The 144,179-nt window shown below is 34.6% G+C and overlaps 5 protein-coding genes and 1 long non-coding RNA gene across 18 annotated transcripts; 1 reads left to right on the top strand and 5 right to left on the bottom strand.

Moving 5' to 3' along the window:
- Positions 1-5,307: 5,307 nt before the first annotated feature.
- On the bottom strand, positions 5,308-33,490 carry LOC106060717 (ankyrin repeat and BTB/POZ domain-containing protein 1-like). Of its 7 annotated transcripts, none has more exons than XM_013218703.2 (12): positions 32,510-33,490; positions 31,514-31,616; positions 26,732-26,850; positions 25,635-25,779; positions 18,131-18,290; positions 17,972-18,017; positions 14,922-15,038; positions 12,043-12,167; positions 11,292-11,387; positions 10,818-10,976; positions 10,466-10,666; positions 5,308-9,570 (listed from the first exon to the last, which is right to left on the bottom strand). In XM_013218703.2, the coding sequence occupies exons 2-12, from the start codon at positions 31,567-31,569 to the stop codon at positions 9,364-9,366; spliced, it is 1,431 nt and encodes a 476-aa protein (XP_013074157.2). In that variant the 5' UTR covers positions 31,570-31,616; positions 32,510-33,490; the 3' UTR covers positions 5,308-9,363. The 7 variants fall into 7 exon arrangements, with proteins under 7 accessions (XP_013074157.2, XP_055881515.1, XP_055881516.1 ...); XM_056025540.1 differs by having other exon boundaries at positions 32,767-33,490; XM_056025541.1 differs by having other exon boundaries at positions 33,135-33,490.
- A 3,724-nt stretch (positions 33,491-37,214) lies between these two features.
- On the top strand, positions 37,215-46,724 carry LOC106060720 (ATP synthase subunit gamma, mitochondrial). Its single transcript, XM_013218705.2, has 7 exons — positions 37,215-37,331; positions 44,494-44,537; positions 44,661-44,792; positions 44,887-45,088; positions 45,184-45,327; positions 45,945-46,165; positions 46,453-46,724. Exons 1-7 carry the CDS (start codon positions 37,285-37,287, stop codon positions 46,551-46,553), a joined length of 891 nt encoding a protein of 296 aa, XP_013074159.1. The 5' UTR covers positions 37,215-37,284; the 3' UTR covers positions 46,554-46,724.
- Positions 46,725-46,728: 4 nt separating this feature from the next.
- On the bottom strand, positions 46,729-72,698 carry LOC106060716 (nucleolar protein 8-like). Of its 2 annotated transcripts, XM_056025532.1 has the most exons (20): positions 72,143-72,698; positions 69,762-69,824; positions 68,126-68,204; positions 67,675-67,804; positions 65,892-65,960; positions 63,942-65,057; positions 62,636-62,740; positions 62,400-62,525; positions 56,038-56,136; positions 55,760-55,877; positions 54,927-55,041; positions 53,984-54,091; positions 53,516-53,692; positions 52,891-53,087; positions 52,188-52,289; positions 49,334-49,350; positions 49,236-49,300; positions 48,246-48,316; positions 46,973-47,052; positions 46,729-46,886 (listed from the first exon to the last, which is right to left on the bottom strand). In XM_056025532.1, the coding sequence occupies exons 1-20, from the start codon at positions 72,303-72,305 to the stop codon at positions 46,767-46,769; spliced, it is 3,120 nt and encodes a 1,039-aa protein (XP_055881507.1). In that variant the 5' UTR covers positions 72,306-72,698; the 3' UTR covers positions 46,729-46,766. The 2 variants fall into 2 exon arrangements, with proteins under 2 accessions (XP_055881507.1, XP_055881506.1); XM_056025531.1 differs by having other exon boundaries at positions 49,236-49,350; positions 72,143-72,695.
- Positions 72,699-74,800: 2,102 nt separating this feature from the next.
- LOC129925669 (uncharacterized) lies at positions 74,801-89,892 on the bottom strand. 2 transcript variants are annotated; one of them, XM_056025530.1, is made up of 4 exons: positions 85,277-89,892; positions 83,916-83,983; positions 80,635-83,571; positions 74,801-75,321 (listed from the first exon to the last, which is right to left on the bottom strand). In XM_056025530.1, the coding sequence occupies exon 1, from the start codon at positions 89,801-89,803 to the stop codon at positions 88,355-88,357; it is 1,449 nt and encodes a 482-aa protein (XP_055881505.1). In that variant the 5' UTR covers positions 89,804-89,892; the 3' UTR covers positions 74,801-75,321; positions 80,635-83,571; positions 83,916-83,983; positions 85,277-88,354. The 2 variants fall into 2 exon arrangements, with proteins under 2 accessions (XP_055881505.1, XP_055881504.1); XM_056025529.1 differs by having other exon boundaries at positions 74,801-83,571; positions 85,277-86,953.
- Positions 89,893-98,030: 8,138 nt separating this feature from the next.
- On the bottom strand, positions 98,031-133,183 carry LOC106060719 (collagen alpha-4(VI) chain-like). Of its 5 annotated transcripts, none has more exons than XM_056026110.1 (9): positions 133,007-133,183; positions 119,656-119,893; positions 115,243-115,423; positions 113,168-113,309; positions 112,003-113,037; positions 105,980-106,214; positions 104,846-104,990; positions 102,910-103,051; positions 98,031-100,343 (listed from the first exon to the last, which is right to left on the bottom strand). In XM_056026110.1, exons 1-9 carry the CDS (start codon positions 133,023-133,025, stop codon positions 100,117-100,119), a joined length of 2,364 nt encoding a protein of 787 aa, XP_055882085.1. In that variant the 5' UTR covers positions 133,026-133,183; the 3' UTR covers positions 98,031-100,116. The 5 variants fall into 5 exon arrangements, with proteins under 5 accessions (XP_055882085.1, XP_055882084.1, XP_055882086.1 ...); XM_056026109.1 differs by lacking the exon at positions 133,007-133,183 and adding an exon at positions 130,664-130,982; XM_056026111.1 differs by lacking the exon at positions 133,007-133,183 and adding an exon at positions 130,878-130,976.
- Positions 133,184-139,487: 6,304 nt separating this feature from the next.
- Positions 139,488-141,322, bottom strand: LOC106078360 (uncharacterized). The gene is made up of 2 exons (XR_001219837.2): positions 141,029-141,322; positions 139,488-139,901 (listed from the first exon to the last, which is right to left on the bottom strand). It is a non-coding gene; the product is annotated as an uncharacterized LOC106078360 (long non-coding RNA).
- Positions 141,323-144,179: the final 2,857 nt, after the last annotated feature.

Genomic DNA, 144,179 nt, shown 5'->3' with positions numbered 1-144,179 from the left:
CGGTGATAACTATAACACTGTAATTCATTATTTCTTTCTTTTTCTAGACACATAATTTATTTATCTATATGTATATATCAAATTAATTTTATTAATATTTCACTTACCTGTCAACATAAAATACAAGTTCAAATATTTTATTAGACAAAAGGCATACAAATAAGTTTCTCTAAATTAAAATTATGTTGTGCTAAATATGTATGTCCAAATATGACAAGTTGTAAATAAATCACAATTCTGTATGCATTTATCATTTATAATAGTCTAAGAAGCTATGAATAGAACACAGAAACTCTTAAATCTAAATCCCCTAAATTGTTTGTAAATGTATTCAGCAGGCTTTCAGCCAGGTTCTCACAAAATTCGTATTTCTTTACTAATTTGTTCATACACAAAAAACAAGAAAAACATCTATTCTGAGGATGTACTTACATGGAATCATAAAGCAGTAGACATAGCTGTTGACTATTGAAAAGACATAATCCTAGAGTAACACACAAGAGATAATACACTGAACAAGAAAATATTTTTTAAAATCCTTTTAAAAATAAAACAAAGCTTATCTAAAAGGGAAGAACTCCATCCTTTAAATTATATCTACCAATAATTTACAAGTTATTTCCCTAATTTGATAGCAAATAAATTAATTAATTACCAATAATGAATTGACTAATTGAGTTTTTTTTTTATTCATTCAAGTTTTGTTAGGTACAATAAATAATTGTTTAAAGTATCAACTTGATCAGAGAATGCGTGAGGGAGAAATAACCTTAGCAATTATTTAAAGGGACTAAACCCAACAAATTTTTCTCTTGTTTCTAAATAATTAATTACCAGTAATTGTCTAATTCGTTACTTTTTTTTTATTGATTCATGTCTTGTTTACGTCAATGAATAATTATGCAAAATTTCAACTTGATCCAATAATGGGTATGGGAGAAATAACATGTACACACTCTTTACCAGACAGACAGAGTGAGCTGATATAAGCTTTGTAAAACTATTTCTTGATGTGGAAGAAATTTGAGAAGAAATAGAATGAAATATGTCAAGAAGTGTTTGCAACACTCAATAGGACTACTAGTAGCAATGCAGGTTATCAAGACAATAGAAAAAAAACTTGAATGCAAAGAATGAAGGTTTCTGAGTAGTATTGAAAAACAAAAAAATACACACTTTCTCTGACTGTTCAACGGATTTTTAATTTAGTAGTGCATTTGATTTTCAAATTACTTTTATTTATAGTTTACATGTATATCCAAAGATAAATGAGGAGTGCCGTATTTCATATGGCTACACAGTTCTAGATGCATACTTTGCCTCATATTATTTTATTTACTTATTATTTATATTTGAGAACCAAGGGAAAGCTAACTCTGAAGACTTGGACAAATCCTCTGGCAGACTACAGCATTAAATGTGATAAAATATATAGGATAAAGCTGTGATTCTTATAAAACTTATGCAATAACAAATACTGTGTAGGTTTAAGTTCAGAATTAAAATAGTTACTGTTTTAAATTGACAAATTCAATTCAAATAACTACACTAGAAAAGTGGAAGTGCAGGAAGCTCTAGTAGTTATCTAGTTAAAGTGTTGTGGTTTCCAAAGTAGGCTTTGTCTGAGACTTATGATTTTTTGAGTAGCTAATCATGACCATTCGGCATACTAATGCCTCCCTAAAACTAAAAATAGCTACTTCTTGATGTATCTGGTGTGCAGAATCAAGGAAGAGTTGATAAGCTTTGTTTTGGAAAAGTTGTATGAGAATTTGTGCGTGTATTGTTTAGCACTGCAGAATCCAATGTGACAATTTGTGTGCACTGTTCAGCACTGCAGAATCCAATGTGACAATTTGTGTGCACTGTTTAGCACTGCAGAATCCAATGTGACAATTTGTGTGCACAGTTTAGCACTGCAGAATCCAATGTGACAATTTGTGTGCACTGTTTAGCACTGCAGAATCCAATGTGACAATTTGTGTGCACTGTTTAGCACTGCAGAATCCAATGTGACAATTTGTGTGTGCACTGTTTAGCACTGCAGAATGTTCTAACCTCTTTTGTTTGTACTTAATTCGTTAAAATTAAGTTAGCAGCATTAAAGTTCATTTTAGAGACTTTGATATTACTTATTGTCTTTGATATTAGTTTCTTGTGAAAATCTCTAAGTTGCTCTAAAAAAAAAACGCTGTCGTTTATTTATTTATTTAATTGTTATGACATAAACAGCCAAACATTAAATTCATTGATTTTTTTGGAGAGCAAAAAATCCCTAGGAACACAGTCCAAGCCTTGGGGGAGCTACCGCCTTCTACCAAGCGCGTCCCCAGGTGGCGGATAGGGGAAAGACCCTTAGATATAAGGGTTAGCTGTGAATAGCAAATAAACAGCCGCGGACCAACTGGTTTGCAGTCATGGAGGATGAGGTGAAGTATTCCAGTGGTTAGAATATTTACTAAAAACATCTCAGAAATCCAGGGAAATGATTGCAAAAAGAGAGTATAGGGCGCTCTAACTCAAAACCCAGGTAGATGAAACTCGTTAGCTAGGGATAGCAGTTCATCCAGGAGAGAAAACACCGAAAATAAACACCTACTGCCTTGCAGATGATCTTGGATGATCAAAGGCTATGGGAGCACACCCAGAAAGAAAAGCAGGAGGAAGTCGGAGTCAATGGGCCTCCTGGCATATAACACATTGACACGCAACCTCATCTATGTTGGAGTTCAGTAACGATTCTAATAGATGTGGCGTCCTGCCTGTGGAATCCCGCCGTGCAGGTAAGGGGCCGGGCTCTCCGCCTCGAAGGAGCCCACATAAGCGAGCTGGTGGCTCTTCTATCTCTGCCTGTGGAGCCAGGTGCAGGGACAAGAAAGTAAAAACTACTGGCCAATACTCCAAGACCAAAAGTCTAAAAATCTTACAATGGAACGCAGAGGGCATCCAAAAGAAAAAAGTAAACTCTGCACTCTATCCAGAAGAAATTAATTGTAGATAAAATAAATGAGAAATGGACGAGCTCCCATCCAAATCACAAGAAAGATGACGCTTAATACTATAAGCTATCCCGACAAGACCAACGTCTAATCTTTCGACTCAGGACCGGACACAACAGAATGCGACAACACATGTACCGGAAGCTCAAAATTGGAACCAGTGAAATCTGCCCATGTGGAGTATCACCAGAAAATGCCGACCACGTCCTCCAAAACTGCTCTTTTTACCAAGAGGCCCGTATAAGACATTGGCCCCAAATCACCCCAATAGAAAGAAAACTATATGGAGAGCTCCCTGATTTGGAAACCACTGCGCAGTTCATCTTATGTATTGGTCTAGTCATCTGAACGCTCCAACATAATGAGAACGATGAAGAAGAAGACAGTCCAAGCTTGCATACTTTTAGAAACATTTTTACATTTTGGATTTTTTTTTTTCAAGTGAGATGAGAATAATACTTCATTTGAAAAAAATATTCAATGACAGTGGCATCAGTGTCTTCAAAAAGTTGGTTATCTCAGAGTGTCACTCCCCCTCACCCATCCATTTTCCCCACAAAATGTATAAATAAAAAGTTTAGTTTGCACTTTTCATTGAACCACAATACAGTATGATATTCATTGATTGTTAAACAACTTTAAAATTTCATTGTTTTTGAAATGTTATTATTTACATTTAGAGTTTACTGAAAAGGTTTTACATTATACCAGTGTTTCTCAAATAGTTCTCTAGTGATACCCAAGTTTTGTTCAGGTGAAAGCTACACATAATACAATAAAAAAAACACAATAAAAAGTAAGTACAGAGGAATCAATCCTCTGCTGCCTAATTGTGTCTGTGGGCAAAACTTTCAAGAGCCTGTTAGCATGCTGTGTAGTTTCCATCAGGAGCCAAGCCCTAGGCTGGTTGCCAAGCATTTCCCAAGTCAGAAGATTGCAGGTCAATTGTAAACATTTTCCAAGTCAGAAGATTGCAGGTCAATTGTAAACATTTCCCAAGTCAGAAGATTGCAGGTCAATTGTAAACATTTCCCAAGTCAGAAGATTGCAGGTCAATTGTAAACATTTCCCAAGTCAGAAGATTGCAGGTCAATTGTAAACATTTCCCAAGTCATAAGATTGCAGGTCAATTGTAAACATTTCCCAAGTCAGAAGATTGCAGGTCAATTGTAAACATTTCCCAAGTCAGAAGATTGCAGGTCAATTGCAAACATTTCCCAAGTCAGAAGATTGCAGGTCAATTGTAAACATTTCCCAAGTCAGAAGATTGCAGGTCAATTGCAAACATTTCCCAAGTCAGAAGATTGCAGGTCAATTGTAAACATTTCCCAAGTCAGAAGATTGCAGGTCAATTGTAAACATTTCCCAAGTCAGAAGATTGCAGGTCAATTGTAAACATTAGTTAAGAAGGGGTGGAACAAACCTATTCTGAATTGTGATAGATATCAAGAAAGTAGGACAAGTAAGTTTATCCTCTTCTTCAACAACCTATCTTGTGGGGGACCTGTTATGTTAGTGAAAAAAAGCAATTTGTCCATTCTGATGTAAGAAGGTAGAATCTCAAACCAAACACATACTAAAATGTCTTTTTAAAAAAAGCTTTTCAATTGATCTTGCGAATGAAATAAATACTCAATTTAATAATTTAATGTCTGAAACATTAGTAATCATGTTGTTGTTATTAACTGTTTCTCTCCGTAATTATTTTTCTACATTTGGACGGAATTCTTCATTTTGCTCATTACTTTTTCACTACCCTGTTATGATTAGGCATCAATAGCTTTGTCGTTTGTTATTGGAAATATTTTAATTGGTATAGATTTAAAGGGGAATGCATGCTCTTTGTATATTACACAAAATAATGTTTAATTTAATGTGTTCAAATCAACAATGGTATCATCAATTAGGATAGAAAGAGTTAATACTTAAATATAATTAATTATAATGCAGACCTACAGGCTACAACATATTTTTTGTCCTTAAAAAAAGACTGCCATAGCAGTTAGCACATAGGTATATCATTTTGGATATTTTCATGTAATTTAAACAAATATTTTTTTGTAGCAAAAAAAAATTACATATAAAATATACATTATATACAAAGATCTAGATCATTGTGTTGAAGGTGCATACACATATTCGAGTATCTAGTTACTGTCCCTTATTTTTCTTTAAAGCTTTCTGTGTTTGTAAAAGTGCAATTGGTTTTCCACTTGGCAGTCATCCCCTACTGACGCCACTGGTCAAAGATGTCTCTTTAAGAATATCACAAGTAACAATATCATTATGAAGGGCAAAACAAAATGGATCTTATTTTGGATATTTTAATGGTGCCTGAAGTTGTACAAATAATTCTACAGCAAAGGTTTATTTCTCCAGAATAATCTTAGGCAATAACAAAACAGATATGTTCAACTCAGTTGTTGATTAGTTTTTAACAATACAATACAATCATTAAATATCATTAAAATCAATCTCTGTAACAAAAGAAATTTTAAAAAATTAGTTCTTCTAGGCGTGAACTAAAATAAATTTAATAAAATTTACGCACAAATGTTTTAGAAGAGAAAAATAAGTTCTGGATATTAGATCAATAAAAGAAAAAAAAAGGAACTGAAATTAAAATGAAAAAAGCCTGATTTAACATACACACATACCAATGCCCCATTGTCTTAAAAGCATGGTTGTGATTAAAATAAAAATATTGCCGATATTTTTTTAGCAGACTAAAAATCATAGAAAAAAAAAAGGATACAATGATGATAATACACATTTGATTCCATAGATTAGCACAAGTTGGATTATGCAAATTAGAAGCTACTTTTATACTAATGCAGCTAGACATTAGTGCTATTACTAGCTAGTCTAAGGCAACCTCAGCACAAGGAAACAGTAAATATTTCGACAAGACTAGAGCTTGACCAGCCAGAGAGAACAAAATAAAATTTACATTCATCATCTATTTATGCTGAAGTACAATTTGAGTTATATCAAAATAAAATTCTGCAATTCCAACAATTGAATACATTTCATAGTGAATAGAGATCCTAATGTTAAAAAAGTATCTTTTCCTACTGTTTTACTGTTGTGTACTTTTGCTGATGTAACAAATTACAGGTGCAATTTATACAAGCTCAATATTGCTGCATAAAATATGGTATGCCACTTTCTAATTAGTCTAACAAGTGTTCAAATTGCATAGGCCTATATGACTAAATATACATATAGGCTTATTTAGAACTCAATATAAACATGCTGAAAGTGGCTCAGATATATACTTCAGAAAAACAATTTAAAAGCTAAGATTTTCTATATTTATCCTGATTATGGCCTAAAATTTTTTTGTGGGTCTAAATCAGTATTTTGTAAGCAGGGAGGGTAGGTAACTGATGTAGATGATGTGGCATTTTGCTAAATGTAGCTTTTTATGTCTCGAGAGACAATTTTTTCCCTTTGCAACTCCCTGTGTGACTAAGGAGGCCAAGGTTGGGCAGATGTAATCACCAGGCGCTGTTGCATTTTCACACTTCTTTCTGCTTCTGTTGTGTATGGCATCTGCAATCCAAGACCCTTCCTTTATGCTCTCTCTCCATGTGGATCTACCCAGTGCTACTTTTTCCTAGCTGCTAGTGTCAATTTTGAAGAGTTTCATGTCGTTTGCATACATCTGTATACCATAAAAGTGGGCAACCAGCAGCTCTCCTGCCTTCTATTAGATGTGTGTATGAAATGTTATGCTACTGTGATGCTTTCAGCAGCTCTCCTGCCTTCTATTAGATGTATGCATGAAATGTTATGCTACTGTTATGCTTTGCAACTGTGGTATGATGCCCAAAGTTAAGATGACCTGTATAGTATTAAATCATAAGGTGTCCTCAAGAATGCTGTGGTGTGTAAAATTATGGTAATTTTATACATATTTATGGTAGTACAGAGTCCAAAATTAAACTTTCAAGCCATTGTCAGTCCAAAATTAAACCATCAAGCCATTGTCTGTAGTAAATTATTAAAATGTTTCAGATGTTCCTTCAGAGTTGAAGATAATTACCTCCAGCAGGATGACAGGGGATGGCAGCGGGCCAAGTGTGAACCCAGGATCATCATCACGACCGAACAGCATTCCAGCATGAATACAGCACCACCAGGCAGCCATCCTGGGCTTTTAAGGCTCTAGTAAACTTGATAAAGTCTTCATTCATTTAAACAGAGTTGTTTTGGGTAGTACAAGCAGTTGAGTGAGGATGATCCAGGTGAAAATAATCTGTTTCAAAGACAGCAGCATGAGAGGTAGAAAGGTTTTCCATATGAAACAGCTTATCAAATATAGTTTTCTACACCATCATTATAACAACAGAAGCAAAAGTAAAACAAAAATTTTCTTGGTTTAGGTCAGCAGAGCTTTTTTTTAAAATCACAAAATCATCAAATTTATATAGCACTATAAAAAAAATTAAGCTCAAGGCTCTTTTAAAAACAAACAAGACTATATGTACATGCATAGAAAATTGTTAAAACTTTGACAACAAATGAAAATACATTAAAAAAAAACTGGGAAAATATTCAAGTATGTAGCCTAAGATGGACAAGGAGCTTTTTGCATACATTTTGGGCCATGTACTGAAAAGACCCTACAGCTACATTTTTTTATTTATAGAAACCTTGTGAACTACACACAATGACTTTAAGGAGCCTAGAGATTTTCGCAAAGTCTATGATGAGATTCATTTCTTAATTACAGGTGCAAGTTATCACCATTGTTAATGCATTGACTACAAACAGTTGCCATCTTATGCTCAATCTTTAAAGCTTATTGGAATCCAAAATAGTACCAATGGAATACAGTCTAATACTGATAGATCAGTTACTACTCTGATGAATGCTCTCATATACTAGTACACTTCCTATGTATTATATGCCCTGGGAAAGCTACCCTGCCTCACCATGGCGACTGGGTGAAAACGATTGTGAGATGGGACAATTAGGCCAAAGGGTAGCAAAACTAAACTCCCGTGGGGGTGCCTAAGGGGGTGCAAGAGCATCCCCATTGCACTGTGCAGGGTTGTAAAAGAGTTCGCGCAACCTCAAGGGGCCATTGCATAAATGGTGCGCCCCACATAGTCAGCCTGGTAGAATAAAGGAATATGGTGGGGTCTCTAGTTCGCAAGCCCAGAGCATCTGTGTCACTGGTAGTGAACGTCAAATTAAACTTGGTAGTGAACGTCAAATTAAACTTGGTAACCATGAGTCTGACCCCCCGCCAGACAGAATGGTATATACGAGGTGAACACCGTTCTTTTTCCCTTTTGCTGGCTTTAGGGTTCCAAGTGCGATGCACAACTCTACATGACAACTTCAAATGTATTATATGTAGATTAAAAAGTTCAAAAAAAGAAAAAAAGCTGTTTCTCGAAGTAAGCTAGAGTCTATGCAAGCACATATCGTTTCAGGACTTTAGATTTGATACAGACTGGTCAAGCTTCAGGTTTAAGTTTTCAGATTTGCCTTCTTCAATGAGGCTTAAGAAAGTGTTTGAAAGACTGTGGTACTAGATTTGGTACTATAGCTGTATAATGGTGTGGCCAGCTGCATCAAAACTAAGGATAAAACTGGATTTAGATAACATTACTTTCTGGATACCTTCCTAACCCTAACCAAGTGAAACTAAAAAGTACACTTCAAGATGTTGGATGTACAAAGAGCATATCTATTCAATCTTAGACAAGATAAGATCCAAATAGATTTGAAGGATTAAGAAAGGGATTTCTTAACAAAATCAAATGTTGTCAGAAGAAAAGATGATTTCATTCACTTTCCCATGAGGACAGTATTGAAGTAGGACCTACAAAGTTCTGAGTGAAATCAACATACAAGCTCTTCATTTTTCAACTGAACTGGCTTGAAAATAAAATATTAACAGGCAAGTGCACAAATATCACAGTTTACAGCTTTGTCCATTGGATAGAAGATACTGATACTTAACCTCTAGATCTAGACATACATGCTCCTAAACAATCTACTCACAACCTTAATGCCTGTTGTAATTTGTAGTTAGACAAAAATATAAAGATGGACAAAGTTAGTAATTCAATGGAAACAACTTTATCAAGACTGCAATTCAGACACATACTCTTTACTGAGTAGTAGAATGAACACAAAAAATCTAACATTTTTGGTTAGAAATATATATCAAGTAAAAAAGAAAAGAAATTACAATGATAAGTTGATTTTTGTATAAAATAATACATTTATAATAATATATTTCTTTCTCAAACAGTTATAAGATGTATATTTTTGCTCTTAAATATATTGGTAATAAAATCTCATGGTCAGTCTCACCAGTGTAACCCTCCAAGCACCCAATAACTTAACCCTCTATGTCCAACTCTTCTAGAAGGTTATCAATCAGCTTTAACTTTTCATTGGCTTCCTCCATTTCACTGTAGGTCAAGACAAAACTGGATATGTAATAGCGTATTTCATCCACAATATCTATGGTGTCTGTCTCTTCCCTCTCTTTCACATTGCTAGCATCTTCAACTACCAGTTGGCGAAATTCTTCTTGATGTATTACCTGAATGAAACAGCAAAATTAGTGAAACAATGTAAGAAAGATGTTTTTCTTGAAGATCTTGCTCTGCATGTAAGAAAGATGTTTTTATTGAAGATCTAGTTATGCATTAAAAAAATGTCTACAAGAATGTAAGAAAGATGTTTTTTTCTTGAAGATCTAGTTCTGTGTGGAACTGGAGTTCATGTTTCAGAAGACAGCTCAATAAGCCAACACTATTCACAGAAAACAAGCTTCATACCTAAACACTAACATTTACTTTCCTTAGGAATCTGAAGTTTCCTGTGCCCAGAAGATTTGATGATGCAGAAGAATATCATTAAATTCTTAGTAATAATCATGACCTTAACAGCTCAACATTTACTGGAGTTTAATTGTTTGACATGTTTTGAATGTTCCTTCAGAATCGAAGATTATTACAGCCCAAATCTCCCACAGGGTAGCAGGGGGATGATGGCATGGAGGGGCATTAAGATGACAGTCCAGGATGCATATATGACTGGGAGGGGCAGCCATCTTCCCTACAGTCACTGCTCTAATCTGTCACTTGTTAGAACTTTATCAATAGTTATGCATTAAATGAAGTTCATTATTCAAACCCCAATTACAACAAGTACACACTATACTATCACACTTTTACTAATGTCCATTCAGGTAAGTTTAACCTTAATATCTTTACTTTTCGGGGGGGTACAATTTACCCTTAATTTACACTTAAAAGAATACTGAAACAATTAGAAAAATGTTACATTTTAACATCTCTTTTTTAGAGGGATAAGATGCTCACTTAAATAAGGGGTATAACATGCTCAATTAAAGAAAACTATATGTGAAAAGAAAATTTTAAGTATGACAAATTCATTTTTTAACAGTAAAATAAAAATGCCTCAAACACTACCTCAGGTAAATTATTAGCAATGAATTCAGCACAATGGGATTCAAGTCGACTCAAGTTAAAGAGTCGTGAAGTTCTAATCATGTTGGCTACATTGCTGCTATCAACATACTCCATGAGAGAGGTGCCACATAGACGTTTAAGTCCAGGAAGAAGATACATATCAGCTGCCACAAGAACGTCACTGACTATCTCAGGGTTCAGCTAAAAACATGGTAACAACATGTCTGAATAACAATATACAAGTAAACTAGCTTATATTTAGATTTTGTATTATATTATTTTAAATGTTATAAATCTAAAAAATTATATAACAGTATAACAACTATTGAAATAGATAGTTAACTTTACTTACATCAGCAGAGTCTGAATAAATATAAGTCAGAATTCTGAGAAATACATCGATAGAAACCTCATGAAGATAAACAACAGGAATATTTCCACTATTTTCATTTTCCCCAAAGTGATTTTCTAACAATGCTTTGAAATAATCACTTCTGCCACAAAAGAATGCCTTTGAAAAAAAAATGCAAGGAATTTGTACATTATTTAACAAATTTTCAGCTGTCCAAAATCAATTGTTCTAACCTAGTTCAATAAATATTACACATTTGTTAGGCTATTTTGATGCATAATCCCTCTTGGAAGTTAAATAAAAGTAGGAATTTACAAAATCTTTCAATACGTTTACATAATTTCAAGCAAGCAAAAAACATCATTAAATCCTAGAAAATGGAAATTTACAAACATATACAAAAAAATGCACCTCTAATTATAAAGTAATAAGCTTATATTTTAAAGGAATTTCTGTCATTTATAATAAAAGTACCTTGTGACACATAAATCTGTGATCATCCACTATGAAACAAACATCTGGATAAGTAAGAGGCATGGTTTCAGGCTCAAAGGGCAACTCCCCCACAATCTGTTCAACACATCATAATAGTTTGAAAAAGTTTGAATGGGAATGGAAAATCCTATCCTATACAATAAAAAACAACAACAGTGAACTATATTCATTTAATCTGTTAAAAAAATAAGATTATTGTTCATAATATAGAAATTTTGCAATCTAACATCCCAATTGACTATATTAATACAATTTAACTTGTTGCTAGATGGATTTTTTTTTAACATTAAAGTGATTGTTACTTAACTCTTTCTCTCCTAATTGATGCCAGCAATGATTTGTCCCCCATTAAACTAAATTGATATAAACTTTAATTTGTGTTGTGTAAAGAAAAGCATGCATTCTCCTATAATTCAATACCAAATATAACATTTTCTGATAACAAACAAAAACATTATTGAAGTTTAATTATAACAGGATAATGAAATGCAAATGAGGAAAATGAATAACACTATCGAAATGAGGAAAATAATTATGGAGAGAAAGAGTTAAGTGTAAATATTTTATTCTAGACTATCTAGTTGTATAGCTATTATATATCCATTAAAGGTGACCTTTCACTGACCAATTATCTCTGAGTTCATTTTAGATTTTTTTAATACTAAGAATTCTAAAAGAAAATGTACAAAGAAAGCAATATAAGACAAATTATGAAAAAAAAAAAGTGTACCCATGAAGTAAGTTCTTCTGGCAATGCCCAGTGCGCCAACTGTGCCAGGTCTCTCTGTACATCATCACTTCCTTTCACTGGCTCTAGTACTAGTGTTGTGACCTTAACGCCAAGTTTTGAACTTTCTTTATTAGGAACAAAAAAAGAAATTGCATGCTATGACATTTCTTGGGATATGTGGGGGAAAGAAAGCATTTGAGAAATAGTAATAGGAGGTTAATAACCAAAAAAAATTGAGTTTGGGGGTGCTTGAATATATAATGCTGACATTTGTTGTAAGGGCAAAAAAAATGGTAAAAGAGAAATGGGAATCTAAAATCAATTGTGTTCAGCTCTGCCTAGGCACTCATGGCAGAAATGTCTATTTTCTTCTCAAGTATGGAGACATCTCTTAATAAAAAAAAGGCATATACAGATTCATAAATTATACGCATTTTTTTTTAGGTTTGGTAGTGTTTTGTATTTTAATGTTTTTGTAGCATTATACTGCTTAAAACAACCAAATTGGTCATTAAACAACAAAACCACCAATAAAAACTGTTACAGAATGTGTGTGTATGTTCAGATTAATGAATAGATTCTGATGTAACCATTGCCACGAATCAATACTGTAACCTCATTCTACTTCTTTCTAGAAACGAGGGTTAAGTCAAAACAATTTCACATAAGTCGCAGTGTTAAATACAGTTAACCAATCAGAGAAAGAGGTCAGGAAAAAAGTTGCATACATCAGTTTCTAGAAGGTCATAGCTAAGAGAAATATTTGGAACAGAAGTTTCTTGGATTCTAGAAAAGACGATTTCAAAAGGTATAAATTGGGGGCAAATGAGTTAGTTGAGTTCCTTACAATGTAACGGGTCCAGTGTTTGTAGTGTGTCCTGTGTTTGTAGTGTGTCCTGTGTTTGTAGTGTTTCCTGTGCTTGTAGTGTGTCCTGTGCTTGTAGTGTGTCCTGTGTTTGTAGTGTGTCCTGTGTTTGTAGTGTGTCCTGTGCTTGTAGTGTGTCCTGTGTTTGTAGTGTTTCCTGTGTTTGTAGTGTGTCCTGTGTTTGTAGTGTGTCCTGTGTTTGTAGTGTGTCCTGTGTTTGTAGTGTTTCCTGTGTTTGTAGTGTGTCCTGTGTTTGTAGTGTGTCCTTGAGCTTCAAAGTCATTAGGTTGTAGCAGCTTCATAAGTATTTAAGTATTTTAAATATATTTGAAGTCAATTATTAACGAAAGTAAAGTGTCAGTGAAGAAGATAGAAAAGCTCAGTGGTTCAGTTGTATCAATAGAGTCTAGTGCTATTACATTGGGAATGTATTACTTCAGTAGTTGGGTAAGAATAGATTTCAAGTAATACTGCAATATGAATTACTTGAATTAATGTTTTCAAGTTCATTAAAATAAAGAAAAAAAGAAGTTTTTTCAATGTATTTTAGTTACTTTACAATTCCACAGCAAGTGATTCTATTTGTGCCATCATGTATATACAAAGGAAAGATAAGCAATGTGTTGAAACACAAACATAAGAAAATATTAAAAAAAAAATAATAAAAAAAAAAAACAAAGCTAATATTTAGCGTACTTGTATCAATTAGTTTGGATCAGTTACGTAATTAAATTTGTAATAGATTTAGACTACAAAATTTATAAAATAAAAAAAAAAGGGGGAATAACCTGAATTCAAACTCATGGCTCAAGCCTTCATAAGCCAACATGGTAACCACTCTGCAAGTGGAGAGCTTATGAACATGGAAGATTGTAGAGTTATCTATTATTTCTATAGTCCTGACCTATTTTTCAGGTTTGTGTTCACTAAAACTCAAATGATGACCTAGAAAGGTGACTTATTCAGTTTATACCACCGCTTCAGTCAATTATGATTTCTTTCCCTTGTTTGAAATACAAAACAAAATAATTTATTACTGGTACCAATAGTTAATTAACTAATTGGTTAATTTTGTTTATTCATTCTTGTGTTGTCAGGTAAAAGAAATAAAAAGAAATAATTGTGCACAATTTCAGCGTAATCTGAGATTGGGTGTGGGAGAAATAACGTGTACGAACTTTTGACCAGACAGAGTGAGTTGATATAAACTTTGTAAATATAAAATCAATACAAAATTGGCACTTAAGAAAAACAGAAATCATCAGAAACATGAGTAAGACCATGAGGTTATACAAAGGGGTGAGTCAAAGTAGTTGTGAATTGTATTTTGTTTTTAATGTTTAACATATTATTTCATTGTGTTTCTGCATACAACTACATTGAAGTTGAAATATATATATATATGGTTCCTCCTGTCTCATAAGACAATAGATGCACTCAGATAAATCACTGGTTTTGGTTTATTCTTGAGTCCAGAAAGAATCTGATATGAGTAAACTAGCAGATTTTGGAGCTGTATATATACTGTCAGTAAAAGTTAAGTTTATGCATGTTTAAAAAGTTTTTACAAGTATTTTTCAAGATCAGAATTAATAAAGTATTACAGTCAACTGATTAATTGGATAAGCTTTCTAAAGCTACAACCTAACCACATAGACTTAGCATATTTTATTTTTGCCAGCTGAGATGACTTGAAATCAGACTTGTTAAATGGACTTATGAATGTTTAAGATGTTTGTTTGTTTGTAGAATGTTTTACATGTTTCGGATGTTCCTTTAGAGTTGAAGATGATTACTTACTAGTCCAAACCTCCCGCAGGACGACGGGGGATGGGAGGGGGCAGGGTTTGAATCGGGACCATCGATAAATCTGAACGACAGTCCAGCGCGCAAACCACATGACCAGGCAGCCATCCAGCTGATGATTTAATTATATTTATTTTAGTTAAGTTATTTAGGCTTGAAAGATGGTTGGGTCACAAGACAATGAAATTAAAAAAAAAAATTGTTGTACCCCAAGATTGAGCCTTTTTCATTCTATCTTCAAGTTCACTGATGAGTCCTGTCAATTGACATTGTTTGGCAAGCTTGAGACAGTCACTGACAAGGTCCATTGCTACCTCCATGTGTCCTGAGGCAGAGATAATTATAAATAATGAATAAATCATATGTTAGGGTAAATCTCGAAAGTCAAAGGAAAACAAGTCCTTATTCTTTTTTACTCAATAATAACATAATACATTAATGTTTTGACTTTAAGCTGATGAATTAAGTATATTTATTTTAGTTAAGTTACTTAGGCTTGAAAATGTATTTATCTTTAATTATTAATGTTCCTAATACCACCTAAGCTCATTAGTGTGTTAAGTTCAGTTTAGAAAAATGTAATTAGTTGGTCATTGTCTCAGAGCGGAGACTCAAAACAACTAAACCAAGTTACAAGTTATATGAACGTTGTTACTGAGTAAGTAGATCAGAATATAATTTTTTTTCAAAATAATGTTTTAGTAAATTATGAGGGTGAGGTATTTAATATCTGTAGCCATTCTAGATCCTTGGTGGTTTACCTTCACCTTTCCCTGTTGGGCCTTTGAGGCACCATAAAGATATGATGACCATCTTTTTCCATTCTTTTTCCTTGGACAGAATCTCTTTTAATGACAGGCCCTTCAATTCTTTAATGATGTCTTCAAATTGCTTTCTCTGCCTTTTTCCTGGTACTGTTCCCTGAAGTAAGGTCTTTGCGAGCCCTGAGGACCTTGTGATATAGCCATAGAGTTTTAGTTTCCAATTTTCGACAGTAGTTAACAGATCATAGTGGGGTCCAATCATTGTATTAATCCTGTTTCTAATCTCTTCCTTTGTGATTTGGTCTTTGTATATGATACCTAGGATCTTTCTGTAGCATCTCAATTCCAGTGCTAGGATCCTCCTCTCTAGTTTGTCAGTCAGCATTTAAGATAAGCAAGCATATAATATAAGAATGTCACCTAGACCAGGGAGCGCATCAGTCTGATGTTAGTGTATGTCTTTGTCTTTCCAGATTGTTTTGAGTTTTGCAAGTGCGACTGTGGATTGTGCAATTCTGGCTTGTAGTTCAGGTTTGGTTCCTTCATCTGAGATGAACTACTGACACTTGTCAGCTTATACTGGTACTGATGTCCCCTTTAAAGCCCTGTTGGCTATTGGTCATAATTTGTGTTTTATTGGTGTTGATTTGCATCACCATATGCTGTGGAAGACTTGTCTACGTGCATCACCATATGCTGTGGAAGACTTGTCTACGTGCATACCATATGCTGTGGAAGACTTGTCTACGTGCATCACCATATGCTGTGGAAGACTTGTCTACGTGCATCACCATATGCTGTGGAAGACTTGTCTATGTCTGTGGAAGACTTGTCTACGTGCATACCATATGCTGTGGAAGACTTGTCTACGTGCATACCATATGCTGTGGAAGACTTGTCTACGTGCATCACCATATGCTGTGGAAGACTTGTCTATGTGCATCACCATATGCTGTGGAAGACTTGTCTATGTGCATCACCATATGCTGTGGAAGACTTGTCTACATGCATCACCATATGCTGTGGAAGACCTGTCTACGTGCATCACCATATGCTGTGGAAGACTTGTCTATGTGAATCACCATATGCTGTAAAAGACTTGTCTACGTGCATCACCATATGCTGTGGAAGACCTGTCTACATGCATCACCATATGCTGTGGAAGACTTGTCTATGTGAATCACCATATGCTGTGGAAGACTTGTCTACGTGCATCACCATATGCTGTGGAAGACTTGTCTATGTGCATCACCAAGTCAGATCATTTTTCTTCTCTCCCTGCCAGATTGTCTATGTTGTCTGCAAAGTGCATGTTAGTAAAATGCTTCTTCCTCCAATGCTTACAGTACCCTCATAGCTCTTGAGAGCATCTTCCATTATCCTTTAACACAAGCAGAATCTTTTTCATTGATCTCAAGAAAACTTTTGACATAGTATGGCATGGGCACTCTATGTCACAAAGGAAAAGCAATGTCAATAAAAACATAATAAAAGTAATCCAGAACCTCTACAAGCAGGCCACTCTTGTGGTGACCTTCTACAAATGGTTTACACATAAATTTAAATTTAAAAAAAAAGAACAGCTTGAAGTAGTGAAGAAAGTCAGAAATAAAGGTTTTTTTTCTGTTTTATACATACATATACAATTATACATCAGAAATTATTATTTTTTTAAAATGAAGCGGCCAAAGGCAGGCTACAGCAAAGTACCAATAAATGAGAAAATAGATGATCCCCCTACACAAAAGAAAACCGATTTTGCCATTCAACAGCTTGCAAGTGGAAAAGCCCCAGGAGCTGACTCCATTCCCGCAGAGGTCTACAAAAAAGGTGGATTAGCCCTGATTGAAAGACTTCATGAGCTGTTCTTAATTACGTGGGAACAAGAGGGAATACCACAAAACTTTAAAGATGCCACAATTGTCCATTTATTCAAGTGAAAATGAAACCGCCAAATCTGTGACAACAGAGGAATATTTCTTCTCTCTATTGCTGGGAAAATCCTCACACACATCCTACTAAATCGGCTCATGCATCATCTAGAACATGGTCTACTACCAGAAAGCCAGTGCAGCTTCAGAAAGGAGCATGGAACCATTGACATGATTTTTGCGGCAAGGCAGCTCCAGGAAAAATGCCAAGAACAAAATATTGCCTTCTTCTCATCATTGTCATGTAACAAAAACATTCAACACTGTTAGCAGAGAAGGACTCTGGAAAATCATGTCTAAGTCATGAATGAGTATGGATGTCCACAAAAATTTATATCCATGGTGAGACTATTTCATGATGACATGAAGGCTCAAAATTCTGGCTCACATATGTCTCACCAGCCACATGAGGAAGCACAAAACCCCAGTGCAAAGCCCTTAGCCCCCCTGGATGACAAAAGTGGTCATAATCGAACCACGATGGATGAACTATATATACATCAGAAAAAAATTAAATTTTTGATATCAAGAGAATATAGCAATGTGACCAATGCCAGTGTTACCTGTGTATAAATACTGAAGTATTGACTTGAAGACTCCAGGAGACATCTGCAATGAATTAAAGTTCAACTTTACAAAATGTTATTTATATTTACATAGATCACAGCAACTTAAGATACAGAGCTAATACAGAATGTGTTCTTCTGTTTTAAATTTCATACCTGTGAATGGTTGAGTTCAACCACAGCTTTGTCATGCCATTTTGTTTTAAACATCTGAGCAAAAAACAAGCAGCGAGCACTCAGTAGACACCTGTGGGTATGGAACTCTTCTCCATGAACACTAAACACAGCGTCACTGTAGAGGCTACTGTCAAGCAACCTGTTGGTAGAGCACAAATAAATAAAAAAAACAGCTATTACACTAAAAAATCTCAAAGTAATTCTACAAACTTTAATAATTTAAAAAAGTTAACTGTAATTGTCTTAACCATACAGAAGTATACAAGAAATGTATATTTCTTAAGGTGCCACTGAAAAGGATATATTAAAAAACTAGATCACCAAAAAAAAAAAAAAAAAAAAGAAGAATTAATGTTCCCCTTTCAGAACTTGCGATCATAGGGCAGATGATGTTAAGGCCCTGAAAATCCAGAAATTCATAATTCCAGTCTTCACCAAAATTCAAACCAAGGTTAACCACTTAACTACTCTGCCACTGTGGACCCTAGATCTATTTATAACTATAATAAATGTTAATATATAAAAGTTTTGTGGTATTAAATCAAACCAAATTCATTTAAAAAAGCTATTTAACTAATAAACTAATATCTTTAAATTATATATTTAACTTAATTCAGCATTTTTTCTACTAATTAATTCAAATTAACAATTCTTAGCTTAGGACTATTTTGTCTCACTAATCCTTATAATTTATTAGATCTAGATCTAGTCTATATTTATTATTATATCCTTAGATTTTAGATCTAGTCTGTCTAGTGTTAGACTTAGACTTTAATTAAGGCTTTAGATCTACTAATCATCTACTAATACTACTAATAATAACTAATAGTAATATTCTATGCAGTTAGTTATACACGTAAATATATTGATCTAGAATTAGATCTAGAATCTAGATTATTTCTAGATCTAGTCTAGGTCCACATTTTGAATTTAATAAACCATTTGATTTGATTTAATTGTCATTGTAAACTAGCTTTCACTTTAGATTTAGACTTAACTTAGGCATTGTAAACCTTAAACTAGATTTAGACTAGACTCCTTTAAAAACTAAAATCAAGAACAGTCATCTTATCTTATCTTATATAATACAGACGTTACTTCAAAAAAGAAGATGATTACGTCCTACGCGTCATGCGTTTAGTCATGCATATTAACCAATGACTTAAATTCTGCCAAGTCACTGGTTTTCCTGGCTAGCTCAGGCAACCCATTCCATGCTCTAATAGCACTAGGGAAGAAGGAGTATTTGTACAAATTTGTCCTAGCATATGGGACGAGGAATGTGCCTTTATCTTTGTGTCTTTCAGAGTATTTTATTAAATTTTGTTTTTGTATTTGAAGATTATGGTTCAGTGTTTTATGTATGATTGCTACTTTACTTTTGAGCCTTCTGTCCTGAAGGCTTTCTAAATTTAGTGATTTTACTAAAGGTGTTACTCTAGTCAAATGTGAATATTCGTTTGTTATGAATCTCACTGCTCTATTTTGTGTCTGTTCCAGTTTCTTAATGTTTTCTTGAGTTGAGGGGTCCCAAACGGAGGATGCATATTCTATTATTGGCCTAACCAAGGTTAAGTAACATTTTAGTTTTATGTTCTTATTTGATTTATAGAAATTTCTTTTAATAAATCCTAATGCTTTGTTTGATTTTTTTGTAGTTTCATCAATATGTGGATTCCATGATAGTTTTTCATTTATTATAACACCTAGGTATTTTGCGTTTTTAGTCTGTGATACTGGTTTGCCATGAATAAGATAAGTGGAATTAATTTGTTTTAGTTTTTTTGTTACTCTTAACAACTGACATTTTTCTGGGTGGAAAGACATGCTCCAATTTGATTCCCATTTCTGTAATTCATCTAATTCTCTTTGTAAAATATCTGTGTCTTGTGTTGTTTTTATTGTTCTATATATTATGCAATCGTCTGCAAATAATCTGACTTTTGTTCCTGAACTAATGCAATTTGGTAAATCATTTATGTAAATTAAAAATAGTAGTGGACCCAAGACTGTACCTTGAGGTACACCTGAGTTTACTGTTATCGGTGTTGATTTAGAGCCATTTATTATTACAGTTTGTTCTCTCCCTATCAGAAAGTCTTTAATCCACTGATGCAGTGGACCATTAATGCCGAAATATTTTAATTTTTTAAGCAAACTATGGTGGTGAACTTTGTCAAAAGCCTTAGAAAAATCTAGTAAGATAGCATCTATTTGTTCACTATTATCTAAACCTTTTGAAAAATCATCAATTAGTCCTATTAGTTGTGTTTCACATGATCTATATTTCCTAAAGCCATGTTGGTATGGTGTGAGGACATTATGTTTGTCTAAGTGGTTTATGATGTTGCTACATATTATGTGTTCTAGGATTTTACATGTGATGCTGGTAAGTGATACTGGTCTGTAGTTCCCTGGGTCAGATTTTTCTCCTTTTTTAAATAGGGGGGTGACATTAGCTTCTTTCCAGTCCTTTGGTACTCTGCCCTGGTTAAGTGAAGCCTGAAAGAGTATTTTGAACACTGGGGCTAGCTCATTACTTAGTTCTTTGAGTAATCTAGCTGGAATACCATCAGGTCCAGAAGCTTTATTTGGTTTGGTGTTGGCTAATAGTTTTTGAATTCCATTTTCTTGTACTACTATATCTTCTATGTTGTCTACTTGGTTCAAATTCAGTAATATGTCTTTGTCTCCTGGGGCTGAGAATGCTGATGCAAAGTATTTGTTTAGAATGTTTGCTTTAGTTTCATTATCATTATGTATAATGTTATGTTCATCTTTTAATGGCGCTACGCCTGTTGTTTCCATTTTCTTAGACTTAATGTATGACCATAGGTTTTTGTTGTTATCTTTAGATATTACATTGTTTATGTATTCACTCTGCAGCTGTCTGCTTACTTTTTGGGTTAAGTGTTTAATTTTTATATACTTTTTGTAAACTCTTTCTGCATTAGTTTCTTTAAATTTTCTATAGAGGTTTTCCTTCTGTTTACAAAGCTTCTTTAGTCTATTATTAAACCAGCATTTATTTATTTTGTTTGATGTGTATTTAGTTGGTATATGATTTTCTATTATGCTTTTAAGATGGTTTTTAATGAAATTCCAGAGGTCATCGACTGGTTGGTTAATGTCTTTTTCTAATAAGAATGTTTGTTGAAAGTTTAGTGCAGCTTGGTGTAGTTGTGTTAGGTTACATTTATTCCAGAGTAAGATTTTTCTTTTGGGTTTTGTATTGGCTACTGCTTTTATCTGACTGTGTATTTTTATGATCTCATGGTCTGATAGACCAGGGATAATTTCATAATCAACTACTAATCCAGGTCTGTTGGTTAAGAAGAGATCTAATGTGTTGTTTAATCTAGTTGGCTTTTTAATGATTTGATCTAAACTTAGGTTGTGTAAAGTTTCTATGAAAAGCTCATTTATGTCCTTAAGGTTTTGGTGTTTATCTATGGTTAGTGTTTTCCAATTTATATCAGGTAGGTTAAAATCACCCATAATCCAAAAAACTGCATTTTTATTTGTCTCTTTAAGTGTAGTAATCTGATTACATAGTTCCTGCATGTATTCTAAACTAGAATTTGGTGGTCTGTAAATGCTGCCTATTATTAGGGATGTTGAGGTGGTATTAATTTTACAAAATGTTGATTCTACATTTTTTGAGTTAGGTAAGGTAATTTCTTCTGCTATAAGAGTGTTTTTTATTGCTAAAAGAACTCCTCCATGATTATCAGCCCTATCTTTTCTAAAAATTTCATAATTACTATTGAAACCAGTCATCATGAAATTGCTCTGGCTATTTATCCTAATAATCACCAAATGCACACTAGCTGAACACAGAACTAGATCTACCTTTGTCAACACTAAACTTAAAAAGGAAACAACAGTCATAATCAATCATCACACTTTAGAACAATGCAACTTCAAAAATAACCTAACATACACATCTATAACATTAAAGAAGATTACCCATCACAAATGGAAGTTCTCAATCAGACACAGCAGAAATAAATACCTATCACTGTTAATATTAATGGCAGGAGATGTAGAGTCAAATCCAGGGCCTAGATCTAAAGATAGATGCAACATCTGCAAAAAAATATGCACCCTGAAACAGAAAGCCATTCAATGTGACACCTGCGATGAATGGTACCATGCATCATGTCTCCATATGAATACACCTGTGTATTATGCCTTAGGCAACAAAGACGCATCATGGCACTGTGTACCGTGTGGGTTACCTCAGTTTACATCAGGACTGTTTGATTCCTTTGATGCTGACACTTCTAACCCATACAACATCCTAAACACCATCCCGAACCAAACTCACCAACCACTAGCCAGATCCACTCCTGTTAAACCTAAATCTACTAAAATTAATACAACAGCCTCACTAAACAAACCTACTAAAGAAGTAACACCAAAATACCTTAAAACCTTAGTAATAAATTTTCAAAGCATTAGGAACAAAACAGCAGACTTAGAAATTTTATTAGAATGTGAGAAACCAGACATAATTGCAGGCACAGAAACTTGGCTACATCCTGAAATTTATAATGCAGAAATTTTCAATAGTAATTATGAAATTTTTAGAAAAGATAGGGCTGATAATCATGGAGGAGTTCTTTTAGCAATAAAAAACACTCTTATAGCAGAAGAAATTACCTTACCTAACTCAAAAAATGTAGAATCAACATTTTGTAAAATTAATACCACCTCAACATCCCTAATAATAGGCAGCATTTACAGACCACCAAATTCTAGTTTAGAATACATGCAGGAACTATGTAATCAGATTACTACACTTAAAGAGACAAATAAAAATGCAGTTTTTTGGATTATGGGTGATTTTAACCTACCTGATATAAATTGGAAAACACTAACCATAGATAAACACCAAAACCTTAAGGACATAAATGAGCTTTTCATAGAAACTTTACACAACCTAAGTTTAGATCAAATCATTAAAAAGCCAACTAGATTAAACAACACATTAGATCTCTTCTTAACCAACAGACCTGGATTAGTAGTTGATTATGAAATTATCCCTGGTCTATCAGACCATGAGATCATAAAAATACACAGTCAGATAAAAGCAGTAGCCAATACAAAACCCAAAAGAAAAATCTTACTCTGGAATAAATGTAACCTAACACAACTACACCAAGCTGCACTAAACTTTCAACAAACATTCTTATTAGAAAAAGACATTAACCAACCAGTCGATGACCTCTGGAATTTCATTAAAAACCATCTTAAAAGCATAATAGAAAATCATATACCAACTAAATACACATCAAACAAAATAAATAAATGCTGGTTTAATAATAGACTAAAGAAGCTTTGTAAACAGAAGGAAAACCTCTATAGAAAATTTAAAGAAACTAATGCAGAAAGAGTTTACAAAAAGTATATAAAAATTAAACACTTAACCCAAAAAGTAAGCAGACAGCTGCAGAGTGAATACATAAACAATGTAATATCTAAAGATAACAACAAAAACCTATGGTCATACATTAAGTCTAAGAAAATGGAAACAACAGGCGTAGCGCCATTAAAAGATGAACATAACATTATACATAATGATAATGAAACTAAAGCAAACATTCTAAACAAATACTTTGCATCAGCATTCTCAGCCCCAGGAGACAAAGACATATTACTGAATTTGAACCAAGTAGACAACATAGAAGATATAGTAGTACAAGAAAATGGAATTCAAAAACTATTAGCCAACACCAAACCAAATAAAGCTTCTGGACCTGATGGTATTCCAGCTAGATTACTCAAAGAACTAAGTAATGAGCTAGCCCCAGTGTTCAAAATACTCTTTCAGGCTTCACTTAACCAGGGCAGAGTACCAAAGGACTGGAAAGAAGCTAATGTCACCCCCCTATTTAAAAAAGGAGAAAAATGTGACCCATGGAACTACAGACCAGTATCACTTACCAGCATCACATGTAAAATCCTAGAACACATAATATGTAGCAACATCATAAACCACTTAGACAAACATAATGTCCTCACACCATACCAACATGGCTTTAGGAAATATAGATCATGTGAAACACAACTAATAGGACTAATTGATGATTTTTCAAAAGGTTTAGATAATAGTGAACAAATAGATGCTATCTTACTAGATTTTTCTAAGGCTTTTGACAAAGTTCACCACCATAGTTTGCTTAAAAAATTAAAATATTTCGGCATTAATGGTCCACTGCATCAGTGGATTAAAGACTTTCTGATAGGGAGAGAACAAACTGTAATAATAAATGGCTCTAAATCAACACCGATAACAGTAAACTCAGGTGTACCTCAAGGTACAGTCTTGGGTCCACTACTATTTTTAATTTACATAAATGATTTACCAAATTGCATTAGTTCAGGAACAAAAGTCAGATTATTTGCAGACGATTGCATAATATATAGAACAATAAAAACAACACAAGACACAGATATTTTACAAAGAGAATTAGATGAATTACAGAAATGGGAATCAAATTGGAGCATGTCTTTCCACCCAGAAAAATGTCAGTTGTTAAGAGTAACAAAAAAACTAAAACAAATTAATTCCACTTATCTTATTCATGGCAAACCAGTATCACAGACTAAAAACGCAAAATACCTAGGTGTTATAATAAATGAAAAACTATCATGGAATCCACATATTGATGAAACTACAAAAAAATCAAACAAAGCATTAGGATTTATTAAAAGAAATTTCTATAAATCAAATAAGAACATAAAACTAAAATGTTACTTAACCTTGGTTAGGCCAATAATAGAATATGCATCCTCCGTTTGGGACCCCTCAACTCAAGAAAACATTAAGAAACTGGAACAGACACAAAATAGAGCAGTGAGATTCATAACAAACGAATATTCACATTTGACTAGAGTAACACCTTTAGTAAAATCACTAAATTTAGAAAGCCTTCAGGACAGAAGGCTCAAAAGTAAAGTAGCAATCATACATAAAACACTGAACCATAATCTTCAAATACAAAAACAAAATTTAATAAAATACTCTGAAAGACACAAAGATAAAGGCACATTCCTCGTCCCATATGCTAGGACAAATTTGTACAAATACTCCTTCTTCCCTAGTGCTATTAGAGCATGGAATGGGTTGCCTGAGCTAGCCAGGAAAACCAGTGACTTGGCAGAATTTAAGTCATTGGTTAATATGCATGACTAAATGCATGACGCGTAGGACGTAATCATCTTCTTTTTTGAAGTAACGTCTGTATTATATAAGATAAGATAAGAATATGTGATGGCAGTAAGATATGTTCGAGGGGAGTTGCCCCAATGACTTAAAAGTTTGATTCTACTCATTGATGGATAGCCAGATGGCAACCAAGAACATGCAAAACTGAGCTAATTGGATATCTTTGACATGTTACTTAGACAAAAAAAAGTTCCAGAAACAAAAACTATTACACTATTTTTTAAAAAAATTAATTAATTGTTTATTTACCTTCGCAAAAATTCTTCGTACAAATCTCTTCTGATAGTTCTTGATGATATAACATTATAATTCTTTAATAGGTTTCTTATTTCATCTGTGAGAGCTCCATACAGACATCTTTCACCATCAAATGTGTTTGCTTCACATTTGGCACCTTTTTTTAGTTGCAATTATAAACAAATTAAATTGTAATACCATAAAACATAAACTGATCTACATTAAATATATAAAGAATACAATGAAATTTAGTTAATTGAAACAATCCCCCCAAAACAATAGGCCCGATAGCTGTAAGTATAGTTCTTAGTATACAACACTAAACTACATTAAATCAATGGAGAAATATTTTTGTTCTCTTTAAATTCAAGTCAAACAAAAACTTCAACAAGTTTACACTTCATCTACTATAAAAAAAAAATGACTGTCTAATGTTGACATTCATGAAAGGATAGACAGATTATTGGGGCACCAGTTTGACTTTTTGGAATTAAGAAAATCAAGGTCAAGAAATTGTAAACATATTTCAACAATACACAGCATCAATACAAAAAAAAGAAGCATGCAAAAAAAAAATGTCACTGAATACTTACATTTGCAATTTTCCCACTGATTCTGGTGATTACATAATAGGAATATGAAATGTCCAGGGGTGTCTTTCTGGTGATTACATAATAGGAATATGAAATGTCCAGGGGTGTCTAACTCCCAAGGATAGGTGGAATGGAGGAGAACTAAAGGAATACACCCCGGTAATGAGGCATGAAATGCCATGGAGTAACCCTCAGACAGGACTGGGGGTGAAGAAATTCTAGTTCACCCCTGTCCATTGAGAGAAATCCTTTGCAAGGGTCTTAGGGTTTTATGAGGAAGATCTCTGCTACAACTCTTAATGGATTTCATCCAAGGTGGCGCCCCTTGGTAACTTAAAATTGTCTCAGTTGAATGAATAGGAAAAGTTTTTAATAATAATTGTGGGCTGCATGACGCAAAGGACCTAATCATCTTCTTTTTTGAAGTAACGTCTGTATTCTATTAGGTATTAACATCAAATTAACAGTATTAGTATTCAACTTTCTTGAATTATACTTTGTAATAACCTTGATTACCTTTTTCCAAAAGATACTCTACAATATCTCTATGCCCACACAAACAGGCATAATACAATGGTGTACTGTCCCATTTGTCTCTCACATCTATTTCTACTTCTTTTATTTCCACTAAATATCTGGCAAAAAAAAAGAAAAAAAATTCAAAATCCCATGTGATGCTAAAAGATGTAATGGTATGGAATTGGTTGGATAATTTTTTTTAGTTGTAAGCGAAATGCGATCAGATATGATTTTCTCAGGTTTTGATTGCATTATTATTAAGAACCTTTTTGTTTTCAGTTCTAAAAGGGAAACTGATGGTTTTGACAATGTTTGATATTTTATGTCTTTTCATTTACAGATTTTTATTTTACTTTCAATAATAACTTAGTAATTGATTTTTTATGAGATATTTTTTCTGCGCATACAAAAAGTGAGATGCTCACAGGGTTTCTATTGTAGACTAGGCCTTCATATCTACGTACATATATCATGTTAAAATCAGTCACACACACAGTCTATTTACTTTTTGGATAGAGTGGGGTGTGGATGATTTTAAATCTATCAATAAAACGGCTACCCTACAGCTAACACAATTTTCTAGCCCACAAATTCTATAGGTCAACGTTAATTTTGTCTCTTTCATCCTTCAATCAAGCGGCCCTTAAATCCCTATTATGGAGTATCCACAAACACTTCTAAGGCCCATCATTTCAGTTTGTGATGTTTTGGCGCGACTGTTTTGGCACAAGGGTCGTTTTGGTGCGAGATGTTCTGACTATAATTTAAGAAACACCTTTTATAAAAGAGTTTATCTCACTATTCTATATTATTGTATGTATAGTATGAGTTCTATCCGCATCCATTGAATTGTATTTTCACAAAGGTTTTGATTATTTCATGAATATATAATATATAAGTCCCCGCTGGTAATGACATGCTTCCCTCTCCCCCCCTAATATATGAGTTCTGCCAAGCGCATTGGATTAAATTAATTGATTTTTAATTTAAAAAGACATTTTTAAAAGGTATGCCATTAGTTTAATGTCCGTGAAAGCTAAAAAAATTTTAAAGAGATAACTTTATTTGAAACAAATATTTTGTGTAACGGTGCTTTGGATGAAACATAATCCTTTGACGCAGATAAAAATAATAAAGATAAGACCTACACTGAGGATATTTTAAATATATAGCTGGAGATACTATAAATAAACTAAATTAACCCTTTTTTGTGAAAATGAAAAATTGCATCGATTTTTTTTATCATAGTTTCACTTTGTTTACGTTTGTAAATGCTTTTAATTAAAAACCAATTAAGGTCAAATCCACCCAGATATCCCTTTTTTTTCTTTCGTCACGCTCCCACTCCCCATTTTCCAACCTAGTAACTAACAAACAAATTAATTGATACAATTACACTTTGTATAAGTTTTTTTTTTTTTTGTGTTTTAAAGTATTTTGTATGTTTTTCTTGTTTTTTTTTATTAAAAATAAACATGGGCCTCTTAATAAACAAACATGCACAAGTCAAGTTGTTTAAGAAAATGATGTGAAACACAAACACGCATATATACATCCATTAAATAATAAGTCGCATTGATTAATAGCCATAGTGTGAACTAGGGATGGCTGCCTGGTCGTGTAGTATTGTCTCTAGATACGTCGTCTCAAAAGTCCCGTCGCAATCCTCAGCCATCCTGTGGCAGGTTTTTATTTGGATTTTATAATCCTTAATTCTGAGGGAACATTCAAAACGTAAAATATGCAAAGTATGAAAAGTCAGATCTCTACTTGGGACCTTGATATTAACATACTTCCCCCACCCCCATAAACTAAATGTGATGTGTGCGAAACACACGATAATATTCATCAGTATTCATTTTTTTTTTAGTTGATGATATTACAAATTAAACAAATCATTTTCTTTCTTAACAAAAATAATGAACAAATATATCTCTTGTTCTCTACATGAAAAATATGTTAGACACAAACACACATACAAAACATATGTATGTATCATTTATGTTTAAAGAAATAATGCAATGAACATAAACAATGTGAGCTAAACATTTCACGTCAAAACGTCCACTGCACCAAAACGGCTGTGCCAAAACGACCTTCGCGCCAAAACATCCTGCTTCGCCATCAGTTGTATTCTTCTTATCTACCTGCATTATAATGAACCCAAACTATTTTTAATGAAACACCCGCCCCCCTAACAATACACGTTTTGGCCTTTGTATATTCAGTATATAATCAGTATTACAATAATATTCCTATTCTCAACTTAGTCCACTTTTTACATACATTTTTATTTTATCAATTATAAATCTCTAGATGTACAGCAGCACATTATTTAGAATAACCACTCTTTACAGTCTGTATTGTATACCCTCCCACCCCCCAAAAAAAAACAACAACACATACACGCTCAGACTTTTAATATAGGCCCTTATATTCACTGTGACAATTTTTAGTACTTTAAATTTTCGCCTTAGAATAGAAGACTACTTGTAAATCTAGATCTAATCATTTTAAAATTGTTCTACATACATGCTTTCATACAGATGTCAAAACACATTTGTTAATCACAATGATCTAATGATAATCCCTGACATTCACTCTGACAATTATCTGTGCATAAATAACATAAATAACTAATTGGAACAATTGCGAATAAAAATTCATTTTTGGTCAATTTAACCATTGCAGTTTCGATCTTGAAAATGGTTTAGTTGTCCTAGGCTTCAGTTAAGTAAGTTTAGGTTAAATTTTTGTATTTTATTGTCCCTGGCAAGTGGGAGAATTAGTGATTATGAGTGAGTGGTCAGGACCAAGAATTTTGTATAATAGATATATATATATCTATATTATATAGTATAATTAGTATATCTAAATTTTTTTATTTTTTAAAGTTGTATCTATGTTTTATTGGTATTACTATAGTCTAAATAGCTTTCTATAGTAATGATAATAATACTGATCTAGATTATATTTCTATTCTAAACCTAATATAAATCTAGATCCAAGGACTGACTGGGTGTCAAAATCAGCCGGGCATTTCTATACAATCTGGCCCTTTAAATTACATGCCATATGATGGGCAACAAATTATACATATATATATTCAAAATCTTTATGCTAAGTATGATAATGTGACAAAAACTGGGTTTACATAACATTATAATGCATTTCTACTTTGTAAACACATCTTTAGTATGCAGTGACTTCGTTCACAAGCTCCTTGAGTACAAGACAGCATAATTACAAGATACACCCCTGTCAATAAATTTTACATCTTTAAAATTCTGTATCTATAACAGCAACTATTGCATCATCTGCACTTTCTCCTCATATTCAGTTTCACTCCTAGCCAAGTTCTCAGGTATATGGAATTATTGTCAAGATTGTTTCATATGATATTATAGCATATATTTCGGTTTAAGTTTACAACTTCATTGTCTTGAGATTAGTGTTTCTTCGTTGGATAACGTGGTTTGTTCTCCAGGAATAAAATAAATGTTGTGTTTTGTTCGTTTATAGACTCTGTCAGCATGAGATTTAATAATTGTTGTTGAATATCTTTTGCTGACGGAGGACACAGATTTATAATTTTACTGCATTTCTGTGGCAAAGGATTCCAGCAATATTTGCTTTCCTAACTTTTTTTCTACTCCTCCTTTGTGCTTCAGTTTCTATTCAGGTGCATATTGATTCCAAATAATTTTTGGTCACTTTTTTACACTGCTCACGATAATAATTGTGTAATTGTGAAGATTACAGGATCATGCAATAACTCAACCAAACCAATAACAATTCATATGTGACTGGAAATTCCATCTCTAAGACTGGAGAGTTGTGATTGGTCTTTTTATAGATTCATCTGAATATATATTGTTACATCTCCTATTATCCAAGCTCTTTTCCAACTGCACCACACGACACAACGAACTTAAAGAACCTCACAACTTGGGGCTCCAAAGTAACAGTAACAGTTTAATTTCAAATACAGTACAAACACTGTACAGTTGGCAACAACATTACAATGACTGTCAAAAAATCAAGCCTCTCTCCAGACTGACTTCACACACCGTGCTGTTTCTGACTTCGCTTCGTACTGGTCACATTGCCAGGTAACGTGAAGTGTCTTGATCCTGACAAACTCGCTCTTATATAGGGTCACTACTGGCGTTCTCGAACCGGGTGGTAAGTTGCTTGACCACTCCAGTTGATCACTTTTGCTGTGACTTGCGATCGAAATATTTACACAAAGGTCCTTGCCGAACTGGTGTGTACTGTCACTGGTCACAGTTGACCGCTCATCTAGTGCTGGACTGGGGCGATTTGTGTAGGCTAAAAACACACCGCCTACCACCATCTGTGTCACCACGAGGTTTATAACAATATTCACACCAATGTGAACTTTATATATTTATAAGAAATAAAGGCCTTGTTAAATGTTGCTTGTTAATTGCTTAGTGTGTAAGGGATGAAGCCTATAAAAAGCACTGTATACGGATGTAGGCTATTACTAGGTACATTACATTAGTTCAGAAAATGCATTAGACTAGTAGCCCTAACTCCTAACTAGAGCCTGTAAATCATGAAGCTTTGAGAGATCCTTTTATAAAAGAATATTTATAAAATCTTTTTACAATTTGATACAAGCCTTAGTGGCATTCATGCGGCCCTTTCATTGGTCCTATTAGCTCTACCAGCCCACTGGGCATTTGCCTGAATGCCCATATAATATACAGCCAGTGCAGCCCCTGTCTAGATACAATATTTAACAATGCTTACTGCAGGCGCTGCAAATCTCCTAATTTGCAAGAATGAAACAAGTCTTGAATATCCATTTACCAACAATTTTAAGGGCGCTCTCGACTAGACTGACACTAGAAATCTAGATATTAAGATAAGATATAATTATATGATATAGGAATATAGGTCTAGATTACTCTAGAATCTAGATCTAATCTAGATCTATATAGATAGATGTAGTTGTCACGAGTTGAGTCTGTGACCTATTTCGACCAGTTTCTAGAAGCAAGTTCAAACCAGTGCAAGTGTCCAGCGTAAACAAGTTAATTTTAGATATCCAATCAAAGAAAGAGGTTAAGGGAAAAAATAGCACACGTCAGCTTCTAGAAGGTCAAAGTTACTAAAATAATTATCTGAGAAGGTTCCATGATTCTGGAACGTACGATCAAAGAAAGTATAAATAAGGGGAAAGTCAGTTAGACGGGGTCCTCGCATAGTAGTAGTTCTTGTAGAGCGATGGTCCTCGCTCAGTCCTCGATTAGTAATAAGTTTTGTGATATTAGCGGGTCCATTAAGTAAAGTTTTAGTAGTTGAAGTTGAAGTTATACTAAGTGAAGTTTTATGTATCTTTAAGTTTTATTTATGAAGTGTCAAGTTGTTATTGAATTAAGAAGTTAATTTAATGTGAAAGTTGAAGAAGTTATTAAAGAAGTTTGAAGAAAATACAGAGAGATGTTTCTTTCTTCATTTCATTGAATTGTCAAGTATTGATAATATAATCCCCGGCAAGTGTGATCGTCATTTCATATGAATTCATCAACTTATTAATACAATCCTTCGGCCAGTTCGTCACAGTAGTCTATATATAATACATAATCCTAGTGGTAGATAAGTAGATCTAGATCCAGCAGTAGTCTATGAGTTTTCATTGAGTAGATGATAGATCTATTCTACTATTCATCTAGAGTGTCTAGATTCTAGATCTATATTATTTATTTAATTATTTTAATCTAGCTAGATATAGTAGATAGTTACTAGAAGTTCTAGATCTAGATTCGACTAGAAATAGTCAGGGTAGTCAACTGTAGTGTAAGTACTGTAAGTGTCTGTAGACTGTAGTAGTGTAGTCAGTGTAAGTGTAGTAGAATCTAGCTAGTCAATCTAAATCTAGATATAGTGTAGAGTCTAGAGATCTAGCAGACTACATGAGTGACTTGAGACCAGTCGAGACTTAGACTGACCAGTGACCCAGTGTCAGTGAGTCAGTGTCTAGATCTAGATCTAGTACTCACTGACTAGTAGTAATCTCAGTAGTACTAGTAGTAGGGCTATACTGATACTGATAGTCACAGTGTCACATGTGTTAGACAATACTTCAATAGTATCATAATCATTGAATGATTGATAAAGTATCATTCATACTATTTCATAGAAGGGACAGTAAGCCGCAGTAGCTCAGTGCCTCAGTAGAGACTAGGACTAGAGTAGAGTTATTCAGTTAAGCCAAGTTAAGGCAAGACTTAGAGTTAGTAGTGAATATTATAAGAGACAAGAGTAGTGTAGTCTAGACTGAAGTCTAGACTGACTAGAGTAGTAGAGTCGACTAGACTGTCTACTAGTCTAGAGTACTAGACACTCTGGACTAGTCAGTAGTTTAGACCTAGACTTAGACTCTATGACTATAACTAGTATAACTCTATATTGAGTCTATGACTATTCACTCTATTGAAGACTATTGACTGTCTCTAGACTAGTAAGACAGTCTAGATTCTAGACTAGATAAGATGTCGATCTAAAATCTAAATTCTAATAAATGATTATGATATCGATCTCTATCATCTTCTAATGATGATCTAATCTATAAGACATAGATCTAATAAGAATCTAGATCTAAGAGTAGATTAGATCAAGTTGTTTTAGATTTTAGAAGTGGATCGATATAGATCGATCTATTCTAGATTCTAGTCAAGTGTTAGATCTAGTGTCAGTCGGAGTGTCATGTTTCATGATAGTAGGCCTACTTGTTTACCAATAAACTCACTGAACTATGTAATCTTTAAAATATGACGTCTAATCCATGTAGATCTGGGTTTGTGGGTCACAGTATTTTAGTGTTTTTATTTTTAAAGCAAAGATCTATATACATACAAGACATAAGATATCTTACGTCTATTCTATACATATTGCAGATCTGTGGCCTGTATTCGAGAAACCAGACTAAGCTGGTGGATCTCTTACAAACTAAGAACCCTTTCTGTTTCTATTAATCCATGCGTCCTGCAGAAAGTTTTACTTGACATTTTCTTCAAATTATACATTTTGTGAAAAGTATTCCTCTCACTATATATAGTCTATTTTTCCCCCTCTTTTGTCCACCACTGTGTATCATCATCGAAAACACGTACTCTCTCAAGTTTGATATGTTGGGGAATAAAAAAATTCCCAAATTTTGAGCTGCGAGTAACCAGTTTTATTAGAACATCTTTGTATATATACGCACAGCACTGTTCATGAAGTATAAATCTACCTGTTAACATCAATACCTCTTTCCAATAGGTACTTGTAAGCATGACAAATCATCGAGTGTATAGTGTCTTTGGATGTATTTAGAAACATCCAGCTAAAGCAGTGGGATTCCTCAAAGGGCGCCATCCATGTTTTCAAATATTCAATGTATAGGCCTATCTTTAGTACCGTTATGTAGAATGTGTGTCACTAATGCCTTGCATTCGTCTTCTTATAGCCTTCTTCACACATTTTTCTTTCACCTTTAAAGCACAGGTTCTTAGCATATTACTGTGTTTGTCCCTGGCTTCATGACGTTCTAAATCAGTGCTGCCCTTTTTTGCTGGCTACTATATATGACGTTCTAATTCAGTGTTGCCCTTGTGGCTATTGTTAAACACCTTATTTATAGTTTAGTTATTTAGCGACGCACCATAGAAGACGCATATTGAACGGGACTAGTGACGTTTGGGATATGTTGGGTTAGAGACCGGAAAATCAGTTAGCGATATAATCCTCTAGGCTAAAGACGTGTTTAGTGACAGAGACTTTTACTGTGGCCTTTCCTTGGAATAAATACATGTTACATTGTTCTTCAGCGTTGACTACATCTCTTTACTAGTTAAAACCGATGTGTTTGTTTTGTCTGGATTGTTGATCAACTACACGGAATACACCCGAACTATAACACCCAAACGCTTGCAGAGTAATTGGTTGAAATTCAACAGTCATCCATAGTTGAACTCAAGACAGCCTGAACAAGCAACATCACACTATACATGCCGTTCTAAATCAGTGCTGCCCTTGTGGCTACATGACGTTCTGAATCAGTGTTGCCCTTGTGGCTACATCATGTTCTAAAACAGTGCTGCCCTTGTTTGCAACTAACACGTACACACACAAAAACAAACATCACAATGCCATTAAAAGATTATAGGCCATTGCAGTAAACAACAGTAAAAAGCCGACATTTTCACACTTTAGGCAAAGGCTGATCGGACTGAGGACACGACCCCAAAAAGGAGGACATGGCCTCATTTTGTCGGATATCTGGTTACCCTAACCCTGAGGAAAATTCAGGAGCCGGTGACCCTTAGCTTGCAGCATCCCGTGCTACACACTGGAAGAACCTGCGACGCCACTGATTCAAACTGTATAAGCTATTTGCCGTTTAAATCGCATAAGCTGTGTGGAAGAGGGTGGGGGGACTGCCGACCATTTTAATGCCCTGGCTTTCATATCATTTTTATAAGATTACCCATATATAGTTGTTGCACGACTGAAAGGGGACAACCGTGGGCCTTTTATATATTAAACTAGCATTATTCATTAAAACTAAACCTAAATTGAACTTTAAATGTGGACATTTTAAACAAACTTCCAGAAAAAAAATGAGTGGCAATTATGCTGTAAAAAAATCAAATGAAATGTAACTAAATTTTCAGTTAGACGTACGAGATCTAACGTAGGCCTACTCATCTACTCATATGTCCTTTTTGTTTATGTTAAGGACCAACATTGCTACTAACTATTGATATTCCATCGAAGTCTAAGAAAATTATTAAATATTAACTAAATCATTTTTTTCCGTATTATCTTATCTGGTGAACAGACTTCCCGACTTAGGCGCGGCAGTCCCGCTTTGGACCGCTTTTCATAAAATGTCCGGACGGAACAGCCAATGTCCCGCTTTCATCCAAAACGTCGATCAATGTCATGCGTTTGATGTAAATCTTTCTTAATCTTTGGACTAAAAACTAATAAGTACCACCTTTCAGCGTTTCCTTCTTGATCCTTATTTCATGTTTGCTGCTTTGCAGACTCCTGTGTTAGAGGCATGGGTAGTGCTTTTATTTTGCAGCATTCTGCCTTCTTCTCAGAAAATGAAGTCAGCACGTTTTCTTTCGAGTTGTGATATGTTGTCGTTCTGCATGTTTCTCACTGATTCTGTTCATCAATTCCAGCATTCAGGTTGGGCTTTCCCTTCTGTTCATCAATTCCAGCATACAGGTTGGGCTTTCCCTTCTGTTCATCAATTCCAGCATACAGGTTGGGCTTTCCCTTCTGTTCATCAATTCCATCATACATGTTAGGCTTTCCCTTCTGTTCATCAATTCCAGCATTCAGGTTGGGCTTTCCTTTCTGTTCATCAATTCCAGCATACAGGTTGGGCTTTCCTTTCTGTTCATCAATTCCAGCATACAGGTTGGGCTTTCCCTTTTGTTCATCAATTCCAGCATACAGGTTGGGCTTTCCCTTTTGTTCATCAATTCCAGCATACAGGTTGGGCTTTCACTTCTGTTCATCAATTCCAGCCTACAGGTTGGGCTTTCCCTTCTGTTCAAGTCGATGACAGGGTAAAACAGTTTAATTTTCAATTGCAATGTTCTAATAAGGTTCCATTAAAGTATTTCTACTATATCTAAATATTTGTTTAATAGTTAATTCACAGTCGCTTAAGTTACTTTTGCCTATCTTATAGTTTTCAATCAATGGACTGGATTTTTATATTGCAAAGAAATGTATGACCCAAAATAGCCTACACATTAGCAAGAACCAAATGAGAAGCAATCGTTTACAAAGGTCTGAACACTATAAAATGAACAAAGTCAAGAAGTAGCTGCTAGCCATGCCCAATTTTAGACAGTGCTGACGGAGGCTTCGAGTCCACACTAAAATGAAAATGTTTTTTCAGTTACTACACCATATTGTGCCACCCATCATGGGAAAAAAAATGAAGTTTATAAGATTACTATTCGTTTTAAATTAGGTCTAACTTATAATGCATACTAATTAGCTTTTTCTCTTTAGAAAACTGCTTGCATAACTGATTTTAAAAATTAGATTTTTCGCTTTCAGAAAAAAAAAGTAGCCGTTGCATCAGAACATTGAATGGTCTAAAATATTGTGATGTCGGATTTTCAATATCTTTTGTAGTTTACGAGATCTAAACGGGACAGACGGACAGACATTTCGCACAAAACCAATAGCGTCTTTTCCCCTTCGGGGGCCGCTAAAAAAATGCATATTTTCATTCTCTAAAGACCTAGATCTATTAATCTATTCTTGTTAAAATTATTTAAAATAACGCATTTCTGTTCACCATTTTAATATTACAATTAGATTATTAGAGCTCATTTAATTTTTTAAGGTAATATAATAAACAATATAATAAATAAATGTTATAATATTGTTATAAGTAGAATATTTTTTAGAACTTGTTTTTTTTTGTAATCTTGAGACTTTTTGGAGTAAAATCTTGGGATCGCTAAAGAATCCATCGACACCGGTTTTCTGTGATCAAGATGGAGACGATTTTGTCAAGGGCAGCACCTTTGCTGTTGCCACAATGGTAAAAAAAAAGTTATCTATAAATTTAGATAATAATCTAAATAATCATTATGTTAAAGGACTTGTTTTAAGAGTTGTAGTCTAGATCTCATCTCTAGATAGACTAAGATTCTAGATCTAGACTAGAGCTAGATCTAGACCTCAGCCTCAAGACTTAGACTGGTCTAGGCAGTCTACAGTAACTTACGTTTATCGAACAAGTTAAGCTCATTCGCCGACATTTTTTATATAAGTAAAAAAATGATCCTCGGGTGAAAATGAAACTAATTATAACTTAACTATCAAGAAATGGACGATGCACAATAAGAATGGACTAGTTTCTTTATAATCATCGAAATAAAGGAGAATTTTAAAAAATACAATGGGGTGTTCGATAAGTACCTTAAAACGAAGGTGTTCAATAGATGTAAGTTACTCTAGACTCTAGTTGAGTCTAGCTAGTACAGTAACCTACGTTTATCGAACAAGTTAAGCTCATTCGCCGACATTTTTTATGTTTGAATTTGTGTATCTCCGTAAAAATTAGACCTAGAAAAAAACTGATTGTATCTGTGAACTCCTCATCCATTTTTCTTAAAAAGTAGACATGTTTTATTCTATTACTACTCATAGTTAAACTTATATTTGATGTTAAAATGGGTCAGGTTGATGATTTCAAAAGCTTAAATTATCGAACACTTTTTTTAGCTTTATCTTATCTTATCGAACATATTAAGAACTTATCGAACACACGAGAAGTATGGTGTTTTAAAAGTGTTATAATCTTAAAATTTTGTGAAAAGTATGGTGTTTCAAAAGTGTTATAATCTATTTTTTTTTTATTTATATCATTTTCTTTTTACGCCATGTCAAGAAAGACAGATTTTTAGTCATTTTCAAATGGTCCACATCGAAGGAATCTATCACTGATCAGCTCTGCTTAGAAACTGACGGTGCTAAGCCCAGTAACGCATTACCGTAGTACTTATTTAGGTCTAAGCTATTTTGAGACATAAGGCCATTAATAAATTAAATCCAGATATTATTTATTTGAGGGAGAGCCTAATAAGCTTTGGTAGCCAATAGATAATCCCGCCCTCCCCAAGTCATTGCAGGACACAACAGTTTAATTGGTTGACCTAAAAACGAAACATACGGTACGCGGCCCTACGTAACTAGCCGCCAATCTAGCAGGCTCAGTGTATGTAACAGCCCAAAAGTCAGTGCTAGATATTTTTCGATCTGGGCGGGGAGGGGGAAGGTGCTGAAAAGCTATGGTAGCTTGCAAGCTGTGTTACCTATAGATGTACATAAATCCGCCCTCCCTAAACCACCTGGTTAACCAAAAAAAAACAACGTATTTTAGAGCACGCTTAGTATTTGTCACACACACACACAAACAACATATCTATATATACTACGTATCTATCATGCCTAGTGTTTGTGACCTAATTAGCGGCTTGACCGTAGGTACTCGACTGATGGCTCCTCCCCCTTTCCCCTCAACATTGTTCTTACTACAACTTGAACAATGTTTTGGGGCTGTGTTGATGGCCTGGTTTACACCTGTGTGTTACGCTATCACTGACCATTTTTTTGTTGTTGTGTGGAGTGAGTCTGGTGGCTGCGTTTGGATTGAGTCTTGAAATTTACGTTGTTACTTTGCACTGAAAAAGTGTGAATGTTGGAGAGTGGAAGCGCGGGTAAGGGGGTGTAGGCAGAATAGGAGAGTGGTTAAATGCGTTATTGTTATTATTTTGTGTATTTGTGATGTTTCAAAGGAGTGTCTTTGTAGCGCATTATGAGCTTTATGGCAAATATATATATATATATATATATTTATAATTTTATAGACTCGGCGCCACACGCCTAGATCGAGAAGCACAACTGACTCTATGTATTTGAGGCTGACGTCACATTCTAATGGTCGATCAATTATTAATGATCTCTGGATACAGTGTCTTGACTGTTTCTCTCCCCCACCCCCGACCTTTTTTTTAACCTGCCCAAGACATTTTTATTTCAAAATACCATATCTGCATTCTATACCTCCCCCTTTGCCCTTTCGTTTTATTAATATCTCTTCACATCAAGCACATGCGCTAGGTATTGGTATTTATAACACATAATTCAGAAGTTAATAGAATGGGGCATCTGAAAAAGAAACAACAACTGAATACATTCCACTCTGTTTCTCCTTCTACATCCTCATAGATGCCATTTGCATCAAGCTATAATATATAATATATGTGTCATAAAATCAAGCTTTTAAAATGGGTACAATTAGTGCATATCGATGTAAATCTATTTACTTAAAAAAATATAGCACATTTACGGTAAACCACAAATAGCTGATACAAATTGTAACATATGATTAATTTATATCTGTACTCTGCATTACATTATTTAAAAAAATAACAATTAAAAAATATATAATTTAAATATTTTGTTTTCTTTAGGTTATATCCCTTTGATGTTTATTTTTAACATTAAAATGGCGTTCGATATCTTACGAAGCTGAGATTGCTTATATAAAAACTGCTATTATCGAACACCCCCTTTTTAAACCTCAATTTTCATGTTTAGGTAACAAAGGACACTTTCAAATAAATAGTTGTAAATATTTCTCAGCCTAATTAGAAGCGTATTATATAGTTTTTTTGAGCTGAAGCATCATTAGCATTAAAAAATACCCTTAACCCGAGACTCACTCCACTCTTCCCAAGAGTTCAAAAAATGTGAAATTTTTATACCAATATTACCAATGCACTTTGAATATAAGTAAAAAAATGATCCTCGGGTGAAAATGAAACTAATTATAACTTAACTATCAAGAAATGGACGATGCACAATAAGAATGGACTAGTTTCTTTATAATCATCGAAATAAAGGAGAATTTTAAAAAATACAATGGGGTGTTCGATAAGTACCTTAAAATGAAGGTGTTCGATAGATGTAAGTTACTCTAGAGTAGTAGTAAGCTAGTCACACTAGTGACAGTCTAAGTCTAGACGACTAGAGACTAGACGTCTACTAAAAGTAAAAAGTACTATTTTTAATTTTGTAACTATTAGATCTAGTATTTATTAGCCTAGTAGGGCCTAGCTAGTCCTAAATCTAGATTTAGTAAATCACTTTTTTTTTCTCAGGGCCTAGAAGTAGAGTCTAGATTCAATCTTAGAATCTAGATATTCTAAAATTCTAGTAAATCAAGTCAATATCATCAATGAATCATTGAGTGTGAATGATCTAGATTCTAGATCTAGAAAAAGTAAAAAAGAAGGTCTTAAACAATAATAAAATATAAAAAAAGAATTGTATAGGGAGGTGAAATAAAAAATGTATCTTTGAAAAAACAATTTTTCGTTAGTACATCATTAAAATACTTTGAAAGAACTTTCCAATGGTGTTCTTTATGACTCATTTTTGACTGTATGTTTAATTTTAATAGTTAGAAAGTTATGATTTTTTTTGTGTCTTTTGGCTTAACATTGGTTGACATGGAACAAGTAAGATGAGAGCGTCTCGCTCGCTAAGCCGGCGAGACAGAGCCCCGTTCAAAAAGTTAAAAAGTTGGAATTGAGTTTCGTAGATGATAGATCTACTTATTGATTTATTGAATAAGAAATTTAATAGTAGATCTAGTATTCCTAGTAAATTTCTAGCTCACAAATCTTATTTCATTGATATTTATGAACTTTACTTGTTTAAAATGTAAATATTGATGAAATAAACAAATTATCGGGTCTAGATCTACAAGAAATGTCAGAGAGGTGGGGAAAAAATGGCGGCGTTGAGATGGGAGAAAATAACAAAATATTTAAAAAGTGGAATCAAAATCGTCTGAAACAATTTTCTTTTCAAATGCGCTTTAAAATTATTGCGCTCGCTAAATAAAACCTAAAACTATTTGAATATATCCAGAATATTAGGCCTTATGTGGCCTGAAGTGGTTATACATCGAGGACAAAATTTCCTCATCAAAAACTCACAAAAAAACTGTAAATCCCATATCCCACAATGCTAAACCGTATATTCAAGTTTTTGAGTGATGCGATCGATATATCATGATAAAACTTTGTAGAATTATAGCCAGGCATGATATCTAGCACCAAAAAAAAAAAAAAATAAATCATGGGGCATTTTCCTGGACCCTGTATTGCTAAAAACAAAAATGGGGTATTTTTGATAATAAATTTAAAAATGATAAATAACTTTTAAAAAAAAACTTAGTTAAGGATTCACTAGGCCATTGTCTAAGTAATCGATAACTCAAGTTTAAAACTTCTCACATTTCATTCATAAGTGTAATAAATTTCCAAGTGCGGCCTATGTAAAAAAGTCAAAATGCAATCTCAACTTTATTGGTAATTTTTTACTTCCAGGTTTTTTCGCCTAGCTAAATTGTGCTCTCTCAGTGAGATCTAGTATTTGATGATCTAGATTCTAGATCCACTAGATGATGATCTAGACTAGTCTAGTAACTTGATAAGAGTTCATTATTTTTTTTTTTAAAAAGAAATCCAAAATGTTGATCAAGATCTTAGATTTAGATCTAGATCTATGGTAGATTCTTATAACTGGACACAGACTTTCAGGAACTAGGTCAAATTTTAATTTTATTTCTTTATTTGGTGAATGTTTAACTTACAAAAAAAATGAAAGCAGAATTTTATTCTTCAACTTAAGGACAATAAAAATAGCTGCATTCCTTTGTATTACCACCCATAGTTAAGATTTTATTTTAAAATAAATTGGGTCACTTCATGCTCCTATATTGAACACAGTTATTGGGCTTTTTCCTTCATTTGGACAGTGAGCACCGTCATTGAACACCACTATGTAATTTCTATTAAACTATATCTGTGTTACTAAAAAATTATTTAGATTGTATTAAAAGAAGTAGATTCACTTTTGCAATATATGTATTTATAGTCTATTTCCTCATATACTCTCTTTCTCTCGCTCTCTCTCTCTGTATATATATCGTTTATAGTTTATTTATTTAAATACCTATATAATCTATGTGAAACAAATTTATATAGATTATAGATCTATAAATTAATTATTATAATTTAATAAACATGATATTTTCAACTAGGCTACATGTATTTTCTCTCTGCCTTTCTTTCAATTCCCACCCAAGGACCCTCTTCTTGTTTTCATAATTTGGATGTTCGTTTTGTTACACCATAACACCCCTCCTTCCCGTAGATGCTTATAATTCTTTTCATGACTCACCCCCCCCCCTGTTTGATAGCTTGTAATACTACACGCTTAGTGTATACCTCTCCTCACCGCCAGCTCATCTGGGATGATCACCTGCAGTGGGCATGGTCTCTGGCTTCAAATTAGCAGCCTGCATCTTTTTCTTTTTTCATTCATAAATTATATATTCTAGATATCTCGATCTAGGTTGTTTTTTCATTGAAAAAAAATCATAGATTTATTTATCTCAATAATATTTCTTATTACGATTTTGTTTGGACAGCTCCTTTTTTAAATACAGCTAACAGTATAAATGTGATTGGAATGTCTTTCTAAAGATGTTTGGAAGCTTATTTTGATATGTCCATCAGCCTACAATCAAACAGGCTCATAATATAGCCCTCATTCCTTATATGGGTATGAATCGCCGGGGAAGGTTAAATCAACATCTTTACATACATGGTTACGGAGAATATAAAAAACTGCTATCTGCTTTGGAAAAACGGAACGAAAATACCGGAACTTATCTAAAATTGCAAACGTCGATTTTAGCTCCAAATACAAAAACAAATGAATTGCAAACAAAAAAAAGCGACACGTTCAATTAAGGAGAATTTGATGAGGTGTCCAAAATATAAGAACCTCCTCTAGATCTAGACTCTATATAATATCTAGAATCTAGAGTCCAGTTAAAGATAGTAGTACTCAACTCAGTCAGTAGACTCAAAGCTGATGGACAATTGACTGATTGTATTTAAGTTGAATTAATAATACCAGTAATACATAGATCTAGATTTAGATCTAATTAATCATTTTAAGCATCTTTTTTTTAAAAAATCTTGTGAAAAGTCTGATAGTGATAGTGAAATATCTATGCATCAAGAATGTCTGATGGAAGTGGAATTTCTACGCCTTGTTAGCACAGTGCTGTGCTGATGATTGCCATTCTCTTGTTTGTCCAATCTTGCTAGGGTGGTATAAAATTATTCATAGGCCACTAAGTCTAGACCTCAAATGCTAGGTTTGACCTATTATTGATTTTATTAACTGTATTTTTTTATCCAAAATATTCCATTTAAAAAAATGTGCTGGAAAGAAATAAAAAAAAAACATTTTAAATTTAATGAATGCAGCCTTTTCTTAAAATAAAACACTGATCTATGTCTAGAATTAAGACTTCAGTCACTACATCATATAGATTGATTTTGATCCCTACTAACTATTCTAGATCTAGACAAATCTAGATCTTTTTTATAGGGAAGCACTTTGATATTGGCCATTGTGATGGCTGGAAATGTTATAAATTAATATATCTCATTTTTTTAAAACAATGAATGCAGGTTCCAATATGAGATTTTTATCTAACTGCTTATTAAAGGAGGAAATTTCATTGAAAGACCAGAGGCGTAGATAGGGTGGGGGGAGGGAGAATTTGAAAATTCCCTGCGCCCTCACTTGAGGGGGGCCCCCAAATGATTTTTTTTCATATTAAATATTATGCAAAATGCAGTGCCTCCAAAAGAGGTCAAGTAGGCTCCCGAAATGATGGCAAATTCCTAGCTACGCCACTGTGAAAGGCAATTTTTAAAAGTTATTTGAAAATTTTCTAGAAACTTATTAATTACATAGTTTTTACAGATACACTTTAATTTTGCAATTTAAAGGTCATCAAGTGGTTTAATTAAATACTCAAACATAAAAACACAATATATAGCCATTTGATCTTAAATCATAAACAAGCCAACTCATTAAAGATATTGTAATTCCTTATTTGATTGAACACAAATATTATACTTAAACATTTTAATTTTATTGTCAGACACAAACTATTACAGTTTAGATAAATAATAAAAATTGGAACAGATTATCTGTGGGAGAAAATGATACCGTTTCTGCTTATGGTACTAATTGATATCAAACTGCTTATTTAAATAATCAGTGTATCTAATTATTTGACCTTTTCTATTACATTTCAGTGGCCAAGCAGCACAGGCTCGTGGCATGGCAACATTGAAGGAAAGTATGTTCCTGTTTAAGTTTAAATTTTTTTTCTTATAAGTACATACATTTTACTAAATATTTAATTATAACTTTGTTCTGTGTTAATTAAAGATTTTAATTTAAAACATTTCTCTATCGCTAGTCCGACTTCGTCTCAAGTCAGTTACAAATATTCAGAAAATCACAAAGTCCATGAAGATGGTGTCTGCTGCCAAATATGCAAAAGCTGAAAGAGAGCTAAAACCAGCGCGCCAGTATGGTATTGGAGCTAAAGGTTTGTAGCTTTTATGCTACTTGTTCTATGTTTATATTATTTGTCTTTAACAAAATAGAATGAAATGAACTTTGTACTTTTTGCTCATATCCAGCTTTTTACCAGAAGGCAGAAATAGCCCAGGATAAAACTAAACCAAACCATCTGGTAGTGGTTATGTCCTCTGACCGTGGTCTTTGTGGTGGTATCCACTCTTCTGTAGTCAAATATGTCAGGGCCAAGAAGGAAGAAGAAGGATCTACAGTTGATACCAAATTTGTTGTCATTGGTGATAAGGCTAAAGGAATCTTACAGAGGTAAGTTAGAAATAGTAATTCATTTTTTTTTTGTTTTAAAATAATAAAATGTTTTTTGTTTACAGCATAAGCAATATTTTCTTTTTTTAATCTAGAACTCTAGCCAGTAATATTTTGGTCAGTTTCAATGACTATGGTAAGAGGCCTCCAACTTTTAGTGATGCAGCTTTAGTGGCAAATACACTTTTGAATTTGGATTTCAAGTATGAAAGAGCAACTTTAATCTTTAATACTTTCAAGTAAGTCAAGTTGTATGCAATATTTTAAGCATTTAATGATTGTGTCATTTTATCTTGGGAGATGCAGTGAATTAGAAAAACAACAACATTGATCTGTTACTTCAAACATTTGTTCTACAATATGTTAAAAAAATAGTTAATTTATCCAGAACTCCAATTTCTTATATATTGTTCAATCCTTTTGCCTTAAAGATAAAAGAAAAGAAACAACTTAGTATCTGCAACTCCAAGTGACTCTAGTTGTCTAGCAGTAGCGATGGCTTCTGGTGACTTTTGTTGTGAATGGGTTTAAGAGACAGGCATTGATAGCTTTCTTCCTTGGTCTATTTTCCTTTCCAGGTTTTTATACATTTTCAGTGTATTTCCCTAGCTGTCCTTGTTCTGAGTATTGTGTGCAGTAAGATCCCATTGCTTGCATTCTTGATTCTGAGTTGACTCTATCTTATGTATGACTTTATCTTATGTATGACTGTATCTCTAGGACTACATTTTGCCTTGGAGTGTGTGTGTGGCTATTTAATCTATTGTGAAATAATTTCTGCTCTGCCCAACTTTTTATCATATGGTGTTTTTGAAGCTTATTGTTGTACAGTTATTTTTGTTATTTCTCTCCTCAGGAGTGTGATCTCTTATATTACTACTGAATTGCCACTCTTCAATGCTGATGCCATTCAAAATTCTCAGAAAATCAATCTGTATGACAGTCTGGATGAAGATGTTTTAAAAAGCTACAATGAGTTTTCTTTAGCTAGTTTGATTCTGTTTGCCATGAAAGAAGGGGCTTGCAGCGAACAGAGTTCCAGAATGACAGCTATGGATGCTGCCAGCAAGAATGCAGGTTAGTAGTTTACAAAATTTAGCATGCTTGTAAAAGAGGGTTAAAATTTAAAAAAATTCTCCCCAGTTTTGGGCAAACTAGGTCATGTTGGCCAACTCCAGCCTAGTGAAATGTTTAAATCAGCCTGTCACATGTTTTATAATCATTATTATTAAAACTATAAATTTTGTTCTCAAAGTAAAAATTCAAGTTTTAATACTGTATATGATACTGTACTGGTTATAACATTATTTAACCTTCAGCCTTGCCATGTAGTCATTATCCAAAATGAAAATTTTTATAAACAGGTGAAATGATTGGAAAACTGACTCTGACCTTCAACAGAACCCGTCAAGCTGTAATCACCAGAGAACTTATTGAGATCATTTCTGGAGCTGCTGCACTTTAATTTATTTGACCTGTTAGTTTTCTATATTTTTTGGTGTAATAATGTAGGACAGATGAAAAATAGGGAGACATGTATTTTTCAAGAAATTATACCATCTGTTTGTATGCCTAAATATGTTGGCTGTATTGTTTAAGTACACACTCATATGACAGAATAAAGACACAAACTTGATATGTTGTGTTGGATAGTTATTTAATAAATATTTTAACATTTTCATTTTTTAATATGTCTCCAATTTCTATTTTTAACATTTTTCAAAAAGTCTTGCTTTCGTTTTCTTTCATTTTGTACACGTTTATTTTTTACAGCCTCCTTATGTTTTCTTTTATACAGCTGAAAGTAGAAAACATTTGGAAATAAACAAAGAGTTAACAAAATATACAATTAAACAAAACATTTGAACCTCTTTTAATAATTACCTTTACAAGAGTTGGTCTAATTTCTTCCCAATGCTTGCGCCATTCCTCTCTGGTATATCGAATATCTATTCTACCAGCATCTGATAATACATTTTGTGATGAGTAGGATATCAAAACAGTAATAATGTGATTTCTATTTAACCAAATAGATTAGTGTTTAAAAAGAAATATCAAGTTAAGTTTAATCCTAAGAAAAATGGTCTGAATCAAACTACACCCGGTACCAAGTTAGTATATTTTGATTATGTACAAAGATTCACTTATTTTATGGTTTTAAACCAAATTCAGTAATTCACATTTCAAATGATTTATATATATAAGGTTTTCTTATGAATTAATTATGCTATATAGGAGGTTTATAGTCACCAAGGTCAATGTTTAAAGCTCAGTTCTTGCCCTATTTTTTATGTTTCATCACATTTAGTTTTGCCCTGAAAGAACACTCTTTAAAACAAAGCATTTTGTTTGTCATTGGGTACAATGACATGTGTACCCAATGACATGTCAAAAAAACAACAACTGGTTATAACAAGTAGGTGTGGCTGAGAGACCAAACAGTTTGATTAAATTGAGTTCAAAAAGTAAAAGTACCCTTGCAGACCTTGTACTCTATAGGAAAGATGATGTAAGGGTTATCTGTTTCTAGGATCTACAGTTACAGAGGGTGTCAATGTAGCCAGAACAATGATCAACCGTCTTTACTTTCCCCAACTAATATCAGCTACTCATTAGATATGGGTGGCGATAAGGGCGTCAAATATATATTTATTGACAATGTTCAGATGTATAAACGTGGTTTGACTAATGGTCTTCATGTGACTGTTTACAGCACAGAATGGAGATATTGGCCATTGAAAGAATGACAACTTGAGTATATTTAGGTTGTAATTTTAAAAAATACTTTAAAGGAAGGAATTCAATGATTATGTAATTCACAAATATATTTTCTCTAAGCACTGTTTGCTAATTCTTACTGGTGCTTTTTACTTCTACAAAATACTATTTAATGTAACTAACCCTACAACCAGTTGACATGAATATCAAATTGAAATATAAATATATGTGTTGCAAAACTAAGCAAAATAGTTGTTGTTGTCATTAAAGGGATGGTGAGTGCCGAGATACTTGAATTTTTTTTTAAGGTGAAAGAAAAAGTGGCCTAAAAGTGCTTTCTACTTAAAACTATCCTTAAAGATAGGCTTTGTTTTTGGGCATGTGACATCCCTCCACCAAAGATTTCCTAAAAATAAAAATAGCGATACTAGTCACTTACTAATTAGAGCTTGATCTGTTTCCTCATACAGACCTAGCTTTTTAACTTCCTTTTCATCAGCAAGTTCTGATCTGAAAAAAAAAAACAAAAATTTTTTTTAAACAAAAAGCTTTATTAAATTAAATTTGATAAATGTATACATTGATCTAAGAACTGTAAGATAGTGCCTAAATGTTATTCTGAGATTTGGTATTGAGTGAAGAAAGTAAATTCAGTCCCCTAATACGAGGTGCACTAAGTCAATTCAATTAGTCAATGAGCTGTCAAGCTATGACCCTGTATTTTGGTTGGCCATAAAAAAAATGGGTTAAAACTGTCAATTACGTACTAACTTTCATGAATGGAGGTCTGTGCTGTCAGTACTTTTATAAGTTCCCCTTTCATGCCTTATTGTCTATAGGGCACATGATGTAAAGGTCATCTCTTTCTGTGGCCTACGGTTAATGAGGGTGTCATGTGGCCAGCACAACAACCTACCGCCTTTACTTTCCCCCAACTAAAGTCACCTACCCATTAGAGCTGGGTGGACCCAAAGATCCCAAAATTAAAAATCCCAGGATTCGAACTTGAAACCCCTGGTTCGGAAACCAAGCACTTTACAGCTCAGACACCGCACCTCCTATCAGTACTCTATACTATAAAAAAAAAATACAGACAACTCAAGGATTTTCAGAACTGGTAAATGCAATATAAGATTAAACAGAATGTTTACAATCCATTTCTTAGTTTAATCTCAGTGAGATGGTTTCTTTTTGTTCTCAGTAGCAGTGTTAAAAATGATGTTGATCTTCTTTTGTATAATCATTTATTTTATTGTGACTATTAAACAAAATTGATTTTTGGAGTTGTAGGTTGTAAATAATTTTCAACTCTTAGATTTTTGTTGATAGATACTTGTATTTCATAACAAAGTGAATAATTTAACATTTTAATCTTTGGACTAAAACAAGTTTATAAATAAATGTGGACACAAGTAAAGTGTCAACTCACATGCTATCCTCTTCTGATAAGTCATCGTCATCCATTTCATCTTCTAAGTCTGACATTGTATTATTCACTAAGTCCTCTGAGTCTGACATTGTATTATTTCCCTTGCGAGGTTGATCTGCACACAAGGAATAATTGTCAGTATAGAATGTGTGAAAATAAATAAATCCTAAATAGTCCCCCAAAGAGGCCTATAAGACAGAAACAGGAATGAAGAGGAATCATACTCAATACTTTTCCTTTATTTAACCCTTTGACACAATGCTTGTGATCAGCCATAATGTTTCAATTCTCTAAAATAAGATAACTTGAAAACCTTGAATGCTAGTTCTGTAAGAAGAGGAATTTCAAATGAAGGGATGAAAATGAACCGCTTCCTCTCACAACAGAAAGTACTGGAGGCTCATTCCAAAATCCCACATTTTAATTGGAGCACATCTCTCAAACCAACAAAAAAATTCAATGTGCTCAAACTTGTAGATTTTTTACAAAGAAATCCTACTCATTTAATGTTGCATTTGGATGATGCATTGAAGACTACCTACTAAAATGAAAGATCACTTCAGGGTCCTGCATAAGGGATGAAATTGTACAGAGAATCTAGGAAGAATAAAAAGCATTGTTTTCAACCAGGGCAGAGTACCAAGGGACTGGAAAGAAGCTAATGTCACCCCTCTATTTAAAAAATGAGAAAAATCTGACCCAGGAAACTACAGACCAGTATCACTTACCAGCATCACATGTAAAATCCTAGAACACATAATATGTAGCAACATCTATAAACCACTTAGACAAACATAATGTCCTCACACCATACAAACATGGCTTTAGAAAATATAGATCATGTGAAACACAACTAATAGGACTAATTGATGATTTTTCTAAAGGTTTAGATAACAGTGAGCAAATAGATGCTATCTTACTAGATTTTTCCAAAGCTTTTGACAAAGTTCACCACCATAGTTTGCTTAAAAAATTAAAATATTTTGGCACTGATGGTCCCTCTTTCTTTCTTCTTCTTCCTTCTCATTTTTTATGCTGGAGTGTTCAGATAACTAGACCAATATATGAGATAAACTGCACAGTGGTTTCCAAATCAGGGAGCTCTCCATATAGTTTTCTTTCAATTGGGGTGTTTTGGGGCCAGTGTCTTGAACGGTCCACTTGGTAAAGAGAGCAGTTTTGGAGGACATATTCGGCATTCTCTGGTGACATTCCACATGGGCAGATTTCACTGGTTCCGATTTTGAGCTTCCAGTATATGTTGTGATTTGCTCCCCAATCTGTGCCAGCTAATCTTTTTATAAGCGATAGTCTCTGGATGCCTTTACTCTGTGTTTTATCTATTTGGTTTTTCCAGGTTAATCTCGGGTCATAGGTGACTCCAAGATATGTAGGGCTGTCATTTTTTTCTAAAGCTTCCTTATCTAATGTTAATTTTATTGTTTGTTGTTTTGTTGACAGTGAGAATATGGTATATGTTGTCTTTTTTGTGTTGATGGACATGCCCCAGTCTTTGGACCATTTATTGAGTTTATCAAGAGCATCTTGTAATATTCTTCTGTGCTAATTAAGGCAAGGTCATCTGCATACATGCTGCTTTTGACTTTTCTTGGTAGGTTTTGATTTAGATCGTTTATGAATATTAGGAAAAGTGTCGGGGATAGGACTCCTCCTTGGGGGACACCATTTTTAATACCCACTGTGTGACTTCTTTGCCCTTGCATGAAAGCTTTTCAATTATTTAGATATTCCTTTATCCAGTTGTACATTCTGTGGGAAATCTGATGGTGGAGACCTTGTTCCCAGACTTTGTCAAATGCTTTTTCTAAGTCAACCCACACAATCGTTTTTGGTTTCTTTTCTTGAAAGCCGTCTTGTATTTTTTGTGTGATGAAGGCGATTTGATCTTGTGTTGATCTTCCTTTTCTAAAGCCAGCCTGGGCTTTAGTGAGTAGGTTATTTGACTCAAATGTCATTTATTAAGAGTAAAAAAAAAACTAAAATTAATTCCACTTATCTTATTCATGGTAAACCAGTAACACAGACTAAAAACGCAAAATACATAGGTGTAATAATAAATGAAAAACTGTTATGGAATCCCCATATTGATGAAACTATCAAAAAATCAAACAAGCATTAGGGTTTATTAAAAGAAATTTCTATAAATCAAAAAAGAACATAAAACTAATGTTATTTAACCTTGGTTATGCCAATAATAGAATATGCATCCTCTGTTTGGGACTCATCAATTCAAGAAAACATTAAGAAACTGGAACAGACACAAAATAGAGCAGTGAGATTCATAACAAATGAATATTCACATTAGACTACAGTAACACCTTTAGTAAAATCACTAAATTTAGAAAGCCTCCCGGTTAGAAGACTTTAAAGTAGCAATTATACATAAAACACTGAACCATAATCTTCAAATACAAAAACAAAATTTTATAAAATACTCAGAAAGACACAAAGATAAAGGCACATTCCTCGTCCCATATGCTAGGACAAATTTGTACAAATGCTCATTCTTCCCTAGTGCTATTAGAGCATGGAATGGGTTGCCTGAGCTAGCCAGGAAAACCAGTGACTTTGCAGAATTTAAGTCATTGGTTAATATGCATGACGTGTAGGACGTAATCATCTTCTTTTTTGAAGTAACGTCTGTATTAATGAGTTTGAGTTTAGGCACATCGGCACAATTTAGGCCATGTCTGTATTATATAAGATAAGAAGATAAACAAATCAGTAAGAAAAAACAGCTGATGCCTTTCCCTTCTCAAAGTAATCTAATACTATGTGGTCTAAAAAAGCTTGACTTCTATTTTTAATGGTGTTCATTTTATTTTACAATCTCCATAACGTCTTTAAGGTTACTAGTAGATCTAGAATTTAATATTTAGCCTGAAGAAAAGAAAGCAGCTTTGAATACATAAGCATAATAGTCTTACATACCTGACAAATTCAGGGCTGAATTTGTGGAAGTTTTTGTGGTTTTAGTTTTTGGATCTTGAGAATTTTTAAACAGTCCAGTCAAAACTGCCTTTGGTTTTATCGCTAAATATTCAAAAATATGTAATGTACACATTAATTAAATGAAAACATAAATAAAGTACGACGTATAATTAGTTTCTATTCAAAGTAATTTTTATTATATACGGCTATGGAGAGAAATAGTGGTACTACATATGAAGAGAAATAGTGGTATTACATATGAAGAGAAATAGTGGTATAACACATGAAGAGAAATAGTGGTATTACATATATATATATATATATATATGTAAACTTAAGGGATTAGGGGAAATGTTCATACATTTCAGTAAAAAAAAACAACTAGCCATTTTTATTCTCCACAACAAATGGCAGGTGCTAGACTTGTGTGTACAATGGATTACCTTAGTCTTAGTATGAAATAGCAAAGGATTGTAACAGAGAGCTTTGAAATTGATAACCTAAATGCTTACATAATGTTTCAAGATAAAGATTCAGACTAAGACTGTTTTATTGATCCTTATTAGATTGGGATGATTACATGGACTTTTATTCAACTAATACAACATTCCACAACAGAGAATAGACAACACACAGAATAGTTCCTTGAGTGACTTCATATAGACTAAAAGTATATAGACTAAATATCTTAAAATATAATCACCTTGAGCTTTTGTGTCTATGTCACTTTCATTGGAACTGTCACCAGAGATGTTGCCAAACTGATCCAATAGTGAGAAGACCTGAGTATTGTTTTCATCTTTTTCACTCTCTTTACTTATGAAGAGATTCAGCAATGATTTGTCCACTCGTGACTTTGCAGCATTCTTAGCATTGTCTGAAGTGTCCTTTGTTTTGAGACTGAGACAAAGTGTTATACTAGAAGTACTGATATTATACAATTTGTTTTAGCTGTCAGAAAACTTAATTATCTTCTGATTACATTTAAAACTAAAGAAAAAACTTATTATGTACCCATCCATCCAAACTTCTATTGAAATATGCTGGAAAAGTTCCTATCAAAAGTTACGACTTCAAGATTTTATTTTTTTATTTTTGCTTAAATTAATGAGCACTAGAGGTGATTTCAAAATATTTTCCAACCTGTTTATGTAATATACAAACAAGAAGTACCCATTCTGATATAAAACACACAGAGCAAGAAGTATCCAGTACATTTACAAGTTAATTCAACATACAATACAAAATCTATTATATCAAACACACAGAACAAGAAGTATCCAGTACATTTACAAGTTAATTCAAAGTCTTATATCAAACACACTTACAGAGTGTCACTTTCTGGATCTGAAATTTTGGATTTGTTTTTTGTCTCAGTTGTACAGGTTTCAATTTTGGTGCTCTCAAGTTGCTTTTGTTTTGTTACTGATTCAGTTTTGTTAGTTTCTTCCTCTCTATTGCTCTTCCTCATGTCTGCTTGAGATAACGAGCTTTTCTTGTTTGCTCTGTTCAAAACAAATGTTTCAATTACTATATTGACAAAGAGTTATAAGATAGTGTAAAGATTAGTTTATTGGAATATGGTGTAACAAACAAAGATTAGTTTATTGGAATATGATGTAACAAACAAAAATTAGTTTATTGGGATACAGTGTAACAAACAAAAATTAGTTTATTGGAATATGATGTAACAAACAAAAATTAGTTTCTTGGAGTCGACTAAATTATAAGTATACATTAAACAAAAAAAGCTACAGGATATATCAAAAATAAAAAGGAAAAAAATAACAATGTACCTATCAGTAAGAGTAAGAGGTATTTTGCCGGATGTGAGGTTCTGTTTAGTTTGGACCTCTTTCTGAGCTAATACTTTGGTGGGATCAAATCTGACTGTATTCATATCACTAGAAAAAAACAACAACATGTACACAAAAAATCAAAAACAAACTTGGAAAATGCTTAAAAAAAATGGTGGGAGGTTTGAATATAATTTCTTCTTCTTCATCGTTCTCATTGTTATGTTGGAGTGTTCATATGACTAGACCAATACATGAGATGAACTGCGCAGTGGTTTCCAAATCACGGAGCTCTCCATATAGCTTTCTTTCTATTGGGGGAGCTACCACCTTCTACCAAGCGCGTCCCCAGGTGGCGGATAGGGGAAAGACCCTTAGATATAAGGGTTAGCTGTGAATAGCAAATAAACAGCCGCGGACCAACTGGTTTGCAGTCATGGAGGATGAGGTGAAGTATTCCAGTGGTTAGAATATTTACTAAAAACATCTCAGAAATCCAGGGAAATGATTGCAAAAAGCGAGTATAGGGCGCTCTAACTCTAAACCCGGTTAGATGAAACCCGTTAGCTAGGGATAGCAGTTCATCTAGGAGAGAAAACTCCGAAAAAAAACACCTGCTGCCTTGCAGATGATCTTGGATGATCAAAGGCTATGGGAGCACACCCAGAAAGAAAAGCCTCCTGGCGCATAACACATTGACACGCAACCTCATCTTGAATATAATGATACATAAGAATTTTTTAAGAATTAGATTGTTTAATTTTGGGACCATAATCATCTAATATATAATAGTCTGCCAAACATTTAGTATGATAAATATGTACTGAATTTTTTGTCACTAGTTTTTACTAGCTACACTACAGGATATTAAAAAAAAAATAGGCCTCTATTGTTTTCTATGATAAAATCTCCAAGTGAAACAAAATTAATAATTAACACTTACATAATGTATTTTGTATTTCTTTTTAATTTCTCAGAAAACTTATCTAGCTTAGACTTTCCGATGACATTTTCCAAAATTCTGAGACTTGCAGCTTTTTCCTCTTCAAGATCATTATCTGAGGATTACATTTTGTGTTTTGTTGATGATTAAAAAAAAAAAAAAATGTCTATTGATAAACATATTTGAACAATAAAATAGCCCAAAAAATGAAGAAACTAGAATGATTGCTTTTTTTATAGATACATTCATTAAGCAGAAGAAACTAAGTCCATATGTTTAGGGTCCAAGTTAGAAAGAATAGAATTCTCTAGAAAGCATTGCCTCTTTTTAAAAAAGTACTTTTATGTAGTGCAATTTTCATACTATAAGCATCCTCAATGTGCTCTGGTCCAACCTCTTGTGGACCCTCCCTCTCCCCCTCTTAGCTTGAGTCAGGAACCAAACTTGAGCTCCCGTGATAGACAGCCAAACATTTTATGCCATTCAGTCTTCAGATTATAGAACAGCAAATGAATTAAATACTTTATAAGAAATGACAAGAAACTAGAAGTATTGACCTAGCTCTAAAGACATCAAAATTTTGTGGCAGATATGTTTTGCAACAAGTGTTTTGGAACAAAATTAAATTTACAAAGTTTTGTAGCAATTACAGCAACCTACTTCATCCTATCATGGAGAAGGTAACCAGGCAAATTGGATATACTCAAGAAAGTTCTCATATCCAAAAGTCAAAACTTATAGTTCAGTTGAAACCAAATCTAATAACTTTGGCTTGGTTCCAACCATCTCAGAAACCATGTCACAAAATAAAATGGGTATTACTTGTTACTAACCTTGACTGCTCTTTTCATTGATATGGTTCTTCTCTTCCTCTTCCTCACTGTCAGTATCAACAAACTTAGCATCTAATTTAAACCGGCTGTCACCAAAGTTTCGCTCCATTTTCATCAGCTGTGAGCAAGGCAAAAAAATATAAAGAGTTTTGATAAAAACAAGAGTTACAGCATAAACTATAAAAAACCCATAACAAAACTAACTAAATATAATAGTAACATTGTTGACTCAAATGACTTACTAAATATCAAATACATTCTGACCATCTAAGACTTACTTGTTCTCCTTTTTTACCCTCAAAATGAGGTTTAGATTTGAACATTTCCTCATAATCACTTTCACTGTCAGATGAACTACCAAACAATTCCATTGTGTCCTGTTAAAAAAACAAAGAGAAATGTAGAAACAAAGTCAGACTTCACATAATTCATAAACTAGCTGGATATGACATGTTGGCCTTAGTTTGGGTATTATTTTTATCATGGGCATAGCCATGATTTTTTTTCGGGGGATTCCCCCCCCCCCCGACCCCCCCCCTCCGCGAAAAAAATTTATATGTATTTATGTGTGTGTCTGTGTACATAATCTTTATAAAATTTTCACCCTTCATTCTTTCGGAAGACGTTTATTGTGTCCTAGAATAGGTTCTTCCATGAGTTAGTGGAAAAATTGTAGATTCCCCGCCATTACTAGCAAGGGGGTCTGGGGGAGCGCTAGGAGCTTCCCCAGCGCAGGGCGAAGCCCCGCTGCCAAGCACTATTTCTGATATTGGAAGCCAACAAAATGCATATTCTGAGGTATTTACACTACATTTACCAGCTATTAAAAAGTTTTATTTCAAAAACCTAATGTGCTATTCTTACTGACTTAGACCCTCCCGCTCCGTTCTGCGCATTTGCCGTCAAGCTGTTTCCATAAAGTTGTAGATTTCCTGCCATTACTAGCAAGGGGATCTGAGGGAGCGCTAGGAGCTTCCCCAGAGCGGGGTGAAGCCTCGCCGCCAAGCACTATTTCTGATATTGAAAGCCAACAACATGCATATTCTTAGGTATCTACACTGCATTTACCACCTATTAAAAAGTTTTATTTCAAAAACCTAATGTGCTATTCTTACTGACTTAGACCCTCCCGCGCCGTTCGGAGCATTTGCCGTCAAGCTGTTTCCATAAAAATCTGTCACTGGTAATGTCTGAAGTCTCTTCCCACCTGCCATGAGGACCTCCATGAATGTGTGGCGTCATGTTGTACTAGGATATCATCGCAACTCTTCTTATGCGTAATTCTTTTTGTCGGAGAACATGTCCGGCAAACCTCATGCAACGCTCTGTCACAATCTTACTAAGGGGTCGACTCCCAGTTCGGCATAGGATTTTCTTGATTTGGACCTGATCTCTATAACTGACTCCTAAAATCTGTCTTAGCCATCTTTATAGAGCCACATTTAGTGTTTTTCACTTTTGGCAGATGACTATTCACTGCACTTTATTAATGGAGCCCCGCCACAGGTAAAAATGTGTAGTCTCTCTTGAATAGGCCCTTGGAATTAAGTGACTGTAGTTTGCTTTAGTTTTTATATCGAAAAGGGAAGTTTTATCGTCAAAATCATCTGTTGGGGGTTTTCCAACTCCAAATGCTCTGTAGGGGAGATCTTAAACTCAAAATCATCTGGAGGGGTTTTAATCTTAAAAAAAAAGCCATCTGTAGGAGAGGGGTTTATACTCAAAACACACGATTGGATTGGCTACACTCAAATAATTTTAGTGTGTAATTTGCTTTTTTTTATATTGAAGAGGTATTTTAGCATTAAACTCAAAACCCCTTACGGCAACGCCCATAGCATTTTGAGTGCGTAATTTGCTTTTTTCTGACACTGAAGATGTATTTTTTAGCTTCAAACCCCCCTGGAAAGGGGGGGGGGGTTAAACTCAAAACCCCTTTGGCTATGCTCATAGATTTTAGAGTGAGTAATTTGCTTTAATTTATATTGAAGAGGTACTTTTTAGCTTCAAACCCCACTGGAGGGGAGTTTAAACTCAAAACCCCTTTGACTACACTCATAACATTTTGAGTGTATAATGTGCTTTGTTTTTATTATTAAAGAGGTATTTTTTACCTTCAAACCCCGCTGAAGTGGGGTTTAAACTCAAAACTAAGTCAAAACCCATTTAGCTAAGGTCATAGAATATTGAGTGCGTACTTAGCTTATTTTGTGCTCTTGGAATTTGGGGATTTTTGTTTGCATTTTTTTGGAGATTTAACTGCAAAAACCCCAGGTAGGGGTTTTTAAACTCAAACCCCCCTGGTAGGGGTTTTAAACTCGAACCCCCTTTGTAAGGGTTTTTAAACTCGAACCCCCCTGGTAGGGGGTTTTAAACTTAAAACACCCTTGGTTGTGCTGGGGCAAGTGATGGTTTTGTATTAAAATCTCACCTAAAATAAAAAAAATCAAAGCAAAAAATCAGTCACTAAATTCCGATTCCCCCTGGGGGGGGGGGGGGGGGGTTGAACCCCCAACCCACCCCCCCCGGCTACGCCCATGATTTTTAGCGGCCCCCGTAAGGGGAAAAAGCCGCTATTAGGTTTGTGCAAAATGTCCGTCTGTCACACTCAGATCTCGAAAACTAGAAGAGATATGAAAAATATTATTTCATCATTAAATCCGGCTTGAAAAGTTTAGGTGCAACGGCTACTTTTGGTTTTCTAAAAGCAAACCGTTTAATTTATAAAATTAATTATGCAAGCGATTTTTTTATAAAAATACACCAATTCTAAAACAATTACGTAAATGTAAGGGAGGCAATGTTACAATATGCTAACAAAGATGGACAATTTTTGTGTATTTTCAGTATCACTAAGTCAAATATATTTTTAAAATGTACAGGAAATGTTTACAACAAATACAAATAATAGTTAAAGACGTTTTTTCTGGTCAACTAGCTGCTAAAATTAAAAGAAAACATTTCTGTTTGTTTATAAAGGCTAATAATGCACTTTGTATGTAAATATCACGCACATTTTTTTAAATGGACTTTTTATGCAGCGATTTTCGTGCGGTAGCGTAACGTCGCAACATGATCAGGTGCTAAACCAATTCCTTAAACTTTTTTTAAAAATCAGATTTTATTTATTTTTTGTTTAGTGCCCCCATCCGAATAAAAGAAGCTTATTTTTGTGCGTTTTGTCTGTTGGTCGGTCTGTCCGTCACGATTAGATTTAAAAAACTAGAACTCTAAAAGCTATTGAAAATCTAATTTACCCTTTAATGTTCCTCCCATAACATCTCAATAGTTTTAAGTATCTAAAATTGATTGTTCCGGATTTTTTTGTGCAAAACTAATCAACGCCAACAAATGTTTGTTTGCTCTTCTAACTTATATTACATTCAATTTCCATGCTTAAACGTTGCAAAAACACATTATCAATAATATGTTGTTCCGTTTTTTATGTAAATAGCATATTAATGCTAAATCATAATCTCTATACTGACTTATATTTCATTAATTGTAAAAATGTTCCGGATATTGTTTTATAAAACATGAATTATGCGTAATGATTGTTTGAAATCGCATAAGGCTTTTAAAAAAAGTAATTTACTAGAATTGATTACTGAAAATTACTTTTTAGACATTTAATTTTCTTGTAAAACATAACATAGAAGTTTTGTAATCGATAAAGAAAGTTCCGGATTTTGTTTCTTACAAATCGTCGCCAGAAATTTCCGAATTTATTTAAAAATCTACTAACGCCAAATAATTGTTTGAACTCCCTCTTCTAATTAATAAACAAATAATCTTCTCATTTACGAAATAATGTTTTTACGGATTTTTATGAAAAATATTTTAACTCACTACTCTCTTACAGTACATTTAACTTTCTACCTAAAACATTAAAAAATCTAATTATCGTTAATATTATGTTCCGATTTTTAAGGAAAACAGAATCCAAACACCAAAGGAAGGTATGAAAATCTCTCCACGTGGCTGTAGAACATCTAATTTTTATACGAGACCATCCAAAAAATTTAATTAACGGTATTACATTTATCTGAAATTCTCTTTTTCTTTTACTATTTATACAAACATCCGGAACAATCTATTATATTTTCAATTGTGTTCATACCTAAAAATTATTGCGATGTTTTGAAACGTAAAATAAAGGTTAATCAATTTTTAATAACTTTTAGTTGTTTTTTTTTATATCAAGATAAAGGACAGACCGACTGACAGACAAAACGCAAAAACAATGTGGCTTTGATCCTTTTTAAATAATATCTATTAGAACTCAGTGCACCAATGTCTATGAACCCTCGTTAAATATCTCGTGTAAATAAAGACATTTTTTTTTATGGTACCGGTACTAGCCTATTGTGAGGTAATGGAATTTTTTTTCTTTGACGTCATATGAATGGACTCTTTAAATATAATGTTAAAAGAACGCACTCGGTGCACCAATGTCTATTAACCCTCGAAAAAATGGCTTGTATTAATGAAAACATATTTTAGTCTAACTAAGCCGTGTGACGTAGTGTTTTTTTTTCCTTTGACGTCACATGGAATGAATTCTTTAAATGAAATGCTAAAAGAACGCACTCGGTGCACCAATGTCTATGAACACTCGAGAAATGGCTCGTGTTGATAAAGGTGATTTTTAGTCTAGCTAGGCCTTGTGACGTAGTGTTTTTTTTTCCTTTGACGTCATATGGAATGAATTCTTTAAATGAAATGCTAAAAGAACGCACTCGGTGCACCAATGTCTATGAACACTCGATAAAAGGCTCGTAATGATGAAGGCGATTTTTATTCTAGCTAGGCCGTGTGACGTAGTGTTTTTTTTCCTTTGACGTCATATGGAATGAATTCTTTAAATGAAATGCTTAAAGAAGCACTCGGTGCACCAAAGTCTATGAACACTCGATAAATGGCTCTTATAGATGAAGGCGATTTTTAGTCTAGCTAGGCCGTGTGACGTAGTGTTTTTTTTTCCTCTGACGTTATATGGAATTAATTCTTCAAATGAAATGAAAAAAGAACTCGGTATAGTAATGTTTATTAAGCCTCGTTATGTGACTCGCGTTTAAAAAAGGAATGATATCTTGATTTAGATCTAATCTAGATTTTTTAAACTAGATCTAGATTTTTATTACAGTATATCTAGATCTGGATTTATATTCTAATTAAAATTATTTTAGAGTCTAGATCTAGAATTTCTAGATCTAGTTTAGACTAAAATAGACTAGATTAAGATGTAGAATTTCAATTTCTAAACTTAAAGTGTAAAAAAAAAGTGTAGATTTTCATTTCCAAACGTTTTGATCAATATTGTAATGTTTTAATATACTAAAACTAATCTACTATTTTTTTATTTAATTTAAATTTAAATTTACGACAAATGAATCTTTGAAACATTATTACTTTTGACCATCGGATGGCTGCCTGGTCGTGCGGTTTGCGCGCTGGACTGTCGTTCAGATTTATGGATGGCCCAGGGTTCAAACCCTGCCCGCTCCCATCCCCCGTCGTCCTGCGGGAGGTTTGGACTAGGAAGTAATTATCTTCAACTCTGAAGGAACATCCGAAACGTGTAAAACATTTTACATCAAAATTAAATCACCTCTTGAATATTATTTGCGAATATGCAGATCCGACAGGGATCCGACTTCGACGGGGCCGCCTCTGAGTTTGTGTAACACAAACTCTCTTTGTAATCTTGTTATTATTGATCTAATGGATTAGATTTAGATCTATGTCAAAGATGGCAAATGTTCCTTCAGATTTTTTTATATTTTGCCAGGAAGAAAATAATAGAGAGGGGAAAATGGGTTTACCTGTTAAGTCGACATATTCATATGAAATATAAAATGCTGTAAAATAGATTAATTTTTTTTTACCCCCTGGTTGTGGGATGGACATTGAACTTACGCAAGTCTCCGTCATGTTCAAAGGAACATTAATGCCATGTTTTATCAAGATTGGTCAAATGGTTTTGATTTCTCTGTGGGACAAACATACATACATACACCTTACTTTCAATTATATATATATTACCAGGCTCTATCAATCCAAGCACTCATTTTTATGGCATAAAATGTTTCTTTTGCTCTAAAAAATTTTTTTAAAGGAACTGTATACGCTAGCCTTTTTAAAAAATATCTACATTGATAAAGGCAGCAGTCTGGATTTTCTTTTTGGCATGAAATAAAAAAAAAAAAAAGAAAAAAAAAAAAAAAAAACAACAACCTCAGACACACTTTGTGATAAGCTTCCAGCCTTGCTAAAAAAAAAAAGGAAACAATATCAACTAAGCCTTGACATCTAATGAGTCTAAAAAAGCCACATTCTTTCCATATTTTGAAAGGGATTTTCCAAACATTTTGGGATAAAAAAAAAGGTAAGTCTTGCATTGTGAAGAGTATTTGCCAGTTTGGGTAACTTGTTTGTAAAATGTTTTACATGTTTCGGATGTTCCTTCAGAGTTGAAGATAGTTAACTTCCTAGCCCAAAACTCCCCCAGGACGACAGGGGATGGGAGCGGGCAGGGTTAGAACCTGGGACCATCGATAAATCCAAACGACAGTCCAGCGCGCAAACCGCACGACCAGGCAACCATCTTGAATATTAACCATCAAAAGTATCATAGTACCTTAGATTTTTTAGAAGTTTTAATTTCAGAGGCCTCACTGAAACTTTTAGTAGGGCCATCATCTACATCGTCTTCTGAGTCACTAGCAAACACTGTTCTATTGACAGAGCCAAAGTCTTTAGAATCCTGAGAAGGTACACATTTGACATTTAGAACATAAAATAAAGACAAGATAAATAAAAATGAATTAACATAAACTAATTACCAGCTAATAAAGACATTTAATATTATCTTACCACATGTTCTAATGCTTTCTGTATCACCATCTGTTGTTTTAGTTTCAGTTTTGATGTTTCTCTAATTGCTTTTAGTCTTTTTATATTATCACTGGCTTTTTTATCCTTTAAAATAATATACATATTACTCATTAAGATACATTTTGCTGATCCTTCAAGTGTGGATATCAGAAACTATAAACAACAAACATCAAATCAATAACCCCAATCCTATCTTTCTTTCTACAAATAATGCGATCACTCCCATCCAACACACAAGGTACTGCTTGCATGTTTTTTTTAAATGTAGAGATGGACAAATTGATGGTTAATATTATCTTATAAAATACTGACATTACTTCAAAAAAGAAGATGATTACTTCCTATACATCATGCATCTAGTCATGCATACTAACCAATGACATAAATTCTGCCAATTCATTGGTTTTCCTGGCTGACTCAGGCAACCAATTCCATGCTCCAATAGCAATAGGGAAGAAGGAGCATTTGTACAGATTAGTCCTAACATATGGTACTAGGAATGTGCTGATATTTTGTTTTTGTATTTGAAGATCATGGTTAAGTGTTTTATGTATAATTGCTAAATTACTTTTAAGTCTTCTAACCTGGAGGCTTTCTAAATTTAGTGACTTTACTAAAGGTGTTACTCTAGTCAAATGTGAATATTCGTTTGTTATGAATCTCATTGCTTTTTTTTTGTCTGTTCCAGTATTTGATGTTTGCAGACTTTGTTTTACTACAATTAACATAGACATATTAAATCTGGTTTTTAAATGTGTTTAAATATGTAAAATGAATGTACATTCTTAGTTTAATATAAAAAAAAGTAACTTTTTGTAGCTAATAGACTAGAAAATATATAAATAAGTATTGAATTATATATATTTGAGATCAACAAAACACACATTTGAGACCCAAAGAAAAACCCAAAGACAAGCTTAGAAGATGACCAAAAAACAACCCCCTAGCACACGGCTTTGTCTGCATCATATGTGAAAAAATATGCACGCTACCTACTGGGTTTTTTAGTCACGTGAGACAAATCTCTCATCTAAAATCTTTGCAATCAAAGACATTGCCATAATTGTTATAAAAATGGTGTTTTTGTAAAAAAAAAAATAATTTTACAATTTATTTTAAAAAATGAAAGGGTTTATAGAAGACAAAACATTGCACACTTTTAGCACGTTACAAAATATTGTGAAATTTGATTTTCAGTAGCATTCTTAGTTTTTGAATTCTAACCATGACAGATAGACAGACAGACAACACAAAACTATTTCAGGGGTCATTAAAAAATATTTACCTTTTTCTCTGTAATCTCACAATCCATCACTTTAACAACAGATTCACAGTTTTCTTTGACAGTTGTGGAAATTTGTCCAACTTTCTGTTCAGCTTTAGTCTCCATAGGACTAGCTTTAACAATGGAGGGTTTGAATACAGTTTCTTTTTGTTCAAGTTTTTTTGCAACAAGTTCAAGGTCATTGCTGTCTAAGTCACTGTCTTCCAATGTTCTCTTGGCTAGAGATGTATTGGGGAGTGAATAGTCAGATAAACCTGGAGAATATGTAAAACATTCTGATGTGTACAGGCTGTTGTCAGACAGTGAAGAATTTAAAGATCTGGAAGGTAGAGGCTTGGCTTTGAACTGTGCCACAGGTGTTAATTTATTCTCCAGACTAGACTGCATTGATAAATTACACTTTTTTTTATGTCTTGCAATTATCTCATCTGTGTCAGCAGATGAAGCAGAATCATTTCCATTGTCTTCACTTTGAGCACCAACACCTAATGGAGAAACATTTAAGTTTCTTTTGTTTTGTGAGGTTTTATTTTGTGGTGAGGAATTTGAACAGTTGGATTCTTTCTGCTGTGTTTTTGTTGGACTTATAGAATCTGAAGTATTTTCAAAAATTGTCAAATCTGTAGTTGTGCCCCCTGTACTTGAGCTTTTAAAATCATTCTTCTTCAACGGCATATTTTTGTGTCTGGTCAAACTTTTGTTTTCAAGTTTTGTGCCTGGCACATCAAGACTGGGAGAATCTTCAATCAGTGAAAGTTTTAGATCAACAGGATTAGTGCTTAGCATTTGTAATCCTTTAAATTCTGGGATATCTAGTACACTAGGAGACTGATTTTTTGCTGAATAGGCTGGTTTCATAGGCATATTTATGTTCTGTTTTTGAACTAAATTGTTCCTACATATACTGTCAGGTACTGGAGACATAGTGGAGTTGTGTTTTTTAACTTTTTCAACACTCTGTGTTACCAAGAAATCTCCTTTTCTCTTTTTTGTAATGTCACTGTCAGGGGTATCAATTTCCCAAGTTAACTTTTCACAAGGAGCAGACAAATCCAAAGATTCATCTTTAAAAATTTTGGCTGTATGGCAAAGTTTGGATGGGTCATGTTTCACCACCTGTTGGAATTTTAAAAAGGATTAATACTAAATATCTTTTCTTTATAGTCATAGTTCTAGGAATAATGATAATAGAAGCACATGAGTTTTTGATTTTTCTTTTCTATCTAGTTTTTTACTGTGTCATAGAAATTTCATTATTAAAAAATTCAATTAGAATTGTGTCAAGAGCATTTGATTTCAGTTTGATGTCATTTTATTATGAATTATAAAGACTTTTGAGAATATATCTGGGCTAAATTGAATTTTTTTTAGTCATATGGCTCTAAAGTGGTGTAAAGTATAATCTAAATAGGTTACTTAACTTGGTGAATTTTCAGACATCTATTGTGAACAATAAACAATATTAAGAATAATTTAATATAAAATCATATACTGAATACTAAATTTAATGATATCCTACAGGCATTAATTTTTTTGGTAGCATTAATTTTGTTTATATCAAAGTGCTCTAGGCATATAAATCCAGATCTATCATCAAATAGATTAGGTGTAGATCATGATAACAAACATTTCTTGGTTGCCAGATGTCAGCAATGAGAGTCACAAAGCTGGGCTTGACTAGTCAGCTTAATTAACAGTCAAGCCAATCATGCTATCACAATGCTTCAAGACACACTTAAAAAAATATCCTTGCAAGAAATATACAAAACATCCCCCACAAAAAAAAAATGCTTATGTAGGAGTTTCAGGAGATCAAATTATGAAGAGAAAATTTCTTCAAATTGTGAAGCAATCCTTCTTAAAACAGGTATGAGAATTTGAAAAAAACTTTTTAACTGTTTTAAGGAGAATGGCTTCAAACATAATAAAAAAGATAACAAACATACTTACCTTTAATTTGTTTGACTTTTTTAGGTTCATAATAGGCAAAACTCTGCCATATTTTCCAACCACCCAATCCTGGTGACAATGTTATTTATAATAAGTTATACTTTCAGTAACCCTAAAAAATCTAAGGTTTTAAACTACCTAAAACTATTTTTTAGAAAAAATTTAAAACTTTATTTTCAGGATCAAGTTGATAAGTAAATATCAAAGCATTGCATAAAACAAGAGAATACATATTTGTTGCTTTTGTTTCCACAAACTAAAAAATATTGCTTTGAAAGTATTCTTTACTTTAGCTGCTTTAGTGCAGATAGATCAATTCTTTACTTTAACTGCTTTAGTGCAGAAAGATCAATTCTTCACTTGGTCTGCTTTAGTGCAGAAAGATCAATTCTTTTCTTTAACTGCTTTAGTGCAGATAAATCTACAACAGATATAATTTTTTTCTCACTCAGTCACTGCAGCAATAACAGGAAAATAGCAAATACAGCCTGTCAACAGAATTGGTCTGTTTGCAGTACTAAGTAAACTGGATGCCCATCAAAGCTACAGAAACTTGTGTCACCTTCCCAGGAAAATATATATATGACAACTCAACAATTCTGCCTCTAGAACATTCTCCATCAAATGCAGATAAAACAAGGATGAATTCTAGCTCCAATAGCATCTTCTTTTTGGTAGTCCTGGCCAGTGCCAGTAGATCTGAAGGAAAGCTTTTTAACCTGGCTCGCCTTAAAGCTAAAATGAAAAGGTGTTTAATCCTGGTAGGGAACTGCTCTTTGCCAATGGTACTGCACTCCCCTACCATGCATTATAGTAGTGAGAGCTGGTCAACACACATGTATCTAGAGCTTGCAAGGTATTTTGCACATCTCCTGGAGAGACAGTGTCTCTTACAAGGACATTTTGAAATTGGTCTATGTACAAAGTATCTATGCTATATTGACATACAAGTTTACATTAGCTATGGCATGTCAACCCATGCCAGATGGAAGAATTTCCAAAGACATCCTATGTGCTTGTCTGAAGGAGTCATGACTTAAAGGATGCCCAAGACTAATCTAGAGATGTCTGTAAGCATGATATCATGACTAAAAGATCAATGAAAGTACTTGGGAGGAAATTGCACAAGATCGGACAGTGGGAAGACAGACTGTGTGTGCTGGTGTGAACCTTGCTGAGAGCAAAAGAACTGAGGTAGCCCTTAGATAAGACTTAATTTGAACCAAGTCAACAAAATAGGAGATATAGAAGTACAAGAAAAGGGAATCCAAAAACTATTAGTGAACATTAAACCTAATAAAGCATATGGACCGGATGGTATTCCAGCTATATTACTCAAAAGAACTAAGCAACGAGATAGCATCTGTGTACAAGATACTTTTTCAGGCATGTCTTAACCAGGGCAGAGTAACAAAGGACTCCCCTATTTAAAAAAGGAGAACAATCTGACCCAGGAAACTAGTCCACTATCAATGTAGCTACATCATAAACCACTTTAACTTAGACAAGCATAATGTTCTTACTCCATACCAACATGGCTTTAGGAAATATAGATCATGTGAAACACAACTAATAGGACTAATCGATGATTTTTCAAAAGGTTTAGATATAATGAGCAAATAGATGCCATATTATTAGATTTTTTAAAAGGCTTTCGACAAAGTTCATAATAGGCACTATTAATATATAACACTATAACATATCTGCATTTCCATAAAAAAATGTTACTAAAATCTTTAAAAAAAAAAAAAAGCAGCTAAAGTTGTTTTTTTTTATAGTTTACCGTCTTTCCAGGAAGAGGTGTTCCAGGAACTGCTGGTCCTTTTATATCTGATATATCTGGAGGTTTTACAGCTGCAGGTGAAGCATCAACTTTCTTTGGTACATCTTCTTTCTCTCTTTCTTTCTTTAGCCTAGAATCAAAATAGTAATGCAAATAAACAGAAATTAGTGACCACAAAATTTATGCAGATATGTATTACTCTAATAATTGCTAATTTGAAAGATGTTATGTTATATTCAAGAGATGTGTAGAATTAATAGACACTTCAATGAACAATAGTTTCTCACTAAAGCAAGCTGCATAAAAAAAAGTGTTTTGGAATTAGCTCATGTCATTTTTCATTTGATTGATGATGATTCCAATTGTCGTCAAAATAAAAAATCAGCTAAATAATCAGGTTTCAATGGTAAAATTTTTCTTTTAAAATTTTGATAAGGATATTTATCTTTACTTGTCTAAAAAGCTTTCTTTAGCATACTGTAACTTTAAGCAGGAGCCTTTCCACTTGGTATTCTGGTAGGTGTCAAAACCTGTAATAAGAAATGACTGATCTTAAAGGAATTATGAAAAAAGCAAACACAAAAAAAAATTTAAAAAAAAACAACAAAGCTTACTTTATGTGTATCAATTAGTTTGGATCAGTCATGTAATTAAATTTGTAATACCATAGATCTAGACTAAGAATAATAAATCTGTGCGATTAGAAATATTTTTTACCAATTGTTTTTGTTTAGCGCAATTTCATGCTTTTCGCGTTCTCAATACGCTATGATCCTATCACTTGTCTGGACGAGTTGGAAAAGGGTAGGGGGAGAAAGAATGGGGTATCTGGGAGAACGCTTTATAATGTATTTAAAAATAAAAGGGGAACGACCTGAATTCAAACTTGTGGGCTAAAGCCTACTCAAGCCAACGTGGTAAAAACTCTGCTAACGAAGAGTCTATGAACATAGAAGATTGTATAGTTATATATTGTTTCTATTTCAAATTTGTGTTCAATAATAATATAAAGGGGACTAACTCAGCTTACACCACCACTTCAGTCAAGTACTATTTCTTTCGCTTGGGAAAGGAACTAATTCAGTTTATACCACCACTTCAGTCAATTATTATTTCTTACCCTTGTTTGAGAAACCAAACCAAAGAATTTATTACCAATAGTTAATTCACTAATTGGTTATTTTTTTTAAATATTGATTCTTGTGTTGTCAGGTAAAAGAAATAATTGAGCAAAATTTCAGCTTGATCAAAGATTGGGTGTCAGAGTAACTCAGCTTACACCACCACTTCAGTCAAGTACTATTTCTTTCGCTTGGGAAAGGAACTAATTCAGCTTATACCACCACTTCAGTCAATTATTATTTCTTACCCTTGTTTAAGAAACCAAACAAAAGAATTTATTACCAATAGTTAATTCACTAATTGGTTATTTATTTTAAATATTGATTCTTGTGTTGTCAGGTAAAAGAAATAATTGAGCAAAATTTCAGCTTGATCAAAGATTGGGTGTCAGAGAAATAGCGTGTACAAACTTTTGGCCAGACAGAGTAGTTGATATAAGCTTTGTAAAAATACATGTTCATTTTATTTAAATGTTTGATTTATATTGCTGGTACTTTGTAGTAGGTTCTTTATCAAAATTGTAAGTGTATTTGTTCTAGAAATGATTCAAAAGCAAGGGAAAATATTGTACATTGTTCAATGGGAACACTATTCAAGAAAATAATCAAAACAAATATTTTAGGTTTTGTAAAGTAATCTTCAATTTAAAATTGTGTGAAATTTTGCTTTGGGCAATAAAAGTCAGTCTTTACTTTAACTTTCAATGCTCGCTCAGCAATGTTTTAGTTCTATTACACTTTTTTTTTTACGTCACTTGACATGTTTTTATGAGATCAAACAGTTAAAACCACATACCAGATATGCAACCTTATAACTTGTACAAAATGTACACACATCTTAGAAAGCAGTTATTTAGGCACTTGTTTTTCCTTTAATTTTATTTTACATTTCTCAAGCCACCCTGTTGAAGTCAACAATACTTAATGTGAAGCCAAAAAGAAAACTTAGCTTAAATATATTCTTACATTTCTTTAATTTGGACTGTTCACCTTCAAGATCAAGATGAGCAAAGGACTTCACAGGAACACCTTTACAATAAGACAAGAACAAAAAGATGTTATGGTGTTATAAAATCTAAAATTATGTAGTGTAGTTATTATAACAATAATAATAATGGCAATGTCTTTGATTACATGGATGTGCAGTGACTGAGTGGTAAAGTGTTTGGCTTCTGAACCAAGGAGTCCCAGATTAGAATTCTTAAGGCGCCTTTGAGTCCACTCAGCTCAAATGGTGAAAAGTAAAGATGGTAGTAGTGCTGGACACTTAAACTAAACCCTCATTAACCATAGACCACAGAAACAGATGACCTTTACATCATCTGCTCTATAGATCGGAAGGTCTGAAAAGGGTACTTTACTATTCTTTACTTTTACATCGATTCATTAAGAGTGCATTGTTTCAAACAAATTCCCACACCAGGTTGCAACTGGCATATTTTTCCATATTTGATGCAGCTGTTGTTGTCTGCCGAGTGTCTATTCAAATTTTCGTTGTCTTTTGCACTCCTTTTTTCAAAGGGCTTTTCTTTGGGTCTCTAATGTGTGTCCCGTGGCCTTTGTCTCTATTACAGATCTGATATGCCAGCTACTTTCCTCTATGCCAGTGAGGGCAAAATTGCGCCTGAGGTTATCTTTATAGCACTTATGTGGGGCACCTCTGTTACACTGTCCAATAGCTCCTACCACAGGATAACGCGTTTGGATGCTAGTAACAGTTTTTAAAAACTTTTCTATATGAAGAGCTCATCATGTCTCGTTTACAATGACAACTAGAGCGGGATTACTATTTTTGTGTGAAAACCAGTTTTGGTATGTATTGTTGCCAGTCGTTGACCTGTGGCACCAAACTACTGGTAGACAACTCTCACCTATCTTGCATCATTTACAACAAATCACTAACCTCTTTCGAATGAATGTCACCATAGAAACACAGACAGACTCCATAACAGTATGTGTATCACTTTTTAAATTATTTTGGGGGAATTTTTCAAACGAACAGGCCTCCACCTGGGAAAATGACTATTTTTTAAGCTAATTTATATTCTAAATGTATTAAAATATATATATATATATATATATATATATATATATATATATACATACATTTTTAACTAGACATATCATTCTATTTTTTTAAAGATGTTTATTTATTAGTATTAGATCTAAAATATTTTTTTATTTTTTTCAAAATGTCTATTTTTAAAGAATTTTTTTATTCAGTTACCACTGTTTACTTAGGGTATGGGAAGGCTTTTTCTAACAGGGAGTAGGAGCTGTTGGGTTGAAGCCACTTCTTTTTCTAGCCAGCTTTATCGCTGCTGAGCTGTAAGCTCTTTTGCAGACTGTGTCAAGGAAAAAAAATGTGCTGTTTTCTTCATTTGTTCAGCACACTGAAGCCACAAAAAAAAATCACTTTTGGCATGTGGTCGTCACCCAGTGTCTGATCCAGCGCGTTATCAAATGGTAAGTAGTGCTTCTATACTGTCCACATCAGCCTCCAGCAGAACATAGTTTTTGGTAATTTAGTCTTGCCAGCATATGCCCATTATGGAGTGAAGGCACCTTTGATGGAAGCATTCAAGTACCTGCAGATGCCAGGTCTCACAGCCATACAAAAGTGTGGTGAGAAACACTTTTCTAAAAAACATTGATTTTAATTGTTAGTTAAAGAGACCTATTCCGCCTTACTCTCAGTAGGAGGTGACCAAAAGTGCTGTTGACCTTAGTGAGATGGTAGTCTATTTCTCTAGATAGTGATGCTTTGTTAATCACTGTCCTGTTCAGGTATGTACGTAAAATGATCAACAACAAAAATCAAGAGATCTAGATTGTAGTTTTACACCAGCAGTGACTAATGTCTGAATGAATCTAGATCTAGAGACTTCAGTCTAGATGTCACTTTACTCTAGTCTACTTTGTCTACTATCTTGTCTGTAGCTATCGACTCCACCAAGAGATTCTGTATGGTGATCTAATAGAAGGCAGGAGAGCCTCTGGTTGCCCATAAGGGTAAACTGATGCATGGCATATTATGCAAACCCGGCATGAAGCTCTTCAAAATATATAATAATAATATAATATATAGATCTAGAGTCTAGACTGAGTATACTATATAACTATATATTAATACACTTATAGATCTATTAGATATAATAAAATATAGATTATAGATCTATATATATATAAATATAATTTATAAATTTATATAGATTATTATTTTATACTAATTATAGAATAATAATACTTATAGTAATTAGTATATTCTAAGTATATACTAGATTCTAGACTCTATTGACTATTGCTCTTAGTAGACCCTAAACAATCTTAATAATTAATCTTATAACCTTGATCATCTAAGCGTGTTGTAAGCTTTACATTATCAACTTTGCCAAATTTCGAAAATCTCTCGATCAGATCATCTTTAGAAATGTCACTTGACAAGCCTCCAATAAACAACCTTTTTGTAACTAGACCAGTCTGAGTATGATGAGTATCTAGGTCACTCATATTTCAACAAAGGAAAAATGCTTATGTTGTTTAGACTAAATGGATAATTTATAATTTAATTTATAAAATATAAGCTCTGGATTAAATCTATTTTTCATGTGATCCTTTGTAAACAAAGCTAGATCTAGATTCTAGATCAAGTTATTACTGCAATGTAACAAAATAAATAGTACACATGGTAAATGGTTCACGGAAGTAAACACTGGGCGGTAACTGAGGGGAAACTACTCTTATTTCTCAATGAAATAAGGGGAGAAAAACGAATGGAGAAGAAAATCTTAAATTTTCACCACTGCGTGCTGGCAATAATGCCGCAGAAAAATAGAGTGATTGTCGCATGATACTTCCTTTATTTCATAAATGTGTATTATACTAGATAATACTCTTACTACTCTGCGGTTTAAATGGTATATATTTTTATTTGGCCGGAAACACTCTTTAACTCATCAATAAATGGCTAACACATAGACATATAGACATGTCAAGATACAAAATCGATAGAAAGGAATGGCCATTGCTCTTGTCCTATACGTTAATAACATTTCAAAGGAACTGTATGCTGCGGGATAGTCTATTTTTGAATGATAATTATGAGAAAGTGAGGGCTGAATTAAAGGATAGGTTTAGAGATGTTGGTTTGGTGGGATTTGTGGAGGTTTTGATGGCGAATGGGAAGTCAATGGTGTCAGGTTTAGGATTTATTTGCGTTTTTAACTAGCTGTATACTATTAAGGTCCCGGGGTTCAACCTGACAAGAACATCACTCCCACGCAGTCGTACATACAGTAAACAACAAGGTGAATAGTTTAAATAACAACAAAACTAAATGAATTTAATTATATATTCCCTCCAGCCTGTGCAGGGTATTTTTAAAGTGATAATTGGCTCATGCAGGCCAATACCACTCTTTTGTTATCTAAGGTGTTTTCCTTCAAATTATACTTTCTTGCATAAGAATTAAATATATTATGCAACAATTCTCAATTAGACGTACAGATTATCCAGTTATCTTGGTGGAAAAGGAGATTTCAGATGAGTTGAGACAATAAGCAATAAAGAAAGTCTTTACATGATTCTTTGAACTAAGTCACTATAAATATTTTGGAGATTTTTAAAATTTAATTAGAATTTTATTATTGCTCACAGTAAAAGCAATTGTTCTTTTCTTTTCCACAGATGTATATTTCAAGAAGAAATGATGCTTTCTTATTCCTAAGAGTTTATCAATAGGATGAATGCCACAAAACTCACTTGTTATGCCAGAAACTCTTCCTACGAAACTTCCAGTAAGTAAAAAAAAAAAGTAAAGTTTCCCTTTCAGACCTTGTGATCGATAGGGCAGATGATGTAAAGATCATCTGTTTCTGATCATTCTGTTGCCTACGGTTAACGAGGGTGTCATGTGGCCAGCACAATGACCAACCGCCTTTACTTTCCCCAACTAATGTCAGGTACCCATTAGAGCTGAGTGGACTCAGACTCAAATTAAAAATTCCAGTCTTCACCAGGATTTGAACCTGGGACCTCCGGTTCGGAAGCCAAGCGCTTTACCGCTAAGCCACCAGGCTTCCTTCCAGTAAGTAGGGCAGCTTAAAATTTAATACTTTTATCTTAGTGCAAAAAGAATAAAAGCAGTCTTCAAATTCTCCCTTTAAATTTGAAAAGATATGTTCATATTTTAATGTATGCAATAAAAAATTAAGTTTCAAACACTCAGTACAATATTTAATGACTCTCTTTATTTGGGTTACCTCAGCATGCTTGTGCAGAAAATTTCCTGAATTTTTTTAAAAATCTGTCCCCTTCACTTTCAAGTGCATTTAATGATTCATTAAATTTTCATAATATTACTGAATATAATGTCAAAGATTAAATATTGTTATTATTATTCTATTCCTTTTTTTTTGTAATATTTTTGTTTCATAATATGTTCCCATAGCATTTTTTATGTAAAACCTCTAATATACTTTACTATACTCCTAATATACGTTTAAAGAACTGTTTTGTTAGATGTTTTCAGAATTGATTTTATCCGTAAAGGACTTGAACATATGGAAGTTTGGTACTATATAAAACTTAGATTGAATTGGTGACTTGTTATGAATTTAATGTATGTTGTTTCTATTCCATCAACAGTACTAGAATTTGTCCAGTGCCTGTGATCCTCTGAGTTGAAGGAGAATGTGCTCCATAATACCTACTAGGAGCTTGCTGATAGCTGGAAGTTCATGAATACTATGTTGTCCTTGATTTTGTGATTCTGAAAACTACCATTTCTGAAGACTTGAGCATTATTTCTATAATTTAAAAAAATCTTTTCAGGAAATATTGTGTTTTGTGATGTTGCTAGTTCAGGCTGTCTTGAAGTCAACCAATTACTCTGCAATCGTTTGGGTGTAATTGTTCGGGTGTATTACGTGCAGTTGAACGACAATCCAAACAAGGACTATACAACATCTATTTTAACAAGTGAAGAGATGTAGTCAACTCTGATGAACAATTGTACATGGATTTATTCTGATAAAAGGCCACAGTAGAAGTCTCTGTCACTAAACACGTCGTTACCCTGGAATGTTCTATCGCTAACTGATTTTTTCAGTCTCTAACCCAACATATCCCAAACGTCACTAGTCCCGTTCAATATGCGTCTTCTATGGTGCGTCGCTAAATAACTAACCTATATAAATAAGGTGTCTAACAGATTCCTCCCCCCCTTGAAAAAAAAATATGTCAATATTTTTCCACTACTGTCAAGTCTTACAAGGGCATTTTCAATTTAAGGGGAAGACAAACAAACATAAAATCTTGACATCTTCATCTTGACTTCTTCATCCTAACTTGACAGTTCCTCATATTCAATGTCAATGTTCATAACATTCCAGAATCATCTTCATTAGTACACAGTTCATCATAACATTCCAGAATCATCTTCATTAGTACACAGTTCATTATGGAGGAAAATGTGGCATCTTATGGGCACGTCATACACTCACAAATGTTCTTCACTGGTAGTAATCTGATAAAATACAACATTTCAGAAAACAATTATAGACTTTATTTACACATTCAATAAATTTTTTCTTACCACCCTTTTATACGCTTTTGTCCATTTTTCTTTTATACTCACCCTTTTCCATAGAACTAACTTTCGTCAATGATATATGAAATGATTCACACAAAAAAAAAATATCCATACTTACTTTTAAATGCTTAACATCAAATTTACTTATCTCCCTTTTCCATAACATATAAATGGTGTCAATATATTAATATATATTACATACTCAATATAATCATAGTTTATTTACAAAATTATTTCACTTCAATGTCATTCTAGACAATAGATCAGCTACAATATTCACAGATCCACTAATAGCTTTCACTTCAAATTTATATTCCTGTAGTGATAAGAACCATCTATAAACACGACTGTTTTTCATGCTCTTTTGCTGTATATACTGAATAGGTTTATGATCAGTTAATAATATGAATTTCCTTTCTATTAAATAGCTCTCTAGCTTAGTAATTACCCATATTACAGCTAAGGCTTCTCTTTCAATGACACTATATTTTTTCTCTGCCTCTGACAATTTTCTGCTTACATATAATATAGGATGTAAGTTATCATAGTTCTGCATTAAACAACCACCAATAGCATTACCAGATGCATCAGTTGTGACATAAAATATTTTGTCTTTATCAGGTAGTCTTAATATTAGTTCATGACTAAAAACATCTTTAATTCTGTCAATAGCTTTCACACATTCCTCATTACAGACTACTTTTTGAGGTTTTCCTTTTTTAAGTAAGTCATTTAGTGGATTCACTATTTCTGCTAAGTTCTTTATAAACTTTCTGTAATAATTTACTATTCCCAATATGCTTTTAATTTGTCTTTTTGTTGTAGGTATTTCAATATTAAGTACTTTCTTTATGTTATCTTCAATAGGGCTAATCATGTTGTTATTTACTTTATGTCCTAAGAAAATTATTTCTTCCAATCCTATTTCTACTTTTTCTGCTTGAATTGTAAGTCCACTTTCTTTTATTATTTTAAACACTTCTTTTACATCTACCAAATGTTCCTCCCAACTATTATTAAAAATACATATGTCATCTAAATAGCAAATAACATTTTCTTTGTTTCCAATTATCATGTTCATCATTCTATTAAATGTGGCAGGTGCATTTACTAATCCAAAACTCATATAATTCCATTGAAAAATACCATATGGTGTTACAAATGCTGTGTAAGGTTTTGCATTTTCTGTTAAAGGTATTTGCCAATAACCTTTAGTTAAATCCAATTTAGTAAAAAATTTTGCTCCATTTAATTTATGTAAAATATCCTCTATATTTGGCATTGGATATGGGTCAAATTCTGTGATGTTGTTAAGTTTCCTATAATCAATACATAATCTTATATCTCCATTCTTCTTTTTGGCTATCACAATTGGTGAAGCAAAGGAGATGTTGATGGCTCAATTATACCTGATTCTAGTAAATTGTCTATTTCTTTCTTTACTTTGTCTTGTAAATGTAGCGGTATTCTATATGGCTTAAGCTTGATAAGTTTTGTGTCTGTTACTTTAATGTCATGTTTAATAATATTAGTTTTTCCTGGTATGCTGGAAAAAATTTCTTTGTATTCCTGTATTATTTTAGTTATATCTTTTGACTTTTTCTTAGTTAAATTATTAAGATTAATCTTTTGCCAAGTTTGATTCTCTTTTGTTTCAATTACAGGTATTTCCTTAATATCATTTTCATTGTGATTTTCATTTGTTATTATCATTAAGCATTCTTCTCTTTCTGAAAATGTATTTTCTATTTCCTCCTGAATGTTTTGTATCAACTCATCTTCTCTATCATGATCTAATTTCAAATTATTTATGTGATATGTTTTAATTTTCCCATTTATTTCAATTTGATAATTCACATCACTAATTTGTTTTATCACCTTAAATGGACCTTTCCATTGTTTACCAATTTTATTTTTCAGGTCATTTATTAATATTAATACATTGTTTCCTACTTCTAGTGTTTTCAATTGCCTTTTCTTATTTATATTCTCATGAGCACTTTGTTTGTACTTCTTATTGTTGTTATATGCTTGAGTCCATATTTCTTTCAATTCTGTTGTGATTGTTGTTTTACTGTCATTATTTAATTTATTCTCATTGTCTATTAGATTTTCTTTAAAAACATCTAATTCATCTCTAGGTTTTCTTCCATGTATTACTTCATATGGTGAAAATTGTGTTGCTTCATGGATGTTGTTTCTATGAGCAAATAGTACATAGTTAATGTAATGATCCCACTTGTTCTGATTATTCTGAATTATTTTTGTTAATGATCTTTTTAATGAACCACCATACCGTTCACATAAATCATTACTCTCTGGGTGGTAAACCGAAGAGTATATGTGTTGTATATTGTATTGTTTAGTCCATTTCTTAAATTGTTCTGACTTAAACTGAGATCCCTGATCACTCAATATAATTTTAGGTATACCATGTCTTGTAATTACTTTTTGAGTTATGGCATTAATAATATTCTCTGCACTTGTATTTGATAATGGGATTGCCTCTGGATATCTACTAAACATGTCTATTACTGTTAGAATGTATTTGTTATTATTTTCAGTTTGAATTAAAGGTCCTATTAAATCAATAGATACTTTCTGAAATGGTTCTGTAGGTTCATCCATTTCTTGAATGGGTGCTTTATTCACTAAGCTTTTGTTAGATCTCTTTTGACATATGTCACATGAGTTTATGTATTTGTTGATTGTTGCTTTCATTTTGGGCCAAAATACTTGTTTTGACAAATTCCTATAACATTTCTTTACTCCCCTATGTGCTGCTAAATTATTATCATGTGTCATGATTAAAACATCTTTCCAATATTTCTGTGGTAAGACAAGTTGTTTTATTTTCTTGTTATCATTACTTGTTTGTCTAAATAATATTTTATTCTCTATACAAAATTTCTCCATTGGGTTATTATTGTTTTTATCTGATATTCTTGAATAAATTTTCCCAATAATATTGTCATTCATTTGTTCTAATGCAAATGTGGGTGTTGTTTCTTTTTCACTTTGAAATATTTGTGTTTCAAGACTATTTTGTGTTTCATTTTCTATCTCTCTTTCCTTAACATCTGTATTTTCTATTTGTATTACATTACTGGTTTCTTTTTCTTTATCATTACTTATTACATTTATTGTATTTTCCTGTTTCTTATCTTGTTTATCCATTGATCTTGTTATTACCATACTTGTTATATTTTGTGTTTCTATGTTTTCATGATTTTGTCTTATGTTTTTGTATTTGTTTTGCCAGTCTTCTAATTCTTTTCTAGAACATTCTTTAACTCCTTTTATGTTTCCTACCAACATATCATATCTCATTTCTGGTATTGCAATGCCATCACAATAACCAGTGAAAAATGGAGTTTCAATGTACACCCTTATAGCTTTAAATTCCCTTACAGTGCCATCTGCTAATTCTACTTTCTTAGTAAACCCTTTATACCAATGAGGTTTGACAAATTTAGTTTTTACTGCCAAAGTGTTACAACCTGAATCCCTAATTAATTCCACTGGAATTCTATCTACAAACCCTGGGTACACTGCAAAATTGTTCCTATTTCCTTCCATGAAATATATCCTATCTGTACCTTTATTTTTGTATTCCCTACTGTAACTCCTATATCTATAATTTCCCCTGTCATTCCTATCTCTACTCCTATATCTACTGTTATTTTGTTCATTGTATCTATTTCTACTTCCAGACCTACTATTCCCTCTTCTACAGTTAGCTGCTATATGACCTTTTCCTTGACATTTAAAACAGGTTATTTCACTATATTTTCTATTTCCACTATTTGATCTGTTTCTATTTCTACTTCTATCAACATTTTCTTTGGTGTATCCTATTAAATCTACTTTGCTCTTATCCCTATCAGAAAATGGTTTATTTGGATATGCATTTTTGTATACTCTCATTATTTCTGTTATTTCATCTATAGTTTTTGGATTTCTTTCTCTAATAAAAGATTGTAATTGAGGATCACATTTATTTACAAAGTTGTCCACTAGAATAAAATTTTTTAATCCCTCATACGAACTATTCACTTTTTCTAATTTTACCCACTTATTGAAAAAATCCTTTTCCATATTAATAGTAGTTTGGGGTTCTATTCCTAATGATGGTATATTGTCAAAATATTTCTTTCTAAAAGTTGTAGCATTATGACCATATGCGTTCAATAACTCTCTTTTTAAGACCTGATAGCTATCATCAATATGATGGTCATGATTTTGGCATATTGTTAGAGCTTGACCATGAACAAAGTCTATCAGTATTTCAGACCATTCTTCTTCAGGCATATTAAATGTAGACATTTTTGCCTCATATCTTTTCAAAAAATCACCAATGTCATCCTTCTGTTCATCAAAACTTTGTATCTTCCTTTTTAGCCATGTCTGCGAATTAGGGTTGTCTCTTTGAGTGGTATAATTATTTGAGTTATTTGTGTTATTTCCTTGTTCAGTTTGGGCTCTGGCTTGTGCTGCGTCCAATCTCATCTTCTCCATTTTAGCTTCATGTTCTCTCTGCCTTTCTTGGTCCTCTTTTTGCTTCTCATATTCTTCCTTTCTGATCCTATCTTGTCTCTCTATCTCTTGTCTTTTTTCTTCTTTCTGTCTCTCTATCTCTTGTCTTTGACGTTCCGTTTCTTCCTTCACAACTTGCTGTACATAAGCTGCTAAATCCTTTCCTTTTAACTCCATGGCCTTTCCATCCTGTATAGCTGTTTCCTTAACCTCCTTAAGGTCCACATATGATGATGTAGCCATTGTATTTTATATTTTATATATATTTTTACTTAGCCTATATTGGTTATGGCTATACTTTGTACTTATTTTATATTTAAGTTTTTACAAACTTTTATATAAGTTTAAGTCTCTATCTATAGATTTAGTAAATGAGTAAATCTAGTCTGAGTTATATTCAAATCTGCATATTAGATCTAGTATCACACAAATTTAAATTTAGTATATTATAGTATGTATAATAATACCATTTAGATCTAGTTATCAAGAGCACTATAACTTTTGGATCTAGTATGAATAACTATGATCACTTTTAAAACCTGGTATGACTACTATGACTGAAGTTACAGTGAAGTGTTTAGAGTAAATTCAAAGACTGTCTAGAGTCTAGATCTAGAGTAGATTATGGTTCTATTTAACCATACGAAACAAATATGTGTATACAATGTCAAATATATCTTCAACAAGATATATATATCTAGAATGTACTACCTTCATTCATTTTTCAATTCATAATATTTCAAATTAGAGTCTAGATAATCAAATGTACCAAAGAGATGTACAATTTGTAGATCTAAATTTAGCCAGACGACAGTGTTTGACTACATAGCCAGTTTCGGCATTATTCTCATGGCAAAATCATATTTGATTTTAACCGCTCAAACTAAAATTATTTTAGTCTGATTCACAGTAAAAGAATCCTACCCGCACTTTCTATCATTAAGTGAAAAAAAATTACAGATCTAATTAAATTAATAAAAATAAATAATTTAAAATAATATAAACAAATGAAATAATTAAATGAGACTATCGCTATGGGTTGGGATATGACAATATGGCACACAATGATAACGTCACGAAGTAACCAGGCAACAACGGATATGACGTTTACACAAACAAAACAAATTACAACCCTAAACGTATAATATAGTTTTTCATCTAAATTATGTCTTTACCCCGAACGGGTTTAAGGCTTCAGCACCACCTGATTTTACTCAGGCTAACATACCAAATTTAGACAAAATCTATTTCTAAGGGCAATCTAAACATACACTAATAAGAAAAATGGCACTTAGCTTTTGATAAGAAAGATCCCTTTGTTCGGACTCCCGAATATGCTAGATCACAACAAATTCCACTGCCTCTCTTCCAGTTCTGACTCTGTTCTCCGGTGCTACCCGTATCCCACGTAATGCCACAGATGTCCTGATATGTCACAGCAAAATGTCCCAGTTTCTTCGATGACTGTTGATGACCGTATGTGTAGTTCCGACGACTTTGTGTACACAGTTACTGACGAATAGGTTAACGGTTCTTCTGGCGATGACTTGACTTGTGTAGACGACTACTGACAAATAACAGTCTCTTGACGGCAACTTGATCTGGACGACTGACGAATAACGAATTTCTTGACGATGACTTGATCTGGGCTGACGAATAACGGCTTTCTTGACGATGACTTGATCTGGGCTGACGAATAACGACTTTCTTGACGATGACTTGATCTGGGCTGACGAATAACGGTTCTCTAAAATAGTTCACTGCTTCTGCTGCTACTCTGGTAGTACGACGAAGTTTTCTGTTGTACTCTGCTTCACTAGACCAAACTGTCCAATGTAGACTAGGTGAAACCAAGGTCACCTCCGACGTTCCGTTATACGACTAACGGTTTTCAACGAAATTAAGTGGATGTAGCTGTTTCCACAACTTCAATATCAGCACGTCTAGATATCGTCTAGACCAACGAATACTACATAGATCAATGTTCAGTGCTGATAAAGATTACTTCACTAACCTTCCAAAGGTTAAACACAGTGACCGTTATAAAAGTGGTAAGCAACCGGTTCAATGAGCAAACTGCTCCACAAGAATCTCTCCAAGGGTAAGACGACAGAGCGGTTTCGATTTAGTTAGCTACCAAACTTGTAGTACTCACAATACTTCTGACAGCGGGCAAACTGTCCTTCTCGAACTGGCGAGGTAAAACTTGATACTCGATGTGGCTCCTATGACGAAGAAAAAAATATGTCCAACAGGTTCACCAACGATCTCTCACCCGTTATGAATGAACGGTTTCTCTGGTTGTAGGTCGATTCAGCATATGAAGATCAGGCGTTGATAATATACTGGTTAAGTAGACCAGACGTTGCGATGATTACGGTCCTGACGAAGGTCACCCTGAGTTAACGGCTCGTTGAACGTGCGATCAAACAGTCGACGACTGCATGTAGATCTAGAACAAAGTCACTCTGCGATGATTCTGTGTTCAGCCGTACTCCGATGAAACTTTATAACTTCGAGTGCACGACCCTCACCTGAGTAAACGTTCTGCTTCGAGGTCCGGTTCGATGTTCGGCTTCATCAGGGGTCCGGCTTCGAGGTTCGGGGTCGCCACTGTGATGTTGCTAGTTCAGGCTGTCTTGAAGTCAACCAATTACTCTGCAATCGTTTGGGTGTAATTGTTCGGGTGTATTACGTGCAGTTGAACGACAATCCAAACAAGGACTATACAACATCTATTTTAACAAGTGAAGAGATGTAGTCAACTCTGATGAACAATTGTACATGGATTTATTCTGATAAAAGGCCACAGTAGAAGTCTCTGTCACTAAACACGTCGTTACCCTGGAATGTTCTATCGCTAACTGATTTTTTCAGTCTCTAACCCAACATATCCCAAACGTCACTAGTCCCGTTCAATATGCGTCTTCTATGGTGCGTCGCTAAATAACTAACCTATATAAATAAGGTGTCTAACAGTTTATAATATTAAGAAAGTGAAGATAATATTGTTCTTACTAATATTATTGACTTATTAAAATAGAAAGCACATCATTACTTCAATATTCACTTGTCAGTAAATGTTAGCATTATTCAATTTCCTGTAAAAAGTCTATAATAATAAGTTAATGTCGATGTAGTATTGTTCAGACACTTACAAGTTTAATCCTCTATACTTCACAAAAAAAAAGTGTTTGAATGGTTTTCATTTGTTTGTACATCAAATATGTATTAATATAATTATCATTTTTAGATGAAACATTAAATACTGAAGATGACCATTTCAATTTCTGATGTAGGCCTATTCTCATTTCATAAAACAAACAGAATATTATCTGAAATTTCATCCTTTCATGGTAACTGTAACTGGCTTCATAAAAAAATGGATTGATGACTTGGTTGACTATACATTTTTGTATAAATAATGCATCAATGAATGTAGCTTATACTGTTCTTTTCCTCATCTTGAAATGTGCTGACTGATAATTTGCTGTTGCATTTTGTTTTCATAAGTCAATGACGCATGATACTCTAAATGACAAATATCTTCTACTCATTACAATAGCACATTTCCATGCTGTTTGTCTAAGTGGAAGCAGATAAAATTTGTTCCTCTATTTGCTGTAAAATCTCAAAATTCATGAGCAGCTGAAAAAAAAAAGAAAAGAAATTCAAACTAGTTTAGACATGTTATAAATATATGTTACAAATATATATATATTTGCTAATAAAAAATGTAAGACTACTTTATGTTACAACAATGGACAGCATCTTTAAAGCTGATTTCAATGCAATCACAAGAAATAATTTTTTCTCTACAATTAGGCCTGCTTTAATTATTTTTTTTAATGTAAATAAATTTTATGCATAGGATTAAATATAACATGTACTTAAGGAGATTTTTTACCTATTATTTCACAATTACAAGTAATTAAAAGTGATACATGTAATGATAACACAATGTTATTGCAGAAAGTAAAAAAAAATCTCACTTTTAGTAGATCCCTTTCAATTTGAAAGTTAGTGACAATCAAATCAGGTTTGTGGAAGTAGTATGCTCCTTTAATAAAAAAACAAAACAAACGAAAAATGCATTATAAAAAGTTTTCACTTTAAATAAAATTTCTCTTGGGTGACTTGAGTAGAAAGTAATAGAAATATGAACTTCATTTAGCAATAGGCTCACACTAAGCAGAAGTGGTTTTTACTAGTGAAAATTGTCTGTCCAAATAAGCTATTGAAACTACTGTCAGCTTCACATGATAGGAACTGTAAAGTTTGACAATTCTTCCTCTAAGACTTTTAGGTACCGGTATTATCTATCAAGAGCAGGGTAAAACAAGGATGGGTTTTGGCCATCAACACTATTCGGAATTGTTTCGTCAGTACTCTCATAGTGCCTTGGAAGATGGAGTATATATCCACAGTAGATCGGATGGAAGGCTTCTTAAACTGGCTTGACCAAAACGAGGAGACGACATATCCTGATTAGGGAACTGATGTTTGACGACGATGTGGCTCTCACTACCATTCGCAGTCATGATTACAAAGGCTAGTCAATACTTCGACAGCTGCAGGTCAATAGTTCAGTCTTACAATAACTCTCACCAAGACAGAAAAAAGGGCATAAAAAGTCAACATCATCAAACTCCATTTGAGTGAGGGCTTGAGAGGCTCAAATCTTCTCTTGCAAAAGCCCTGGACAGAAACCCTGCTGTATTGCGTAGTGCATATATGTCACCATACAGATCGAGAATTTTTGGTTTCTCTGACCTGTTGAGACGGAGATCAGCAAGTCTGGGGCAGTCAAACAGAATATGAGGCACGGGGGCACCGGGATTCGAAATTTGGCCATAGCCGTGAGTGGCGTGAGAAACATGAGGCAACAGGACAGTGGCCTGTCCTGCACTGTGATATAATAACTTGCCATAAAACATCACAGAATGTACTTTTTCTATTTTATCATCGACACCATCTAAATGCCAAACATACTTTTCTTACATTTTTCAACTCGGAGAAAATTTTACATCTAGATTTATTACCTTTACTTTAGGCCTACACATAATATATGACTTTTTTAAAACTTATAAACGAAAGGTCATTTTAGCCTATTATAGTAAGAGCATATATAGATCTAAATGCACCGGGTTATCCTTCTGAACAAGTCTTACTATTTGGTTTATATATGTATATATAGGCTATGCTCTCACAAGAACTTCAATTCAATCAATGTCGTAAACAAGAAAATACACGAAATACAGGCTTGTCTAATTAGTCTATATTGGCTAAGAAAATCAGCTATAAAGCTTTACAGTTATAGATCTAAGTCAGAAATTGATTTGTGCACACTTACTTCTGTAACATCTTCTTTAACAATTCAGTTTTCATTCATGATTTGCTGTAAAAGTGGTGGTAAAAATCTTCGGGAATGGTTTCTTTATATAGTAAAAAAAAATCTACCGGAAGTCAATTTACCACGCAACCAAGGACGCCTCCGTGAACGGGACTTGTTTATTGAAGAATATAGGCTTAGTGCGTAGAGTTGGCAGTCCATGTAATATATAGTCTATGCCCCGACGTAGTAACTCTGTAAAGGGGAATACTAAATCCGCGTAACTCGGAATAAATTTGCTGTAATAATTTATCAGATCAATCAAACTACGTATTTCTTTCTTTGTAGTGGGTGTTTTAAATTCCATGATCTTTTTTACATTGCTAGGATCAGGTTTGATAACTCCTTGTCCCACATTATGACCCAGAAATTTAACACTAGTGTAGCCCACCTCAAGTTTATCTGGTTTTAGTGTAAAGCCGTTCTCTCTTAGAGCGCAAAAAACATTTCTGACACTCTTCGAGTGTGATTCCCAGTCTTCACTGAAAATACAAATGTCATCGAAGTAGAACAATACATTTTCTACTCCCTTTAGCATACTCTTAACAACCTTATTAAAATGACTTGGAGCACTGCTCAACCCAAAGGGTAAGTAGTGGAACATATAATGCTCCCCAAAAACTCTAAACGCTGTAAAAGGTTTGCTCGTTTCACTGATCGGAATTTGCCAGTAACCCTTTGTTAGGTCCACCAATGTAAAGTACTTGGCTTTATACAACATGTTAAACAAATCTTCTTGTTCAGGAATTACCTCAGCAGGTATTTCAGTAATATTATTTAATTTTCTAAAATCTATACAAGGGCGGAGTGTGCCATCTTTCTTCTTAATTATAACAACTGGCGCTGCATAAGGGGAGTCCGTCGGCCCTATAATTCCCAATTCTAACATGTTGTCGATTTCTCGCTTCACTTTCTCTTTCATATGAATGGGCACCGCATATGGTTTCAGAGCTATAGGCTTCTTATCAATCAATTTAATTTTAAACTTTTCGACAGTGGCCCTGCCAGGAACATTGGATATAATGTCTCTATACTCTGTTAAAATTTCATTTATTTGCATCTTTTGCATATGGTTCAAATTGGGGTTAATTTTGACCTGTGTGAAGACATCCTCGTGAATCTTCTCTTTTGCGTAATTTCTAGCGTTGGAATGTTAGGTAGCATATCATCATTATATTCATCCTGCTCAGCAACGTCTTTCTCCCCTACAACTGAAACCATATTAGCTGACAAAAGTTCATTTCTATTTTCATCTGCAACAATTAGATTATCTCCCTTCTTTACCCTACAATGGTATTTCATAAGTCTGTTTATATGATATATCTTTGTCATATTTTCTTTCTGGATAACATAATTAAATTGGGAAATCTTGTTTAGAACCTTATACGGGCCCTGCCAAATCACGGACAGCTTACTGTCTCTGTGTGGTTTGAGGACTAAAACACAGTCACCCACATTTATATCACGCCTCGATGAGTATTTGTCATATTGTTTCTTGTATTTGTCTCTGTTTGCCTTACTGTTGAAATTAGCAATAGCAGTCACCTCAGATAATCGTGTCTTCAAATCCAGTAAATAACTGAATACGTTCTTGTACCCATTTTCCTCTTCGTTATTTACGAACACTTGCTTTAAGATAGCTAAAGGGCCCCTCATTTGTCTTCCGTAGACAAGCTCAAATGGTGACATTCCCGTTGTTTCGTTAGTAACCTCTCGGTAGGCGAACAATGCTGCGTTGACTTTCCGGTCCCAATCACAAGGGCTATCCTGACACACTTTCCTTAGAAAGGATTTTAAAGAAGAATTAAGTCGTTCAACCATCCCATTAGAGCTCGGGTGGTAAATGGTAGAATGCACTGGTTTGACAGAGAAAAAATTACAGACCTGATTGTACAATTCCGAAGTAAACTGTGGGCCTTGATCACTTAAAATTTCAGTCGGTAGCCCAATTCTACAAAAAATACTAGTTAGTGCTTCGATAACTGTTTCTGTGTTTATATTTCTCAGTGGTATCGCTTCTGGCCATCTCGTAGCAACATCTACTACTGTCAAAATATACCTATTCTTATTGTCAGTTAACTCCAATGGGCCAATAATATCTGTTGCAACTTTATAAAACGGAGTGGTAATAACATTCATTTGGCCAAGCTCCACTCTGTCACAACGACGTGGCATCCTAGCTTTCTGACAAATATCACACGACCTCACAAACTCTTTTATGTCTCTATCTAAACCTTGCCAGAAAAAATATTTGTAGATTTTACTTTTAGTCTTTCTTAATGACAAATGTCCTGCCAACATACTCTCATGAGCGGTTTTCAACACAATTTCTCTCTTAGCTGAAGGTACAACTAACTGTCTTTCTTCCTAACCAAACTTTCCCCTAAACACTCTGTACAATAGTCTATCAAACACTTTATATTCCACACTTCCATTCTTTTTATTATCTACACAACTGTCCACATGTCGCTCCCATAGATCTTTTAAAGACGGATCACTCAACTGTTCACATAAAAATTCTTCGCTTGTACCTAACACATCTCGACATTCTTCCAATACTCCACAATCACTTACAGTGCCGCCCTCAATCTCATTTGTCATTGACCTAGTTACTGCTGAGCAATTAAACTCACGACTCACATTACTGTCAACATTCCCAAGAATTAAATCTGCAACCGGATCTTTAAAGCAAGCTACGACATATTTACCGACAATGTAATCCGACTCAATACTCACACAAGCCAATGGATAATCCCTCACTGTCCCATCAACAAGTTTTAATTTATAAGTACCAGGAATCATATCTTTCTCACCAACTAATGAACTTCTAATTCCTATAACACTCGAACTAGAATCTTTCAAAACAGACACACTTATCCCATTTACTCTTCCCTTTTCAAACTTCAGCTTACCCACAGACTTATCACGTAATGTCTTATCCACATATGAAAAAGTTTTTCTCTTACAGGGGGAAAAATACTCATCTCCTTTCCCTAAAGTACAATTTCCACAATTTTGAATATTGTGAGGACCACTCAGTCATCTATAAGAACCTCCTGGGCCTTGATCTCTGTTTTGGTATGCCCCAGTACCACCCGTTCTACTGTGCCTGTTATTGTAAGAATTCTCGTATGTAGCATAACTTTGTCTCCCAGCACTATTGCCGCGGATTCTTCGACCGTTACCATCAAACTGCCTTTGGTAGCGACCTTGTGATGCATTTCTACTGGGCCTTTGTGTGTTAGTGGAGATTGTGGGTGCGTTCCTGTATCTAACATCAGAAGCAGGACTAGAGTTAAGTTGCGAACGTTGAGGGCATTCTGACGCTTTGTGGCCTCCCCTCTTGCACTTAAAACAAATAATTAAGTTACTCTCAATCCCTGGACTTCTATTTCTCACAGGCTCACGACACGCTGCCGCAACATGCGCACTTTCTTCCTTACAAATAGACACATCTGACCCCGACTCACTACATGCTGCTGCAACATATACACTTTCTTCCTTACAAATGGACACATCAGAACCAGCTACCTTAAATCCTTCTATAACTTCTAGCATATTATCTACTGTTCTGTGCTTGCTCAAAACTAGTTGCCTGTATACGTCACTCGAAACACTTTCTAAGATCCTATCTTTGATCAACAGGTCTTTTAACTCCTCCACCGTTTTACCGACTTCGGCCATCTTGCACCAATTGTCTAATGCTGTTCTCAATTCTGTTACATATCTCCTAAAGTCGTTTTGACTTGGTCTCACGAGATGGAATCTTTTGCGGCAGGTTTCCGCGTTGATATCTGCATGGCGAAGAAGTGCAGTCTTGACTTCTTCATAATTCTCGCTAAGGAACAGACTGTCCCTTAGCATGAAGTTTCTGAGTGCGGTGGTCAGTTTATATGACAACAGCAAGGACCACTCTTTTCTCTCTATTTTGCACCTTGCTGCAACGGCCTCAAAGTGTGTTAGGTAAGCTAGGAGGTCGTCGTCATCTTTCATTCCCTGGAAACTCTTGTCAAGCCTGTCTAAGACATTTTTGTATCGCACATCCCCTGACTGTCCTGCCGCTCCGCCTGCCTCTGGCGCAGACTTTTCTTTAAGCCTAGCCAGTTCCAACTCCTCTTTCCTCTTGATTGACTCCTTGGCATCTCTTTCCATCCATCTTTCGTGCTCCTCGCGTTTGGCCTTCTCATCACGTTCAAATCTCTCTTCTTCCTCTTTCTTTCTAGCCTCTTCCTCTGCCTTCGCCTCTTTCTTTCTAGCCTCTTCTTCTGCCTTCGCCTCTTTCTTTCTAGCCTCTTCTTCTGCCTTCGACTCTTTCTTCAACTTCTCCTGCCGCTCAAACCTAGCCTCTTCCTCTGCCTTCGCCTCTTCCTTATCTCTATCATATTCAGCTTTCCGTTCCTTCACATATTTCTCTAACCTTTCCCCTTCGTACCCCATAGCACGGCCATCACTAATAAATTGTGACGTTACCGTTAACCTGGTTTCCATGGTCTAAGTGCCTTACTGTCTTAAGCTAAATCAACTAATACTATTATTATTATTACTATGATATACTATAATATACAGACATAAGATGTAAACCACAACCTATGAGTGTGACGTATGGCAAAGAAAGAGAAAACCTATCTGAGCAGTATCCAACGTCGGAGAGAAAACGCCTCACTCCAGGCCGATGCGTAGAAAGGTAGCTGCTACAGGGACTTCCAAAACACCAACACAGGAACGATGGCCTCTAACACCGGTATCAACGGTCAATCCCCACACACTTGTCTGTTGTCGGGAGCGAGAAGACACTCGTCACTCGGTCATAAGTGAAGCACAAAATTACATGAAAAAAAAATTAAATAAATGAATATAAATCACAATTTTGAAATATCAACACCTATAGTCATAAGAAGATGAGTTCAAAATCATAAATGATGAATTTAGCATTGGTACAATCCTCAATATCAACAATCAACACATATGGTAATATGGCGGTGAATCCAAACAAATTAATGATAAATTTAACAATGTTTCAAGCCTCTGCTACTTTTGATGTCAAAACAATTATGAGAAGTACACAAACAATTTTTTTTCTTCAGCAAATTGTACCCAATAACATCAAGTATAAATACAATAAAGGGGTATAAGCCAGTATATAATTTTTTTTTTTATAAGATAACAAGACTAGATAAGACAATCTATGACCTAGTAGTCACAGCCGGACTCTGAGCCCCCATTTGTCAGGTTTAGGATTTATTTGCGTTTTTAACTAGCTGTATACTATTAAGGTCCCGGGGTTCAACCTGACAAGAACATCACTCCCACGCTGTCGTACATACAGTAAACAACAAGGTGAATAGTTTAAATAACAACAAAACTAAATGAATTTAATTGTATGAAACATATATGTGTATGTACAATGAGGATGATAAATAGACAATGTATATATTAGATATATATATATAGATATATATAATAGGTATATATAAAGATATTCAATAATTAATTTAAGCACCTTTGCTACTGCTATTAACTTGTCACCCTGGCTTTATGGTCCACCAGACTCTGACCGACTGGCGTCACAACACTGCCAACCTCGGTAATAGTAAGGTTAGACCTCAGATAATCGCCAATTCGACAATGACAATGAAAAAAACTGCAATATGTATTTCTGAGACGGCAAGCGACGCCCACAACTCCAACACTGGCACCCTATAAACGAAATAAACACAATATTCTCAACTTCTACACTAAAAATAGAAATAGTGACAACCTCATACAACATACAATAATAGATATCACAAACGAATAACTCACCCTAAACAGGGGTCCCAAAAATCCAACTGAATAATAAGTCCGAGAAACTGGTACAGACAAATAACGTTTTACGGGCCAACACACCGTCCGCTACAACCAAACTCAGAGGGTGAACGGCCTCATGACAAAGAATGACCGATAGATGTCACCGGACTTTGTGACGTAGCAAAACAATTCAAAACAAAAAAATACAAGACATTCTCGCCTCGTACACGTACTACCAGTAGAGGAAATAAAAAAAACAGAGTTAGGAGAAAGAAATAGACACTTGTCTATACTACGCGACAAATGGGTGTAGGTCATGTTAGGCTCAGGAACCTGGCAGACGTTGCGAGAGTCCAGTCCAAATTTGGAAGTAGGAATATTGTGGTTGTCCTTCATCGTATAAGCACGCGAGGATAACGTGATGATAACTATAGTACTCTGGTAAATCCTTATTGTGTTGTTTAAATAGCGAGACCTATAGATAAATGGTGTTGGTATACTTAGATAATGTAGTCAACATTCTTGGCGAAACCATTTTTTTCATTCCATTTATATATAGGCTACTTAAAGTAAGTTGAGTATACACTTTGTTATTTAAAGTATCTAAACCATATCTGTTAATATGGGATTACAAGTTTATTTGTAGGTACGTGGATTTAGTTTTTCCTCTCGCGAAATTATTAAGTAGTGGAAAATCCATGAGAGTAGACTGGAGCTGTGAGTGTGCGGAGACATTGAAGAGACTGCAGGCCTGTCTATGTAAGTATCCTATTCTTCGTTTGCCTGATTCTTCTCTACTGTTTTATCTCCAGACTGATGCCTCATATAAAGGAATCTTTGCCAGTATTAGCCTGTGGTCTGGACAACCACAATATTCCTACCTCCATACCTCCAACTTTGGACTGGACTCTCGCAACGTCTGCCAGGTTACTGAGCCTAACATGACCTACACCCATTGACTTCCCATTCGCCATCAAAACCTCCACAAATCCCACCAAACCAACATCTCTAAACCTATCCTGGTATGTTGCATCCTATAAAATTTGTGAGCGTAAGTTGTTGCCTCGGGAGCAGAAGTATTCTATCATTGAACTTGAAGGATTGGCCATTGTATATTCAATAGAAAAAAGGACAGGTATCTGGCCGGGAAATTTTTTTATCTCCAGACTGACCACAAGGCTTTATCTTACTTTAGGAGCACTAACTGTACCAATGCACGTATTACAAGATGGGCGCTAGTGTTACAAGATTATTCCTTTGATGTTGTTCATGTGTAAGGGAAGGACAATCTGCTTTCTGATCCGTTCTCAAGATAGACTTTCCAATGTGCAGATACATAAGCTACATACTTATGTATTTTTTTTTATACATGTCTTATGCATTTTCAATTTTTCATTGTGTACATTATTTTAGGAAAATGATTCCATTTTATGTTAGGTGATATTATGTTGCATTTATTATTATCGGCATTAATTTGTTGATTATTCATTTTAAATATGATTGGTTGGTAGATGGTGATTTTGCGAAAGGTTCATATTGTTATGTGGATGTTTTGGTAGAAGGTGTCATTGGTAATTTTTCTTCAAATTTTTGGAGGAGTGATGTTAATGCTGATACATTTTTCTAGTTGGATGTAGTTGCCATGATTTCTTACTATTCTTTCAGTTTTAGGTACGAAAACTGGTCCATACTTTGTAAGAACCAGTTTGGGGGGAGAGGGGGAATGTCGGTGCGTAGGTTATGGTATTATAGCACCAATGTTGATTAAGAGCACTATTTTTGAACGCACTTTCTTTGTTGCATTGCTTGTAAGTTTATTGAGTGGTTTTGTTATGCTGGTGTAACTTTTGTTGAGATTCTTCTGTGTTCCCCTGTTTAGGGTGAGTATCTAAGGTGTGACTGCATTTCGAAGTTGTTTCGATGCCATAGTAGGCCTATACTAGACCTTTTTAGTTTGTCTCTACTTTTGTCTTTACAGGGAGTTAGTATGGGATTCGAAGTCTACACTAGATACTTATACTAGAGTCGAGTCAGCAGTGTGTTGTGTTGTGATTGTGAACATTAATGTGCTACGTAGTTGGACAGCAAGGTGGAGAATGATTATTTAAGTAATACAACAATTATGTTGTAAAACGTGTAACTACAAGGATATTACTTCATCAATTTGTCATCATAAAGTCTATTCATCTCATTAAACATTTATATTGTTAATATATCGTTGACTGTTTATTGCAAGCACGAAGGTGCTTGTTGAATGTCAGGGGCCCGGGCAAACGAGCTAAGGCTTTAACACAACTTTATACTAGACTGTAAACCGGAAATATATTCTTATCCGCGATTGATCGATTCCCAGACCTATAAAGCGTACTTTTCCTCGAGCGGATTTTTCCCCAGTTAGTAAGCTCGATCGGGTTGATGGAAGGTTCGAACAGATAAAAGAAAATATATCTATAAACATGTTTTAATATTTAATTTTTACTATAAAGTCATTTTCTTTTTACTCCAGCGCAAGAGCACCATCCATTGCACCATTTCCCACCCTCCACAACTTCAAATAGTCTCTTTGAGATGATGAGCCATCAGACTTCAAAATAGCCCTAAGCCCATTACCCATTTCCTTCACTACCGGCTAGTAAAAAAGAATAATTCCACACCTCCTGAGTTTGATCTCACCATGAACTTAGTCTTTACAAGGAAAAGGAAATAGTATGTGTCGGAAGTGAAGAAAAAAGGTGCATGCGCAGTAGCAATATAGTAGTAATTTGGTAAACATTCAAATAAAAAAGTTATAGCAATAAAAAGTGAACTGTTCGAACCTCTTGTCAAATCGGGACTGCTCGAACTTCGCACTTTACTCTATATATTTATGTACGTAAACTCTTGTTTAAGTGCTAAGGAGAGTAGCCCCAATAAATCATTTCTGCCTTAGAAAAGTAATGATCTTTAGTTTTCAAAGTTTAGAAATAATGCAAAATCATTTCTCGGATATTCACGCAAATATATGAAACTAAGCCATTTCCTGTTTGTTTCCATTGAGATAATGTTTTAAAAAATCCTAGATCGAAATAATTCATGTTGATTTAAATCATCTTATGTACATTTAAATAGATTGATAATGATTACCTAGATCTTTCTATGTATCTAAAAATTGCAAAATAATAATTATGAGACAAGAGTACTCTTATTTTTGATGTTCAAATACTAGATCTAGATCTAAAAATTAAACTATATGTTACATAGGTTAGGGTTGAAAAAAAAAAGGACTCTACTTCTTCTAGCTACTTTACAAAACAACGCCTTGTTCCAACTTTCTGAAAAATTTTCACGACATTTTTTGTAGTTTTAAAAATCTCCATGTCCAGTTTAGAGTAGTATGTATAAGTCTATGGGCTCGCATTACAATCCCCTCTCCCCCCCCCCCCCCCATACTAGCAGAGTTTTCCAACCTTCCAATTTTATGTCCTTTCTTTAAAAATCTCTTTCTTTCAGCTCATATAAGAATCGCCCACAACCCGTTACCTCGAGTATGCACAGAAAAGGACAACAGACCTCAGAAAGGCTAAGTAAGAAGCAGCAAACGAATTCATAAAGTATTTCTAAAAGTGTAGGACAAATACAAATCAACGACAGTAGAAATTAAGATGTAAACACATAAATCCAGAAAAAAACAACAACAAAAAAAAAACAAAACCCCAGCTTACTCCTCGGAAATGATGACAACCTAAAAATGAAGGAACTAGATGAAGCCCTAAAAGTCCTCAAAAAAAAGAAAAAAAAAAAGTCCTGGGCCCAGATAAAATTTTTAATGACATGCTTCTTCACCAAACCAAAGCAAAACTTCTACGAATCTTTAACGCAAGATGGAAATCAGGCAATATCCTGAACATCTGGGGAAAAGCCACCATGTTAAGATCTCTATACTATACTCTATACTAAAAGCATGCAAACAAATAAATGACCTGGATATTCACCAATGGTCGTAGCCGGAGAAGGGGGGGGGGGTTCACCCCCCTCCCTGAAACGAAATCCCCCGGAGATAATTTGTGACTGATTTTTCCTTCATTTTTTTAAATTTTAGGTGATATTTTACTGTTAAGCCATCACTTGTCCCAGAGCAGCCGGGGGAGGGGGAGTGAGTTTACCTCCCCCAGTGGGTTTTGAGGTTTAAATCCCCCTCTTCTATAAAACAAAAAAAATAATGCAAACAAATGCCACCAAATTTCATGAGCATAGCCATTCGGTCTGTCTGGTACAAATAAGACGCTTCAATTGCACTATATTTATAAATGAATTCGGGTTCTATCACAACTCATGCAGTGTACTTGACCGCTGACAAAAGTTTCTTATAAATGGTGAGAGGTTTCATAGCTCTGGAAATTCTGAAGCAACAAATAAGACGTACTTGCCATCGGAGTAAAACAAGGCTTTTTCTTAGCACCTACACTGTTCAGTATCATGTTCTCTGCTATGCTGATAGATGCATTCACAAATAGAGAAAACAACGTTAAAAATATAACATACAGATTTGATGGTGGCCTATTCAACCCGAGGAGGCTCAAAGCAAAATCAAAAATAAAATCATCAGTAACCAGGGACTTGCTATTTGTTGACGACTGTGCCCTAAATGCCTGCTCTGAAAATGATCTGCAGCGCATCGTCAGTGACTTCTCAAGAGCATGCTCAGACTTTGGCCTTACCAAAGACTGAAGTCTTATATTTGCCTGCTCCAGGGAAAGCATACTCAGATCCAAGCATCAAGATAAATGGACATGATATAAACGCAGTGGACAGATTCACATATCTCCAGAAACGGAAAGATCGATAATGAAATCGACCTGCGTATCGCCAAGGCCAGTGCATCCTATGGCAGACTGTCTAAAAACGTCTGGAACAGACGTACGTCGTGGTATCACCACAAATACAAAAGCTAGGGATCTATCGAGCTGTCATCCTCCCTACATTGCTCTATGCCTCAGAAACGTGGACAGTGTACAGAAAACATGCAAAGAAACTGAACCACTTCCACATGACATGTCTAAGAAAAATACTGAATGTCAAATGGCAAGACAAAATACCAGATGCTGAAGTCCTTCGAAGAGCTGATCTGCAAAGCATCTACGCAATCCTGATGCAGTCCCAGCTGCGATGGGCAGGACACGTCTGCAGAATGGAAGACTGCCGCATTCCTTACACGACTCTTGTATGGCAAACTAAGCGAAGGAAAGCGCTCGCAAGGTGGTCAAAGAAAGCGCTTCAGGGACACCCTCAAAGCTTCTCTGAAGGCGTTTAGCATAGACCCAGCCCCCTGGGAAACAAGAGGCACATGACAGAGCTGTGAAAACTGGCGCACAGGTTGCTGAGGAAAAGAGAACAACGCTGGCAGAAGAAAAACGCCAGAGAAGAAAAGCAAGGCCAATGACACTAGCTCCAGCTGGAATAACCTGCCCAGTGTGCAGCCGAACATTCCGGGCTCAAATAGGTCTCACCAGCCACCTCCAGAGGAGGCATAAAACCCCAATGCAAAGCCCTCAGCCCCCTCGATGACAAAGTGGTCATCATCGAACCACGATGGACGAACTATACAAATATAAATGTATATCGACTAAAGTACAAATAAAGAAATGAAAAAAAAAAACAACTTCCGATGAAAAATAGCTATAAAAAACAACAACACATTTTTCCGATGGTCTTAGGCGACCCCTAGCAAATGGTCATTTGACCCCCGAAAGGGTTCGCGACCCATAGGTTGAGAACCCCTGGTGTAGTATATCTATACATTCTCTGAACCAGGATTCTTTCTCGAGGAGAAGATGGGGCCCGGGGGGGGGGGGGGGGAAAGGGTAAAAATGTTCCATTGTTTTGTAATCTAACATTCATTAGTCATAGAGAGAAAAAAATGCTCTCTATGTCATATAAAGGAGGTATTGTCTTTTCTTTTCAATTAAATTTTCAAAATGTTTTTCTTTTTTTTTTTTAAATTAAATTGTACACATATGATTGTACATATATAGGTATGGGCATACAACGTGCTTACTTTTTTTGTTCATTAAACAGGGATGTGTGGCTCTGCATGTCGAGCAGTTCTAATTGTAGGCTACATGTATCGGGCTACTGTTATACATCAGCTGCAATGAATTTCAGAAAAGTGGTACATTCGATTTCATTGTTTAAAATGAGGAAAATTTCTTCTTTTTTTTTTTCGTTGAATTAATTTTTCAAGAGTCTCAGAAGCTGAACCAGAGCCTTGATTTGGGGAATGATTTAGCTGTTGATTTGTCATTTTTCTCTGAAAGCAGTATCCTATATAAAATTAAATCGTTTTCCCCTCGTGTTGAGTTCAGTCACGTGATGTGATGTTCGTAACTTATTTGGGTTCATTCTCCGTTGCACAGGTTAAAGTAGTTTCTATCTAAACGAGTCCTACATAGATGTGCCATCTCCGCAAAGTTACGCCGCTTCTAAGTCTTCTTTCTAATTTTGTGGCGTCTATTTGTCTGTCACTTTTAATGTTAAAAACTAAAAGATAGATTGAAAAGATTTTTTTCCTCATGTTTATAGCGTTTAAAAATATCAGAGAAACTGTTTCTTGACTTGTTTGTGGGCCGCATGCACGTTTTTGTGAAAATACAAAACTTTTTTTTGGTATTATTTCTAGATGTATTTGAACGCTGCGTTCAGAGTTGTATGATGACATTAATAAAGTATTGCAGCTAAAGACATTTTCAATTATAATTACCTGTTTTATTGATCTGAATGTAACGAGTTTGTTTTTTTCAAATTGTTGTTCCAATAGAAGTATTATTATGCAAGTCATTGATGTGAACGAGAAACTGCAGTTGGTATATGGCGTTTCTTTAATAATCGCTACATATTGGCGTTAGTCAGCCAGTGTGACACTCAACAAAACTATTGAAGGAAGACAAAACAGTTTCTTCCACAAGATTTAGCAACACGTTTATTTTTACTACTATGTATAACAATAACAACAAAGAAAACATTGAAATAATTAAATATAAAAACAGCATTGAAGCATTCGAAAACTCACTAAGTAAGTCTACCACCAGTCAACATGCCTTTAACAAATCAAACAACAATAAAGACATCACACTGTGTTCACAAGTACACACAAGTAAACACATCAACATGTCAGTGGCATGTCTTACTCCAATCTTTTTACAATAAACACCTCTAGTCCTGACTTCTCTACATGAAAAAATAGCAACATATACAATCAACCAGCTTATTATAAACATATTAAATATGCATCTTTTTTAAAATTGGAATAAACATGTTTTACAGTTTTCTTTATAATAAATATAAACATTATCGTACACACATTATATGGTAATAAAAAGAGTAGTCACTGAACTAAATATTTCTCATTTTATAAATCTTAATCCTTCGTTTTTTTTGGCCTTTTTAGTCTCTTAGAACACATTTTCAAGTCTGCCTGGTCCTGCGATATGCGCGCTAGACTGTCATTCGGTTGTCTCGATGGTCCCGCTGTCCTGCGGTAGCTTTGGACTAGGAAGTAGATTAGATCATATCTTCAACTCTAAAGGGACATCCAAAACATGTAAAACATACAAACCAGCAAACTCTGAAGCTATATTCTCGAGAGACATTCCCGTCCACTTGTATCACAGGTTAAGGTGACATTTGCTTTGAAGGTAGAGGAGCCAACCATATTTTTGTTTGGTACGCTTTTCTTCCAAAGCAGAAGCCGATGCTTTTTCGCTGTATATAGCTTTCTTGGTGACCATCTCTCTCCATATAGTGCGGTCTAGGGCTATGTCTTCCCAGTAGTCAGCATCAATGTCCACTGTTTTGAGGTTCAGTATGATTTAATTCACACATCGGATGGACACGACCAGTTTTCTTGAGCTAATCGCGAGTTGACCATAAAGGATAACTTTCGGGGTACGATTGTTCTCCATTCAGTGGAGATGGCCAGCCAGCGTAGGCGGCTTTTCCCGAGAATTGTAAAGATGCTGGGAAGACCTGTTGGAGCAAGTATCTCAATGAAATAATTTAGTTTTCTCTCTTGCTTTGCATAGGTTGTTAATGACTCTATACCGTACAGTAGCGTGCTAAAACATATGCCTTGTAGACTTCCAATTTGGTATTATGTAATTAGCTTCCGGTTTTCCCAAAATTTTGGTCTGAGTCTATCATCATTGATAAAACAAAGTAGAAGCCGTACCTGGGATCTACAAATCAAGACGACATGTCCCTAGAGGAGATCAAAAACGCATATGAAAGGCTGCTTCGAACTTCGCTAGTCTAATCCTTTCTGTAATGCAAAGCTACTAAGTCTGACCTATATGAACAAAGAACTTCTAATTCCAACCCTTAAATGATAAATGATTACGCTAAGATTCTTAATACTGTGAATTTACTACGTAATAACTAAGCATAAAGTAGCAACCTAGTAAACGCACACACACACACACACACATATATTTACATGATAGAGATTTAGATTTAGATTTAGATCCTTGTTTTGCGACAATATTTTAGGTTTTACCCGGTGAAGACTTTCGATTTCAAACACAAAAACAAGTTCCCCCCCATTAAATCATAGAGAGCTACTACAAAATAAAGCATAACAATTTGTAATGAAAGGATTAAATAGTAGGCACTTTTATTTCACCTGAATTCTGTTACTGGCTAATTAATGGACCTCATTCACCAATCGTAAACAAACAACATTTAGTCACGTGATAATATTGATAAAGCAATGAAAATACCTGTCACGTGACATCCTGTGTGTATTAAGTAATTTGTATAGAAGAGATAGAGAACCACGTGGCTAAATTTTGTTTGTTTACGATTGGTGAAATGAGATCCATTGTCTATTGAGATCAAGACTTGTATAGATCAAGGTCTTTTTAGTTTTTCTTTCCCCCAGTAACTCGAAATCTACTGCAGTTATTACCGAACAGGCTGATTTCTTTGTAGTGGGGTCTTGTCAAAATCAACTGGTTGCTTAGCAACCATGTAAAGTAGTCAGTTTATGGGTTATCAGCACAGTTTTTGTTTTGTTTTTTGCGGTATAAAGTAGCTAAAGCTACGACGATGGCCAGTGCGGCGACTATAATGGCAATAGATATACCAAGATAAGTCAAGAAAGTGGCATTGTTTACGTCCCCAACTGGCTTATCAGAAAGTTCTATTTCTAGATTCTGGAACGATGTTCTTTGATGAACTGTAACCACCAGGTAGCGCCTTGTTGTTATTCCTTGAAAGTAAAGAAATACATGAAAAATACATGAAACAAAACACTCAAATTAAAAATACCCCCAACCCCCTCACTGTAGCACATACCATACTTTTGGACGCTCTGAAGTATTCGTGATTTCATTTATTATACACTAGACATATGTTACCCGCGACCCGCGGGTCTTTATTTGCGCATTACTGTCGATATAGTCACTGAGAGTGTTTTGTAAACAATTAAACGAAATAATAATTTAATAAGTAAAGCGAATGTGTCAATGTAAAAATAGTGTGAATGAAGCTATCAAATCAGAATAGCTAATAGGCTTAAATCCATGATTTGTTCAAATTAAAACATTTGCTTGTAGGCCTACATATATTTGATTAAAATTTGAGATGAATAGACTTAATTTTGTATGTTCATGTGTTAAAGTATAAAGTAGATCTTTAGGTAGACATAGATCTAAATCTACACTAATCTAGAGTTAAAAATTGGCTTTTATAGAGTTCATTCTGTGTTTGCATGCGTGACCTTTTTTCATGAATGAAAATAGGCCTATCTCAACACGGCTACGCAGCTTTATTTAGCGAACAGCAAACGAATGTATTAAAAATGCTTTAGAAAAACAAATTTGAATGTTAATTTGATTAAAATATGAAATGAATGGACAATAATTAGTATGTTTATGTGTTAAAGCATAAAACTATCTTTGCGAAAAGAAGTTTTATCATCTTAGAGTTCAATAAGAATTTTAGACTTTGGCCTAGGAATAGACTCAGTAGAGAGATGTGTTAATCACTGTTAATGTGTAACCATTTGGTAATGTCTAATGAAAGGATGTTTGCCAGACATTACCCGCGGCCTGTGGGTCTAAGTTTGTGTTTACTAATCTAGTGGTTTGGATTTAGATGTATGTTAAACTTAGCTAATGATCCTTTCAAGTTTTTTCTCTTTCGCTACGAAAATAAAATTAGGTTTGCGAAAATGGGATTACCCGAAGCCGATACATTCATATCTATTAAAAACGAAAAGAGCGATAGCTTTGTTAAATGAATGGGATTATAAAGTGAACAATTAAACGAAATAATTTTTAGTACGCGATTCATGAATGAATATAGATCTAGGCCTATCTCAACTCGGCTTCGCAGCTTTCGCAAATGGATGTAGCTTTAGAAAACCAAATTTGAATGTTTATTTGATCAAAATATGAAATGAATGGACTTTAATTAATATGTTTATGTGTTAAAGTATAAAACTATCAGTGCGAAGAGAAGTTTTATCATCTTAGAGTTGAATTAGAGTTTTAGATCTAGGGATGGGATTATAAAGTAAACAATTAAACGAATTAATTTTTAGTACGCGATTCATTAAGGTATTGTACGAATGTTCGTCAGGAAATCTGTAGTCACAGATATAAGGAACTAATTTATGTAAAAAATGCTTTTGAAACACAAAATTGAAGGTAAATTTTATTATATAATGAAATCAATGGACCTTCTTTTGTATTTTCGTGTGTCAAAGTAAAAAACTATCTTCGCAAAGTGTATTTCTTAAAATTAGATCTAGGTCTAAATCCTTTCAATCTTTTCTATGTCAACACTGTAGACATGGCCTAGATCAATAAAATACTATAGCTGTAATAGAGTCGGACAACTTTATTTTTTTTTTGAGGGTCTTAAGTTTGTTTTAGGGCTACAATACATACACTGCGGTCTAAGTTAGTACCCAAGGAAAATTCCTGCCTAGTTTTATCCAGATTGGTCAAGCGGTTTTGATGTCTATAAGTAACATACATACATACATACATACATACATACATACATACATACATACATACATACATACATACCCCTCACATTCTACTTTATAATATAGATGACATATAACTGAAGTTAAACTGAGTAGTTTTTTTTTAAAGCAATTTACTTATAAAGTCATCCTAAGTTTCTTGCACTAAAAATTCCAAATTTCTCGGGGATTTACTAAAAACTCAAACTATTAAGCAGTGAAGCAAAAATACTTAATAATTAATATAATTATTCACCTACTTAATGCGAGGTTTTGTTCAAGACTATAGATATAATAATAATAATAGTAATAATAACAATACTACTACTACTAATACTAATAATAATAAGAAAAGGATATTTTAAAACAAGTCAGTTTTTGTTTGTTTTTAATCGCCTACGAGTGCTTGGTACCATACATTGAACAATACTCTTCCAATCTATAGGCCTACACGTGCCTTAGTATTTATTCTACCCCCTCCCCACCAATCCCACTTTACGAATGATGTCAAGCAGATCGTTAAAACTACAGAATATTATTTTTTCACTCTTTACAAATCTTTTTACTTTTAAAACTTGATCCCAAGAGTATCTAGGTCAATACACTTGGACAGTTCAGCCAACTTCCATTTCTAATACTTTGTCTTGGTTTTGAGAGACTCAGGATTAATTATTCAGATTGGTCAATAACATGAGATTGATCGAACTATCGAACTGTTTGTTTGGTGAGATGAGGAGAAAGCCTCAATAAAATTGGGATAAAATTGGGATACAAATCTTTTTTTAGATGAAATAATTACCCGACGTTGATGTGGTCATCAAATAGTTGGCAACATCTTTTGGTGAAGTGAAAGAATCAACGATAAATGAAACATTCGAAAGATTTGAAGCCTTCAGCCAGTCTTGAGCGTTTGATATATTTAATACACCAATGGAGTAGATCTGCAATAAAAGACATAGTGTTATATATTTAATACACCAATGGATTAAAACTGCAATAAAAGACATAATGTTATATACTTAATACACCAATGGAGTAAATCTGCAATAAAAGACATAATGTGATATACTTAATACACCAATTGAAAGATTTAACCTAACTATTTGGTGTATCCGATGTACTGTAAATCGGTAGCCTAGTGTTGATTGTTATGTAATAAGAAGGTATGTGACTGGCTCTGTAGAATCCTATTTCTAAGCGCCTTCGCTTGTAGCACATATTCCCAGTTTAGATAGCTTAGTATATGCAGAGTAATATTTTTTTTTAGCTGGCAATTTATTACAATATTTACAAATCCAAATTTTTAAAAAGAAATGTTAAATTTATATTTAGAATTTACTGCTCCTACTTTTGTTGTTGTCCAAAATGGATTTGATGAAACCTTCTTTAGAATACTAGCGCCACGCCGCCATGTAAAACCTTGCACTGACAATAGAGACATCAAACGAAAGACACTGGTATCTTAGTACAAAACTACAGAGATGATCTTTACACAACCTTTATGCTGACGTCTGCTTTCACCTGAACGGGAGTTTAAAATGGCATTGGACGGTTTCGCTTTTGGATTTCAAGAATAACATTTCTCCCCAGAGGGCTCTGTTCGGCACCGTAAATTACAGTTTAAATACATTTATTAGATTATTTTTAAATGGCGTGTTATATCGAACTAAGTGGATAACTGAGTTCACGTTATAAGCAAGGGCTTTCTACCGCCTTCTATTACGAACGCATCCAACTAAGTCTCTGTGTGTGATTAGTCTGACGCCAAGTGTTGTCCCACTCAAAATTCATTACTTCAACATTACTCTCAAAACTTGGATGTTACGTTTCCACGGGGAGAAACAAAAAAAAAAAATAATAACGCTCACTCTCCGATTTAGTCATTTCTTCTTCTTCATCGTTCTCATGTTTATGTTGGAGCGTTCAGATGACTAGACCAATAGATGAGATGAACTGTTGGAGCGTTCAGATGACTAGACCAATAGATGAGATGAACTGTTGGAGCGTTCAGATGACTAGACCAATAGATGAGATGAACTGTTGGAGCGTTCAGATGACTAGACCAATATAGGAGATGAACTGTTGGAGCGTTCAGATGACTAGACCAATATAGGAGATGAACTGTTGGAGTGTTCAGATGACTAGACCAATATAGGAGATGAACTGTTGGAGCGTTCAGATGACTAGACCAATATAGGAGATGAACTGTTGGAGTGTTCAGATGACTAGACCAATATAGGAGATGAACTGTTGGAGTGTTCAGATGACTAGACCAATAGATGAGATGAACTGTTGGAGTGTTCAGATGACTAGACCAATAGATAAGATGAACTGCGCAGTGGTTTCCAAATCAGGGAGCTCTTCAAGTCTCCATATAGTTTTCTCTCTATAGAAGTGTTTTGGGGCAAGTATCTTGTTCGGGCCTCTTGTTAAATAACGCAGTTTTGAAGGACATGGTCAGCATTCGATGGTGACACTTCACATGGGCAGATTTCAATGGTTCCAATTTTGAGCAATTTTGTCGTCTCATTCTGTTGTATGCGGTTCTGATGCGAAAGATAAGATGTTGATCTTGTTGGGATAGCTTATAATAGGCGTCGTCTTTCGTGTGATGCGAATGAGAGCTTGTCCATTTCTCATTTATTCTTTTCACTAGTCAATTAGACATAATTTGCGAGACTACAAACACAAAAAGGAATGCTATGTTTTACAGAACAAACTTTTCCTGGACTAACCTTAGTCTCGTTTATAGTTAAATTTGAGCTGATGAATAGATCGCTCTTTATGAACATTATAATATCAGCTACATCGGATCGATCTCCTTCCAGTACATCCAGTTGTGATATTTGTGAAGACTTATTCAACGTTTGAGACAGAGTTCTGCAAGAGAAAGAAAACAAATGTACAGAAATATAAGTACACTAGCATTACACACATGCTAGTGTATTTGTTCCCAGACTGTATAGGCTATCGTTTATTTTGACCGGAACCCCCCCACTCCCCCCCCTTTTTTTTTGCATCTCCAATAATACTGTCCGCATCTTAACAACGATCCCACTAACTTTTTTTAGCTCTTGAATTCTAGTATCTTACCCACGAATGCTTCTAGTGGTGCCACGTTTCTCCCTCAAATGTTACAGTCTGCGGGCTTTTTCAGTACACAGTCCAAAAATTTGGAACACACTCCCCATTGATCACAGACAGACAACATGAGTCACTTATCTGTTTAAAACTTTTTTTGATTAGTTTGTTAATTTAGCTCTCGAGTTTATGTTTGTAATTTTATCACAGCGCCTTGAGCCTACATTTTGTTTGTTCACAGCGCTATACACATTAAATTATTATTATTATCAAATACTTGTTACTTGAAACTTTTCTTCCTCTCCCCTACCTCCGACAAACAATAAAAAAAGTTAGTCCTACATAAAATCTCTGATTTTACTTTGGTTTCTCAATTCAATGTCGAACTATTAAATATACTCTATATTGCTTTTTGTCCCACCCTCAACCTTGAGGTGTTTTTTTTTCCACCCAGCGGATCGTAACGCTCTCCCACATAGTTTTTGAATTTTCCTTTAAGCCTTTCACATCTCATAGAACAGGTCGAAAGGGGGCACCACTATTAGCAAATTAGTCCACTTTTTACAAATAACATTTTTAATTCGTCAGTCATAGATCTAGACTTTACATAGTGACTTTATCTCGTATAAATATATTAAGAAATTAAACGACCTTTTAATTCAGTCTTAAGAATTTTTTTTTTCATTAGCACCATTGGCAAGCTAAATATAAATCGTGAATTTACTTAGAGCTTTTCAATTATAGCCTACTTTATAAACCTTCAATGAATCTTCAGTGTCTGCACTTACAATTCTTTCATTCTTAACACTTCTTTCAGTTTGTCTTCTTTGTTCGTGCTCTCATTGAGATACGAGGCTATTTGTACTTGATGGGAGTGATACCCCAATGCAACTCGGACCAAGTCGGATGATATTGGCAGTTCTTCTAATAAAGTCTCAGTAAAATTGATATTTGCCATAAAACAATCTTCTCTGACGCTGGTATCCAAAATTATGATCAAGTCCAGCTCTCTTGATCGACCACCTAAAAAAATATAAAAGGGAATCAAGATCCATGGCATGCATAATTGTAATGAGCACACATATTTAAATAGGAAAAGCCATATTGTTAAAGTATAGGTACTACACTAAAATAAATAATAAAATATGTAAGTAGATCTTCCATTTACAATGTAGTACCATGGGTCTAAATGTGCTCGTAAGTCCCTATGGTCACTTTATGTGACTATCAGTTAACGAAAGTGTTATTTGGTCAGTTTTACGACCAATGCTATTTACTCACTAAGTACATCTACAGTGGCGTACTGTTCAGAGATAAATCTAGGGTATTCATAAATATTTGTATGGTAGATTTTCTACTGTAAACACTTCTTCTAGGTACCTCTCCGTACTCTAGAGTTAAACGCTGGCCTCGACCAAGTCACTATGTCTCCCAGTGTGTCGGAAACAATCCCAGTATCAATGAGTTGAGTGATTTGAGTCTTCTCGTTTGATGCACACATTCACTTGCTCTATTGTGTAGCATGTCAACACTCTTAGAGAGTATCTAGCAGCTTCCTTACATATTTTATTACTCTCAAAGAGTATCTAGCAGTTGTCATCACATGCAAAGTTATGTCTATGTAGACATAAGGATTAAAATACTTGATATCCTATTTGCACATTTGACAGATGTAACTAAAATTAATTAAAAGGAAATAATTAAAAAAAAAACAGTTTTAAAATGCCAATAATAGCCCTTACCTAAAATAACAGGTGGTTCATAATACAATTCAACATAGTGACAGAATTGCTATGGGCTACGTTGATTTCATGGCTGATTTACAATTTAAAAAAAGGTTGAACGTGCTACTTTAGTTTGGTAATGTCAAAATGGAAAATTCTCGCCACTTCTGTTAATGTTGTATAAAACCCATTGAAGGATAAATGTATTAGCAGACTAAACAAACCCATAAGCAAAGAGAATAGCCGAGGACAATTATTTTCATTAAAATGACATAACTGGAGGCAGGGAAGAACAACGATATTTCGCTGGAAACCGGATATGCTGTTTGAAAATGTGCATTTAAGTTTACCAGAGAGGGAGAAGATAAAATTTCTAGGCTGTGGAAAAATCTTTCTGTAAGTTTGTCTGGGGGAAAAATTTGACACGTTACCTTTCACAATTTCCATTCTCGGATCAAGTAGAAACTTCTAACAATTATTCATTGTCGATGACAAAATATGAATCAATCAAAACATTAAACAATTAGTAAATCAATTAGTCGTAATTAATCAAATATGTTTTATGTAGAAAATGTACTTAGTTAAGGGGTGATAAGCCTTGTTTAGAGAATTAGGTCGTTCACTAAAAGTTTTAATTTACTACAGACAATAAGACTTTCTCTTTTTATAAGTAATTAATATTGTTGGCCTCTTTCAGTCGTAGAACGACTATGGTTCATCTCGCACACTTCCTCATGTGGCTGTGAAGCCCTATTTTGGTGAGACACTCCCGTCCACAAATAGCGCAGGTCAAGGTGGCTTTTGCTTGAGTGGTAGAGGAGCCAGCCATTTTTCGTATGGTACGTTTTTCTTACTGAGCTGAGACCCATGTTCTTTCACTGTCCATAGCTTTCTTGGACACTGTCTCTCTCCATCTGGTGCGGTCTAGAGCTATGTCTTCCCAATGGTCAGTATTGATGTTCACTGATTTGAGGTCCCGTTTTATTACATCTATGTAACGGAGGTGGGGGCGATCAGTTTTTCTTGAGCCAGTCGCGAGTTGTCCGTAGAGGATGACTTTCGGGATGCGATTGTCCTCCATCCGGCGAACATGTCCAAGCCAGCGCAAGCGGCGTTGTCTGAGGGCTGTAAAGATGCTGGGAATACCTGTTCGCACAAGGATCTCAGTATTGCACACTTTTTCTTTCCATGTGATTTTCAAGATCCTACGGAGACATCACAAATGGAATGAGTTAAGTTTTCTCTCTTGCTTTGCGTAGGTGGTCAATGATTCACTGCCATACAGTAGTGTATTCATAATAGCTCAGTGGCTAACGTGCTGGTCTTCCATTAAGGAGGCCTGAGACTTCGAGCTCGTAGTCAGACTTAAGAAAAAAAAACTTTTGAAAAGGCAGTACGTAAAAATCCCAGTTATTCCCCCCCCCCCCCATCTGGTTCACAAAAGTGATTGGACCATAGTAAAGAGAGCATGCTGCAAGCATGAAACTTTCGCTAAACAAAAACAATTAATACAAATATTTCCGATCGCTTAAATTTGTTATTGTTTGTCTACATTCTACATCTATTAAAAAGTACGAATGATTAAGAAATCGATGCAATTTAAACTTTGTTTTGAAAAAACAACTAATTTTATATTTTACTTGTTAGTTTCTGACTTCAAAGCTCGGACCGTGGTTCATCGATGACACCAAAAAGTCCTTAGGTTAAGTGTTTGCGATATTCAAAATGATAGGCCGATTACACAAGTGGAAATGAAGTTGCAAATAGATGCCAGAAGATTGCATTGAAAGTTTTTTTCAGTAAATAACATAAAGTGTTTAGTCCATTGTGTGAGTAATTAGTCCATATTGTTGTTTAATCAAGTGTGTGAGTAATTAGTCAATATTGTTGTTTAGTCAATTGTGTGAGTAATTAGTCCATATTGTTGTTTAGTCAAGTGTGTGAGTAATTAGTCCATATTGTTGTTTAGTCCATTGTGTGAGTAATTAGTCCATATTGTTGTTTTGTCAATTGTGTGAGTAATTAGTCCATATTGTTGTTTAGTCAAGTGTGTGAGTAATTAGTCCATATTGTTGTTTAGTCAAGTGTGTGAGTAATTAGTCAATATGTTGTTTAGATAATGTTGCCGTTTATTCGATTTTGCTGTTTAGTCAATTCTGCTGTTTAGTGAATTTTGTACTTGTTTAATCAGTTGTTTAGAGTGTTTTGTCAAGTGTGTTGAGTGTTTAGTCGGTTATGTTAGTGTTTAATCAAATGTGTTGAACGTTAATCATCGCGTTGAGTGTTAGTCAGTTGTATTGAGTGTTTAGTCAGTTGTGCTAAGTGTTTAATCACTTATGTCAACTGTTGAATCAGTTGTGTTGAGTGTTTAGACAGTTGTGTTAAATGTTAATTCAGCTGTTCTGAATGTGTATTAAATTGTTTTTTTTATGCAATGGGCTTGTTGTGCTGTTTAGTCCATTGTGTTGAGTATTTAGCCCATTGTGTTGAGTATTTAGTCCATTGTGTTGAGTATTTAGCCCATTGTGTTGAGTATTTAGTCCATTGTATTGAGTATTTAGTCCATTGTGTTGAGTATTTAGTCCATTGTGTTGAGTATTTAGCCCATTGTGTTGAGTATTTAGTCCATGTTTCTGTCAAGTCGCTTGTGTTGAGTATTTAGTCCATTGTGTTGAGTATTTAGTCCATTGTGTTGAGTATTTAGTCCATTGTGTTGAGTATTTAGTCCATTGTGTTGAGTATTTAGTCAATGTTTCTGTCAAGTCGCTTGTGTTGAGTATTTAGTCCATTGTGTTGAGTATTTAGTCCATTGTGTTGAGTATTTAGTCCATTGTGTTGAGTATTTAGTCCATTGTCTTGAGTATTTAGCCCATTGTGTTGAGTATTTAGTCCATTGTGTTGAGTATTTAGTCCATTGTGTTGAGTATTTAGTCCGTTGTGTTGAGTATTTAGTCCATGTTTCTGTCAAGTCGCTTGTGTTGAGTATTTAGTCCATTGTGTTGAGTATTTAGTCCATTGTGTTGAGTATTTAGTCCATTGTGTTGAGTATTTAGTCCATTGTGTTGAGTATTTAGTCCATTGTGCTGAAAGTTTAATTGTCCACGTTGAGTGTTTGATTGCTTTTAATATTGAGTTGATTTCATAAAGCTTGGACCCGACTGCATTCACTGATCAGTTGAATATAATTTAGTTGTCAACTGAGCATCTAGTGGCCAGTTTATCATATTGTTACAATTCTGGTGATGATGCGGATAGTGGTAATTGAGTGTGTGTAGCCAGCTGACACAATTAACACAGAACAGCGCTAGTGATGACACGACAACGTTTTGGGAAGGATTTGTGATGTGAACAGTACTCAGGCCAATCATGTCAGATATAGTCATGTGATCAACCAGAATGGTCGAGCGACGTTCCGTCAGTTTCTAGAAGGTCTTCGGGGGACCCTATATAAAAAGCGAAGGTGTCACAGTCAAGACGACTTGGTCCAGTTCAGTGTGGTGATTTGGTTCTGCACGTCAGATTACAATGGTTCGGTGTGGTGATTTGGTTCTGTACGTCAGATTACAATGGTTCGGTGTGGTGATTTGGTTCTGTACGTCAGATTACAATGGTTCGGTGTGGTGATTTGGTTCTGTACGTCAGATTACAATGGTTCGGTGTGGAGTAGAGTCAAGACAATTCGCGAGTAGGAGGCGAAGTCTTGATCATGACCTACGATCACGACCGATACAACGAGTCCAGTGCGTGAATTCAGTCCTAAGCAGTTGAGCCCAGTGCACGTCCGGGGATAGAGGAGTGGGCAGTACAGAGTTGATACGGTGGTACGGTTGTTTACGGTGAAGCATTTGCACACCCGCTGTTACATGTTGCCAATTGTACAGTATTGGTTTTGATTTATTGGGCATTAAAAGTTAGGCTTTTTTTTTTAGCTCAGAGTTGTCAAGTTCTTTGAGTTGGCAGTGTCATGTAGTGCAGTTTACAGAGAGCTTGGATAGTGAGAGTCGTTAAAATATTGTGTGGTCAGGTCAATGAAGAGCCGATAGAGTTGAGAGGACAGATGATTGATTTGATTGTCTACAGATTAAACTGAATGTTTCAATGCTTGTTTTGCTGTCACCGGTTTCTATTGTCCAGTCAGTTAATTGTAAAGGCTAATCATTTCAATGTATAGACTTATAAATCAAGGGAATCTTAGTTGTACAATGATTAGCTGTCCAATGAATTGATTAGAGAGAATGATAAGCAGGTCATGTGATTAGACTAATTTGATTGACGTTTACTTCAATATTAAATTTTCTTGGTAACCTATTCATGTTCTGTCATTGGTTGGTCTTGTCAGAAGTTAAACATTTTTTTTATTTGTGATAAAAGTAATTGGTCAAGACGCAACAGTAGCCAACACACTTTTGACATTGAAATCAAGTTTCTACTTAGTAATTGAAATCAGTTGCAATTCCATTATCTATGTTAATTACTAGAGGGCATGAGTAAGGTGGGTCTGTGGGTCTGTGGCTGTGGGTCTGTGGTGTGGGTCTGTGGGTCTGTGGTGTGGGTCTGTGGCTGTGGGTCTGTGGCTGTGGGTCTGTGGGTCTGTGGCTGTGGGTCTGTGGGTCTGTGGCTGTGGGTCTGTGGCTGTGGGTCTGTGGGTCTGGTTTTTTTTAAATATCATGTTTGCACTAACTCGGATGTTTTTTTTGTCTGTTGGACTCAAATGTAAATTTCTTGAAGCTCAACACATTCGTTCAAACCATATACAGCCGATGTTCTTACATTGAAGGGTGGATCCAAAATGTTTATGTTGATTTCTTTTGTATTGAGCACCATGTGAGCAGCTTCCACCTCACCTGCTTGGAAGGCAAACTATAGGCCATCATTCTAGGATAAGCAAAGTACTTAAACTTTTATCTCTAGTCTGGAAGATGTATTATTCATGGATTAGCCATTCTGAATAGTACTATCGGCTTGTTTTCTCTCGTCATTTGATTGTCTCCTAATCATGTGATGTTGGTTTTAAGTATGAACGTTTTATTGTGCCGTTAAAAGCTTCGTCTAATGTCAATTTCATACATTTGTTCTTATATTCTTACCGGCCAATGTCCTTGTAGAGCTTGAGTAGACTGCACGATCAGTCAATCGAGTCGTTGGACTATTCAAATAGACCTTCTGATCATTGGATTGTGTCATATAATCTTTGGAGTCTGTCGTATAATGATTTGAACGTGTTATATAATAATTACTTGAATATGCCATACGATTACTTGATTTTGTCGTCTGAATATTTGAATGAGTCGTCAGACCACTTGATTGTGTCGCCAGACCACTTGATTGTGTGGTCAGACTACTTGATTGTGTGGTCAGACTACTTGATTGTGTAGACACACTACTTGATTGTGTCGCCAAATCAATTGATTGTGTATTTAAAAAAAATCGTCGTCTCGTCTGATATGTCTGCCTTGCTTGATTAACCGCGTATGTCGTCAGTTTTCTGGAATATATCATTTGATAATTGGAGTGTGTTGTCTGATTATTGGAAAGCTTCTTATAATTTCTTGAGTTTGTTATACGTTTTCTTGATTTTGTCGTCTGAATATAGGATTGTGTCGTCAGACCTCTTGATTGCGCATTCGAATATCTTTGTCGTGTGGCCAGATAACTTGGTTGTCTTACTTGATCCCTTGAAGCACTTGGGCGCCTCGTTGAAACACTTGAGTATGTCGTCTGATCACGTGAGCGTGTCAGTTTATTATTTGAGTGTGCTGTATGATCACTTGAGTGCCGTGTTGGCTCACTTGAGTGCATTGTTTGCGTCTTATCATTTAATTGTGTCGTCTGATCATTGGATTGTATGGTGGGATATTTAATTTGTACTGTAATTTGATCTGTTGGTCTGTTCTGATCACCTAGTTGTGTCGTCTGTTTACTAAAGTGTGTCGTCTGGGCTCTTGATGGTGTCGTTGAATCACTTAAGTGTGTCGTCTGATCACTTAAATGGGTCGTCTGAGCGCTTGAATATGTCGTTGAATAATTCGATTGTGTCGTATGATCACTTAAGTGTGTTGACTGATCACCTAATTCTGTCGTCTGTTCATTAAATGGTTCGGTCGGATCCAAAACAGATCCCCCTGAAATAAAGCAACAACAATTGATCTAGAGTGAAAGATGCAATTATATTTGGTATCTAAAATCTAAAATTGATTCAACGACTGTTTTTTCTTTCAGTACAATGTACTTTATCTTAATTAGTTTCTCTACCTGAACATGTGACGCTAGTCATGGGCGCTATAATCTCAGCTAAGTTCTCAAAGGACTCAAGGATCAAAGACAAATCATTGCTTGTTGCTATAGCTTCTAATTCCTCATCGTCTATCTCTGAACCAATACCAAGTGTAAAGATCTGAGCAAACAAAAACATGGATGAACAAAGTTGCGCCAAACATCTGAATATCAATAGCTTAATAATCTCTGCTGACATTTCTAGACGTCCAGCAATGTCAAAAAGCCTTTCTTTTATTCCGACTATTACTTCACACTTTCTTCGGGGGGGGGGTAACAAGTAAAAATTTAACCAAATACTTCAAAAACGTAGTCCTGTTTTTTTACAACAACCCTTGTAAGAGCGATTAGTTTGTGAATACCTAAGGAATGATCGATACACAATTTTCTCTCCCCCCCCTGGTTAAAAGAATGTGAAATGTACTTAGAGTTTAGACACTTCTGACCCGCCTATAGATCCAGACTTACAAGGCGGTACTCAGAATGTTCTTGAACGTCTATTTCCTTATCAAGATTCCACTCAACATACTGACCTGCCTTTTCGAGATCAAGTTTTGAAGACCAAATTAATTTTAGAATATAATAGTTCACCGTAATTTCACCGTTATAATTGTTCAAATAATAATAAAAAAGAAATACATTTAAATTTGTCTAGAGAACAAGAACTATTGATCCTGAACGTGTATTTCCGAATGTAGGCATTATTCATTCCAAAGTTTAATCAATTAATGTTGAGAGATATTTTAGGCAGTCTTCAAGGTCTAGATCTAAAAGCCAATCATTAGAATATTTAGTAGATTTATACATTCGTCTAACCAGGATTTTCTCTCGCGGGAGAAGGAAAGGTCGGATGTGGTGGGCAGAGCCGGATTTAAGTATGTGTACACCCTGGGCACCATCAGTGTGGCTCGGGAGCGGAGTTACAACAATGTATATATATACTAGTCGACCGGCGGCGTAGCATACGCAGCTATTTTGCAGGGCCGGCCTTAGGTGACTGCAGTGGGCTCCGCACTTATGCAACCGCAGTGAGCCTGCACTTTCATAGGACCCGCGCTAATTCTAGGTGTATACATTAATAAATAAAACCACTGTATAACTTATAACAGATTTCCCGCTGCCTCCTGTCGATTTACCAGGAGCTCCTGGAAATCTCCTGAAATTGCAAAATATACGAAAAAGTCCTAGAAATATCCGGAAATTATTAAAATCTTTAGAAAACTCATATGAATCTCCTGAAATATATAGACAAAAATTGACATTTTTGGGGTGTCATTCAATAAGGAAAATGCCAATCCTACGCGCGATAAGAAAAAACGGCATTATCGCATAATTGTTTAATCTGGTGAAAGAAGCTTCTCGCGCCTCAAACTAATAAAGTATTACTTTAGTTCAACAATTCTCGTAGGTAGATTGAAACATTTGATCGTTGTTGCTATTGAACGTGATCTATGTAGGAAATAAATAGTTCATGATACACTGTATGACTTAGCTTATAAAAACAAGTCTGTCTTTCCTAAGTAGTCGTTGTTAAAAAGGAACAGAAGTGACGTCTTAGCTTTGTTAGTTAAGTCGTTGTTAAGTGACAGAAGTGACGTCGTAGCTTTGTTAGTTAAGTCGTTGTTAAGTGACAGAAGTGACGTCTTAGCTTTGTTAGTTAAGTCGTTGTTAAAAAGTGACGGAAGTGACGTCTTAGCTTTGTTAGTTAAGTCGTTGTTAAGTGACAGAAGTGACGTCGTAGCTTTGTTAGTTAAGTCGTTGTTAAGTGACAGAAGTGACGTCGTAGCTTTGTTAGTTAAGTCGTTGTTAAGTGACAGAAGTGACGTCGTAGCTTTGTTAGTTAAGTCGTTGTTAAAAAGTGACGGAAGTGACGTCGTGGCTTTGTTAGTTAAGTCGTTGTTAAGTTACAGAAGTGACGTCGTGGCTTTGTTAGTTAAGTCGTTGTTAAAAAGTGACGGAAGTGACGTCGTGGCTTTGTTAGTTAAGTCGTTATTAAGTGACAGAAGTGACGTCGTAGCTTGCTGGTTAAGTCTATATCACATTCAAACATTTACCTTCAAATTATTTCTATTTTTAAGCTTCACACTTTGATTCTTTGTGCTGGATTTATTTGAGGATTCGCCGTCTGTTATGAGCACAACTAGATCGGATACATTCGAGCGGTCCCCTCTTTCTGGACTTAGGACCTCCTCGTTTGTTAATTCTAGAGCCAAGTCCGTATACGTGGATCCCTCACTGCACAAATACATTGAGAGAATTAACTTAATAAATGAACGTAGTAGTATCTTTGATGCAGTCAATTAGTCAATCTACATATCAGTGTGTGTGTGTCTATCTAAGCTATTTTACGATTGCATGATATATGGAACAATATATACAACACTAGAAACTGAAAGTTTACAAAGAGAACTATATCTATTATAGAAATGGGAATCACATCAGAGTATGTCTTTACACCCAGAAAAATGACAGTTATTAATAGTAACAAAAAAAAAACAAAAAAAAAAAAAAAAACAACATCAACTAAAACAAACAATTACCACATATGTTATTATTGGTAAACCAGATGCACAGACAAACAAGCAAAATGTAAGAAATCCTTTAAAAAAACAAAAAAAAAAAAACAAAGCTTATCTAAAGGTGAGGAACTCCTTCCTTAAAAACTATATCTACAAATAATGTACAAGCCATTTCCCTTATTCAATTATAGATCCATGATCAAACAAAATAATTAATAAATAATAATTAATTGAGTTATGGACTATTTTAGTTTATTGATTCGTGTTTTGTTAGGTACAAAAAAAATTGTTTAAAGAATCAATGTCATCAATGTGTAATGGAAAAAATGCGTCAACAATTATAAAGGGGACTAAACCCATTAAATTAAGCCGTATCTATGAATGCTGATGTAATAGTTTCCCTTTTTGCTATTAAACAAAATAATTAATTACTTTTTAAAAATTGATTAATGTCTTGTCTAGGTCAATGAATGTTGAAACGAAGTTTCAACTTGATCCGAGAATGGGTATGGAAGAAATAACGTGTGCACACTTTTTACCAGACAGACAGACAGAGTTGATTCCAAATACCCAGATAAATGAAAAGTATTATGGAATCCCATATTGATGAAGTTATTAAAAATCTGCGTTAGGATTTAATAAAAAAGAAATTTCTAAAATTAAATAAGAACATTAAATTTTTTTTTAACCTTGGTTAGGCCAATAATAAAATATGCATCTTTTCTTTGGGACCCCTTAACTCATGAAAATATCTTATCTTATCTTATATAATACAGACGTTACTTCAAAAAAGAAGATGATTACGTCCTACGCGTCATGCATTTAGTCATGCATATTAACCAATTAAGAATATTAAGAAACTAGGACAGTCACAAAATAGAGCAGTGAGATTCATAACAAACGACATTCACATTTGATTAGAGTAACGCCGTTAGTAAATCATTCAATTTAGTGACCTTTCAGGATAGAAAACTTAAAAGTTAGCAGAAATATTAAATTCGATAATAGGCTGACAATGTTTTTAAAAATGTGAACAACAATACCAAGAAATTATCTAAAATCTCTCTTCTGATATTACATTTAGTATTTATGCCTAAAGGTCTAAAAGTCTCTGTATCGATTATAAGTTATTTAATTTGTTTTCAAGTTTAAGGTAACGCATAATAATTCCTTGAATTTCTATTACTTTAGAGAAAAAGAGGCTTATATATGCTTTCCCAATAGGCGGATTTGATGGGTGTCATCTATAATAATAATAATAATCTTTATTGGCCGTAAGGAAATTTATCTTACAATTTGTGCATTACACCAAACAAAACATTATAACTATAAAAACCAAAATGTACATTCACACCAGACTCACTTATAATTCACATGTGACAAAGTTTATACCAGATTGTTTGTATTTAATGAATTGATTGCCAGGGGAACAAAAGAGTGTTTGTGTCTGTTTGTCTTTGCTATCGGTGTCTTGTATCTCTTTTGTAATGGTAAAATAACAAAATCCTGACCCAAAGGTGATTTTTTTTTGCTAGACTGTTTTAGCTTTTTTATGGATGTTTGTCTCAAACAGCTGCCCAAATGTGTTTTTTTTTCCAATTGTTTTACCAGCAGCTTTTAGGATGCAGCATTGTGATGACACAAACTCTCTTTGTGTTCTGTTTTTGTTTTCTGTTATACTTCATACTTGAGCTCACATGAAATCTGTAGTTACGTAACTATCAAGCAACTAGTTAGAGTCATCTACATAGCGTTAAGGAACAAGTAACAACATCAAGTAGAACAAGTAACAACATCAAGTAGAACAAGTAACAACATCAAATAAAACAGGTAACAACATCAAGTAAAACAAGTAACAACATCAAGTAAAACAAGTAACAACATCAAGTAAAACAAGTAACAACATCAAGTAAAACAAGTAACAACATCAAGTAGAACAAGTAACAACATCAAGTAGAACAAGTAACAACATCAAGTAGAACAAGTAACAACATCAAGTAGAACAAGTAACAACATCAAGTAGAACAAGTAACAACATCAAGTAAAACAAGTAACAAAATCAAGTAAAACAAGTAACAACATCAAGTAAAACAAGTAACAAAATCAAGTAGAACAAGTAACAACATCAAATAAAACAAGTAACAACATCAAGTAAAACAAGTAACAACATCAAGTAGAACAAGTAACAACATCAAGTAAAACAAGTAACAACATCAAGTAAAACAAGTAACAACATCAAGTAAAACAAGTAACAACATCAAGTAAAAAGGGTAACAACATCAAGTAAAACAAGTAACAAAATCAAGTAGAACAAGTAAAAACATCAAGTAGAACAAGTAACAACATCAAGTAAAACAAGTAACAAAATCAAGTAGAACAAGTAACAACATCAAATAAAACAAGTAACAAAATCAAGTAGAACAAGTAACAACATCAAATAAAACAAGTAACAACATCAAGTAAAACAAGTAACAACATCAAGTAAAACAAGTAACAAAATCAAGTAGAACAAGTAACAACATCAAATAAAACAAGTAACAACATCAAGTAAAACAAGTAACAACATCAAGTAAAACAAGTAACAACATCAAGTAAAACAAGTAACAACATCAAGTAAAACAAGTAACAACATCAAGTAGAACAAGTAACAACATCAAATAAAACAAGTAACAACATCAAGTAAAACAAGTAACAACATCAAGTAAAACAAGTAACAACATCAAGTAAAACAAGTAACAACATCAAGTAAAACAAGTAACAACATCAAGTAAAACAAGTAACAACATCAAGTAAAACAAGTAACAACATCAAGTAGAACAAGTAACAACATCAAGTAGAACAAGTAAAAACATCAAGTAGAACAAGTAACAACATCAAGTAGAACAAGTAACAACATCAAGTAGAACAAGTAACAACATCAAGTAGAACAAGTAACAACATCAAGTAGAACAAGTAACAACATCAAGTAGAACAAGTAACAACATCAAGTAGAACAAGTAACAACATCAAGTAGAACAAGTAACAACATCAAGTAGAACAAGTAACAAAATTACATAGAACCGTAACACCATGTATTAATCACAAATGTGTTAAATATAAAACTTTCCGTAACTCGTAACAGAGAGCCATGCGATTAATGTAAGAAGAAAACATATAAATAATTTGTTTAAATAAAAAGCTTATATAAAGTGTAGTTGTATCAATTAGTTTGGATCAGTCATGTCATTAATTTTGTAATAGATCTTGACTATTCTAGACTAAAAATAATAAATTTGTGCAATTACAAATATTTTTACAAATTGTTTTTGTTTAGCGCAATATCCTGCTTTTAGGTTTCTCACTACGCTATGCTTCAATTACTTGCATGGACCAGTCGGGAAAGGGGCGGGGAGGTTATCAGGGTCAATGTTACCTGATCGCTTTTGAAATGCATTTATAAAACAACAAACATTTGAACGACCTGATTTTGAACTAGAGGACTAAAGCCTCCTCACGCTAATACACTAACCATCGCGCCGTTGTAGTGCTTATGAAAACAGAAGGTTTTATAGTTATTTATTGTTAGTTTCAAATTTTTCTCTCTACCAAGTATAAAGGGGACTAATTCAACTTATACCACCACATCTGTCAATTACATTTTCTTTCCCTTGTTTGACAAACCAAACAAAATATTTCATCACAGAAACCAATAGTTGATTAACTAACTGTTTTTAAAATTTATTTTTGTTTTGTCAGGTAAAAGAAATAATTAAACAAATTTTCAGCTTGATCCGAAATTGGGTGTGGGAGAAATTACGTGTAAAAATTTTTACCAGACAGACAGAAAGACAGCTTTGTAAAAATAGACCAACTAACTTGTCAATCACCGCTGCTTACATATGTAAAGCTTGAGCCGTATCGTATGAATAGGTAAATATGGTTCCCTCCTGACCTATGTTGTTCACTTACATGTATTGAATACTACCCACAGCCTTGAGTTTCTCCTGTTTCTCCATATCGTCGTTAAGATACGAGACAACTTGAGCTTTGTCAGAGTAACGAAGGAGCGCCACTCTCACAGAGTCTGGGGCTATTGATAAATTGGCCACGACCCCCTCTAAGAAAAAAATACATTTCTGGAAATTTTTCTCGCCAACACTCTTGGACGTGTCCAATATAACGACCAGGTCAAGCTGCTCCACACAGACTGTAACAAAATAAAATGTTAGTGTGAAGCTTTTGAGCTTCACGCATTTTATAACAATATACGTGAAACGAAACAGAGAGAAGAGGGTTAGAATGAGAAAGAAAGAGATACAAGAGTAACAGTCAAGTCAAGTTCCCCTTTCAGACCTTGCGATCTATAGGGCAGATGATGTAAAAGTCATCCGTTAATGTGGCCAATGGTTTACGAGGATGTCATGTGGCCATCACAACGACCAACCGTCTTTGCTTGGAAGCAAACCTCTTTACCACTCAGCGAGAGACAATAGAGGGAGAGAGAAACAGAAGAAACAGGAGAGGACAGGAGATAGAGAAAGAAAGAGAGAGAAAGGCAAAGACATGTGTGAGAGAAAAATAGAGAGAAAGAGAAACAGGAAAGAGAGAGAGATAGAAAGAAAGAGAGAAAAGAAGAGAGAGAAACTAAGTGAAAGAAAGAAGGAGAAAGACAGGAGAGAGAGAAAGACATAGAAAGAGAGAGAAACAGGAGATAAAGAAAGAGATAAAGAGATAAAAAAAGAAGAAAGGAAGAAAGAGACATGATAGAGAAAAATAAAAAGAGAGTAGAAGAAAGAGAAAAAGAAAAATAGGAGAGAGAAAAAGGAGATAGACAGTAAAGAGAGAGAGAAACTGAGTGAGAGGTAAAGATGTAGTGAGAGATGGAGGAAAGAGAGAGAGAGACAGAGAGAGAGAGACAGGACATAGAGAGAGAGAAAGAGAGAGAGAGAGAGACTGGAAATATATAGAGAGAGCAGTGAATAGTTTTCCTGGTTGATGCCTTTGTTGAAAATCCCCCCTCCTCTGTTTTATCCAGCCAATAAGCTTTATTTAATGATTGCTATAGCGCCACGGCTCTTTCACATGTAGTAGTTAGTGGTTAGTGCTTCTGATTGTTAAATAATTGTTGTTGGTTTAAATCTTTCATTAGACACCTCATTTCATTTTCATATGTATGAACCCAAAATAAAACAGTTTGTACATACTTTTATACTAATCATGTTCGACTTATAATAGATGTACCAGTAACTCAGAATTAACAAACTAAACCCTAGAACCATGGGCGTAGCCTGGAATTTTTTTCCAAGGGTGTGTTTTTTTTATATTTCTTCCCTTCCCCCTCATATATATATATTGTTACGATCTTCTCTATCAGGCCTTCTGCAAACACTGCCCAACAACACAACACATCTAAAACATCAACTTGACAACAAGAGCTTCAAGTAACAAAGTGGCGATTTAATGACAAATACATCAAAAGCCAATACAACACAATTGACTACACCAAATTCAAATGCTTTCTTGTACAATAGGCTCCCTACTAAACACTACAAGTCCTTTTCTGTCTACTTCTAGACTCGTACAGCTACATTTTCAAGGACTCACAAGGTACCATGACACAGTCCCGACGCCTTGCTGTCCTGGACTCTACTGCCTAGTGTTACACACTGTGCCTCTTCCTTGAAGGCTTTCGGTCACATGACCACAACATGGGTCATATTTGCGTGAACTAGCAGTACTGTCCCTTGTTCAACAGCCGTTGACCCGTTGACCTGTGTGATGGGCCTGAGTCGAGTGTATCAGGAGCCGCACATACATCAACCCTTTCGGTCCGCCACTGGAGTTACAACATTACCCCCTTCTTAGATTTGTCCGTCCCGGACAAAATCTACCTCACGACATGGGCTGTGGAGGTTTATCGATGCATTTGGGGGTCTATCTGTGGGAGCGGCAGTGGGCCTGTATTGCCATCTCGATGGGGTCATCTGCGTTGCTGCCTGTACATGTCTTTTTCTTCTGCACCAGTTGGTCGTCCTTTGGTTGAAAGGACGTCTTGTACCTGGTCTGGCCTTTCTGTCAGTCGCCGCTGATCGCAGCCTCGTGGCAAGTAACGAAGCACTAAATGTCCTGGTAGGGGTAATCAAGATTGCTGCTCTTACACGTTGTTCAAGCAGGCTTTCTCGATGCACCGTAGTCCCCAGGAGGCCAGGTTTTCAAACACGTCATAATCTGCAAGCAAGTCTGGAAGACATATCTGTGGGGCACTTGGGCAACGTCCTGTGTGCACAAGTCCATCTACAGCACCACCATCAGCGCTTCTCTTGCTGATACTGGTATCAGGACAAACGTTGGTTTGGTCAAGACTTTGTTGATAAGTCTTTCGGTGCTCGCACTTTCCCTGCGAGGCGGCCCCGTCAGCACAGTTCTTGTTGAATGCCTGGGTGCAGGCAAGAATCACGTTGACATGATCATATCTGTGCTCATCGTTGTCACAGCAAACGTTAGGCTTCTTGTCGTGGGAACCAATCGACTCGTCTTTGCTCTGCATGGTACCAAACGTTTCACCAGTCTTGTTCAGTGAGGTACTGGTACCTATCTGTTTAATCATGGTACAGACCTGCTCGTTGACCTCTTCCATCTTCGTACCCAACTGTACCAGGAACGATTTCATCTGTTCTTTCACTGCGCCCATGAGCTCTCTGATATCTGGTTGTACTTCGAGTCCGGGTCCTCATCTTCGTCCAGCAAGGCTTGTCGAAGGCGTTCTCTAAGGGTTTCCTTGTTTCTTTTAAAGCATTTCAGTCCACGACACCGAAGCTCTTGTTTCAATTCTTTTAGATCAAGTTCAGCAAGCAGTTTCACAGAAGCCATAAGAAATCCCATTTCTGACAACAGTGTTACGATCTTCTTAATCAGGCCTTCTGCAAACACTGCCCAACAACACAACACATCTAAAACATCAACTTGACAACAAGAGCTTCAAGTAACAAAGTGGCGATTTAATGACAAATACATCAAAAGCCAAAAAGCCAATAGAACACAATTGGCTACATCAAATTCAAATGCTTTCTTGTACAAAAGAACTGCCTACTAAACACTACAAGTCCTTTTCTGTCTACTTCTAGACTCGTACAGCTACATTTTCAAGGACTCACAAGGTACCATGACAAAGTCCTGCTGCCTTGCTGTCCTGGACTCAACTGTCTATTGTTACACACTGTGCCTCTTCCTTGAAGGCTTTCAGTCACATGAAAAAAAAAAATATATATATATATATATATATATATATATATATATATATATATATATATATATATATATATATATATGGTCGATGTAACAGAGGCGCCCCACGGAAACGCTTCAAAGACCAGCTTAGGCACCAACTTGCCTTAGCTGACATAGAAAAGAGCACCTGGTTGCATGCGGCCTCAACGAGACAGCTGGAGGTCACTCACAAAGGCCGCAGGACAGACATTTCAGACCAAAAGAAAATCCGACAGACTTAGACGGCGAAAAGAAAAATCTAAATCGACAACCTGTGGCAGTGGCGTAGCTACCAATGTGCGGGTGGTGCGGGCCGCACAGGGCACCAAGTGGAGAGGGGCACCAAAATTCCCACAGTGTGTATTAATTTCCTATTTCCATGAGCGTTTCAGCAAAAACGACTAATTGTATGGACACGAACAAGCATAAGCTACTGTATTTTAAACATGAACTAACGATTTATCAACTGTCATGTCGCTATTTTGTTTCATCTCCTTGACTATTTCTTCCATACAATGTAGGCTATAGAACAGTTTGAATCAAATTTACTAGATTTATTTCGGACACACGGTATATGTTGTTACTACACTGATCAATGCTCTGTAATATAAGGAAGAAGAAGAAGATAGGCCAACCTTTTTAACTTCATTGTTTAGTCCATTGGTTTAATCTAGATATTGAGTTTACAAATATATTTCTAAACTTCAGCTTCTAGTAGTTTTCTTCGTTTATTCATTTCTTTATGATTCTTTATAGTTTAATTTTGGAAATAATTCTATGGTAATGTCAATATTTTAAAATAAGCTAACCTTTGTTTTCTACGAGTTGTTTTTTTTTAACTAACTAGTTAATTGTAATACTGTAAAGTAAACAAAATGATGAACAGTGCTCAAGACAGACTAGTCTGGCTAGCGCCTCAAAACCATTTTAAGCTCAGACGGAGAAATCGGCATCTCTGATTGAATTGGCTGACGGCATGGATCAAAGAGTGACTTGGAGTTAGTAAAATTACTATCAAAATACGATCCACTCTTGAGGGAGCATGTGCTTCGAACTAAGCTTTGTTCCAGACCGAATACATTCTTGTCTCCACAAATACAAAAAAAAATTATTACAATATTGGGGGATCACGTTAAAAAACAAATCATACAGCAAGTAAAACAAGCCAAATATTTATACACGATTTTTGACATTTTTGACCTGACATCTCAAAGTTGGATCAAACTTCCCAAATTTTACGGTACTTTGTCATGGATAATGACGGGGTGCAGGGTCGTGAGTCTTATATTGACTTCATCGACACAAAGGACAAGCATGCTGCTGGAATCGCTAAGATGATTCTAGAGAAACTGCGTTCGAATGGCTTAGACATAATGGACTACAGGGTCAAGGCTATGATAATGCTGCGGTCATGAAAGGTCAAAACTACGGTGTCCAAAAACGTATTCTAGAAGTAAATCCCAAAGCACTATTCATTGCCTGCTTAAACCATTCTCTTAATTTAGCAGGAATTCGAGCTGCTGAAGCTGAAATCAATTCGGTAACTAGCCTTAAACGTTTAGTTTTGACCCGCTGGAGCGCCAGAGGAGAAGCCGTCAAGATGGTTAGGAATACATTTTCTAAAATTATAGAAACACTGGAGACAATATCTAGCAGAGATGAAAATTCATCGACTAGATCTGAAGCAGATGCATTATTAGTTGCCATTCAGTCTTTTAATTTCCTCGCCTATCTTGGATTTTGGACTCCTGTTTTAACTGAAATTACAAAAACAAAGATTATCTATTCGAGACTGCTCACTCAAACTAAAAATATTAGAGACATTTTTAAGTAGTAATCGAGAGGACATCGCTGAAGCCAGCATTACCTTTGCCGAAAGCGTGTGTTCATATCTGAGAATCAGTACAGAACCTCAAAAACGTATCGGCCATAAGAAAAAGATGCCTGGTGAGAAAAGTGACGACTCTGTACTTACACACAAAGAAGAGCTACAAAGGGAAATTTATTCTACCTTGGACAGGATTGTTCAAGAAATAATCACCCGATTCGAGCAACTTCATGATTTAGCAGATAGATATGAATTTTTGTCGCCTTCCCAGCTATTAAATCATCAGGTCGAAATCAAACTCGATTGTACTCCTAGCGACATTGATAAAAACGAATTTCTGCTGGAGCGAAAGAGGCTTCAACGGTTTGTTAGTTTCATCAGAAGCCTCAGAACTTCTAAAACAAGGACCTGCTGAGCTCTTGAAATTTATAAATAAATATCAGCTAGATAATTCAGTCCCGAATATCGTCCTCATGATTCGCATATTTTTTACTATTGCGGTAAACGTCGATTTATGCGAGAGAAGTTTTTCCAAACTGAAACTGATCAAGAATTACTTGCGATCAACGATGACAAATTTACGACTCACTAATTTAGCCATTTTGTCCATTGCACAAGAGCTGGTGGAAAAAATTGATTTCGATAAAATTATTGATACTTTTGCCAGCAAGAAAGCTCGTAAAATTCACTTGTAGTATGTTTATGAAAAAGTGAATTTTTGAATTAACAATATTTGATTAATGAATACATATTATTTTGAACAAAAAAGTAAGGTTTTACAATGTTATTATTTAGTTAGCTTTTGGGGGGGGGGCATCAAGATGAGGTCCCGCACCAGGCATCATATACTCTAGCTACGCCACTGACCTGCGGACAATGGTTATGCTTGCCCTGAGTGTGGCAAAATATGGGGCTGCGCAGCCACGGGAAATACTGCATTCCTCACTAACATTTGGACTCGAAGGCAAGCTCCCCCAGCGGGAATCGGGGCGTCACTCACTATTCCCGGTTATAAAACAAAACAAAAATGCTTATTCTGAGGTATCTGCAGTGCATTATACTGATATTACAATTTTTTAGTTCAAAAACCTAATCTGCTTTTCTTATTTACTTAGGACTTAGATTCTGCCGTGCCGTTCGGCGCAATGGGCAGCAAGATGTCTCCACCAAAGTCTGTCACTGGCAATGTCTGAAACCTATTTCCACCTGGTGTCCACTTCTCTGAGGTCCTCCATGAAAGTGTAACGCCAAGTTATTCGAGGACTTTCCCTGTTTGCGCTTTCCTCATAATGTCATCCATGTCATCGCAACTCATGGTATGCATAATACATTTTGTCGGAGAACATGTCCCGCAAATCTCATGCGACGTTCTGTCACAACCTCACTAAGTGGCGACTCCCAGCTTGGCATAAGGATTTCCTTGATTGAGACCCGATCTCTATAACTGACACCTAAAGTCAGTCTTAGCCATCTTTGTTGAGCTACTTTTAGTCTTTTTCAATTTCGGCAGATGACTGGACTTTATTAATGGAGCCCAGCGACTTTTGGAACTTGGTGACTGTAGTTTGCTATAGATTTTATATCGAAAATGGAATTTTTTTCGTTAAAACCATCTGTTGGGGAGTTTTAAACTAAAAATTTCCGCAGTTTTTTTTAAAACAAACTCAAAACCACTTTGGCTACGCTTATAGAATTTGGTGACTGTAGTTTGTTTTAGAATAATATTGATGAGGGGTTTTTCAACCTCAGAAGAATCCAGTCCTATGCTGACAGTAAAATGCAAAAATTTTTTCAATTCAATCAAAGCTTTTTATGGTCCTCAGCAAAATGGCTTATACCCTATATTCAGTGCTGATGGAAACAAACTTCTCACAGACAAGGAGGATATACTTGTTCGCTGGGTTGAACATTTCAGTACCATCATTAACTGTCCATCAAGTATTAGCGCCGAAGCCATCCCACGCCTGGAACAAGTCCCAATAAACCATTCACTCGCTGACCCTCAATGAAGTAATGACTGCAATATCCAACCTCTCAACTGGTAAGGCACCGGGACTAGACTCCATCCCTGCTGAAATATACTCACTTGGCAGTTCAGAGCTGACAGCTAAACCAACAGAAATCTACCAGATAATGTGGGAACAAAAGAAACTACCACAAGAGTTCAAAGACGCCTCCATCATTCATCTCTACAAGAGAAAGGGAAATAGGCAGTTATGCGATAACAATCGTGGCATATGCCTCCTTTGAATTGGTGGCAAGATTCTGGCTAGGGTGCTATTAAACAGACACATCACCTAGAAATTGGCCTACTTCCGGAGAGTCAGTGCGGCTTCAGGCAGGGTAGAGGCACGGTTGACATGATCTTTGCAGTCCGCCAACTCCAAGAGAAATGTAGAGAACAAAATTGAGACCTCTATACTGCATTCATAGAATTGACTAAATCTTTTGATGTCAGTCGTGAAGGCCTTTGGCAAATCATGTCCAAATTCGGCTGCCCGGATCAATTCATAACAATGGTGCGCCAATTCCATGATAACATGCAAGCAAGAGTCCAAGACAACGGAGACTACTCCAAGCCTTTTCCTGTCTCAAATGGTGTGAAGCAGGGCTGTGTGCTGGCCCCAACGCTTTTCAGCATAATGTTCACCACCATGCATAAGACATTGGAGTTGGTATACAATATCGCACCAATGCAAGTTTATTCAACGCTCAAAGACTCAAGACAAGGACCAAGGTAAACTACGACTGCATCAGAGACCTGCTATTCACAGATGACTGTGTCATTAATGCCTCAAACGAAGAAGACCTTCAAAAGAGCCTGTCCCTCTTCGCTAATGCCTGCAAACAAAAATTTGGCCTGGCCATAAATGTAAAAAAGAGTCGTGGACCTTATAGTCCCGCCACACCAAAAAGCTAAGCTCCTTCCACCTACGCTGTCTAAGGAGTATCCATAAGGTGCGTTGGTCCGATCACATATCAGACACAGAAATCTTAAAGCTGTCCAACATGTACAGTATCAATGCGACAGTAAAAAGGTACCAACTTTGATGGGCGGGAAATGTAGTCCGCATGCCAGACAAACTCCTTCCAATACGACTTCTGTATGTGGAGCTGTGTGCAGGAAAGCGCTCCCAGGGAGGCCAATACAAGCGCTATAAAGACAATCTCAAGAGCTCCTTAAAGGAATGCGATATTGACATTCACGTCTGGGAAGCACTAGCTCTTGATCGCTTCTCATGGCGTGAAGCTGTGAGTCTCGGAGTCTCAAGTTTTGAAGCAAGAAGAGTTGACACTTTGTCATCAGTGTATATATAACAATGAGATGCCCTTGTACCTTAGCGAACTGATTACTCCATATGTCCCCCAGAGAGCCCTGCGCTCAAAGGACTCAACGCTTTTAGTGGTGCCACGTTTCTCCCTCAAAAGCTACGGTCTTCGGGCTTTTTCAGTGCACGGACCAAAGGTTTGGAACTCACTCCCCATTGATCTCAGACAGATAATATGCTACACCACTTTTAAGAAGAACATTAAGACCTACTTGTTTAAAACTTTTTTAGATTAGTTTTTGATTCTTGTTGTCGTGTTTGTGTTTGTAATGTTATTACAGCGCCTTGAGCCTACATTTTGTTTGTTAACAGCGCTTTATAAATAAAATTATTATTATTATTATTATTCGAGGAGAGAAGTTGCAGAAAAATCAATACGAATTTTTCAAGTATTTTTATTGTCGCAGCATAACTATTTTTAACAGTCTACATTTGTGTAAATTACTGCATTGCGTATCGTGACGGAATTTAATGGTGACATCCTGACGTAACTGAAAGCTATTTCGTTTAAAATTTATAATACGTAATCGTTTAATAGTTCATTATAGAACAAACAATGAACATTTTACAAAACGCAAAGAAAAAAGATATAGAGTCATTTGTTGTACTTTCTGGTACTGCTAGTTTGATATTTAGTTGTAATTAGATTCTAAGTAGCAAAACATATGACAAGAATATCGTTAAGTATGTTTCGTGATTCAATATACAACTTTGGCAAGACATCTCTGATCTTTGTGATTAAATATACAACTTTGACAAGACATCTCTGATCTTTGTGATTAAATATACAACTTTGGCAAGACATCTCTGATCTTTGTGATTAAATATACAACTTTGGCAAGACATCTCTGATCTTTGTGATTAAATATACAACTTTGGCGAGACATCTCTGATCTTTGTGATTCATATACAACTTTGGCAAGACATCTCTGATCTTTGTGATTAAACATACAACTTTGGCAAGACATCTCTGATCATTGTGATTAAACATACAACTTTGGCAAGACATCTCTGATCATTGTGATTAAACATACAACTTTGGCAAGACATCTCTGATCATTGTGATTAAACATACAACTTTGGCAAGACGTCTCTGATCATTGTGATTAAACATACAACTTTGGCAAGACGTCTCTGATCATTGTGATTAAACATACAACTTTGGCAAGACGTCTCTGATCATTGTGATTAAACATACAACTTTGGCAAGACGTCTCTGATCATTGTGATTAAACATACAACTTTGGCAAGACGTCTCTGATCATTGTGATTAAACATACAACTTTGGCAAGACGTCTCTGATCATTGTGATTAAACATACAACTTTGGCAAGACGTCTCTGATCATTGTGATTAAACATACAACTTTGGCAAGACGTCTCTGATCATTGTGATTAAACATACAACTTTTCCAAGACGTCTCTGATCATTGTGATTAAACATACAACTTTGGCAAGACGTCTCTGATCATTGTGATTAAACATACAACTTTGGCAAGACGTCTCTGATGTTTACACTAAGTTCACGATTTATTATGCTTATGAACGAAAATTATTTTAAGGTTGAGGAGTCGCCGCACAGTGGAGAAATGCAAAAAGGGGTCGCCGAGCCATAAAAGGTTGAGAACCTTGGTATAAACCTTTCAAAGCCAAAGACAGCACGCCAGCAGTCTCTCTTCTGTTTACAGCGAGTGTACTTTAACCTACATGAACGTCTATTTCTGACATAGCTTTTATCAACTCACTCCGCCTGTGTGGTACACATTGTGTACACCTTAGTGTCTCACACTTCACATACTTAGATCAAGTTAAAACTTTGCACAATTATTCGTTGCCTCCAACAGAACACGAGTAACAAAAAATAATCAATTAATTAATTAATTTGTGGTATTAAATTAATTGATTTTAAAATGAGAAAGAAAAATAAATCATACAGTACTGAGATATAGTCATATAGGCTATATCTGGAAATGTGCAGCTCTGTCCCTTTTTTTTTTAAAAAAAGTATTCTTTTATATTTTGCTTGGACTATATTGTAAGTTATATGAAGCTTAGATTTAGAGATTCTACTGTAACACTATTTAAATGAAAAAAAAAGTAAAAATACACAAATGTTTTTTTTTACAAGTACATGTTTGTTTACAAGATTAGTTATTTCTTTATGTTTACAAGATTAGTTATTTCTTAATGTTTACAAGATTAGTTATTTCTTAATGTTTACAAGATTTGTTATTTCTTACTGTTTACAAGAATTGTTATTTCTTAATGTTTACAAGATTTGTTATTTCTTACTGTTTACAAGAATTGTTATTTCTTAATGTTTACAAGAATTGTTATTTCTTAATGTTTACAAGATTAGTTATTTCTTAATGTTTACAAGAATTGTTATTTCTTACTGTTTACAAGATTTGTTATTTCTTAATGTTTACAAGAATTGTTATTTCTTACTGTTTACAAGATTTGTTATTTCTTAATGTTTACAAGAATTGTTATTTCTTACTGTTTACAAAATTTGTTATTTCTTACTGTTTACAAGATTTGCTATTTCTCACTTACTTTTGTGTCCATCACTCAGGTTTACACTGAACAATATCCATAGAATTATTCCAGGAATAAACAAGATAAAACAAAATTGCTTCATTTCGCTGATTAATTAGATGTAAGTATTTACAATTTTGAATTCTCAATGTTGGAAAAAAAATGCTAGAAAAAAAGGAATGAAAATCTGCTGAACAATAAGAACTGTTTTGTAAGGTCTTACAAATCTTACATTTTCATTGAATAGTAGCGCAATTGAGCAGACACAGGAAAAGAACGCCCGTCACGTGCTCACAGATTTACATCCTGTTTCACTTTACAACCCCACCCCCACCCATCTCCTGATTCTGTCCAATGAAAGCTACGTGAGTGTCAGGGCGAGGTCTGAATTTCTAAGAGGTGAATGTCGTAGACTGTTGGCCTGGTGTTTATAACTTGTAAACTAACGAGTTCTTCTATTGAATTTTGTGTGTGTGTGAGCAGAACATTCACTAGAGACATGTAGATCTACTTAGATTTCGTTTTTAAAACCGAGGTTCTACTAGAAGTGCTTGGCATAGGTTGTTCTTGACGTAGAATTTCACTAACGTCAACATTGTCAAGTTGTGCGGCTATGGGTGCAAGACATTTTCTTTCAAAATACAGGGAGATTGGGTTTGAATCCCGGATCCTTTATTTTTTTCTTAAAGAGGGTGTTATAGAAAAGAAGGATTAATTTGAGAATAAGGAGGAGTTTTTGGAAACGTATTGAAAAAACACAAAGCGAGTGACCTCTAGCTTATATCTGTAATTAGAATATTTAAAGAATCTAATCTAATGCTTTACACTTTACACAGATGACCAGCTAAGCATAATTCTTGCAATTTTAGAGGTCAATTTTAGAGTTCCGTTTTAGAATTTCATTTTAAAGTTCCATTCTAGAGTTCCATTTGAGACTTCAATTGTATACTTCCATTTTAGACTTTCAATTTAGAGTTCCATTTTTGACTTTCAATTTAGAGTTCCATTTTTGACTTCTATTTTTGACTTCTATTGTAGACTTCCATTTTAGACTTTTATTTTAGAGTTTCGTTTTAGACTTTCATTTTAAAGTTCCATTTTAGAGTTCTATTTTAGACTTCAATTGTAGACATCCATTTTAGACTTTTATTTTAGAGTTCCATTTTTGACTTCTATTTTTGACTTCTATTTTTGACTTCTATTGTAGACTTCCATTTTAGAGTTTCTTTTAGACTTTCATTTTAAAGCTCCATTTTAGAGTTCTATTTTAGACTTCAATTGTAGACATCCATTTTAGACTTTCATTTTAGAGTTTTCATTTTAGACTTTCGTTTTAGACTTTCATTTTAGAGTTCCATAGCCTAAATTATCTGGCAACAAGTTTGTTTTTACCAATACTAAATTGGTGTCTAATGAGTATCTAATCTTTTCTTCTTAAATATGTCTGCCTGGTTTGGACAGGACACAGGACAAGACGCAGAAATAGATTTAATCTGCTACTTAAAGTCACGCAGTTTTCGTCAGCAGTCACTAGACACTTCAAATCAAAGAGTCTCGCCAGTCAGTCACGTACATGACGAACTACTGAGCTACTTTATCGAAAGACAGTTCACAGTTTGAGGACTTGCCGCACATCAAGTGCACATCAAGTGCTGCAACTGTCAGCACTGTGTGTGTGTGTGTGTGTTTGTGTGTGTGTCACTGAGCATTCAATTAACTCTATTATTATTATGAAAGAACAGAAATGTGATAATTCACAGCTTGCTGTTTCTATTCCCCTCATTGGTAAACAGCTTGCTGAGCTTTTTATTTTGGTATTCTTTCACGTCCATGTCTGTGTTCAGATCGCGAGTTACATGGGATAGACAGTCAATACTAAATGCATGTCTTCATGGTGCGTCCTTTCTCTAGACTTAAAACTAGAACATCGCTTTTTTATATTCCCTTTTTTTTTAAATAGCCTTTATCAACTCATTCTGTCTGTTGGATACATAGACTATATATTACATGGACTGCCAACTCTACGCTCTAAGCCTATATTTTTCAATAAACAAGTCCCGTTCACGGAGGTGTCCTTGGTTGTATGGTAAGTTGACTTCCGGTAGATTTTTTTTTACTATATAAAGGAACTTATGCTTAGTTACCTTAGTGTTGGCAGTCCATGTAATATATAGTCTATGGTTTGAAACAAAGTTTGAACACCTTATTCTCCCCATTTCCCATTTTCGGATCAAATTGAAACTTTGCACACTTATTTATTGTTGAAGACAAACATGAAATAATCAAAAAAATTAGCCAAATAGTAAATAAATTGTGGTAAATAAATAATTTTTTTTTTTTAAAAAAGTAAATAATTCTTACTGTATTGACGAATGCACATTCTTCTTCTTCTTCATCGTTCTCATTGTTATGTTGGAGTGTTCATATGACTAGACCAATACATGAGATGAACTGCGCAGTGGTTTCCAAATCAGGGAGCTCTCCATATAGTTTTCTTTCCCGTATAAGACATTGGCTCCAAATCACCCCAATAGAAAGGAAAGGAATGCACATGTAAATGTGGAGTTATTCCCTCAGTTGAGCTTTGTTTTTTAAAAATAGAATTTCTAAAATACTCAAGTTGTTTAATGATTTAGCTTGAAACTAAAATTTCATTGATAAACAATCTCAAAGGGAATTTAGTGAAAACAAAAGAGAGAGAAGGAGAGAAATAACAAAAAATAATTGGATTAAAGGAGCAGAAAGAGAGAAAGAGACAACAGAGAGAGAGAGAGCACGCGGAGATATAAAGAGAGAGAGAGAGAGAGGGGGGGAGGTCAATGTTTCTGTTTTTGGCCACCGAACACACTAGCACGTCCTTGGACTACATATTTCTAGGAGTTGATCCTATTGCCATATTTTTCCTTTTACCTGGAAGCACACGTCTAACTCCTGAGATTCTGGGAAGCAGACATTTTGGTCCGTGCACGATTCTGGAATCTAGAACCTTCTAGACATCCTGGATATGGCAGACATGTTGCAATCAGGCGGTTAAAAGGTCAAAGGTGATCATACTTGTGCAAGTGTATGTATAGAACAAGAAAAACATTAAAAAAAAACACACTTTGTTAAAAAACAAAGGTTACATTAAGTGTAAATGTATGAATTAGTTTGGATCAGTCATGTAATGGTGGGAATATTGGACCTAGACATAGATATCTGTGCGCTAAAATATTTGTACCAATTGTTTTTGTTTAGCTTTTAACCTTCTCAGTGCGCTATGATCCTATCACGTGTCTGGACCAGTTGGGAAAGGGAGAGGGATGGAGGGGGGTATCTTGGTGAATGTTTACATCATCTTTGTTTTTAATGCTTAAACAATGTTCACTCAGGGCTCAAGATTTCTCAACGGCACTAATTCATCTTATGCCACCACATCTGTCAAGTAATATTTCTTTCCATTGTTCAAGATACCAAACAAAATAATTAATTACTTATAGTCAATTAATTAAAATTTTAAAATTGATTTTTGTGTTGTCAGGTAAAAGAGATAATTGTGCAAATTTTTCAGCGTAATCCGAAATTGGGTGTGGGGGAAATAACGTGTACAAACTTTGACATTTAATTTTCTTGCAAAAACATCAAAAAATAAAATCTCAATATCGATAATAGGTTGTTCCGAGAATTTTTTTTTCGTCCAATGAATGTTAAAATTCACTCTTCTAACTTAGATCCCATTTTATTTTCTTGCCAAAAACATCCCAAAAGGCTAATTATTGAGAATAGGATTTTGAAAAATACAATAATTGTTTAAAATATAGCAAATTATAAAATCTAACAGGCTTTCTGGATTTGTTATGATAAGCAAATTAACGCAAAATGACTGTTTGATTTCGCTTTTCTAGGCTCTATTACATTTCATTTTCTTGCAAAAACGTCGTAAAGAAAAAAAAACAATACTTATAAAAATTGTTATTTTTCCCGAAAAAAAGAGCAACAACATATTAACACTAAATGATTGTTTAGAATTTCTCTTCTGACTTATTTTAAATTAAATTTGATTACTATAAAGTCGCAAATATCTCATTACCGATAATAGGTTGTACATATTATTTATATAAAGCAAAATTTCAAATTGTTCTTATAACCTGCACTAGGCCTACATTTTTTTTTCAAAACTTCGTAAGATTCTTTTATCGATGACAGATTGTCCCGGATTTTGTTTTATTTATATAAAATTAACGATAAATTTTGGGTTGAAATTGCTCTTTTCACTTATATTACATATGATTTACATGCAAACATGTCGCTAAAATTTCATTATAGACAATTGGTTGTTATGGATTTTTAGGAAAAGCAAATTAACTCCGATTGACTTTTTGATATAGCTCTTCTAACATATGTTATTTTATTTTTGCACTCTGCTCAAACATCACAAAAAATCATTATCGAAAAAGGTTATTCGAATTTTAATGAAAAAAATATTAACGCTAAATGATTATTTCAAATTGCTTGTGACTTATATTACGTTAAATTTTATTCTTAAAAATCCGGAAAAAAATTTCGTTATGATAATAGGTTGTTTAAAATTATTGTTTGAAGTCTATCTTTTTTATATTACATTATATTTTAATTGCAATTAAATTATTGCAAAATTATAGGTAATAGGTTATTCCGTGTCTGATACATTAACCCCTTTGCCAGCGAAGTTCTTATGAAAATAGTAGTTTTTGTTGTATTTTTTGTCAGTTTCAAACTATTAAGCGGCAACATCCTTTTCAAGTATAGTCGCAACTATCTATTTAAGTGTATAGTAAAAATGTTCACAATCTAATAGCGCCGCTTTCATCAATAGGCGATGACGTCATTTGTGCTATTTTGTTCTTGTGTACTAATTGCTCTCCCCTTGCGCTTCGTCGTAATTTTTCAAAGACGTCTAAAAGTTTTCTTCTTGGTCGTTTGGTTCATTGACTCCATCTTGCGCTGTAGAGCCAAGCTGTATCTTTGGAGTTCTTGAATTCTCCATATATCTTCGTTATTGGATAGCCTTAGCGCTGGCCTTAGTATATATTCTTGAAGGATTATTTGCCCCTGTTTAGGATGAGTTTTATTTCATATTGTAAAGTTATTTTAGTATGGATTCGGTCGTATTCGTATTTTGTATTTAGATTATAGGATTAGAAGAATATATTATTTGTCTTTCTAAAGGGTCTCAGGTTTCAGGTCTGAGATTTTAAATTTTAAGGTAATAAGTCTGAGGTTTTAAGTTCTATATTTCAGCCTTATACTTCTATATTGAGACTTGATGTTACATTCTGATGTTGTGAGATTTGGTGGTACTCTGAACTTTGATTTTTCTTCGTGGGTGAACATTCGTCTTGGCTAGAAGATACGTGGATTATCATGAACATTGGTATATGAAGTACTCTGAACCTGATTATAGAGTCAATGTCTTGAAATGGAACATTGATGAGGTCAATAATATTTTTTAAAATACTATTTAAGTATTTGACTGAAATATATTATACTATATGTACTTGTATTCATTTACCATTAGAATTTGTCATATATCATTTCATTGAATAAATCTTATTGGATTCAATTTATTGTTTAATTTCCATGGTCATACATATCGTTTATTAATTAATGTACAACTGTGTGTGTGGTGTTTCTGTTAGGCTGAACTTTGGGATTTATAAAAGTAATAATAAATTATAAATTAATTATAACACACACGCACATTACAATTAATATTACTCTTAATACCTTGAGAACTTATTAATAAGTAAATTAAATTTTAAGTCCTGACAAGTAAAAAGGGGCATAATTTAACTTATACCACCATATCTATCAGTAGAATTTCTTTCCCTTTTCGATACCAAAAAAAAAAAAAACAACAACAAATTAATTCACAATAGTTAATTTACTAATTATTTTCTTTAATGATTCTTGTTTTTTCAACTTGATCCGAGATTGGGTGTGGGAGAATGTGTACACACTTTTGTACCAGATAGACATATAGGCAGCCAGACAGAGTGATTTGATAGAAAAAGAAAAAAAAAGAAGCAAAGTACCACTTTCAGATCTTGCTATCTTTGGGACAGATGATATATACGAAAACCTTTTTTCTTCTGTAGCCCACGGTTAACGAGTGAATCATGTGGCCAGCACAACGACCAATCACATTTACTTTTCCCCAACTATTGTCAGGTACCCAATTAGAGCTGAGTCAGAGGCGTCTTTAAGATCTCAACATAAAAAAAAAAACAAGTATTCACCAGATTTCGAACCTAGGTCTTAGATCTTTACCTTTAACTATAGTCTGTTGGACTGTTGGGACACCATGCAAGATTCGTCGACCGTATTTCTCCATTCCTCTCTGTCCTTTGCCATAGAGCCTCTTTCAATGGCAGGCCCGTCCATTCTATTATGTTGTCATCCCATTGTTTTTTCTGCCTGCCTCTTCATCTTTTTCCTGGTACTACTCCCTGAAGGAGGGTGCTTTCGAGCCACGAAGATCTTAAAATACGGCCATAGATTTTTAAATTGCGTTTTTTTTTTACGATAGACATCAGACATTACATGTAGACAATAAACAAAGTGAGTTGACATTTAGACATTAAACAAAGTGAGTTGACATTTAGACATTAAACAAAATGAGTTGACATTCAGACAATAAAACAAAGTAAGTGAGTTGACATTCAGACAATAAAACTAAGTAAGTGAGTTGACATTAAGACATTAAATAAAGTGAGTTGACATTCAGACAATAAAACAAAGTAAGTGAGTTGACATTTAGACATTAAACAAAGTGAGTTGACATTAAGACATTAAAGGGAAACTCCGATGGTTTTGACAAATTTTGATATAATATGTGTTTTGATTTATAGATAATGAATATATTATTCTTTTTTTTTATTTGCAAGAATAACTTAGTAATTGATGTTTTTGTGACATAATTTAATTTTTTCTGCGCATCCAAATCGGTCAGATTTTCACTGAATTTCTGTGTGACGTCACGAGTGTGCACTCAAATCCTATAGATAGGGAGGCGAAAAAAAAATTATCTTTGATAAAAAAAAATTTTGTTAGTACATCATTAAAATACTTTAAAAGAAATTTCTAATGGTGTATAAATTATGACTGTATGTTTAACAGTAAGAAAGTTATGATTTTTTTGTGCCGTTTTGACCTAACATTGGTTGACATGGAAAAAGTGATGAGAGAGCTTGACGCTGGCTCAGCTGGCGAGACACCCCCCCCCAAGGTCAAAAGTTAAAAAGTTGGAATTGAGTTTTGTAGACGATAGATCTACTTATTAAATAAGAAATTTAATAGTAGATCTAGTATTCGTAGTAAATTTCTAGCTCACAAATCTGATTTCATTTATATTAATGAACTTCAGTTGTTTAAAATGTCTCAGTAGTATCATTAATTGAATTCTTTGGCCTGGAAATCCAATGTATTGTTGATACTGCACCTGGTATTAGCTTTATTTTTTTTTTAAATCCCATCTCCACAGCAATGAAGTTGCTAAAACAGCTTCTCTCAAAATGGTTTGAGCATAAATAGGAATTAGCTAATGCCTTTGTAAAATATTTGCTCTTCAGACGAATAAATTTTTCCCATTTCCCTTTAAAACTTCAACTTGGAAACATGAAAAGAGACACTAATTTCTGTATCAGCATACTTGCTGATTTTATCTTTGTGATTGGAAATACTGCAACAAGCTGAAGAACAGTATTTCATTTTCTTCAAGTAGAAATAGAGGTTTAGATCTAGAATATTATTTATAAACAAAGACCGATTATAAATCAACGTGGAGAATACATCTAGCTGTGAAGCGTAACAATAAATGCGATCCGATAGGTCTAGATCTAGACTAGAGAGTTTATCGGTTATATAGGTCTAGATCTAAATTTAGCCAGCACCCTTGTGACGTCAAGTTTTTAAAAACTAAAAACATCTCGCAGAACCCCGTTTTTTTTTGGGGCGTGAAGAATTTTCTGTCTAATTTATTAAATATAAAATTTTCCGAGCATTTAAATAAGAAATGATATAATGTTTACTATTACAACTTTTTACGCAGAATTTAAATATGTCAATAACTAAAATTTGAAAAACTATCGGAGTTTCCCTTTAAACAAAGAAAGTGAGTTGACATTCAGACATTAAACAAAATGAGTTGACATTCAGACAATAAAACAAAGTAAGTGAGTTGACATGTAGACATTAAACAAAGGAAGTGAGTTGACATGTAGACATTAAACAAAGTAAGTGAGTTGACATGTAGACATTAAACAAAGTAAGTGAGTTGAGATGTAGACATTAAACAAAGTAAGTGAGTTGACATGTAGACATTAAACAAAGTAAGTGAGTTGACATGTAGACATTAAACAAAGTGATTTGCCATTCAGACATTAAACAAAGTGAGTTGACATTCAGACATTAAACAAAGTGAGTTGACATGTAGACATTAAACAAAGTGAGTTGACATTCAGACATTAAACAAAGTGAGTTGCCATTCAGACATTAAACAAAGTAAGTGAGTTGACATTCAGACATTAAACAAAGTGAGTTGACATTCAGACATTAAACAAAGTGAGTTGACATTCAGACATTAAACAAAGTGAGTTGACATTCAGACATTAAACAAAGTGAGTTGCCATTCAGACATTAAACAAAGTAAGTGAGTTGACATTCAGACATTAAACAAAGTGAGTTGACATTCAGACATTAAACAAAGTGAGTTGACATTCATACATTAAACAAAGTGAGTTGACATTCAGACATTAAACAAAGTGAGTAAAAGCATAGAGACATAAAAGAACGTAGTTTAACAAAATTAACATGAAGGCAGATCGAAGTAGTTTCTTATAACCAAACCATTTATTCCAATATAGAGGACAAAGTTAAGCTATTAATTAGGAAAAAAACATTTTAAATGTTTTTTTTGTTAATGTCTTTCTATTAGGTTGGAAATATTGTTTGTGTGTGTGTGTGTTTGTAACCATTAACATACAAACAATGCTCAAGAAAATATGGACTAAATATAAGTTTTTGGGTTTAAAAACATAAACTTAAGTTAATTTAACGCCTTTTGCTCCAAAGCTAAATCTTCATAAGGCCTGACCCTGCACACAGGACAACACTGTCCAGGTATTTTGACGGGACTGCTACAGGGCGGTCTAGCACAATCCATGATGGCGCAAGGAGTTTGCCCGTAGCTTTCACAAACACAAACAGTGCAATCGTTTGGTTGAAAGTTTGAACCAATCTGTAAGTAAAATATCAACATAGACTAAATGTGTGCGCAATTAGTCTCTAAAGACACAATTTTAAATCTCTAGGAAATTTGTACATTTGATGGTATCACAATATTACTTAAATTCATTACTGGAAATTTCGATTAATCAAAGTAATCTCTTTTTTTGTTATTACAAAACTTATATTAACTCACTCTGTCTGTCTGTCTGTCTGTTAAAAAGTTTGTACACGTTATTTTTTCCCCACATCCAATCTCGGATCAAGTTGAAATTTTGCACAATTATTTCTTGTGCCTGACAGAAACAAGAATCAATATAAAAACAAAAAAAAAATCAAATTAGCTAATTAACTATTGGTAATGAATTATTTTGGTTGGTATCGAACAAGGGAAAGAAATCGTACTTGACAGATGTGATGGTATAAGCTAATTAGTCCCCTTGAAAATCTTGAGTCCTAAGTGAATTGTTTTATGCATTTATAAAACGATCATTCACTAAGATATCCCCTCTCTTACCCCACCCCCCTCTCTTTGCAAGACACCAAACAAAATAATTGATTACCAATAGTTAATTAACTAATTGTTGTTGTTTTACTGATCCTTATGTTGTGAGGTAAAACAAATAATTGTGCAAATTTTCAGCTTGATCCCAGATTGGGAGAAATAACGTGTACAAACTTACGAGTCGGGAGAACATTTTGACCTTAAGAATGGCAGATCAATTGTAGAAGCGCATTGACGAGGACGTTTTAAGGTATCATCCTCAAAAGAATTTTTTATCTATCTAGATCTAGTTGCAGACGAGAAAAATGGATGAAAGATCCTAATTAGAAGACAAAACAAGGTCACTTAATCAAATGAGTTAATATTTTAGTACTTGTAATAATGTCGATTTTAGTTAATATTTTAGTACTAGTAATAATGTCGATTTTATTTTTATTAATATAAAACTATGGATATAGCTAGAATACAAATACAACGGATCTTTGTATCCTGAAAAAGAGATCGCCTTCGTGTCTCCTTTGTCAGCTGATATGGATCTTGAACTCTCTAGTGCTAATATTAGCTTGACACTTTTTCTCCCCTCAATAATGTTGTGGATTAAAAAACAAAACCTAATTTTAATTGAGTTATCTTACCGGATAGAAGACGTTGTCATAGAAGCAACCTTTTGGTGGAGGGATACGGGCAAGAGCCAGAGTCACTTCAATGAACAAGATACAGCAGACGATCAACTTCATTTTGATGTTATTGGATCAGACGACCTCACTTGTACTGACCTGAAAACAAAGTTTAATATAGAGACAAGAACATATGTAAGTCACGTGACCTAACCGGATGAGCCAATAAGGAAATCCGACAAACTTAAAAGTCAAGTCAATAATAAAGAAATAAATCAGAAGGAGAACGCGGATGCTGTTGTTAAAAATACTTCGCCGTAATAACGTTTGCATCATAGCACGCTTGATTGAGCTCATGGCACAGCATGGGCGTAGCCAGGATTTTTTTTCGGGGGTGGTGGTGGTGGCTTGGGGGGGGGGGTTTAACCCGCAAAAAAAAATCATTTGTATGTGTGTGTATTTGTACATAATTAATCTTTATTACATTCTGACGCTTCATTCTTTCGAAAGACGTGTATTGTACCCTAATTTAGGTTCTTACTGGAGTTAGTGGAAAAACTGTAGACCTTGCCAGCAAAGGTGTCTGGGGGAGCGCTGTGAGCTCCCCTAGCGAGGAGCGGAACCCCCGCCAAGTACTATTTCGGGTATTAAAAGCCAACAAAATGCATATTCTGAAGTATCTACAGTGCATTTTCCTGCTATTAAAAAGTTTTATTTTAAAAACCTAATGTACTATTCTTACTGACTTAGAACCTCCGTGTCGTTCGGTGCATTGGGCGGCAAGCTGATTCCACAAAAATCTGTCACTGGCAATGTCTGAAGCCTCTTCCCACCTGCTCTGATGACCTCCATCAAAGTGTAGCGCCAAGTTGTACTAGGATGTCCCTGTTTGCGCTTTCCTCGTAATGACCTCTATTTTATCGCAACTCTTATCATACGTAATTCATTTTGTCGGAGAAGATGTCCCACAAACTTCATGCGACGCTCTGTCACAACCTTACTAAGGGGTTGGCATAGGATTTCCTTGATTGAGACCCGATCTCTATAACTGACTCCTAAAATCTGCCTTTGCCATCTTTGTTGAGCCACATTTAGTGTTTTTCTATTTCGGCAGATGACTATTCACTGCACTTTATTAATGGAGCCCCGCCACTGGTAGAAATGTGTAACCTCTATGTAACCTCTATGGCTACGCTCTTGGAATTAGGTGACTGTAGTTTGCTTTAGATTTTATATATAAAAGGGAAGTTTTATCATCAAAATAATTTTTTGTGGGGTTTTAAACTATAAAAAATCTGTAAAATTCAAAACCCCATTAGCTACGGTCATAGAATTTGGTGATTGTAGTTTGCTTAAGAATAAAATTAAAGAGAGAGGTTTTCAATCTCAAAACTCTCTGTATGGGGGTATTTAAACTCAAAACCATCTGGAGGGGTTTTAAACTTAAAAAAAAACTCTGGAGGAGGGAGTATAAAATCAAAACCCTTTTGGCTTGGCTAGCGCTCATAGAATTTTTGAGTGTGTAATTTGCTTTTTTTTATATTGAAGAGGTATTTTTTTTTGGCTTCAAACCTCGCTAAGCTCAAAACCCATTTGGCTACGATCATAGCATTTTGAGTGCGTAATTTGCTTTTTTATATTGAAGAGGTATTTTTTAGCTCAAACCCCGCTGAAGGGGGGTTTAAACTCAAAACCCCTTTGGCTACGCTCATAGAATTTCGAGTGTAATTTGATTTTTTATATTGAAGAGGTGGTTTTTAGCTCTAAACCCCCTCAGGAGGCGGGTTTGAAACACAAAACTCCTCTTGGCTAGCTCATAGAATCTGGTGACTGATGTATGGTGGATAGTCTTATATTGAAGAGGGGGTTTTGTCGTAAATTTCGGAGGGGGTTTTAAAATCAAAATCTTCCTAAGTTATGCTCTTGGAATTAGGGGATTTTCGTTTGCATTTTTTTTTAAAGGAAGAGGGGCATTTGACTGCAAAACCTCCTGGTAGTGAGTTTTAAACTCAAACCCCCTTGACTGCTTTGGGGCAAGTGATGGTTTAGTATTAAAATCTTTCCTAACATAAATAGAATCAAAGTAAAAAATCAGTCACTAAATTTCGATCCCCCCCTGCGGAGGGGATTTCATTTCGGGGGGGGGGGGGGGGGGCGAGGGTTTGTAACCCAACGCTCCCCGGCTACGCCCATGGGGCACAGGTACGCTAGTTATCAAGTCATCAAAAACATCCGCGAAGTTTCGGAGTGTTTTTGTGACACATTATTGATAACCTTCACCTGTCACTAAGAGGGGTTAGTGTACCAACCAGTGGTGTAGCTAGGGTATGATGCCAAGTGAGGTAGCTTCTCGTGATACCCCCCCCCCCCTAAAAAAGACTTCTTTCCAAACTAATGTGCATTCATTATTAAAGTATTGCTATTACGCTAAAATGAATCTGACGTTCTGTCTTGCTGGCTAAACAGAATCATCAGACGCCGGAGATCAAATTAATAATTTGATAATTCACTGAAAAAACATTTGTATTCTCTTAAAACTTATTTAATAAACTTCTTCAGATTACATATATAAGTAACTTTTCAATTCAATAACAGCTTGACTTAATTCTTCATAAAATAAAAGATACAACTTTAACTAGTTTAACTTCAACTAATGGACCCGCAAATGTTTAAAGTCATTCTAACACAAGACCGTTACTAAGCAAAGACAGTTACAATGAGGACCCCGACTAACCCACTTTCCCCTAATTTATACTTTTCTCAATCGTACTTTTCAGAATCATAGAAACCTCTCCCCTAATTAGTTTATTAACTGTGACCTTCTAAAAGCGGACGTATGCTATTTTTTAGCAATAACCTCTGATAGGGTGATTAAAATTAACTTGTTTACACTGGTCAGGACTGCCTTGACCTGGGCTTTTAGAAACTGGTCGAAATAACTCAAAGTCTCGACTCGTGACACTAAGTATAATAGTATCGAAATCATTGTTTTTCATCAGCCCTTATTTAATGAACAAAATGGCCATATTAGTCAGTCACAAATTTTTCATCATGGATCGCAATTAATATTTCATCAACTTACACGCAGTTAAGAATATTGCCACACTTACCGCAACTGTCAGAAACATGCCAGAAAAAAAAGACACTATGCTTTGAAAATAAAATAACA

Source organism: Biomphalaria glabrata, chromosome 4 (genome assembly GCF_947242115.1).
Source record: "Biomphalaria glabrata chromosome 4, xgBioGlab47.1, whole genome shotgun sequence".
In the NCBI taxonomy this organism is placed as follows: Eukaryota; Metazoa; Mollusca; class Gastropoda; family Planorbidae; genus Biomphalaria; species Biomphalaria glabrata.
The sequence above is the reverse complement of the archived record's forward strand: the minus strand, read 5'-3'. Positions and strand labels throughout refer to the sequence as shown.

What these genes read in the sequence shown, in the direction of transcription:
- LOC106060717 (XM_056025538.1), bottom strand. Translation starts at nt 26,396, where the DNA reads ATGGCATTTCATGCCTCATTACCGGGGTGTATTCCTTTAGTTCTCCTC. An exon ending in TACGAAGAATTTTTGCGAAG is followed by an intron (nt 18,291 to 25,634) that starts GTAAATAAACAA and finishes CTCTACCAACAG; the next exon opens with GTTGCTTGACAGTAGCCTCT. An exon ending in ACTTCAGTATTTATACACAG is followed by an intron (nt 15,039 to 17,971) that starts GTAACACTGGCA and finishes TCTCTGCCTCAG; the next exon opens with GACACATGGAGGTAGCAATG.
- LOC106060720 (XM_013218705.2), top strand. Translation starts at nt 37,285, where the DNA reads ATGGAGACGATTTTGTCAAGGGCAGCACCTTTGCTGTTGCCACAATG. An exon ending in CATGGCAACATTGAAGGAAA is followed by an intron (nt 44,538 to 44,660) that starts GTATGTTCCTGT and finishes CTCTATCGCTAG; the next exon opens with TCCGACTTCGTCTCAAGTCA. An exon ending in TGCTGCCAGCAAGAATGCAG is followed by an intron (nt 46,166 to 46,452) that starts GTTAGTAGTTTA and finishes TTTTATAAACAG; the next exon opens with GTGAAATGATTGGAAAACTG.
- LOC106060716 (XM_056025531.1), bottom strand. Translation starts at nt 72,305, where the DNA reads ATGAGTGACCTAGATACTCATCATACTCAGACTGGTCTAGTTACAAAA. An exon ending in AAAAGTCAAACAAATTAAAG is followed by an intron (nt 65,058 to 65,891) that starts GTAAGTATGTTT and finishes AAATTCCAACAG; the next exon opens with GTGGTGAAACATGACCCATC. An exon ending in TTAGACCAACTCTTGTAAAG is followed by an intron (nt 46,887 to 46,972) that starts GTAATTATTAAA and finishes TTCTACTTTCAG; the next exon opens with CTGTATAAAAGAAAACATAA.
- LOC129925669 (XM_056025529.1), bottom strand. Translation starts at nt 80,166, where the DNA reads ATGGCTACATCATCATATGTGGACCTTAAGGAGGTTAAGGAAACAGCT.
- LOC106060719 (XM_056026109.1), bottom strand. Translation starts at nt 130,748, where the DNA reads ATGAAGCAATTTTGTTTTATCTTGTTTATTCCTGGAATAATTCTATGG. An exon ending in GTGGGTAGTATTCAATACAT is followed by an intron (nt 115,424 to 119,655) that starts GTAAGTGAACAA and finishes GTATTTGTGCAG; the next exon opens with TGAGGGATCCACGTATACGG. An exon ending in CTCTACAAGGACATTGGCCG is followed by an intron (nt 106,215 to 112,002) that starts GTAAGAATATAA and finishes ATATTTTTTTAG; the next exon opens with GTGGTCGATCAAGAGAGCTG.